The sequence below is a fragment of the Saccopteryx leptura genome, chromosome 2 (genome assembly GCF_036850995.1).
Source record: "Saccopteryx leptura isolate mSacLep1 chromosome 2, mSacLep1_pri_phased_curated, whole genome shotgun sequence".
NCBI lineage: Eukaryota > Metazoa > Chordata > Mammalia > Chiroptera > Emballonuridae > Saccopteryx > Saccopteryx leptura.
The window spans coordinates 282101736-282245914 of NC_089504.1; the positions used below are offsets into that span (position 1 = coordinate 282101736).

Below are 144179 nucleotides of genomic sequence, written 5' to 3' on the forward strand. Positions count from 1 at the left end.
AATCCTTCTCAGAAACTCATATCTTGAAAATGCATAAGAAATATTTGTTTAAAGAATTGACTTACTGATTGATTAATAAATTAAAAGATTGTTTCTAAACTTAACTTTTAGCTTTTGTAAGAAAGATTTAGGTCTATGTTAACTGTAGCTCACTCAAAGATAAAGTTCTCTTTTCTCCCAAATTCACTTTGAGAAAAGGGAAAATAATATGTATAGATCATGGAGCCTTAAGTGATACAGTCTTATCTACAGGTTGCATATAAAGAGACTGTAAAAATGGAATGTAATTAAAATCAGTAAAAAAATCTCTCATCTTTATTTTACTGTCTCAAAGAACACTTAGGGAGATCGCCTTCAGAATTCACATTTCTGGCCCAGAACAAACATTCTATAAACAGTAGTTTTGCTTATATTTTTATTACTATTTTTTATTTATTATTTTTTATTTTATAACCCCTTCCCCAGATTTCAACCTCTACTGGCTCTGTCCTAGGATCCCACCCTCCTATAGTGAGAGCTCCAGTGGAAGCACACATCTTATTAGAATCAAACAGAAAGCCATTATAAGACAAGAACACAGTTTAAATTAGTTTATCAGATTGGCTTTAATCTGTTAATGAAGACCAAAGTAGCAGAACTATGAAACCCAGTAAGTAGGAAATGGTTTCTTCACACTCAGAGTGAACAGCTTTCAAAGAGATACTTGCAAGAGGCTCAAATTCTCTAGTCTAAAAGAAAGACAAATTCCCTAAATGACTATAATAAGAAAATAACTATTTACACATAATAGTTAAAGTTTCTTCTTATTGTTGGTAGAAGCAGACATCTTTAAGTGCTGTGAATGTAAAAGAAGATAAATCTTTAGACTTTCTATGTCATAGGGCAAGTGATATAATCTATATATAAGTTCTACTTTAAGTTATTTTCGCCTGACCAGGTGGTGGCGCAGTGGATAAAGTGTTGGACTGGGATGCGGAGGACCCAGGTTTGAGACCCTGAGGTCACCATCTTGAGCACGGGCTCATCTGGTTTGAACAAAGCTCACCAGCTTGGACCCAAGGTCGCTGGCTTGAGCAAGGAGTTACTTGGTCTGCTGTAGCCCCACGGTCAAGGCACACATGAGAAAACAATCAATAAACAACTAAAGTGCCACACAAAAAACTGATGATTGATGCTTCTCATCTCTCTTCATTCCTGTCTGTCTATCCCTCTCTCTGACTCTCTTTATGTCTCTGTAAAAAAAAAAAAAGTTATTTTCTATAAGAAACATTAAAAATGAGCATGTGTGTCTCTAACAGTGACTTAGAGAAGCAGTTTGATTATTCAATTATTAAGAAATATACTTTGATAAGAGATCAATTCACCAATTAACAGAAATGTTGTAGTATTAGCTTTTGAGAAAATCCCACTCTTTTCATTCTAAATTTTATAATCACTAAATAGTTTGATGTTCTCTATTTGCCAACAGAGTGACCTTAGCCAAGTCACTTAAATTTCTGAACATATTTAAACGTTCAATGAAAAGGCTAGACTAGATAATCACTGTTGGATTTTCAAATGCTAAGAGAGTTTGTGTAAATTAATATCATCTGTAATTTATCTCTTAATCAGAGCAAAATCAAGAAGCAAGTTTAAGAGAACTAGTTCTAATTCTCAAGATTTATGTAATGTGCCTATTTTCCTATATAAGTAAGTTGCTACCTCTATCTTTAGTCTGGGATGATTAGCTTATTTTATTAGCATAGTATTACCATTCACAATGAATATCATATCACAGCCTACAAAGTGCTGTCTGCTAGAAGAGAGGCAATAAGGCATAATTATAAAAGACTGTGGGCACAGCAATCATCTTGCTGGGTTTACACTATTTTTCTAATTGCATGACCTTGGGACAGTTACTGGTGCCTTGGTGGTCTCACCTATACAATGGGAATGTAAAAATACCTAGTTAATGATTTACTATGAAGATCAAGGGAATTAATACTTTAAAGTGCTTCAGAAAATTGTACAGACCTTAGCAAGCACTTGGTGACTGTTAGCTACAAATGTTAGTTATTATCATCATGTCCATTGATCTTCATTAGGCTAAACAGACATTTCCAGTGATCATTCAGATAAAACAACTAGAGAATAAGAGAAGTTGGACTGGTTGTTAAAGGTCATCCAACTCAGAAGTGGCTAGTGATGAGAGTGGACCCTAGGCATTTTAGTTTCCAGTGCAAGTAATCTCTAAACATTTTGCTCCCAGGTGAAACCAAGGGCTAGAGTTGGACCAATGGCTGGTTTGATAAGCTTCATTCCAGCAGAATCTGCCTACTGAGTCATATGGCACACCCCAGTTTCCCACTGGCACCTCAAAGTTCTCACTTGAGAACCTGTAGACAGTACTAAGAGTGATAGCATTTTCTGTGTACCAAGCTAGTATTGTACCTCCCAGACAGCTGCTTTTACTGTGTTTTCACTGGAAGTAATTCCTTGTGGACAAGGCCTGCTGGGGGTGAGGACGACAGAGACACAAAGACCCGACTCCAGAGACCAGGTTCAGTGATGCCGATCCACTTTATTAAGGAAGTAAGCTAGCTTATATGTTATACATGGGTTCAGCCAATAGAATGTTACAGCATGTCCTTCACAGCCAATGCCTGAAAAGATCAGGGAGCTGTCTGGTTGGTACTGAGTCACTTCCTTATAGCAGGCAAGCTCCCTCCTGGGTGTGCCTAGGAGGGTTTCAGGTGCTGGAGTGTTCTCACAGCATTGCATCAGCCACAGCTGCTAGGAATGTGCTCTGTACCCTATCTACAATTCCTCTCTTCTTTTAATGGCCATACTGCTTTGCATGTACCTCTTCCATAGAGCATCATTCACTTCCCAGCACATGTTATAGCAGAGCACACATATATTATCTGCTCTGCTACAGGCTCCCTCCTTGAGTAAAGTATTGCTGTCTCATTCTTTTTGCATCTTATTATGTACTCTATAAGTATTTGTTGATTAAATAGATGAAGGGGTGAATGAATGTATACTTGAAGTACTAAAGTATTTCAGATCAGAATTGAACCCCTGCAGAGAGACAGAATTTAATTCAGCTCAAGCAAAGTTTGAATGATGAAAATGTCCTGGTACTGAACCATATAATTAGGGGATATATATTGCTCACAAGAATTAGAGGATATTTCAAAATGAATATGAAACAATTAAAAAATAATCATTTAATTTTTTATTAAACAAGAACATCAGAAAACTAAACAACAAGTCAAAGAAAGTTGTTTAAATTATGCAAGTGTAATGCAAAACCAACTTTTATTTCATTGGTGAAAATGCATTATACAAAAGGTTAAAAGTACTGAAGTGTCTGTATGTTTCCTAATCTTGAAAGTGCATATCCTGCAATTTCCTAACCCTTGCAATACCCCTGAAACATGATTTGCCTAAATGCAAAGGCTGGAGAGCCATAGGACATCTTAAAGCTGGTCAAACACAGACCACAGTGGCAACAGCACTTGAAACATCCCAAAGCATGATTAGCAGACTGTGGAATTGCTTTCAAGAGACTGGCATAGTACAAAGAAGATGAGGGCAGGGTTGCCCGTCTGCCACAACAGTAAGAGAGACTGCTACTTGACCTTATCAGCAAGAAGAAACAGGCACAGCAAAGCAGCAGAGGGGACTGTGGGGACAGTTTCTTGCTGCCACTAGACGATGGATGTGCACCCAGACCATACAAAATTGCTCCATCATGTTGGACTGCATACCCAGTGACCGTTGAACACAGTAGAACCCATAAATGGTGGGCTAATGAGCATTGTCATTGGACCCATGATGAGTGGTCAACTGTCCTCTTTTATGATGAGTCATGGTTCAGTCTGCAGCCTGACATTCACTGTTTCCTGATTTGGTGTGAACAAGAAACATAGGAGAATCCACGTTTCATGCTAGAAACGGACTCCTTCAGTGGTGATGGAATCATGGTGTGGGCTGGCTGACTGCTGCTAGATATCGAGGTGAGGTCCTCTACCCTTAGTGATACCCTATGCTGGAATAGTTGGAAACAACTTTCTTTTCATGGATGATAATGCAAGGCCCCACCATGTGCATCTTGTTAACAACATGCTTCAGGAGGCAGGAATCGAACACAAGGACTGGCCTTCACATTCTCCAGACCTGAATCCCATTGAACATGCTTGAGATGCACTGGGAAGAGGTCTGGCAATCCGTCCAATGCCTCCCACAACACTTCTTGAGCTGGAATTTGACCTGGAGCAAGAGTGGCAGAGGTTCCCACAGAACTGCTGGACAATGTGATCCTGTCCATGCTCCATCATTGTCAGTGTGTTTTGGCAGTCTTGGGTGACCATACACCCTACTGGACAGTCAACGTCTGGCACTATCATTCAGTTTGACATGCTTCTGTTCACCCCCATCAACATGTCACTTGCTATTTAATCATGATAATTGAGTTTGCATCTGATTTGCATAATCAAACAACTTTCTTTGACTCTTCGTTTGCTTTTTTGATGTTCTTATTTAATAAAAAAGTCAATTTTTTAAAATTGTTTCATATTCATTTTGAAATATCCCCTAATTTTTTTTTCTGAAGTTGGAAACGGGGAGGAAGTCAGACAGACTCTCACATGCGCCCCACCGGGATCCACCTGGCATGCCCACCAGGGGGCGATGCTCCGCCCATCTGGGGCATTGCTCGTTACAACCAGAGCCATTCTAGCACCTGAGGCAGAGGCCACAGAGCCATCCTCAGCGCCCGGGCCAACTTTGCTCCAGTGGAACCTTGGCTGTGGAAGGGGAAGAGAGAGACAGAGAAGAAGGAGAGGGGGGGGGTGTGGAGAAGCAGATGGGCGCTTCTCCTGTGTGCCCTGGCCAGGAATCGAACCCGGGACTTCTGCACGCCAGGTCGATGCTCTACCACTGAGCCAACCAGCCAAGGCTATCCCCTAATTTTTGTGAGCAGTATATAATAGGTGATCCAAAATATATGTCATTGTCTTAAAAGCTTTGGACAGGCAAGAAATTATAGCTGAGGGGGAAAAAGGAAATGACATAAAAGAGTTCTGAAAGTCCTTAAATTGGTAGGTTTTCCCAAAAATTAATTTCAAATTAATTATTTAAAATTTAAAGTACACTTACCTATGAAAACATTGTCACAAATTATGGTCTGTTTCCAATATTGGTCCACAATATAAATCCTTCCTCTGCTCCCTTTCTTATCACATCCCACTGATTTTACTGCCCAGATATTTCTCAGATCTATCCCCTTCTCTTCATCCCTACAGTTTCTGAGTTCAGGCTGTCTCAGCTCTTATCTAGCTGATTACAGCAGCTTTCTATACAACCTCCAAAGTGATTTACCTACAATATTCCCCTCCCCCAAAATTATGTTTCTCTGCTTAAATTCTGTCCATGAGCTCACATTGTCTACCAGATAAAACAAAAGCTTCCTAACTTTTTCTACCAATTTCCCCATAATCTAACTCTTATTTATTTATTTAGTTAGTTGCTCCCCACACCCCACTTTGTGCTATAGCAATACATACCCGCTCTCCATTTTCTGCTCAGACCATTATGCCATTTCTCCCTGGGCAGGTTCACATTTCACTCTTGGCCTGGAATCTCCACCTCCCACCTCCCACCTCCTCTCACCTGGTGGGTCCCTCTATATATCTTTTGGTAACATAAGTATCCATTTCACCATGTTGCCAGGTTGTATCAGTGTATCCTTTGATTACAGATTATTGGGCTCCTTACCCAATGGAGGATGGTAGAACAAAATTTAAAACAATTCTACCATCACCCTATTAGGTGACCAGAGAGTTTCTAAAGATTTGAAATCACCAGGAGCATTGTTTATGTGAGTCAAAATAGGATATCTGTGGTATTTCTGAATCCATTGCATTGGCTGAAGAAATATGGATGATGTTTCTGAGGTAGAGACCAGATTGCAGGCAATGACTGAATCCTCAGAGAATAAGAAAGGACAGGTTCCAGATATGGATTGGCCAACTACCCTTCTGGGAGAATTTGTCCCAGTAGGCACTACTTCTATGCAGCTTGCTCTCTTGTTCCCCAACCCTTTTTTTTCTTGTCCTAGTATCTTGGTTCTATAAACTTTTCTATCAGCGATTCAGAACCCTGACACTTCTCTTACTTGTGTGTCCCTTGGGTTATCTCTTCTCCTAAATCTTCTCTACAATGTCTGATTCTACCTCTCTTACATAATAGAAATTGTGGCCTGTCTGAGCTCAGACATTTCCCCAAAGTCTGTTTATTGGCCACCTACAGATCTCTGGCAATTTCTTTTGTTCAGCTTTAAACACAAAAGGGTTTATTTTGTGCTGCAATTATAGCTTTCTAATTAAAAAGAAATTGATGACATTTGCAATAGGGAGTTTTGTTAAGCTTTCAGACTTAGTTCAGCATCACTGCTGATCAGATGCCACTCTGACAAGCAGCATTTCCCCCTCTCCCTTCAGGTCAGGCGAGGTGCCTCTCCTCTGTGTCCTGTAATAGGCAGAGCAACATCTTAGTAACTGCACACACTGCACTGTGTTGCAATGATGTTTATATTCTTATCTTCTCTATGCCTATGTGATTTTTGAGAGCAGGGGCTATGTTTTTTTTATTCACTGTTGGGCAAAAAAGTGTGAAACAAGTGAGTTAGGTTTGCTCACTTATATTTTGCATTGGTGCGGGGCAGTGCCATGGGTGTGTGGTCTGTGGAAAGCTGTGGGTGCTTGCCCTCAGGGCAGCAGATTGCAAATTGCAGATGGTCTGCCTCCATGGGGAGAGGTGATTGTTTGCCAGAGAAGGGGTATTTCTGCCTGGTCTGTTTTGGCTGAGGAGTGCTGAGTCTGGTGGGAGCTGTGAGTCAGGTGAGTCCAGAGGGGGTCGGGGCTTGGGAGCCCTGAGTGAGAGGTAAGTGGTCTTCCCTGCTTCTTTGGTTGTCTGCCTTTATGAAACTTTAATAAACGGGATGGTCTACCATTTTCTGGTTTCATAATTCCTTTACCACCTGCCCAAATCTACTGTGAACCTGCATGGCCATGAAGGTGACAGCCCCTGGCCTTACATCGGGTGCAGCCAACAGGATTCAAATCAGATTGGTATGAAGCTTCAGCCACCCTTGAGAGGTGGGGTAGAGGAGTGGTTGTTGTTATGGTTTCCCATGGCTGTCCTTTTGGGGACCATGGACGGGCTTTTTTTTACAGCCCTGCAAGAGGCTGCCAAGGTCAAGAACTCCAGAATGAGCTGCAGACCTAGAGGCGGCAACGATATGAGCTGGAATAGTCACTGGAGAAAGAGTTGCAGATATAAGAACTGCAGGTCAGGCTAAGGGCTGAGAACCAGTGACAACTTGAACTGGAACAAGTGCTGGAAAAAAAGTCACTGGGTCCAAGAGCTGCAGATGCAGGCTGAGCACTAACAGTGCCTGGAATTGGAGCGATCTCTAGAAAAGGAGGCCAAATGGGTTCACAAGTTGCAATTTGCCCTGGAAATTGAACGTTGGCAGTGGCAGTTGTTGGAGGAACAACTGCAGGTTCAGCTTCAGACTGAGAGCTGGCAGCTGCAGGAGCTAAAGATAAAACCATGCCAGTGGAGTGGCTCTGAGTCAGCAGAAATGGGCATTTCTAGCTCCTCTTTTGAGGATGAGGAGGCTCAGGCTGAAGCTGCCATCTGCACACTCAGAGGTTGGCCAGTGGTCATCCAGAAGGTAAAAACCCAGCAGCAAAGAATATCTTCCCTGGTAGGGTTGCTGTGACTACAGGACATAGGGGTGAATGGCATCATGTTTCTGGAACAGAAATGGAAAAATTGGCCAGCATTACCATGCACTCCTCCTTAAGGCAGCATCTTCAGAGCTGCCATGACGGCAGGGATGAAGGGGAAAGTCTGAGGCCCTATGTGAACCTAGTTGCCTATAATGGGCCTTTACCTTGGTGATTTGCACAGACAGCTGGGCTGTCTATTGTGGATTGATCATTGAGCAGTGTAATGGACTCCTGGCTACAACCAGAGGGGGGCACCAGCTCCCCTGTTGGATGGATATGCTGCTTTTGGACAGTATGAGAGACCCTGATGGGTGAGTGTTGGGCAGATAAAATATGTATTATGCTCACTTTGTTAAAGTGGCGCTGCCCACGTGAGGCCGTCGCCCAGGTGATATTAATGTGTGTTGAGAATCCTTGTAGCCTGGGGCTTGGTTTTGGGATTAAGCCTTTCCCACCCTTTTTGATGTGGGGTGGTACAATCCTATCATGCCTCAGAGGGTGACTTTGTATTAGAGACTTCCCTATTTTGTATATTGGATTAAGGGTTTGGATTTCTACACTATAAAATGGGGACGGAGCGGGAGCTTGCTCTTGGTTCCTGAGATTAGCATGAGAGAGCAGAGAGAGTAGAGCCAACAGTAGAAGGAGGCCACGTGGAGGGGGCCAGGAAAAGCAGCCAAGATGGCGGAGTGCTGAGTGAGATGCTGGTTTGTTTAGTTTGTATCTGGGATAAGGAAGGAGATGGGGAACTGAGGAGAATAAGGCTGGTGAGCTAGAAACCTTTGATTCTAGGAAACTTGGATAAGTCAATGGCTTTGTGAGCACTGAATGTGAGTGGGTTTTGGAGCCCAGTGTGTGTTTTTTTACTTGTTCACCTGGTGCAAGCTAGAATTAAAGACTATGGCCCAGCAGTTTGTGGCTCCATTGTTTCTTTACCGACTGTCTGAATCCAATGCGAACCTGCAAGAGCAGGGCTGCTGTGATGGTGGCCCTGGCCGTGGCTTCTGGCTTTACAGTGAGGTAGCTCTGGTGGTGGCCCTTCTGCACCAGGAAGCTGCTCTCATCCAGTTGGAGAGATGCACCAAGGACACTTTAAATTTCCATGGACACAGCCCTGGACTATACAAGCTCTCCACCTACTGTGGGGTAAGAGGGCTAGAGATGGGCCTCCAGTTAGTGCCTTGGGCAGAGTGCTCAGGGAGACATTGTGAAGGGTACCTTTGTAATTGTTGTAATTACATAACTTGTGCTATTGCTATAGTCTGTTTGTTTATATAATGTACCTCTTCCTTGCACAGGGATAGCTGTGGTGTAAATTGTGAAGTGAGCAATCCTAAAGGGGTGGAATGTTGGGCAAAAAAGTGTGAAACAAGTGAATTAGGTTTGCTTACTTGTATTTTGCATTGGCATGGGGCAGTGCCATGTGTATGTAGTCTGTGGAAGGCTGTGGGTGCTTGCCCTCAGGGTGGCAGATTGCAAATTGTGGATTGCCTGCCTCCATGTGGAAGGGTGATTATTTGCTATTGTTTGTTGGAGAAGGTCCATTTCTGCCTATCTTGTTTTGGCTGGGGAGTGCTGAGGCTGGTGGGGGCTATGAGTTAGGTGAGTCCAGAGAGGGTTGGAGCTTGTGAGCCCTGAGTGAGAAAGAAGTGGTCTTCCCTGCTGTTTGCTTTTCTGCCATTATGAGACTTTAATAAACAGAATGGCCCAACATTCTCTGTCTCCACAGTTCCTTTACTGTCTGCCTGAATCCAATATGAACTTACATGGCCACAGTGGTGATAGCCTCTGGCCTTAAATTAATTTTTGTATTTTTCATCTCAATTACACTGTCTGACATATAAAAAATACTCAATAAATGATTATTATTTTTTTTACTGTATTTCACTGACCTCCTTTGACATCTAAAGTAAATCAGAGAGCTGGCATCTGCCCTCAAAGAATTTATGTTCAGTTTAACCTTGATTATTACTACCATGAATAGTGTGATCCTTTTCTGATATGAGGTGTAGATAAGACACCAAGATTTACTATCCAGGAGGAAGACATAGAAATATATTTAGCAAACCAATAACCAATAGTTCAGTTCATCTGACTGACCAGCTGTGACAATTCAGCATTAGTCAGAGACAAGTGATGTAAAGTACATCAAGAGACCAAATATTATACATTTTCTTTAGGGTTCTGACTGAAGTATACAGTTTATGGGGGAGGAGAAGGGATAAGTACTGAGATCTGCAGAGCACAGAGTCAAACAATAAAGGAGTGTTTCAAGGATACTTCTTTCAAAGTAACTTTATGCTGGAGGAAAACCCTAAAATATACATAAGAGTTGATTTCACTTAAATGTGAAATCTAATGAACAAAATAAACTAATAAACAAAACAGAAATAGACTCATAGACATGGAGAACAGACTAACAGCTGTCAGAGGGGATGGGGCCTAGGGGCCTGTGTGAAAAAAGTGAAGGGATTTATTAACAAAGAAAAATGTCACAGACACAGACAACAGTACAGTGATTACAAAAGGGAAAGGAAGCGGGGGTGGATGAAGAAGGTGAAGGGAAGATAAATGGTGACCGAAGGAGATTTGACATGGGATGATGAACATACAATAAAAAATACAGATCATGTATTATAGAATTGTACACATGAAACCTATATAATATTAATTAATATCACCACCAACAAATTCAATTTTTAAAAATCTATCAAGAGTCTTAGGAGTGCATAAATGGTATTTAAAATAGAGACTTCTGAGAACATTCATTCTTACAGAGGACATGAAGCAGACACATGTGCAACTGCCATATAGATAGCTCTCTATCTCTTTTCTCTGAATTGCAAAAATTGGCAAAAAAGCAAGATCTAGTGGAGATGAGGAACTTCAACTAGCGGGACATCTGCTGGAAGTCTCATGCAGTACATCTGATTAATTCTTGACTTGATTTGCTGACAACTTAGTCTCTCACTAGATAGAAAAAGCAATGAAGGGAAAGTTCTACTCAAGGCTTAATTATGACCAGTAAAAAAGACCTGGATAATGACATGTGTATTATAGGAAACTGGGAGGAATGTGACTATGGCATTTCTAAAAACTATAAATAAACAATAGGATGGCCTCTTATAATAAATTATGGCAATTATCTCAATTTCTTTTGGGAAACAGGCAATGTATGAATAAATTAATTAAAATATTTAGATCAGTGTACTCCAGACATAAGAGGAGCAGATTTCTAAAAATTTAGAGAAAAAAAAATAGATTTGGTGACCCGTGATGCAAAATAATAATGGAGCTCTACTCTTTAATGAGATGGGCATTTTTTAAAAATAAAATTTAAATAAAACTAATTTATGTCATCCTGATAAAAATAAAAAGTAGAAGGCAGCTAAGAAAAATCCATTGGACCTCATAAAGTGCTCTTAAATGAGCTCAGATTGAATAAAGGCATGCATAAAGGAAGATAATGTAGCTCATAACTGTTAGAGTTATAATTTTTTATTATTAATTTTAATGGGGTGACATAAATCAATCAGGGTACATAGGTTCAGAGAAAACATCTCCAGGTTATTTTGACATTTGATTATGTTGCATACCATCATCCAAAGTCAAACTGTCTTCTGTCACCTTCTATCTGGTTTTCTTTGTGCCCCTCCCCTCCCCCCTCCTTTCTCTCTTTCCCACCCCTTGTAACCACCACACTCTTGTCTATGTCCCTGAGTCTCATTTTTATGCCCCACTGTTGGGCAGATAAAATGTATTATGCTCACTTTGTTAAAGTGGTGCTGCCCACGTGGAGGCCATTGCCCAGGTGATATTAATGTTTGTCTCTGTGGGCAGGCAGGATCATTGTAGCCTGGGGCTTGGTTTTGGGATTAAGCCTTTCCCACCCTTTTTGATATGGGGCGGTAAAATCCAATCATGCCTCAGAGAAGTGACTTTGTATTAGAGACTTCCCTATTTTGTATATTGGATTAAGGGTTTGGATTTCTACACTATAAAATGGGGACGGAGGGGAGCTTGCGCGCTTGGTTCCTGAGATTATTATTAGAAGAGGGAGCAGAGGAGAGCAGAGAAAGGCCACGTGGAGGAGGCCAGGAGAAGCAGCCAAGATGGCGGAGTGCTGAGTCAGATGCCAGTTTGTGTAGAGTTTGTATCTGGGATAAGGAAGGAGATGGGGAACAGAGGTGAATAAGTCTGGTGAGCTAGAAACCTTTGATTCTAGGAAACTCGGATAAGTCAGTGGCTTTGTGAGCACTGAATGTGACTGGGTTTTGGAACCCAGTGTGTATTTTTACTTGCCCGCTGGGTGCAAGCTAGAATTAAAGACTATGGCCCATCAGTTTTTGGCTCTGCTGTTTCTTTACCGGCTGTCCGAATCCAATGCGAACCTGCACTGGCCAGGTGGTTGCTGTGATGGTGGCCCTGGCCGTGGCTGCTGGCTTTACACCCACCTATGTAAGAAATCATATAGTTCTTAGTTTTTTCTGATTTACTTATTTCACTCAGTATGTTATTAAGGTCCATCCATGTTGTTGTAAATGATTATAATTAAGCAAATTTTGCTAAGGCAAAATACCTTGGCAAGGCAACTTTAATAACTTCTGCATAAGGGCGTGCTGCCACTGGTGAAAGCTGGGCAGAAAGCATGCAGCAGGGCTTCAGTTCTGTTTTTGTTTCTAATGCAGGCCTTAGGCTGGGTCCTGCCCCATTGGCTGGTATGGTGACCTACAATCTTACTCTTTCCTAATTAGCTAGTTTAAATGGTTGCATGAAGGGAGAAGGGAGAGGTGGGGATAGCTTTAACTTGGTGAAACTGGATCAGTGGGTTTGGGAAATCATTGCCTGAAACTGGATGAAGGTGGCTGGGGAAATTCCCGTTGAAGAAAAGAACACAAAGTAAATGTTGGTCAAATAAGTTTGTAATTTGATATATATGTTTGCTTGCTTATAGTTTGCAATGTATGTGGGAAACAGGCTGTAAGCAGGCTGGGTCATTATAGCCTGAGGTTTAGTTTTAAGACTAAGCTTTTCCCCACACCCTTGACTGTTGCATGATGTGGGGTGGTGTACTCTCATGAGGAATCCCATTATGCCTCAGATAAGTGACTTTATAACAGAGACTTCCTTCTTTGTATATTGGATTAAAGGTTTTGAATCTACACTATACAGGGGGGCAGACCAGGAGCTTGCTCTCTCTCAGTTCCTGAGATTAGCATTAGAAAGGAGAGCAGAAAAAGGCCATGTGGAGGAGGCCAGTAGGAGCAGCCAAAATGGTGGCTGTGATGGTGGCTGCAGCCACTGGCTTCACAGTAAACAAGTTGTTTTTCCTTCATAACAAATTCAAAAGTTCACATGGTCCTATATGAACAGTAATAATACAAATGCTCAATATTTACTGAGGATTTATTACGTGACAGGTAGTTCTTAACTCTTTATACACATTAACTCATTGATTCCTCAGAAGAAAATTGTAAAGTACATATAAAATTTAGCTTGTTTCTATAAATGAAAAATTTAATAAAAAATTGTTTATTACAGTACTGACCCAGGGTCAAAAAATTAAGTAGCTGGCTCTGGCCGGTTGGCTCAGTGGTAGAGCGTCGGCCTGGCATGCGGAAGTCCTGGGTTCGATTCCTGGCCAGGGCACACAGGAGAAGCGCCCATCTGCTTCTCCACCCCTCCCCCTCTCCTTCCTCTCTGTCTCTCTCTTCCCCTCCCGCAGCCAAGGCTCCATTGGAGCAAAAGATGGCCCGGGCACTGGGGATGGCTCCTTGGCCTCTGCCCCAGGCGCTAGAGTGGCTCTGGTCGCTACAGAGTGATGCCCCGGATGGGCAGAGCATCGCCCCCTGGTGGGCGTGCCGGGTGGATCCCGGTCGGGCGCATGCGGGAGTCTGTCTGACTGCCTCCCGTTTCCAGCTTCGGAAAAATACAAAAAAAAAAAAAAATTAAGTAGCAGATGTCAAGAAATTTCCAAACCTGTAAGAATTTTTTGTTTATTTGAGCCAAACTGTTGACAATTACATGGAAGCAAAGTCTCAACGGATTGAGAAAGTGCTCCAGAAAATGGCTATTTCACTACCCATTTTATATATCAGAATCAAAGGGAAAAAAATAAGGGAGTTACATGAAATTGGTGATAGATTTGGTGGGAGAAAGCAAAGTGGGGAAATCTCTGGGATTGGACAAAAAATAAAAATGCATATACTAAAATGTCTTTTACATAGCAAGTATAAAACAGCTACTAGTTAATTAACACGATAATAACAGCAATGAGGAGATTTATTGATTTTTGCTCTGGTGGGCCTACCCCGAGGGAAGCAGGAAAAGAAGATTAGCTGCATGTTATCAGGTACCTTTATTGTAGATGCAAAAGACAATAGACAGGCTAGATTAAGGTAAGCATTGATCTTTGTTAGAGAAAAGTACCTACCTCCCTAGGACATGACTACCCATCATGAATTGCTTTTAGTTAGAAAGTTTCCATTTCAGACCATCTTGTGTGGTGACTTTAGATCTCTGCATGTGCAAGGCCAACATGCAGGCTTTACCAGAGCTTGTTAGGTTCAACATGTGGCCCCCTTTTCCTCCACACAGAGGTGGAATTTGAATACAAGAAGACACTCTTAACCTCTGTGGTCTACTCTGCCTACTTTACAATACACATTAAAGAGCAGAATGCAAAGGTCTTTGGCACAATAATTTTGTATGGCTTTTAAAGGAGATATTCCATGTAACAAGAAGAAAAAAAAATAATGAGCTTAACAAAGGTAATAAAATGAGAGCAGATGTCAAAGGAAAGGCAGTCAGTCCTTTTTAAACTCTTATTTTGTTGCCATTTTCTCCAAGAAGATTGTTTAATTATAAGTGTTGTAAAGTAGCATTCCTAGAACTTACTTCCATGGCTTTATGTACAGACACCAAGTCCAAATGAATTTTTTTGAGTTTTATTAATATGCTGGCTGCATATGACTGACATGGGGTATAGCTGACCCAAATCGTGTATACATGAAATAGCCTTGCAGCTTGTTATATAGACTTGATCACATACAGGCTTGGGAGAAGGGAACAGGAAGGGGAACATGACACAATAATTAATTCATTAACATTGGGCAGATAAAATATATTATGCTCACTTTGTTAAAGATGGCACTGCCCACGTGGAAGCCCATAGCCCAGGTGATGGTATTGGTTGCCCTTCTTGCTTGGGATGGGCGTGATTATATTAATGTGTGTTGGGGGTGAGCTGTGGGCAGGCAGGATCCTTGTAGCCTGGGGCTTGGTTTTGGGACTAAGCCTTTCCCACTCTTTTTGATGTGGGGTGGTGCACTCTCATGAGGAATCCCATTATGCCTCAGATAAGTGACTTTGTATCAGAGACTTCCTTGTTTGTATATTGGATTAAAGGTTTTGGTTTCTACACTGTAAAGTGGAGCAAACTGGGAGCTTGCTCTCTCTCGGTTCCTGAGATTAACATTAGAGAGGAGAGCAGAGACAGGCCACATGGAGGAGGCCAGGAGATGCAACCAAGATGGTGGCGTGCTGAGGGAGAAGCCAATTTGTGCAGAATTTGTGCAGGAAGAAAGAGATGGGGAACAGAGGTAAATAAGTCTGGTGAGCTAGGAACATTTGATTCTACGAAACTCGGATAAGTCAGTGGCTTTGAGAGCACTGAATGAGTGGGTTTTGGAGTCCAGTGTGTGTTTTTACTTGCCCACCAGGTGCAAGCTAGAATTAAAGCTAATGGTCCACCAGTTCTTGGCTCCGTTGTTTCATTACCATCTGTCCGAATCCAACACGAACCTGCATGTGAATGGCCACGATGGTGGCTCCTGGCCATACAATTAACAAGCTTATAACATTTGTCTATAGGATCTATAAAAAACATTTCTACATATTGAAACCTATAAGGCAACACAATAGTAATGTCGTTTTACATATCAAAGATATCACAAATCTTCTAGTGTCTACCTCCCATTCCTTTGTCTAGAAGTATATGTTACTCTCAGGATTCCAGGAAGAGAGGAAGAATTGAAATCAGTGTAGGGTATATAAATTTTGTCTCTTATTGAAAGGGAAAGAATGTTCTTCAGATAACCTTTATTCTATAGTTAAAACTAAATGACCCAGTCATCCTTGCAAGCCAGAAAGCTTCTGCAGTTTTCTCCCTCCATTCTCCAAAGAAAGGATGGACAAGAATCCTGACTTTTCCTCCTTAAATATTAAGTTTTGCAATTCTTTGGTACCTTACCACATTTCCCACTGGTTTTATATCCTGAGTCAAATCCTTGACTCATTTTAACGAGCTGCAAGGCTATTTCACACATGCACAATTTGGGTCAGCTATACCCTGTGTTGGTCATATGTGGCCGGCATATTAATAAAACTCCTCAAAAATTTATTTGGACTTGGTGTCTCTATGTAAACCCACAAAAGTAAGTTCCAGGAATGCTACTTTACAACATAAGAAAGTAGATTAAACAGTGTTGTCATATTGAAGCCAAAATAAAAAATTTCTAGTTGTTCTAAAATAATAGCTGTCTTGGGATTCTGGAAAAGAAACAGTTTGGCTCAAAGACCCATTCGTGCTCTGAGGAGGAGTAAAAAGAGTGAGAGTCATGGAACCCAACACCCTAAAGACCATCCAGCCCAGTTCTGTTTCATTTTACTCAATATAGTTGACTAGATTACGCTCAGTTCTGGGTATAACATTCTGTGGGAAGCATTCACAAACTATTGCATCCATGACTACAGAAGTAAAGTCTCACAATAAAGTGCAGATGCTGTGCTGTATGAAGATCTCTCGTGGGAAGTGGGGCTGTCCTATAACTATGGAAGGAATACTTGTATGGCACTTCACAATTACAAAGCACTTTCACATGCTTTATATTCCTTGATCTTCACAATAGTCTTCTGCAGTAGATGCTCCTGAGCCTACTTAACAGAAGTTTAAAGGAGGAAACCAATATGCCCATAGAATTGAAACTGAATATAAAACAAAGGCTCTGCTGACTGACTATACCAGGCTCCCTAATGACTGCTATCTTCTACTATCTAAAAGGCAATCATGTAGAACAAGGGTTAAATTTGTTCTGTTAGCTCTATCTGGGCTCTAAAGAGGAACAAACTTCCCAGCAGTACAGCACCCCCAACTCTGAAAATGTTCCAGTGGAACCGAGAGATTGGCATGTAGGTTGTTCTACTAATTGGAGGTTGGTCTGATAAATAGTGGTTTTTAGACTTCAGTTTATTTAAAACAAAACAAAATAATAAATGGAGCACTGGCATAGGATTAACACTCTTACCATCTGTTTTTTATCAGCCCATTAAAAAAGGGAAGCTGCAAACCAAAGAAAAAAATAGTATACTACTACACTATCTTTTCCTTCCTACATTTTGCTATAATCTGGTAAAAGACTTTGTCACAAACTGACAACAATCCACAGAGCATTGTTTGAGAAATATTGGATAAGCAAGTTTTTGAGGTTCTTTCTAATTCTAAAAACTTGACAACTCTAAATCACATATTTTGATACCCATTTATGCCTTTCATATATTTTAGCTAACATCCTGAAGTCTTCCTCAGTGCTGAAGAATGTGGTAAGTTCAATCCTCCAAATAATCCAATATAATAAATACTTGCTAACCCACTTTCAGTGAAAACGGAGACTCTGGAAAGTTCTATGACTTGTCCCTGGTCACACAGCTGGGAGTTCAACTTTGGTCTTTGACTTTAGTGCTTTAATTCTCAACAATTGTATTACATTTCTTCCATTAAAATACTAACGAAACATTTCAAATACCTTCACAAACTCTGTGTTTCTAGGTATCAGGGTCTATATATTTTTAATTTCTGAATCCTGTGATTGCAATCAGTATACAGTAACTCTACTGCAGTCAACAAAGTTAACAAGTATTTATTGAATGCCTACTATAGTTCAGCTAGTATATTTGGGGTTTATTGAGGCACACAGAGATATGTGTTGATTAGTTGAGCAGCAAATTGGTATAGGAAAATGTGTATCTATAAAATTGGTAATATAGTACTCTTATTTAAATTATTTGTTCTCTGACTATTCAAACTCACAACAATCACCAGCAAGGGGGGTCTTTTCTCTGACTTAACAACCCCCAGAATAAAAGTACTCATGTTCTATTACTTGAAACTCTCCTCTCCACACCAGGGAGTACAGTAAGGACACTACCCTTTATTTCCTCTGTTCTCCACCACTAGCCTGAGCCTGCAGACCTTTTTACAGCCTGAAAGACCAAATAGACTCCCTTCTGTATCCTTTTGAGCAGGGGTCCCCAAACTTTTTACACAGGGGGCCAGTTCACTGTCCCTCAGACCATTGGAGGGCCGGACTATAAAAAAAACTATGAACAAATCCCTATGCACACTGCACATATCTTATTTTAAAGTAAAAAAAACAAAACGGGAACAAATACAATATTTAAAATAAAGAACAAGTAAATTTAAATCAACAAACTGACCAGTATTTAAGTGGGAACTATGCTCCTCTCACTGACCACCAATGAAAGAGGTGCCCCTTCTAGAAGTGCGGCAGGGGCCAGATAAATGGTCTCAGGGGGCCGCATGTGGCCCACGGGCCGTAGTTTGGGGACCCCTGCTTTTGAGCCTCTGCACCATTAAAAAGTGTTGGGAAGAGCATACTAAGAGCCAAATGGTAGGAAAAGTGAGTTTACAAGAAAAGGTGAGAAAATTTGGAGTAACGTGGTCAAGAGAAAAAATTCTAAAGGGACTGGTGTTTGACTTCACAGTTTATACTCATATAATACTCAACTTGTGCCCTCTGTTTGCATATAGGGTTTGTATAACACTGCCACCTTAAGAGTCAAAAAGGTTTGTTTTGCACATTCTTGTGCAATCGGTATAGTTGCTATCTTAGTTTGAGCACAGAATTTGGAGGATAGGGGCTCAGGCCAGGCTGTAGGAGCTGTCCATGCTGCCCCTCTCTCTGCCACCTCCTCTGGTGCTACCTGCTTTAGTCCCCTTTAAGCACTGCTCTTCCCACAGCACTGGCACAGACTCATCCAGTGTCTGGACTCAGGGACGGTGGGTAGATGAGGAGGAAAGTACAAAGAGCAAAATCTATTCATGACAACCTGGAGGTGACAATAATCACATTTACTTGAAAATTGCCTGAGAATTAACTACCTGTTTTTGTGTGGATATGCAAACATATACAATTGACCTTCTTAACTATTTTCTTCATCTGGATGTGGCCCCTTGTGGTGAGGCCAGAGGAAGTGGGATCTAAGTGATGGATTCTGTCTAGTTCTTCCTTTGGGCTGAGGGGGTGGCTGGAGAAATATTTGTCATTCTCTAGGCCACCCTTTTTCTACAGTTATTTGAAGAGGGGGATAAGGTGCCTAGGTAGGCTCATGTTCAATCAATACATATTGCTTTACTCTAGCTTGTTCTAATCTGAGGAAATGTGCTTTCTGTTTCCTGTCCCCTTCCTCATCACCAGCACCTCCCATGAACACCTTGCATAGACCATAATGTGATAAGAAAACAACATTATCATATTTTTCTGGGTATTTGGTAAACAGAAAACCTTCCACATTCTTGAACCTGAGCCATCAGTTCAAAAACAAGAAGGCTGAATGTGCCCCAATTAAAGATAACTCTCCAAAGTTCAGACCTGAATGTCCAGAATCTACAATGGAAAGTACAGCAACAGGGCTCTGCTATATGAGTCACTACCAGCCGGCTGCAAGACAGGAAGGAGCAAGGGCTTCATCATTCTGGAACACAAAACTGGGTTCACTTCTTAGATTTTTGTGGTTCTTAACAATTTATACTTGGACAAGTTGCATAATTTCTGATTGGAAGGCCTCATTTTTCTCATTTGGTACTTAACCTTTTCTTCCAGATATGCATTAATATATACAACAGACATTCAAAATGCAAACTTTGTATGCATTACTGAGCTAGGTTCTAGAAATTGAAAGATAAAGAAGCCATAGACTCTGTTCTTAATACACCTAACCTAGTGAGCGTGACACACAAGGGCAGAGGTTCAATAGCACAAGGTGATAACTATTACACCAGAGATGCTTTGTGAGCACAAAGCAGGTACACCTAACTCACCAGCACAGCCTGCAGGGACACAAAGGATGGGCTATAGGTCAAGAGGCACCTGAGCTGAATCTGAAAAGCAAGCTTAAAGATTGACTAGATGAAAAAGAAGTAGAGAAAGCTGTCCAGTCCATGGAGCAGCCCTGTGTAAAGGCACATGAGCCCAAGAAAAGAAACTTGCTTTGTGGAAGCAGCTTTTTATGCTCTATATCTAAAACTTGACATGACTGGCAAAGTTGAAGAGGCAGGTAGGTGCCATGCTAAGGCTCAGCATTACTCTAGGACAAGGAGGACACTTGAAGGAGTGATGTGGCTAGACAGGACATGTTTTCGGAACCTTTCTGACTATAGGGGGAGTTATTTTGAGAGGGCCATGCTGGAGCCTGAGAGGCCCATCAGATGGCTAAAAAGCTAGTTACCCCATTTGCCCCAGAAAAGGTAGATCTGAGCAATCTCAGCCAACATCTATGAGCCCAAGCTGCTCTGTGGCACAATTGTGAGGCAGGTAGTTTATCTCTGGGGTTCCTCTATCTCTGCTCCTTCTTCATTTGGCTTGTTGTTCCTCCTCAACTGCCTGATTTTCTCCTGTTGCCCTTGACCCTCCTTTGGATGATATTTCTGCTAAATTAACCTGTACCTAATGTTCATTGTGTAATCCATTATCACATTTAAAGGAATTCTGTGTTAACAGAGAAAAACAAGGCATGGGCAGTGTTTACCAGTGGAAAGACATCTCTAACAGCATTCATTTCAGGACTCAGGGAGTATGGCTGAGTAATGGAGACTACACTATGAGGCCTTCCCATTTTCACATTGCCCCACTCAGATCACATAGGAGAGGTTGATTCCAGGTGACCCTAGAAAGCTTCTGGGGTTAAGTTTGTCACCAAATGCAGACAAGGCATGGCCGGTGAGAATGAGGCACCCTATCCTCTGCCTTAAGAAAATGGTGCTTGGACACAGGTCTGGAAGTGGAGACCATGAGTGACTATGCATACATGCCGGCCTTAATGCCTGTTGCTGCACAGAGTGAGACTATGTGTGGTCCCTCCACTACATCGACAGAGTGATACTTCCCCTCGGCACCCCTCAACCTCCAGTCACTTCTGATCCTGTTCTCACCTCATACTTGACTTGTTGACCATTCCCCACAGTCACCCTTCCTAGAGATCATCCAAAGCAGGAGAAGATAGAAAAGGTGAAAGGTTGTGTTTCCATTGCCCACAGCCTTCAGACCTCTGCCCTTTGGGGAATATTTGAAGAAAGTCTACACTTTGGGGTCAGAGGGAGCCTGAGATGAAAGGGAGTAGTGTTTCTGTTTTCCCACTTTGTCTAAAGCATGGGAACCAAGTGTGTGCAGGGCCTGCTCCCAATGCATGGTAATCCCTAAATTTTGAAGTAGAATTTGGAAGACAGGGAGATTCGAGAAGGGAAAGTTAAGGGAGTTAGGGCCTTTCATCTCCTGTGGCAGAGTAATGGATGGGTTGCCTTGGGTGAAGATGGAGCCTAGGCTGAAAATGCAACAAAATGTACACAGTGCTTTTCAGACTTTAGTGTGCAAACAAATCCCCTGCAATCTTGTTAAAGTGCTGATTCTGAGTCTGTAGCAGGTCTGAGAGTCTATTTTCTATAAGCTCCCAGGTCATGTTAATAAAGGGTATAGAATACGTGGCATTAATTTATTTCCAAAGAGTTGGGAGAAGCTCAGGGGCAGCTGAGCAGATAAGTTCTCCCCACTATTCTACTTTCACACAAGAAGCATTCAAAAGATGCCATGTTCTCAGGGACAAAAACCGCAGGAGAGAGTGTATGAGAAGAGCTGGAATGTGGTCATTGTAGGGTTCCAGAGCAAGGTTAGATAACATAAATGACATTGCCAAGGTATCACTGCTTTATGGCAGTCAAAGGACATTTTATGCTCTGCCTTAAATAATACTGAAATGCAACAAAACCCAACCCAAATGCCAGCATTATCCCCCATTATCACCATTATTATCACACCCACTGACTGGCCTTTCTTTTTAAGAAATGCTTTCTGGGAACTTCCTGTCAAGCTGTCTGGGGAAGATTCTATTGGCCCTTTGGTCACCAAAGTAAGTGGAGGCAGAAGGATAGAGGTGGAAGGGTAACTCCCAAGATTCCAGTGTCTTCTGACATATTACTACCTTTGTAAGAACTTACATTCAGGTGAAATGGCCCAGAAAGCAATGGATATATTCCAATTGCCTACAGGGCAAACTCTTTAATATTCATTACAGTGCATTTCCTCCTAGCTATAACTCATTTTACAACTTCCACATCTATTCATTTCTGTAATGCTTATGTCGTATCTATGAGTTAGGCAGGATAGGCATTTTTACCTGCTTTTCTCAAGTAGGAAAACTAAAGCTCAGAAAGTTGGTAGATGATGCAGCTCAAGAGGTCAGGAACCATGCCTCCAACTCAACCTGGTGCTCTCTCAAAATGTGCAGGGCACAGAAATGACACTCAGAATCCATGACTGAATGCTGGATATTCTGGGAGTTATTTACTGTGATCTATAAAAAAATGTTATTGAAGATCATCCAAGACCTGGCAAAAAGGGGCGGGGTGGGGGAGATTGCTGAGCAATTCCTTAATTTTAAAAACTGTATTTATTAATGTTAATTATAGTGAAGAAGTTTCTAAAATATGTATTTCCTCTTCATAGGGCACCTTCATCCTCATAGAGTCAAATATCATCAAATAATTCTCTGGCTAAACCCAAGTCTGGAGAGAAGTGAAGCTGAAGTGACAGCTTCTGACCACTAGAGGGACCCTAGGCACCAGCTACAATTTTCCCGCAGCAATTGGTACCTGGAACAAGCAGTACAATCTCTTCGGAAAATGTAGGTCAGGTGCATATCTGACTAAGGATCCCTTCATTGTTTTACAAAACAAGTCCATAAAAAAACATCTTTGAACTAGAAGACTTTAATTTGAGGATCCAAACAAAGAGATTAAAATTATCACAAGTAGGATCCAGACACCAGAATCAAAGACTATGCTTTTATAGCTCTTTCATTTAACATATTATCATAGAGTTTTAATAGTATTCTAGTCCCAAATAATCTGACTCAGAATATTTCAAATTGAGTAAAAAACAAAACAAAAACAAACTATTGAATAATTTGCCTCAGGCCATTCTGATGCACTGCCAATTCGGGGGAAAGTTGCTGGACTGGTCTTTGCTCTATGCATGGGATGGTCCTCTGCTTTGTTTAGATGATTTGTTACTGTCCAGCTTCAGCTTGAGTTTGTCTGTGACTGTGAACTCATAATTTAAATTAGTTTTTTTCTTTTATTCTCTTCTATGCTTTTTCTCTGATAGCAGTTGTAATTTATCTGTTTGCTAAATGTCTAATGTCTGCCTCTCCTATTTGTTTCTAAGCTCTGCGAGAGTAAGGCCCTCACCTGATACATGTACCACTGTAAAACAAGAACACTGAATAGTGTAGAGAACATAGTGCGCATGTAGGAGTTTTGGTCAGTGGTAGGATTCAAATAATTTAACAATTGGTTCTCTGCCCTAATGACTGTTTAAAGCAGGGGTCTCAAACTCGCGGCCCGCGGGCCGCATGCAGCCCGCCGAACAATTTTGTGTGGCCCGCAGACTAATCCACGAAGTTCAGAATATTTTGGATAAAATTAAGTAAGCCTAGGGGCCTACTTGTATTTTTCATTTCTCTAGCATCCTAGCTAGATATTAGCTTAGTTAACAGCAGTTGTGATGCGAACTACAGTTTCTGGTCGTTTTGTGACACTGAGTAAACTGCATGTACGATTGTGCTTGTTGTACTGATTTTTTTGTTGTTTTCAACTGCAGTGAGAAAAGTGTTGCATAACAGTTGCCTTTTGCAGACCTAGTGCGGCCCTCTGTCTGTGATCTTGCTCTGCGGCCCACATGCTGAGTTGAGTTTGAGACCCCTGGTTTAAAGTATAAAAAGACAATATACTGAAAGGTAGTTTATTACTTCATTTAATACTTAAATAAGAACAATAAAAGAAGTACACAAAACTAGATTATGTTATGAGTTTTAAAATATTAATGAAAAAATGTTAAATATACCTAACAAAAACCAATAAAACTGTTATTTAAGATATTTTCATATTGCTTCTTTATTGGCAGCCTCGCTTGCAATTTTCTTCGCTTTTATCAGAGCATCATCCGTTGTGTGATTTATCCTTAATCATCTTTTCACTGTAAGAGTAGGATCCCATTTCTTTAGAGGTAGGCCGATTAGACTAATAGTCATTGTGTTTGATATTTTAGAAACAGATGACGTCTCTTCTCTGAACATATTATGTTCATCTTTGAACATCACCTATGGACAGAATGAACATTACTATGGGCACTTAGAATACACTGTTGCACAAGGGAATGTTAAAAAAGAGCGAGGAATATAAATTTGTGATTTCCACATTGGGCAGCTGCCCAAGCACCCACCTTAGAGAGAACCCTGATTACAAGTGCCATTTTAACAACTGGTTCGCCAAACTCAACAAAAAATTAGATATCGGTTCTACCGAACGGATGCGAACCAGCTGAATCCCACCCCTAGTTTGGGTGTATGTGTTTACACTAACAAGGATGCCACAGCCTATTCCTGTAATAAAGAATCTAATTGTGAAAAGCCTTTTCTAACATTTAGTCCAAATCAATCTCTGTGATTTCTTCCCTTCCAGTGTTTCTATTATGAAGCTACAACTACACACATGTCTAATGCTCATTTTACCGGACAACTATTCAGCTATATAAAGACAGCTCTATATTTTCTATACTTTTCCAGCATCAATGTCCCACTCCCACTCACCCCTGCTCCTCAACCCTTTCTTACAGAAGTAGCACTGTCATCATTTTGACCACTCTCTTTTTAAGAGACCTGATTTGCTAGTGTCACTTTCAACGTGTGGTAACCATAGCTGAGTTCTCTATCTCAAAAATGGTCTGTCCAGGGAGGGAGCCAGTAAAAGAGTATCCCCCAATTGTATCTCTTACTGCAGTTTGAGTCTGATTTGCTATTTGGCCACCACACATACTATCGACTCTTGTTTAGCCCACGGTGAAGGGAAACCTCTAAGTCTTTTTTTGCTAGAACTATTGTTGAGTCAGGCATCTTCCATCCATTTTTGTCGTGGTTTTTTTTAAACATAGATTTTGCAATAAATTGTATTTAATTTCTGCAATTTTTGCTATCTCAGTGACCTTTTTTCCTTTCAGACTTGCAGAGCTTTCCATGCTCTCCTTCCAACAATTGATAAAGAAGGTGAAGTGAGCAGCCTTGTTCTGGATCTTGAAGGAGTGGCTGTGAAAGGAGAAACATGCCTATATTTTTGAAGCTTCTAGGCTAATAGCAGAGACAGTCCACTTCTTCCTTACCTCTTACTTAGGTCATAGACAGAAAAGGGCCAACTAATTTTTAAAGAGTTTTCTTTTTTCAATAGTTCACACCTTTTGCCTCTTCTCTGGGTAATTAGCTTCATTGTACTGGCTTCTAAAACCAACCTACCCACCTTGTAGGAATGTGTAAGAACATTTCTGCATGTGACAATGCTGCAGGACCACCCACTGATGGGAGGCTTTGTGGCTTGCTAAGGGTCTTTTGTTGTGTAATAGAGGCTTGGAATGAGAATTCTAGGTGACTAATGGCCTGGTCTATTTGCTGTGTGTCCTGGGATCCAAATATGTTCAGGGTTATTAAGGAGAAGGCTAGGAAATTCTGAAAACCAAGGGAAAATAACCGACAGGTATCTTTTGTAGTGTCTTCAGCTTAGTAGGCACTCAATACATTATTTAAGTGAAATAAGCCATATACCCCTAAGTGGTTTTTTTTGTTTGTTTGTTTTTTGTGACAGAGATAGAGAGAGGGGCAGAAAGGGACAGACTGACAGGAAGGGAGAGAGATGAGAAGCATCAGTTTTTCCTTGTGGCACTTTAGTTGTTCATTGATTGTTTTCTCATAATGTGCCTTGACCAGGAGGCTACAGCAGACCGAATAACCCCTTGCTCAAACCAGTGACCTTGCATTCCAGCTGGTGAACCTTGCTCAAACCAGATGAGCCCACGCTCAGCCTGGCAACCTTGGGGTTTTGAAGTTGGGTCTTCCGAATTGTAGTTCAATGCTCTAACCACTGTGCCACCACTTGGTCAGGCTACCCCTAGTGTTTTAAAGGGTTACCCAGAACTACAGAGAGGTAAATTGCCAAGCTGGGGAGAGGTGAAGAAGGGATCAGGGGTGCTTAACTGAAACTGAAAAGGGGAAGGGGGAACTGATAGAGAAAAAGAAACATCAGTCCTGGCCAGTTGGCTCATTGGTAGAGCATCAGCCCTGCGTGTGAAAGTCTCGCATTCGATTCCCGGCTAGGGCACACAGGAGAAGCGCCCATCTGCTTCTCCACCCTTCCCCTGCTCCTTTCTATCTCTCTCTTTCCTTCCCGCAGCCAAGGCTCCATTGGACCAAAGTTGGCCTGGGCACTGAGGATGGCTCCATGGTCTTCACCTCAGGTGCTAGAATGTCTCCAGTTACAATGGAACAATGCTCCTAATAGGCAGAGCATCGCCCCCTGGTGGGCATGCCGGGTAGATCCCAGGTGCATGCAGGAGTCTGTCTCTCTGCCTCCCTGCTTCTCACTTCAGAAAAATACAAAAAAAAAAAAAAAAAAAAAAAGGAAAAAGAAACATCAACCCTGGAGACTAAAATGACATTTAGGTCCTAGAAAGGTGTGGGCTCTCTCTAGCTGAATGTGATAAAATTTGAGGAGGTGGCCAGACCTTAAAACTGATTATAAACCAATGGATGACTCTTATTAGAACTCTACGATAGTCTCCTGTGACTCACTTTCCCTCAAGTTATGATTAAAATTACAGGCTCTTCTCAGTGCTTCTCTACTGACTAAAGCCTACAGTGCCCCAATGATCCTCCAAAGTGTGGGTGAGGAAATGCAGCAAAGTCCTCCAGTTCCAGCCAGCCAGAAGGGATGCAGAAAACAAGTATACAAGCCAAAAATTGTGTACTGACAATCCTTCAGTCTCTTCTGCTTCCAAATGATTAACTGGCAGGGGAGAGGTATCCCCTCCAGGGATTAGGGAGAGGAGCTCTGTCTTCTGGCATTTTATCTGCATTAATTCTTTGCCTATTTGTTTCTTTTCCCCATGACACTGTATATACCCTTTAAAATGGGGCACAACGTTTTATTCATACAAAATTAATTAATTCACACATTTAGCACATGTTTACTGAGCTCTGACTATGTTTCAGTCACAGAAAAGTTCTTAAATAAAATCTATCCTGCATTTTGCTAAACTGATTTCTAAATTTCCTCACACCCTTCCTGCCCAAACCACCTAGCGGATGTGTAGGGATGATTTAAAGAACTTGGAGTTGGTAAAACAGTCACATCATCTGCAAGGTGCATTGTTGTTAATTAAAACCATGATTCACCTTGTGCCCAGATGCAGGGCTGCTGATGTCAGAATAATTAAGTAATGTATGATGGTTTTCTTGCAAATCCCTGACAATTAGAGTTGGTAACAAATGGGGTTTAAAATCTCAGGGAAGGTCTCAATTAGAATTCCTCTGAGGGTGGCTTCTAAAGGAAGGTGATGATGGAGCTGGAGGGTAAAGAGAAATAGGGGTAGACAAAAGGGTGTGCGGACCAGCTTCTTGGTTCCTAAATCCTGGGAGGGGCTCAAGCTTGGAATAAACAAACTTGGAATAAATGGGCATCAATGTGAACTTCAATCTTCCCTTAAGAAATAAGTCTCTGTCCTTAAAGAAGCCTTGCAGACCAACCCCCGGGGGCGTTGTGTGCTTCCAAGAATCTACTCCAGAGCTTCCATTTTTCTGAGGGAATTTTTTCTTTAGTCAGGAGACCCAACAGCTTGTACACAGCTAAAGTCCTCCTTGCCAACCCCGAGATTAAACTAATCATGGATCTCAGAAAAGAGTATCTATGTTCCAGAAAGGTTGCCGAAAAAATGTCAGTTTCAGAACAATGTTGACATGTTTGGTGACGGACAGCGGGTTAAATGGGCTAGGGTAACAGAACTCCGAGCAAAGTCTTAAAGAAATTACTGAGGTCAAGGTTTGAGTTTCCAAAGAACTATCTAAATTCAACCTAGATGATGACAGGGAGAAGGGATTGAGAAAAACCTGCAGGGATGGAATGGGGAGGAGACAACTATGGGGAGGTGTTTCCAGTCAGTCTTGAACTCTTCTAGACAGCAGGCTTTTGCTTCTGCCTTTCCTTGGTGAGAGATGTAATAGCTGCTGAACTATCTGCAGTTTTCTCTAACTGGACTGAGCAAGGAGGGATTTTTACCTGGGGGCATGCTCTGGGGTGGGGAGTAAATAAAACAGCTCTAGTGATCTTAAATGAAGTTCCCTTGCATCAGATGGACACTGAAAGATTCAGTAAGTCAAAGACACCCTCGCTTTCTCCTTAACTAGGTCAGCATCCTCTGAGAATCCAGTACCATTTTAAGGGAGCTGGAAAATATCTGGTAAGACTGAGAGAGTAGTCACAGGTTAGAGGAGAATTATGAAATTATGAAAAGGGGATATGAGAAAAAGAAAACAGTGGAACACATTCATGAGCTGTAGTTGGAGACCATAGTATAATTTAGGTCTGTAAAAGATTTTTCTTCATTTTCTTTCCCTTCCTTTCTCTTTCAGAACATCTCCAGCATCTCAATCAGCCCCAAAATCCTGCCATTTGATTTAAGATGCACCGATCAGCAGCTAAGCACATGATTACTGAGCAAGGGGGGATTTTTACCTGGAGTTACTAAGATACAAGAGGTGGGAGTTTTTGGACTGTTTGTCACTGCACCTACCCAGGAAAATTCCCCAAGCCTTTCGCACGGCTTGCCTAGAATGCTCTTGCTCATCTCTGCTCCTCTCCTGTGCTCTGCTGTTTATGTCCAAGCCCAAAGAATCAAGCAGAATTGGCGTAGGGCAGAGTCAGGTATACTTCATCTTTGAAAGTGGAAAGATCATATTGTGGCTAAGATGTAAGAGACCCTCTCAAGTTTCCCCAACTTTTGATTAGGTTAAAGATAGGAACTCGTGTGAGTGTGAGTGTGTGTGTGTGTGTGTATGTGTGTGTGTGAGTGTGTGTGAGTGTGTGTGTGTGTATAATCTTGGGTAGAGGGTAAATTTGGTGATGATGGTAGAAGTTGTTCCCCTTATATAGAAGGGCTTATTCATTGTTCTTCCAATCATCACTTAAATGTAGGTGTGTGGGGGTTGAGAAAAAGCCTCCAGGGCCAAGATTAGCAGCCCCCAAAATCAGGAAGGTATTTAAGGAAGAGGTGCTCAGAGCATAGGGATACAGTGTGGAAGGCAAGATTTGTGTGGAAAAGAAAGGCTTATTACAAGAACTGGGGTTTAAAAGGGAAATTTAGAGGATTCTAAGCAGAAAAAGATCAGGCCAGTCCCCATCCTCTTTAAGTTTCTCATGCTGCACAATTTCTTGATTTTTAGTTCCCTGTACAAAATTTATAGAGAAAAAAACTAGGCACAGAGACAGGGGTATAGAAAACTCATGTGTAGGGAGCGTATCAGAATTACTGGTTCTATGTCTTGAGAACGAGGATGGAGAACAGAATGAAGTGAAGGGGGCTAAGGTAAGTCAGAGCACACACAGAGGTGTGTGCAATTCACACACTAGTGGTGAGGCAAGCACATATCATCAGATGTTATTACATGCACACATATACCATAGATATGAGTTTTAACAGATCAAGACAGATATACATGCACACACACACACACACACTTGGGAATTAAGGTCATGCTGAGAAATCAACCTCAAAGAGATGATTCCTCAGTAGTGGTTTATAGAATTATCTTTTTTTTTTTTTTGTATTTTTCTGAAGCTGGAAACGGGGAGAGACAGTCAGACAGACTCCCGCATGCGCCCGACTGGGATCCACCGGGCACGCCCACCAGGGGCCACGCTCTGCCCACCAGGGGGCGATGCTCTGCCCCTCCGGGGCCTCGCTCTGCCAGGACCAGAGCCACTCTAGCGCCTGGGGCAGAGGCCAAGGAGCCATCCCCAGCGTCCGGGCCATCCTTGCTCCAATGGAGCCTTGGCTGCGGGAGGGGAAGAGAGAGACAGAGAGGAAGGAGGGGGGGGTGGAGAAGCAAATGGGCGCTTCTCCTATGTGCCCTGGCTGGGAATCGAACCCGGGTCCCCCACACGCCAGGCCGACGCTCTACTGCTGAGCCAACCGGCCAGGGCCTAGAATTATCTTGATATGTTACCTGGACTAAGTGACATCTCAGGATGCTTCTCTCCACCTTTCTCACCACTATCCTGACCTCTAAACAAGCCAATAAGTGTCGGGGAGACAAAAGGCACAGAGGAAGATAGAACAGGTCAGAGAGGGAGGAGGAGTCATGTTCTGGACTCATCTTCTCTGCTTTGCTTTCTCTAGTTTCTAGTTTTCTTTCATTTTCTCTCTGTAGCACTTCTCTTCTTTCCTTACCTTCTAAAACTTCTCTTCTAGTTTTTTAGGTTTAGCTGCTCCCCTTTCTTCTCCCTTGAAAGAGATGGCAGTAACCCCACACCTCAAGAGAATACCTGTGAGCCCTGAGGATGTCTGTACATCCTTTACTTTCTCCTCAAACCAGCTATAGAAACAGTCACTAGCAGGACAATCTGAAACAAAATATCTCTCTCTCTCTCTCTCCCTTTCTCTCTATTTTCTCCCTCTCCTCTACATCTCAAGACAAAATAAGAAACCACCAGCTTCATAAAAGCACCATAGACTTTAATTCAGGTTGGCAGGTGAGAAGAAAGCTAAGATTTTCCTCCAAGGGTGTCCTGATGGGAGAACTGTCTTGCAGAGAGAGGCAAGGAGGGCATGGATGTACGAGAGGCCTGGTGGCAGAACAGGGCCAGGAGTAGGGGTGTAGCCACACCGTGCAGTATTGCCAGGGCTTCTGCCAGGTGCAGCAGCAGGTCCAGGGCCTGCTGGGCTGAACATGATGACAATACCAGGACCTTCGACCTCACTAGGGAGTCCAGTCCCCGAAGCACTCCATGAGGCCACCAGAAAATGAACCAGATCCACAGGATATCAACCCAGGGACAGGACCTCCTGCCTAATACCATTTTCAGCCCCTTACTTCCCAATAAACCCAGTGGCAACAAGATAAAGATTAAAAAACATGTGGCAGAGTGAAAAAAATGCAAAATATCTTGGCTGAATGTCAGGGTGCAGAGTCCATTGGAAATGTTACTGGTCAAGGTGATTGGCAGCCCCAGTAGGACAGCCACTCCCCAAACTCCCACAGTAAGACCCAGGGTAAGGCCTGGGACCTGGCCTGTACCCAGTTTGGGACCCAGACAAGCACGGCAGCTTATCAGCAAAGCTTGGGCAAAGGCTGAGCCATACCAGACCAAGTGGGCCAGGTGGCACAGGTAGGTGTTGTGGGCACCACTTAGCCCTGGTGCCAGGATGGGCACAGAAAGGCTGAAGAGGGCACTACCCACAGCTAACTGTAAGAGGAACTGCCAGCCAGGACAGAGCTGCCAGTGAAAGAGAGGTCTGAGAAGAGCAAAGAGGACCGCTGCACTAGCTAGGAGGCCCAGGATACTGGCGATGACGTAGAAAGGCAGGGAAGACTCATCCAGCAGGTTACAGGAATGGCAAGGGGCAGCTGCTTCCAGTCCAGTGTAGTTAAAGTCCTCAGATCCGTAGGAATAATTCCACTCAGACGAAAACTCATCTCCAAAGGTAGAGTCACTGGAGTTCTCATCAGTGAAGGAGGATGAGTCCACCTGGAGGGCATCCCCAGAAGGGACAATCAGAGCATCTAGTTACCCAACTGAAGAGTCTCTGGGGAACTAAAGGGAAAGGGCAGGGAAGGGAAGGACAGAAGAGACCCTGGGGCTAAAGGACAGGGAGGCAGGAAGATTTGGATACAGGGGGGATGGTGGTAAAGGACAATGCAGTTGAGACAAAAGCCTGTGGAGAAGCGGAGTCATGGAAAAGCAGGGGAAGGGCAGTGGGCAAGACTGGCGAGCAGAGGAAGGTCTGAGGGAGGGTGACCAGGGACCTGATGGAACTGACTGGAAGGCAAACGAGAGGGAAAACAATGGGGACCTAGGAGACTTGGTAAAAAAGTAGAGAGGGTTAAAAAGGAAAGGGAAAAAAGAAATATAAAGACAGAGGGCCAAACAGAGGGGTATTAGGGGCAGAATTGTGGGTTGTGGGTTCTGCCCCACACTCACCCGGTGCAGACAGTTCCCCATGACACTGCTGGGCTCAGGGTAGGCAAAGAGAAGGGCTGGGATGGTTCTTTCACCTGCTGTGGTTCCAAGATAAGTGTCAGGGACTAATGAAGGCCATCAGTTCTGGGCAGGGCCGTGGGCTGGCACAGGGTGGAGGCACATTCGGGAAGCCTGCCTGCCTGCCTAAGCTTCAGGCCCACAGAGGGCGTTGGCCTCAAGTTTCCTGTTTTGAGGTTGTCCTGCTGGTGAGGACCTGCACTCGGGAAAGGAAAAAGGTGGCGACCAGAAAGTGGGTGTTTTCCTGAAGGTGGAAAAGGAGGCTAAGAAGTAAGGGGCTTTCCATCAGGATGGACTTTTTAAACACAAAGAAGGAAGAGGAGGCCAGGGGTGAAGTGTGAGAAAGAGATAAGAGAAGTGCTGGGAAGTTGGAAGGAAAGGCAGCTAATGACTCTCATTGCTCCTCCATCCCTTTGAACCTGAGCCAATGAAAGATCATTCAGAAGCCATGTGTTTGTGAGAGGATATGTTATTGGTGCTGTGGCTAAATCCATTAGATGCTGACAAGCTGAGGAACATGTGGGCAAGGGCTCTTTGTGTATCAGTCTGGGGGGAAGAAGGTGTTTATTCACCTGTGCTTGTGGTTGTGTGCCGTGTATTGTGCACATATCTGAGGCATGGGTTAGGGTCTGGGTGTTTGGTGTGAAAAGAGGAAGGGACTGCTTAATGAAGCTAGTCAGGCAGTGACTGGGCATTTGCCTCATCACCTGTGGGTGCAGTGAAATGATCTTTCACAGCAAACGGAACAAGTGGTCTAAGTTAGAGCAGGCTCTGGGGGACAATAGGACAGCACATTTTCAGATGGGCCTGTTGCCTCTGGGGTAATCTCTATTCATATTTCTGTCAGGGACACGAAGGCTGTGGGACTGTTGCATTGGCCTGGCTGTTCAGCGCCGGGTCAAGTTTCTGATGTGGGGAGAACTTGTTTCTCTCCAGCTGGCTGACAGAACGGTTGTCTACCATGTAGGTGGATACCCCTAACTTGACACATTGGCTCTTTGGTAGCCCCTTTTCCCCTAACTGCTTTCCTATAATCTCTGATGATCACCCTCCTTCACCTCCACATTTTATTTCCTCCATTAGGGAGATTTTTATTTGGACATTGGAACAGGTAAGTCATAGAGTGTCCTAGTCAGAATGGTGAGATAGAGAAAGCTTCTTATCCAACAAACCATGTGATGTTTTAACTCCAGTTCTGCCAAGTATCTCCTTCCCATTCACCTGGGGTGCCTAGCGGGAGAGTAGGGAAGCCAAGTTGCAAAAGAATGGGGACCTTACAAAGACCCTAGTTTCAGTTTCAGGTTCAACATGAGGAGGGTTGGAAAATTAGTTTGGGGGATCTGTTGAAACTGCCCCAGAATGATGTTGGCAGCATCTTCACCTTTGTCTCCACCTTCTCCAGTCCTGCCTGATGGAAGGCAGTAGGAAGCCACATCTTCCACTCCAAACACTCTCTGGAAAGCAAGGATCCAGCCAAAGGGAGTGAACACACTTCTCTCCCTTGGAGAGTTATATTGTTTCCATACAGAAATGTTCTTGGGAGGATGGTCTGGTGAGGTACACACCACCCCTGAAAGTACCAGGTGCAGGGATACCAACAGAGCAGCCCTTATACATGTATCCCCACAGGACCAAGAGCAGCAAGAAGGAGGCAGCCGAGCAACACGGTGATCCAGATATATTGAGGGTACCCCTCTGAGATTAGCATAGGTTAGAAAGATTATAAAGATACACAATCCCCTCCCTGCTCCCTTCCCTTCCACCCACAGACAGACACACACAGCACAACGGCCCCTCTCCCCCCACCCCTGGTACAAATATGGCTTCTGTGTAATATGGACAGAGTGATTCAGCTCAAAGAGGAAATCATTTTTCCTGAAAGCAGGTGCTAGGAGACAGGGAGCTCACGGGTCTGGGGCCCTAGGCTGCCTTGCTGCGATAAGAAGAAGGAGCCCTGGCTTAGGGCAGGGAGCTGCTTGTGGTGCCCAGGGCCATACCCAGCTGCTGGAAGACCCACAGTGATATTACCTGAACTTAAGTGGGCAGACCTGCTGGATGCAGCTGCTTCCATTTTGCACACCCCTGGGTTGTCATAGCAGGGAGGACATGCTGGAGGAGAGTGACAGTGGTGCCAAGGAGCATCCTGGGTCTGAGGTAAGGTGGCTGGCTGGACAGGAAACATGAGCAACTCATCTCCATGGCAACCAGCTCAAGCCACAAAGGAAGACAGAAAATCAAAAAGAGGAGTGGATATGGGAAGGAGACAGGAAGTTTCATTCCAGCTCTTAACTCATTAGGTACAGACTATAGAAAAAAAAGAAGTGACAGCAATTGTCCTAGGGTCAGGGCCAGGGAGAGGCCTGAGGGGGTGCATAGCAAAGGCTGTGGCACTGACTCCATAGCTCCAAGGGCGGCGGAGGCAGAAGTTTGATGTTCTGTTTTAGGGCAAGACTAGATGTACAACTGAGAACAAACATCCTGGGACTGTTTTCTTCACGACAGATGGGCACTGGGCGTGGCAGGGAAATGCCAGGAGGGAGCAACCTCCCAAGGTAGGTACCAAGCTGGCTATGAATCCTTCCCACCCAAGGCCCTTCTTTACATGTTCCACAGTCCACCCACCTGCCCAGGACCCACCTTGCTGCCTCTCACACGCACAGATGTACACACAAACACACACACATCCATACACTCACAGAGTTCACATTATTTTCTTTGTTTGGGCAGGAAACAGTTCAGTATAGTGAAGCTCCTTTTAGTATTTTTGTGGTTATGTCTGCCTGGCTGCTGAGGAAAAGAGGAAGGACTGAGGGATGGCTTAGGAACTGGAAGGGGCCAGGTTGCACAGGATGGGAGGAGTCGGTGAACAATGCCATTGCCAAAAGTAGAGCGGTTGCTGAGCAACAGTCCAGGGGTTGGATGAGAGTGAGGGGCCCCTAGGCAGGGAAGCAGACGCAGTTGGCCCTGGAGCAGCGTCTATCCCATAGTTGCTGGAGCAGAAGGGTAGCCTTGCCCTGCTATCCTTCAAGGGCAGTTCCTGTGTAAAGGACCTGTCTTCATACATCACGAGGGACAGGGTGGATGAGGTTATCTCTGCCATCCTTCCTCTCCCAGTCCACTCCTCCTGGCAGGGACCCACATCCTCCCCCAGTGGAAGCCCTGGGTCTCTGTGCGGCTGCATGCCATTTGCAGGTCACATCTCCTCAGAAGCCCCCATTCATCTTTTCCTACTGAAGTGGAACAGGGGTATCAGAGAGACACCCGTGTCTCTGTCCACAGTCCCAGGTATGTGACTGTTAGCAGCGGAAAGGCCACCTCCATCTCCTGCTCACAACCTCCCCATTCCCAGTGAAGTCCAGGAAGCCGCTCTGTTGTAGAGGATGGCGGGCTGGTGAGAACCCCCACTATGGCAGCCCTGCTCCTTCCTTGTCCTTACCCCTCCACCCTCATTCTCTTCCTAAAGCTTCAGTTTTTTTGCTTTTCTCACCCCAGGACCCCTGCCCTTCCAGCCTGGAGACAGATTAGATTTGGGATTGTTACAAAAATAATAATAACCCAAACACAGGGAAGCCAGGGAAAGGGCTGAGGGCAACCCTTCCTCCCCCACCCCACCCCGTCCTCCTCCCTCCCCATTCCAAACCCAGTACAAAACCGCACCCAAAGCAGACATTCTGTACGGAGGGGAGGGAGGAGAGCAAGCAGGAGGGGTGGCCCTGGGGTCGCTCTGTACAAGTCCAAGTTGGTTATGGCCCCCAGCAGTCCCCATGGGGCCCCTGAAGAAGCACAGGAAGTGGGTGGGCACCCTAGATGAAATATTCCTTCTTGTCGTCCCCGCCTGACTGCCCGCCTTCTGCGTTGATGATGGCTGTGTCCGCGTCTGGGGCATCGTCAGAGCCTTTAGCCTCATGTGTCAGGTAGGTTCCTGGGGAGGAATAGAGGCTCCTCTTTTTAGAGCAGTTTCCAAACCTCTGAAGCCCCCTTGTCCACTTTCTTACCCACCCATCCACACCTTGCTCCTGTCATTTTTCTTTTGTTTAGAGCTTTCTTCTTCCTCACCTGACCTAACTTGTATGTTGCTGCCAACATCCCTCATCTGACCACCCTCCTATGAACTAATGAATCCTGCCTTTAATAAGAGAATATCATCAATAATAGTGGCAAAAAATAATGGTGTGTGTGTATATGTGTGTATCTGTGTGCATGATGTGTGTGCTTGTGTATATACGCATATGTATGTGTGCATGTGGCTATGTGTGTGTAAGGTAGTGCTAGGGAAACTGCCATCTCAGCTTCATGTTGAGAGCAGGTTAGCATTTGATCACTCAGTGTAGTCTGGCTAGAGCTAGAAGTTATAACAGAGGGGGACATCTGAGAGGAAAGCCTGTGAAGAAAGGGTGGAAAGATGGCATGTATCCAGGAGAGAAGAGAAAAGAAAAGATATTGTGGAGACTAGGGACAAAGAGATTAAAAGATAAGGGAAATGAGGCTAACCTGAAAGGAAGAACGTGCATAAAGAAATGGGAAGAAGATGTAGAGTTTGGCTGTTTACTGCTCACAGCAGAAAATGCTGGTGACAGGGCAGTGTGAGAAGAGCAGCCGACTGGGAAAGTCTGATTTGACTGGGTGAGCAACAAAGTGGTGAGGCTTTCCTGAGGGGTCAGTGAGGCTCCATTTATAACAAAGTTGCTTGCATTCTTCTTTCTCAAACACTCATAAGGCTTGACTGGGTCTCTGAAGGCCCTTCCTATATCCAGCTTCTACCTGCCTGCTCCTGATCCATCTCCCTACCGCACCCAAGTTCTCCTGATACTTCCCTCATGCATCTGACCTTTGTGCCGAATCAGGTAGTGGCCGAGGAAGATGAGCAGGATGAGCAGCAGAAAGACAATGAAAGCCACAATCCCACCAATGATGGCATGGTAGGTGCTAGAGGAGGAGAGCACCGGACTCGGATCTAGGGAAGGGCCAATGCACACAGTCAGATCTTAGAAAAACCCGAATATTATGGCATTTCTGACCTGGCCACAGATCATCTAACACAGCAGAAAACATAAACTAATATCAGGAGAATGAAGTAACATCATTCAGCAAAGGGACTGGTTTGAATTCAGGTTTTTTTACACAGTGTTTGGAACATAGTAATTTTGCAAAAAAGTATTTGTGAATAGATAAATTGCCTCCATTTAACCTTTTAAGTTGAGTTCATGGCACTGAAGTTTGACTTTAGTCAAGTCAAAGATAATTGCTTTAACATTTAAATTATCTTTAAAACTTTCTCTCTTTGTCTTTCTATATTTATTTCTTCTAATTTCTGGGTTTTCAGAGTATTCCTTCCCTGTACACCTCATGCCCTCTCACTCTCGCGTCCACTTGATATTCTGAGATGGAGTTCCTACAGGGGTTTCTCAACCTATTAACCCATTGCCCTGATATCAGGTAGAGAGGGAGCAGTAAAACACTGATGAATCCAAGAATTGAGCACATCGACAGCACTTTACAAAATATGATAAACTGTGACCCACTGTATAAAAAAACAGTGTTCTTTCTTGGCAGAAGAGTATAGAGTTCCAGCAAAATCCTAATTCTCTAACAAGTCTTATCAGGAGGATCTACAACTGCACTCTCACTTCCTATCAAACAAAAGTTTGTGGAAAATAGACAATTTCCTTCATGGAAGTCCTACCATGCTTCCTTCAATGATGGCTGATGTCTCTGCCATTGAACAGAGAATCTATTCTCTACAGCAGAATCTACAGAGGATCAATTCCCACAGCACAGATGGGCTAGTCATGCCAAGGACAGGGCCTGCGATTGCAGAGCCCCAAACACCTGAGAAGAAGTGCACAGGCCTAGCATACAGTGCTGATGTGTCCAAAATTACTCATTGTAGATATGATTCTCCCATCCATGGGGGAAGTACTGTTTTTCTACAGGTGCAGCTTGAGTCTGAATGGCTCCCTGACTCATTATTATATATTTTGTCTTTCCTACTTTGTCTCCTCAAGCTTGATTAAGCCAGCTTTTTAGTTCCTTGTGTGCCAATACTTTATTTGAAAATAAAATATTTGTGCTCTGGTTTTTAATGTTCTACTTGGGAGGTGGGGAGAAGATGGGCTGTGAATACCATGATATCATGGGGGTGGGGGGTGTGATGGTGTAAGTTAGAGAAAACAAAATGAAGGTATTCACTGTCTTTCTCCTAGGGAGCCTGTGCGACACAGTCTACAGTAAAAATAAATCCTGGATGATTATTCTAGAGATAGGGAAATAAAAATTCCTTAGAAAAACAGGTTTCCATCAACATGACCTCTGGGGTCATTCAATGACAGGCCCGTCTCTAGGTGGAACACTTTAATTTTATTCCGGGCAAGCGGGAGTCTATTCCTGTGAGAAGATGCAGTAACTCACTCTACCATCAGGTGTCAGCACTGGAGCAGTTAAGTCAAACAGGACTGGATTTCCAGCACAGGGCAGAGAGAACCACCGCAGGGCACAAGAACTTGCTCTCACCGCCCATCATCCTCACAGTTTGTCTGGAGAGAGCTGAGAGCAGATACTGCACCTCAGGGCACTGTCCTTGCTCTAAGCACCGAACTTTGTTTGTTGTGTTGAGACAATCCCCACATGATGAGGTCTGCCCTGAAGTTAGAATCACCCCATCCAGACACTCACAGGACTCTTGTCCCTGGGAGGCCTGTCTATGGGAGACCTACCGTTTTCCACAGATTCAGCTTGCCTTGATGCCTCACTGACTCCTTATTATATATTTTGTCTTTCTTACTTTGTCTCCTCAGGCTTGATTAAGCAGGCTTTAAATGGGCATTTCACTCGAGGGAACTTCTGATATTCCCCTGACAATGCATTTCCCTATTCTGAGGGAAAGTTTATAAGGCTTTCTGAAGTGACCCCACTACTGTTGGGATCTTCAAAAAATCTTCTGCTCGCTCTCTATAAAGGGACTTTTTTGTTAGCCTGTCTCTTATTCTAAAACTGGATTTTGTGGTCACACCTTTGGGAAGAACTTCAGAGAAGAAACATCACTTAATTCCTCTAGAACAGGCGTCCCTAAAACTACAGCCCACAGGCTGCATGCAGCCCCCTGAGGCCATTTATCTGGCCCTGCTGCACTTCCAGAAGGGGCACCTCTTTCACTGGTGGTCAGTGAGAGGAGCACTGTATGTGGCGGCCCTCCTACGGTCTGAGGGACAGTGAACTGGCCCCCTGTGTAAAACGTTTGGGGACCCTCTAGAAGATATGGCATCGGAGAAAATATTCTGAATATTTATCAGTACAAACTTATCTCAATTTCCTTCCTGGACCCAGGTCTGCAGGAAAGGAGATGGCAGCAGTAGTATGCATCCCATACTAGTCACAGGAGAAGGACTCTGAGAATAGCTTGTTGCAAAAACACAGAATTATTATTCTTTCTGCCATGTGAGTGCAGGTGTTGGAGGATGGTGTCATTTAAGTTATCAGTGCTAACCAGGCCAATAAAAGCCTTCCATTCTGTTGATCTTTTCATATTGTGCATGCCAGAGCGGATCTGGAGTTGTCTTCAGGCCCTCACTGGGGGTCTGTTGGTTCCTTTAGTTTACTCCAAAGCACCATCTGGGGGTGTTCTCAGGTGACAGAAAGATGCAAGTGTAAGATGGACAGCGAAGGGGAAAAGAGGAACGCTGAAAGAAAACTGAGGTGGGCTCACCATTCACATTAAGGGTGTAGTAAGCCTTGTAGCTGCCCATGTTGCTGATGGCTGTGCAGCCATAGGTGCCGCTGTCACTCTTGTTGAGGAAGGGGAAGATCAGAGCACTCTCCTGGGCTATCTTCACGGGTGGTGTACTGCCCTCCTTCTCCCATAGGTACTGCTGGGGGCTGTTGAGTGTTCAGAAAAGAATAGGTCAGGGAGCTAGAGGAAGACAAAAATAACTGGGAGCAGGCAAGTCGGGGACTGTTTGATGAAGGCTTAAGAAGTTTAAGGAGCTACAGACACTGAGCTGCTCAGAGGCAGGAAGAGGGTGACCTCCTGGGGTTCAATTTGGAGAAAAAAGAATGGTTCTAATTTGTACCTTACTATAACTTGGTTCTTTATGGAACCTCAGGGAATGGGGGACTGGCCCCTCCCCACTCCTGCTGTTTTATAGTAAAAACAGAGGATGGATGTTGTTAGTGTCAGGGCAAATGTAAGGTTCAGACAGTACAAAAGATGTAGGAAGATGTTATGTGAAGATCACAATCTGAGAGTATGGAGTTGTATTAGAGGCCAGGAAATGAATCTTCTTACACGGGATTGCCATGACCCTCACAGTATAGCAACAGCTTCTGGCCTTCCCGGGGGTGTGGAGGGTCTGGCCTAATCTTCGCCGTTGGTGTGTCTGTGGAGAAAAAAAAAATGGTGTTAACTTAAAACTCCCACACTGTTCAAAAGATCACCCTGATCTCAAAATCATCCTGTTACCCATTACAGCTTCCACCCTTAAATGCCTCAGGAGTCCAAGAGGCTGTGAACAAAGACTTTGCCCCTTCTACTTCTTGTGAGCAAAGACCACTATTGCCATTAAATGTCTGAGGGACTGGTACTGCCACCTTGTGGAGGTATAGACCTGGATGGTCTGTCCTTGGTGAGGACCCGAGAGATGTCTAAGAGAGGGCTAGGAAGGGGTCTCACTGGTATATCTGTGTTTAACACACTGCCTAGCACATAAATGGAACTGAATGCGTATTTGTCACACAGCAAATACACCTGAACTTGATAATTTATTGAGCTCACAAACTTTTAATCTTCTCTTCTGTAAGGAAGCTTAAACCTGCAGTAATGGTTGAACAAAAAAACATGACTTTCAGTGGTGAGTCCAAAAATGAAGCGAGAGCTTTGACACAGGAGGTGATGGGAATCATATTTTGGTTGCAAAAAGGCACTGACACAATATAAACAGGCTCTGCAAGGGAATCATGGCATCTCACTGACACCAGAGGGCTGCTGAGGAGGCTAGGTCTAGATGGCCACCTAGAACAATGCTGGTTTCCAACAACAGATAAAGATGTCAAGCTTCCCCTAAGGCTAGAACCAACTTTGACAACCAGTTAATGAATGTGTTTCAGTCAAATCAAACAGGACAAGAAAATCAGGCAGGTGAGAGAATGGGTGTTCAGGGCCCCACAGCCATAGAAGCCTCTAACACACTACCTGGAGTATAGCATTTGTTGACTGACTGCTGATCACAGTTGTGCCAAAAAGCTCCCTGGAGAGTAATTGCTAGATGGTCTGGTACCTAAAAGAAATCTTCGGGACTCAGACGGGGGGTGGGCCTGCTTTATCCCCGGCCAGGGTCCAGACTCAGGGGAAGAAGCCCAAAGTCAGGGGACCTGACCCTCAGGACTAATAATCAGATTAATAAATTATAACAGTATAGAACTCTGAAGTTTACAAAGGGCTTTCATAGATATTGTTTCATTTATCCTTAAGAAAATTTAAAGAAGTAAGCAGGAGGCACTAAGAGATTACGTGCTGTGGTGAAAGTAATACAGCTAGCAGGTAGAGGTCCTGTAGTGAGAATCCAGGTTGTCTGCTTTCAAACTCAGTCTGCTAAACAGAAAATGAAGCTGTCCCAGACCTACCTCATGTTCAAGTTTCAGCAATAAGTTTAAATAGCCCTGAATCAGGCCTACGTCAACCACAAGAAAGAGATTAAGGGTTTTAATTATTTTAGAAAAGCACCCAGCCTTTAGATGAGTTAGAACAAAAAGTACATTATTATAGAACTCTCTATCTTCAACCTTTATACTATATTTTCTTTCCCCTTTGCTTCCTCCATTCAGAAAAGTTCTTTTTAAAAATTTCCAAATTTCCTCAGGTAAGGAGGGAAGCCCTCGGACCTTACTCAAGGCAGGTTCCATGAATGGCTGAGGATCCCTGGAAAGGTTAAGAGTAATCATCGTGATAGTGGTCATCTTTGGGTCAAGAGCTCAGGAAAAATCAAAGAGCTGTGGAAGACAGGGTGTAGGGTAGGAAAAGATCTGGGAATAATGATGCTAGAGAGGTTGTGTTTCCTACGACTTGTGTTTTCTTGAAACTATTCATAAGCCACATCAAGCAGAAGCCTTGGTGATCCCCATATGTATCTTCTCATTTAGCAAATAAAGAATCAAACTCATGGGGGTAAAACAAGTTTCTTAGCATGACATAGCCAGTAAGTGGTGGAGGGCAGACTAGAACCTGCATCTTCTGACTCCTCACTTCCTAGTTACCACTACAATTTACAAGCTAGTTGCATCATACTGGCCAACTCAAGCAGTTGGTAAACTTACCCACTGGGTCAAATCCTGACAGCTACATGGTTTTATAAATAAAATTTTATTGGAACACTTCTATGTTTGTTTACATATTGTCCATGGCTCCTTTCTTGCAAAAACGGCAGAAATAAGTAGTTGAAACAGAGACCATATGATCCAAATCTTAAAATGTTTGATATTGGGACCGTTACAGAAAAAAGTTTGCTGACCCTTGGCCTAGTCCTGTCACCTCTTGTCTCATTTTGTTTTTACCTACCCACTGCTCTGTGCCTGTTCCTTCATGTACAATCACCACAATTTTCCTTTTCCCCACACCCCGTCTCATACCTGATCTATCTTCACCCATAAGCCCATGACATACATAAAACTTCAATGCGTTGAGAGGTGGATCTGTCAGCTCCATTTAGAGATTCATGGTTCACAGAGCATATGATGTTCGCCCCGTCATCCTCCCGGGTAACCTGGAATGTTACTGAGCTGCTCACGGTGAAGGTTTTCCCATTGGGATCTTCCTGTATTCGGGTTGGTTCTCCTAGAGTGCAGAAACACACACACACACACATACACACACACACAAAGTGAGCCCTAACATGCAGATATTGTGTGGGCCCCACTGTAGACATACAGATGGTGAGTTTCAACTTAGACAAACTTAAGAAATTGTGAAATGGGTATGTACACACATGCATTCATGTGTACACAGAATATCTGTCATTTTCACTTTTCTCTTCTCTATCATGCCTTGTGTGCACTTACACAGACATATAAAAAGGTATGCCTCCCTCTCTCCTTTCCTCCCCCCATCACCACCTCCTCCAGTGAGCCAAGGGCAAGAGAAACTTACCGTGGAGCTCTTGTTCACCCTTCCACCATGTGAGATGAGCTGCAGGTTTGCTCCCAGAAGACTGACAATTTAGGGTGGTTGTCTCCTTTTCCCGTAATGATGACTTGTAGCCAGTGATTATGGGCTTCTGTGGGATTCCTACCATGCATAGGAGACAGCCAGGATATAAAGAAAAGGCCATGAAGTTACACTCAGCTCTCGGCTGAGATGGCGTCTCTGGGGGACAGAATACCTAGGTCCTGCTTTGGTATAAAGATTTGGAGGGAGGAGGCATGGTAGTGGGGAGATACACCACACCTGAGACACGATATGTGACTTGACACCCCAGAGCACAACTAGGTGGCCACAGAAACAGTGTGAAGCTCAAGGAAGCACAGAAGAAAATTGAAATATAGGATAAAATATAGAATGAGAGTGTGTAGGCAACTGGGGTACTGAACTTAGACATTATAATCATACACTGCATGCACATCTCATGTTTCCCTCATACAATCTTGGGGGTAAATGGAATAGACATTATCATCCTTCTGTTGCAGGTTAGGAAATTCAGTTCAGAGAGAATAAGAGATCTGTTACAGAGCACACAGTAAGTAGAGGAGAAATGATCAGAGATCAGTGCACTTTGTATTTTGTCCCATTGCAAAGAAAATAGACTGAAGTATTCCAAAAGGCTTGGAGTCTTGCCTGGCTCTAGGCTTCTTCAGGGACCCATCTAGGGAGCCTTGTTTGCACAGAAGCATGCTGCAGTGACACTGGGGTTTAGGAGCCTCACCCAGCACAGTGATGAGGGACTTGGCGGTTCTCACAGGCATAGTGAAGATGGAGCAGGTGTACTCGCCCTCGTCCGCTAGGGCCACGTTGCTGATGCTGATGCTGAGCTCATGGGGTGTGGATTTAACCAGCTGAATCCGATTATCTCGAAGGGCTGGGGAGGGGAGTAAAAAATGGGAAGCAAGGCTTTTACTGGCACCCTTCATGTTTATCTTCAATCCCAGGGTAACTTTTTGCAGGGAAAGGGTCTAGTGTGATTTGGACCGGGGGAAAATCTGCTCCTGAGTTTGAGCAGTCTTTAGGGTACTGAGTCACTTTCCTAAGGCACTGGGCACAGTGACCTCAGAGACACACAGAAAATTAGTTTGGACCTCAGCTGCTTCCTTATGAGACACATAGGTCAACACTGACATCAGCTGTCTCATACTGCTGCATTTGGGTCAAGTCACCCCAGGACCTCATAAGACCATGCATGTGCTAGGTCAGAATTGTAACAATGAAGTTTCCCTGAAACTAGTTGAGGAGCCCATGGCTTGAAGTTTCCTCAAACAGCCATATTTCTGCGTGTCTCAGCCTCTGGACTACAGGGACATTTTCCTTCAGTGCTGCAATCCCCTTCCCCAGACTATGGTTCCCACAAAGAGAGATAACTCTACCTCTCTTTTCCCCAAAATAAAGGGTCTGTTGAGCAGGGTTAGACCACTGCAGGGATGAGTCCTCATGGTCTTTCACTTGACACTTGAGCACCACGGTGCCACCAGCCACCACTGTCTCATCAGACGTCCAGGGCTGACTGTCTGCAGGAGTAGAATTGGGTTAGTTTCTTGAGCAAGCCCTAGACCCCTACCCATTTCTGGGCCAAAGTTCACTTCTTTTAATTCAGACCATCCAAGGTCCAGATGTCTGTTTCTCTTAATGCATCACAGGGGAAGGATCAGGAGGAAAGAACAGAAGTGGTGGTAAGGGGGGCCTTTTTTCTTCCTGTTTTGAATACACAAAAAACAGTCATTTGTTGAATGTTTGTGTGATAAACTGAAATGGCTACGAACACTTAGAAGAATAAAGGATCTCCAAATCTACACATGTCACGCCATCAATACTGCTCACAAACATGAGGGGATATTTCAAAATGAATATGAAGTGATGAAATATCCCCTCATGTTTGTGAGCACTGCATATCTTTTCGGGTAGAGTTCTACCATTCACTTTTGGAAACACACATATGTACTTCTCATTCCATATTTTGCCTTCCTGCCACCACCTGCCTATATGAGTAAGAATAGGAGAAGCAGTTGTGACTAATAACTGAAAACTAAAAGTGAGCAGAAGGCCAGGCCAGTCCTTGGATTGCACATTCATGTACACAAGAGGTAGCTGATAAAACTTCAAAACATACAAACAAAAAGATTTTTAAAAACATATTGACGCAGACTCTTTCATTCATCAGCTCCCTTAACATATTTCTTCAGTGTTAGTTCTACCTACCTCCCAACACAAACCCAGTCACCATCCTGGTGCTAAAGAGCAAAGAATTAAAGCTTTCCCTTTGGTGTGATGGAAATATGTTGTCTAATCTTTCTCTCCTTAGTCAAATTAAACAAACAAACAAAAAATACTAATAAAGCATCATATGGATGAGCCACTGGGATCTCAAATGTGCCTTCTTGTCAGGCATAGTTGTGAGTCCCTTCATCTATGTGACACTTGCTTCATTCTCCCAGGATTATTGCTCCATTTTCCTCAAAGTATTGCTTCTGATTCCCAGTGTTGATTCCCTCATCTTCAGGACTGACTTTCTGTGACCCGAAAGCACTGACCTTCACATAACTAAAAAACCAACACCTTCCAGCTCTGATTCTGAAACATCCACAGTATTTTTTCTATGGTGCTAAATTAGTTAACCAGCATTATTCTCCTCTGAATAGAAAACCAAGAAACATATTGCTTGCATACCCTATTTAAGTAACTTAGACAATCCCTATGCTCCCTATTAAACTGACCTTACCCCTTCCCTGTCTGCTTACTCCTTTTCTTCTTGGTCACCACAGTTCCATCTCCAACATGCAATGAGCACTCCTGGCAGAGAAGGTGCCCTGAGGAGTAAAGGCGGCATGTGCTGGAGTTGATATCAATGCTTAGCATAGTTGTCTTCAAATTGAAGCACTAGTTTTAGTGTTTAGGATCATAAAAATTAGAATTGAAAGAGGTCTTAAGGATTATGGAACCAATTCCTTCATTTTACTGATGTAGACAATGAGGCAATGGAAGTGGAGTTTTTGCCTAAAAGATCATTCTACCTATTAGTGATTCTTGTTAAGACTAGAACTTTATTCTTCTGACTTTCAACGCAGGATTTATTTAATTGGAATGCCTCTCAAGTAATCATCTAATAAGAATTAACGCTATATACAGTTTTGAGATGAATGAGGCAGAGACTGATCTGGCAGAGTAAATTTGAGAGTGATACATTTCTTAAATATCTCAATGGAAGGTTTAGGAAGGCTTTCATTTCCTACTCGCTATATACCAATTTTTGAGTAGTAATCCCATTGTCCCTGCCTGGTTCCTTATTAAGACTTTTACCTTGACTATGTCTTCTAGGACTTCACTATTCTTGGAATCATTTTACTTTTAGAGAAAGGTGTAGGGGATACAGAGGTCTTTGTACTGGAGTAAGGGAAGAAGAAGTATGTGCTAGAGATGTTGGTCTAGAACTAAGAACTACGATGTCAGATGGAAAGGAAGGGAGTAAAACACAGGGTGAAGGCCACATGAGTGGGAGATGATGTGAAGATGATTGAGGGCACTGAGTACACTGAGATGAGGGGTCCTGGATTCTCACCTTGACTGACCAGCATGTCAGGACTGCTCCAGCCTGTGGAGCTGATGGCCTCGTCGAGTGGAGCCAGAGTTCCCAGCTCCAAATCCTGCTCTTGCCAGTAGCCTGGGGAGAGAATCTCCATCAAGGATGAGCCCTACATATATGTTGCTGCAGTTTGGGACCTATATTTTCATTGTTGGAGGTAGGGGAGAGGTAGGCCCCTGTAAAAAGTAGGTTCACCAGAATACACAGGAGAAAGTGGGTTTCTCACAAATAAAAGAGAGATTAATGAAAGTATTTTAAAAAGGAAGTGAACTCTTCCTCCCAAGGGGTGAATTAAAGGAGGATGCTAAATTTTACCATTTAATCATATCATGATAGAGCCAAAAGAGATCCTGGGGTCATCTGGTCCCATTCTCCCACTTCACAGGTGAGTATAATGAAGCATATAAAGGTAAAACATGGTATGGTAGAGGTTATTGCAGAGAAAATGAAAGATAACCCAAGACTTCATTCCTTATCTAGGATTCTCTCTGCTACACTCTATTAGCTACTAAAATAATGACAAGTTTAATAATTAGAAAATACTTTTACATTAATATTTTTAATAAACCTGTAAAATCAGTATTCAGATATTATCATTACTACTTTGCAGTGTGGGAACAGAATGAAGTGACTTGCCCAAGATCATACAAATAGAAGAACACAGACTGGATGTTAAATGCCTGATCCAAATTCAAATCTCTACTTTTTTCAGGTTAAGACCCTACTACTGAAGACAGACAACAAGGGTGAGGGCAGAAGTTGCCCCCACCCTTCCCAGATTGTTGCCTTCTTTTGAGTGCTCAAATTCTCAAGTTTTCCTCCTTTACCCTCAGTCCAATTGCCCTTTACATCACTGACTTTGCTTGCTCCTCTGGCACAACAAATCTCTTTCTAGCATGTAGCCCATAAACCATTTTGTGACTGCACAGTGTCAAGGGCCTATTTCCCCAATTCAACCGGAAAGGGTAGAGGGACAAAGAAAGAGGCCAAAGACATCTTTTCACGGCCTCCACCATAAGCCCAGAAGTAGCCAATCACGTGCGCAAAATTCAGTGTGGTCATCGGCTGCTGAGCAGAGTTCTGACCTGTTAACTTGTCTCGACCTAAGCTCCAGCATGATTTCAGTTGTTGCAGCATGCTGGTTTGAGAGACCAGTGGGGAAAGTGGGTGGGAGAGGAATGGAGCAGAAGGGGGCACTGGGATCTAGAGAATGGGTAGGGATTACTGTGGGGAGAGGCACAGTGGCAGGGGCAAGAGACAAAACTAGAAAGTGGCATATGGGTTTAGGGTCCAAGGAGAAGAAACGGGAGACGGACAGAATTGCTGAATCAGAAAGGAAAGAGGGGAGAAGGGAAGAAGGATAGGGAGAAATGAGGGGAGAGTTAGAGAGATCTTTGCTTTTGGATAGGGCTCTAAGAGAGTTTCAGGGGCTTGCAGGCCTTCATGGAGATGCCACTCTCTCTGGAGTTCCTCATAGACATGCTCTTGGAGATTTAGAAATTACTCTGTACTAAACAGAAGTGTTAATTCCCAAATGAGAGGGGGAGTAAAATAGAGAAAACAGAAAATTGGTAGAGGTGGCCTGTAGAGGACAGGGCTCTCCTAGGAGCAGAGACCCTCCGGGGGTTCCAGCTCACCCTGCTGCCTTCTGTGCACATCAAGGATGGAAGCAAGCTGAAGTTGATGAGTGCTTCAGGTTGTTGTTTTTTCAGGTTGTGTGTCTGTGGGCATGCTGCTTAAACACATAGTAGGAAGCCAAATGTTTGTGCTCAAGTTTGGAATGGTGGATTGGAAGTGAGGAGCCAGAGGATCGATGCTCAGCGCCCAGTACCACTCACATGAACAGAGGAAATAGCCATCTCATACACTGGCATAGGACTTCGAGTTTACAGAGGTTATTTTCAACCATAAATCCACTGAATGTCAAAACAACCTTGAGAGATAAACTACCAAATATAATCACTTTTTAGAGATGAGGTTTAGAAAGGTTCAGGGACTTACCTAAATGCACCTAAAAAGACACCTCTCAAGGATTCTTTCTCTGGTGGTGCTCTCAAAACTTTTCAACAGCTCTGTTTTCTTATATCATTTCAGCCTATTATATTGCAATTTACTTGTTTATTTATGTCTCCTCATATATACCTTGAGCTATTTGAATAAGGTCTTACCTTATTCATCTCTGTATCTTTAGCATTTAGCTCATAGTGGGTTCTCAGTACATTTAATTGGTCTAGTAATTCATTCCGCTGCAATTGGCATTGTGCTATGTCTATTCCTAATCAGGCAGTGTGTATTCTGTCCAACAGCATGAATTTGGTCTTTACTCTTCTTTCATCTGTGCTTTCCCCCCCCTGCATTCTCAATTTTGTTCTCCTTGCTTACATTCTTTTCATCCCTTCCCTGTCTCTGCATTTTGCTCACTTTTTTTTTCCTGCATAGGATGAATAAGTGAAATGGTGATGTAGGTTGTTCAAACCAAAGAAAATTGTTTAGGTAAAGGAACTGAAAATAAACAAATTATTTTCAATAAGTGGCATATTTGTAATATGCTTGGTATATTGTCTCTATAGGCTTATAGGGAACTCTGGTTTGTATTGTTTTAAAAATTGCTTAAGAAGTAGCTGTTTCATTTTCCCCTATGGGGTGACAAATTGCACACCTGTGATGATAAATTCTGGATGGCCACTCCCAGGGGAACAGATGAGTGATGATTCTATTAACAAAAACATGAATAAGTAGAAAAATTATTACCTGGATTGTGGAAGTCTAGTGCCTTTTTTATTTTTATTTTATTTTTCTTGTGGGAGAGACAGAGAGAGTCAGAGAGAGGGACAGATAGGGACAGACAGACAGGAACGGAGAAAGATGAGAAACATCAATTCTTTGTTGTGGTTCTTTAGTTGTTTATTGATTGACTCCTCATATGTGCCTTGACTGGGGGGCTACAGCAGACCAAGAGACCCCTTGCTCGAGCCAGCGACCTTGGGCTCAAGCTGGTGAGCTTTGCTCAAACCAGATGAGCTCGCACTCAAGCTGGCGACCTCGGGGTCTTGAACCTGGGTCCTCCACATCCCAGTCTAATGCTCTATCCACTGCGCCACTGCCCGGCCAGGCTCTAGTGCCTTTTTTAGATTTATATAGGTTATGCCATTCATTTATGACATCAGCACAATTTCATCAATTGATTCAGACTAGAAAGGTTAATTTAAGAATACTCTGAAGGGACTATATGGACTTTGAAGTGGAAATAGTAAAATTCTTCTCAGATGGGGTCCTTAGAAGGAAAAGCAGACATTGAAACCACAGAACCTTTAGTGAAGGAGGGCCCTCACAGAGCTAAATAGATAAAGAGAGATCTGGTCACATTGGTCATATTGTTTTCTTGCTCAGATGCCTTCACTACTTCCCTTTAGCTACAGATTATATCCCGATTTGTTAGTCTGGCCTTTAAAATCTTATACAGTCTAATGCCAAAATGCCTTTCAGCTTTGTCTTTTCTTTATTTCACTCACCCCCTATCCCAGATAGTTGACTATTCGGAATTCTTTCTGTAACCCCTTTGCTTTCTTACATTCATTCCCTATTTTACAGTAACTGTTGAGAATGCCCTTCACCCATCTTCGCACATCTAAGCCCTCCCTATTCATCCTCAAGGCTTATCTTCAGTGGCATCTCCTTCCAAAAGTCTTCCCTAATTGTTCCAGGTGAAAACAATTTCTCATTTCTCTGAGTTACAACACTTTTTCTAGCTTCCCTAAATTATTCATCACTGTACTTTGTACTGCACTTTTGGCTTCTTTCCAAAGTTATACAGATCATGCAGGTAGGGTTGATATCTGATTCATTTTTATATCCAGTACTGGTACTAATGCAGCATGTTACACATAAAAAGTGCTTAATAAATATTTATTTAATAAATGAAACAAAGGCTGAGCGTCTTCTATTGTGAGAAATAGGCTCATCATCTGTCAGTAAAGAGGCAACAGCAAATGAAACAGGGTAAGAACAAACAGGCCAAGGAAGAGGGTCACCTATCCAGAGGCTGAAAAGCCCTAGAAGTCTACAAGATGGTGGCAATTAATATTTATCAATCACTCTCTGTGTTTCAAGATCCAAATTAGATGTTCCATATTGATTACTTCAGAACAACCCTTTTTTAAAAACTCATTTTAGAGAGGAGAGAGAGTGAGGGAGAGAGGGGGGGGAGAGAGAGAGAAAGAGAGAGAGGGAGAGAGAAAAAGAGAGAGAGAGAGAAGGGGAGGAGCAGGAAGCATCAACTCCCGTATGTACCTTGACCAGACAAGTGCAGGGTTTCAAACCTGTGACCTCAGCATTCCAGGTTGATGCTTTATGCACTGCGCCACCACAGGTCAGGCCCAGAACAACCATTTTAATAAGTATTATTATGCACATGTTAAGGATGCGGTAACTAAGACTCAGAAACTGACTAAGGCTCAGGGAAGCTAAGTAACTCATCTATATGATGGATTCAGTAAGTGTTGAGATGGGACAGGTTTTAAACTTAGATCTCTCTGGCCTGACATGTGTGGTACAGTGGATAAAGCATTGACCTGGAATGCTGAGGGTGCCAGTTCTAAACCTTGGGTTTACAATGGTCAAAGCACATAGGAGAATCAACTACTAGGAGTTGATGCTTTCTGATCCTCTCCCCCTGTCTATCCTCTCTTTAAAATTAATGAATAAAATCTTTTTTCTTATTATTGAGACGCAGGGAAGCAGACAGACTCCCACATGCGCTCTGATCCCAATCCACCTGGCAGGCCCCCTACCGGGCGATGCTCTCTGCCCATCTGGGGCCACTATTCTGTTGCCAGCAACTGAACTATTTTAACACTGAGACAAAGCCATGGAGCCATTCTCAGCAGCTGGGGCCAACTTGCTCAAACCTATCGAGTCATGGCTGCAAGTAGGGGTGAGAGAGAGAGAGAGAGAGAGAGAGAGAGAGAGAGAAAGAGAGAGAGAGAGAAGGGGGAAGGGTGGAGAAGCCGATGATCACTTCTCCTGTGTGCCCTGGCTGGGAATTAAACCTAGGACTTCCACACACTAGGCTGATGCTCTATTGCTGAGCAAATCAGCCTGGGCCAATAAAATCCTTTTACAAAAAAACCTTAGATCTCTCTGACCACAAAGCTCAACCTTTCTTAACATTTTCACTATACTACCTTCTTTTGCAGAGTATGTATTTTGTGTCTGGTAGTTGGCTGGGGTTGTAAGGGGAAGATTACTTTCTGTATTGCTGGCCAGGGGTGGCCCACCTACATAGTATTCACAACACTCACCTACAATGTAATTTAAAAAAACCAGAAAGCTATAGCAAGTAGGAATTGGGTGCTTGTAGTGGAGGTGGTGGTGGTGCTGCTGGTGGTGGTGGTGTGATTTGTACCCACTCTTACATTTTTTATTGGGTTTCTTAATATATCTTCATCTAATCCTTTGGGGGATGTTTTGTAAATTCTTAAAAGCTTTACAATGTGAGACTCTTCAGTTAATAAAGCTAAAGATCTGTCCAGTTAGAAGCAATGGAATCACCTTGTATTTTCATAGCACTCTAGCATTTATGCTAAAAACTAACATTACCTTCCTGTTTGCTCTCAGTTGTCTTGGAGGTTCTTAATTCTTGGTTTATTTACCTATGGGTTTTAGTATATTTAGGATTCCCAGCATTTTAAAGGACAAGATAGCCCTTTCACTCACTAATTTCCTTCTGATTGATTGTTCATGTTGAGAGTAGCAGAGATGGGAACTGGAAACTTACTAATGTGCCTCCCTCGAGCATACATTGGCACCTGTGATCAAGTTGTTCACTTATCACTCAGGATCTTGCACATAGTAAGTGCTCAATAAATATTTATTGAATAAATGAATGACTCAAATGAATAAAAATGTATTATGTCTCTAATTTAAGTGATGCTACTAGGGAAGTCTATGTGCCAGTATAAACTCTGACTGCTTGGTTTTAATATCTTCATTGCCCTGTCTGTTTTGGGAAGCTAAGGCACATTGGCCTTAAGGTTCCTGATCACAGGTGCACATGTAGAATGGTGGGGCAAGGGGACCGAACTCTCCCAAATAACCGCTGCTGTCCTTGCTAGAGCTTGGGTCTAGAACCCCACCTTACCGAGTAAAGAAAATCAGCTCCCTGAATAAGAGCTGATGGTGATGGTGATGATGATGATGATTCAGCACTTCTCTAACTTCAGTATTAAAAATACTCTTCATCCCAGCCTACTTATTTCTTATGACTACTGTGACAGGTGGGTGGAGGAGTGTTATCTCCATGGGAAAAATACGCCGACAGCTGTGGCCCAGATTACTGAAGGGACCCACTTTTTTTTTTGAAGGGACCCACTTTTAAAATGGTTTACCCACTCCCATGCACAGGTGGGTTCCCTGGCCAGAGATTTTATTCTAATTCTTCCCTGACCTCAGACACATAGTAAATTCTTGTGTCATACACTTAAAAAAAAAAAAAAAAAACTTTAACAAAATCATAATCAGATTTTAGCTCCTGAAACTTTTCTTGATGCCCAGAGCCAGTACCAGCTGAGTCTTGATTTAGGCAAAAACTCCAAGATTTTGAAAGTCACTTTGACTTGAGAGACTTCCGACTTCAGAGCATAAAACCCTGATCAAAAAAACCTCAACTTTCTTCAGTTGCTCTTGGGATGCCAGAGATTACACAACTCCTATGAAGTCATGCTGTAGTTCCTTAGTCTAAGATTTTGAGGGCCTGAAATATTCCTTTCTTCTCTCCATTCCTTTGTAACTTTGCCCTTCCTTAAGCTCCCGATTCCTTGATATCCTCGGTATTACAGTGCAATCAGACAAAAGTTGGGGCCACAGAGGTGGGAGTTAATCTGTAATCTGGGGTTACCTTTCTTTTCAGAGATTCTCTGTGAATTTCCTTCTCTTTCTGATGCTTTTCAGGGACGGAGCTGTGCCGCCTCATAGGCAGCAGGATCTCTTAAAGGGTCTTCTTGTTTAGCTCAGATATGCTCTAGCTCACATTTACTTCAGAACTCCAAAACTCAGTTATGCTTCTGCTGCCTGCCGCCTCCCTGAGCTAGGCTTCTGTCCAGCCTGCTGCCCCTCCACCCCCTTTCTGGCTGGACTGCTGAGCTCTTGCTTCTCCTTGTTCCCTCCCTCCATTGTTCTTTCTGTCACTGTCTGTTTTTTTCTCCTGGAGTCTTATTTGCCCACTTTCCTCCTTGTTTCCATCAGCCTCTTGGGCCTAAAGTCACTACTCTCAGCTTTGCTTTATTCTCCCAGGAGGCTTACAGGAAATAAGTGAAAACATGTAGTAACTAGAGGTGGGAACAGTAGCTTCACTCTAAGAAGTTCCTAACATGCTGATTAGTCCTGTAGCTTGGAAGAGCATGGCTAAGAGATCTAGGATTTATATAACCTACATTGTTAGATGATCCAAGATTTAAGTTTGAAAGGGACCAATGTGGACTCACACAGATTTATTATTGCACATCGGCAGACACCTTTTGGTTCCATCCTAATTAGGTTGTTGCAAATGAAAAGCTTTGTTTCCTAGGCTTGGAATGGTATGTGGCTTAGCTTCTCCAGGTTGAATGAGGAAAAGGGGACCTTTCTGGTAGTTGGTTAGCTTGCCTGTGGAGACTGGGAAAAAAAATTACTCCAATTTTAATATGTCATGAATAAAAATATTTGTATATTTCCTTAAACCCTGCAATGAATTTGCATGTCTGGTCATTTTTCTCCTAACCATTAATGGCCAAATATGGTTATTTTAAAGATCTTTTTGATTCTACCAGACAAGATGGAAGTGACATGTTTCTGAATGTTTATTACCAAAGTTCAATAACTTCTCTCTTCTTTCTGTTACACCTCATTCCTCCCAAAATATTTCCCTCTCTATGATTCTTAGAAGCATAAACTTTTAGAGTTGACAAGAGCCTTAAGTAGCATCAAGTGCAGCCCTCTTAATTTAAAGATGAAAAACTAAGGTTCAAAGAGGTTTCAGAACTTAAGTACAGTCACACAGGCAGCTGATGGGAGCTGTGGTTATAACCTGATCACCTGTAATCATTGTCACTTGATAGCAGGTCTTTGTACTAGCTAATTCAAAGGTTAAGTTTCCATTTAGTGTGATTTTACTTGCAATGACATCCTCCTTTTCTACTCCCCATCTCCCTGTGTATGGTAGTGAGGAACCCCAGGACCTTAGACTTCAGGGGAAGTGACTCTACTAAATGCTGGGCAGAATCCCTGAAGATGTCAAGAAACACATCTTCACAAACTTCAGGGCCTTATGGGCAGATTTCAGTTCTTATAAAAAAAGGAGGCCAAGGGGCAGAAGCCACTTCCATGACCTTAGGAATTTAAAAAGATGATTATGAGAACAAGCTGTGTGTGTGTGTGTGTGTGTGTGTGTGTGTACGCACGTGCATGTGTGCTGGCATCTGTCTGGTACAGAGCTATAGGGATGCTAACCTGATTGTGATGATTATGAGAACAAGCTGTGTGTGTGTGTGTGTGTGTGTGTGTGTGTGTGTGTGTATGCATGTGCATGTGAGCTGGCATCTGTCTGGTACAGAGCTATAGGGATGCTAACCTGATTGTGAAGTGGGAGACAGACTGAAAGAGATAAAAAAGAGCATGTCCTGCTCTTGAGCTAGAAAGAGAAAAAATCTGGAGGCAGAGGGGGCTTGCTGTAGGCTGAGGGGAGCCATGAAAGACTTAGTTAAGATTCTGAGGAGCAGAGACTGAGAAGTTGGAGGTAGAGAAGGAGGTGGGGACAGCTGTTGCTTTGATTTGATACTGATTCAGTGTTATCCATGCATTAGTACTGGGCTTGCCCCCAACAAAAACAAGGCCCTCTGTAGCCAATACTATGTTGTAGCAAGAACTGCAATTGGGAAAAAAAATGGAAGGGGAACCTATCCCCAAAGAGCCTCTTCCTAGCCTTAGCTTCTTGCTTCTAGGACTGAGCATCTAGCATTCTGTACCAAGGCTGGTAGGGGAGACAAGACAGAGCGAAGGGATGGCTCAGTTAAGTGCTTCTGGAAGAACAGGGGTCTGATTCTAATAATTTGTTTCTCAGATAAGCCCCTGAGGCCAACCATGAAATCACTCCTATGACCAACAGTTCTGAGACATTTTAGGAGTGTCCATCTGACCACTCCCTCATTTTCCTTCCCACCATGCTCACACACTCAGAAATCAGGACCAGAATGACCTGGGATCTGCAATCTAATGCAATAGAAAGTCAAAAGACCAGACTGTATCTGAAGTTTTAGATGTCCCTTGAACCACATGCCATGTATTTATACCCTTTGCTAAATTTATCTTGCTGCTTTCACATATGTGTAATAGAACTGGACAAAATCCACCCTTTGCCCCCCTCTCCCAAACTTAGGAAGTACTTGGAAAGGAAGCATGTCAGAGTGGAGTAAAATGAAAGTAGAATTCAGTGCTCATTGGAAAATAGGTTTAGCTATGGGAAATTAGGGGCTGGGAAAAAGCAAGAAAGCCCAGAGACATCAGAGAGAAGTAAAGGCTAGACTCCCTGAGGACCAGAAATCTCAGTCCAGGTTCTAAAACCTTGCACCTACACTCCAGAACTTCAGTATTCATTTGAGCGCATGGATGAATTCCCTTATCAACAGGCTGTCTTCTCAGGCTGATGACCTTGCATGGTAGGATTGAAATGCTGTCCAAAAGTTTAATTTATTAGAAGTCAGTCACAAAAGGATTTATCTCCATTGGTTCCAATTTTACTGACTTGTTTTTAGTTTCCCTTCACTGGGTGATCAGAGGCAGGGTGTGAATGACAGGTTCAGGGCAATGGTTAGAATGTTACATGAAAAATAATGTGTTCTACTCTCCATGTCCACACTGCACTAGCTTTCCCTCTTCTCCTAATCTTATCTGAGGTTCAGCCTACTTCCCTCACTTTCTTCATGTAAAAATGTATTTTTCAGAGAGGGAAATATTTTTAATTAGACTTACTTTGTGCCTTGCTGGAAATTTAATTCTTCTGTGAGACGGACACGTTCTTCCAAGTCTACAGACTTCACCGTCTTCAGAGTGGTAAATAACACTCTTCTGACCCCAAAACCTCCTCTTCTTCTCTCTTCTTAAAACTTCATTGACCATCTCTTCTTTAATGTGAAGATATACTCATTTTTGTGCCCCAAGTGCATATATATTTCAACTTGGTTATGCTGTTCCCCCCCCCAACATGTGTTCCTCAACCTACATGGCACACTACAATTTTTACTATTTATATAGCTGTGTTAAATTTTTTTCTGACATAAACACACAGTTTTCCTGATGACCCAGATACAGAGTCCTTTTCACAAGCCCATTATTAATCAGAATCTCTTATTTTCAGAAAACCATATGGCTCAAGTGCAGATATTCTTCCCAAAGCAGAATTCAGGCTCTCTTCTGTTCATACTCTCCAGGAGAGGGCCAGAACCCTCTTCTCCCCAGGGTTGAGGCTCAGTCCATCTGTTACTGACATTGGACTCCAGGGCTTGAAAACCAGAAGAGAGTTGGCATGAAGCAGCAGTTAAGGATAAATGAGCATTGTGACACTCAGGGGCCTAGTAACAGTGGTTTTTATATTTATCTGATATTAGAGGACAGAGATTAAGGGAGGAAACATATATAATATATGTTTGGAAAGATATCTTTAAGAATTAAAGTAAGAACTGGTAGGGATGAGTAAGTACAATTGTCCCACTGTCACTTTTGCATTTTTTGAGTAATGATTAGGAGCAGATGGTATAACTGGCTCCTCATTTTATAGTCATAGAAGAACTTGGCCCTGCACTCTTCAAAGGCTGACCTAAGCTATACTAAGCCTCAAGTTACTGTCTTCAATTGTACTTATTAAAGTTTTGCTGGGTTTCCAATAAGTATTTAAGTCAGAGACTCAACAAACCAGTTTACCGCTGTTGCTTTTTACACTGAGACTTTGTCTGGAATTCTAGAATCAGAATAGAAGCAAAGAGCCAGGACAGAGAAGAAAAATAAATGTATCAGCGAGAATCTGTATATTCCAAATGAAATCTGTTATTGAAAGTACTTGTTCCTTATTCTACCTTGCCAATATCTGGAACTATATGAAGAAAGTATAGCCTTCATTTTTTTCTTTTTTTCTCCTAGGCCAAGGTGATGAATCTGACCTTTCTGACCCTGCACTGGAAGTAAATGAGCCAAAGGTGCTTATTATTAGCAACTAATAAGACAATTAGGTCTAGCTAGGGACAAGAAAAAACAAATCCTTAGAGAAGAACTCCAAGAGAAAGATGAAGAGAGATCAGTGTTAAATAATTCCAGAGGTAAGAGTTCACATAGAAGAATGACACACAGGTTGAAAAAAAAAAAAGTTGGAACCTCTGCATGAGAATCCTTTCTGAAACACATCTGCTATGTAAGAGAAAAAGGGCCTCAGGGAAATGAGTAGACGGGAGACACTCCAGCTGTAACCCCAATCCTGTCTTCCTGAAGACTTGTAGATAAAGATAAATCACTTTTATTACTTGTCCTTGAAGAATGAAGTATCTCTTTGTTTACTAAGAAAATGGAAAAGGGGTCCCAGAAATTCATTCTGGAAGCCTGCTTCTTCAACCAGACTCTGCTGTAGGTCTTTCATTGGTGTTAACTAACATGAAATATTTTACAAAAATTGACACAGGGCACTCAGCATTTAGAAGAAGGGAGGCTTGTGTAGTTCTTCTGTGATGGGAGGAACAAACTGTCTTGTCTCAAACTGGCAGGGGTGGAGCAGTCTTGGCTCCTAGCAACACTTGATGTCATCAGCTTATTGGCAGATACCCCAAAAGAGTAGCAGAACCCAGTTTAAAGATGCATCTCCTGAGTTTTGGCCAAGCACTAGGACTCTGGGATGTGCTGGTTATATATTTAATGCCATTTAGTTATGTATAAGATAGCTGTAATGATGGAGAACATGAGTTAGCATTCTGTTATTTGTTTTCTAAGCCTCTCATATAGTGAATCCCTCCATTATCTGTTCTGATAACCCATCACTATGTGTTGTCTTTTTATTTACCTCTAAGATTGAGGGAAAAGGGGGAGTAAGCTTCATGACAGGACAAATAGCATTAGTCAGGCTCAGGGTGGTTTTAAGAAGTTCATGCTTATAAACTAAGACTCATTTTGCATTCCACATTTATAGTGTATATGTGGCCACTGTATATGGCCAATACTGTCTCAATCTAAAACATAATTACCGTATTTCCCCATGTATGAGACACACCCTTTTTCAAAAAACTTGGGGTCTAAAAACTGGGTGCATTTTATACAGTGGCTGTAGATTATTTTACTTGCATTTCCTGCTTTTCGCACTTGTTTTTGTGCTCATTGTTGAAGGCAGTAATTCGTCATTAGACACAGATGAGGACAAGCTAATGAATGGGAGTTTTGACAGTGATAAGGAGTTGCATTAATTTTATGATGAATAAAATTTGAATTCACTAACGTATGTAAATAATTTTTTTTCCAAATTTCGGGCACCAAAATTTAGGTGCGTCTTATACGTGGGGAAATACAGTATTTGTCATTCTTTTTAAAAAAATATATGAGTCAACATATGGCAAAACATCCAGTTTTTCTGAGATTTTTTGAGGTCACTCTAGGCTTTATTTTCCTAAACATCTCAAACAGCATTTCTTTTCAACCTCAGAATTAGCTATTTTTCTGTTCCCTTCCTACAGTTGATTAGATGGTTTTGAAGACTCTCCAGACCTATATCTCAAGGTTGTGTTCCCCTCTTCTTGGTGGATCAGGTCAGGAATCATAACCAAGATCATGTGTGTATGTTTGTGGTGGGGGAGGGAAATTCCAACACTGTTCTAGAGCTGCATTGTGGAGAGCAGAGATTATTAAACTTGAAGAAAGAGCAGGACCATGGAGAGCAACAAGAAGAGACTGGAGTGTCACCATCTAGCACCATGGAGAGCTCAAGCACAGGTAGTTTGTTTCACAAAGAACACTGGAAGCAAGCCGAACACGATGAAGGCAGCCCACTCTCTACAATCATACTGAAAGAACAGACATCAGGCCTTCTGTTAGGATCACGTTACACACCCATCACTTGCTCTAAATGGCCTCCTGAAGTACTTTGTTTGATCCTCTTATACATACACCCAAGAGTACATAAAAGGTAAAGACCATCACCAGACTGAACTTATCAATAAAAGCCTTGGTAATTATGACAAATTATCTACGTATTAGTGGTGATGAAAAGGGTTTTAATTTGCTACAACCAATTACATATAAGTAAAATTACAGTTATCATCTAATGAAATAAGCAGTGCCACAGAGCCTGTGTCCTCTCAGAGACACAAGGGCATGAAGAAGTCACAATGTATTACAATCAGATAATATATGATCTGTAATAAAGTTAGGATGTTCTAAGTTACCTAAAATTCCTGTGAATAGTCCAGTCTTGATGATACATGGAAAGGAGAAACAGATTATGCTTCTGAGAAAGGTGTTGTCCTCAGGATTAGAGGTTACTATGTTAATTGAGATATTTGGTCACTTTCTTTAGGCTTAGGGAAATTTTGGTAAAGGGAGAAATGTTTTGGCTTAGTACTTGTTGCTTTAGTAAAGAATATGTAGCTTTACCAAGCCTCTATTTTGTAAAAATCTCAACAGCTTTATGTGTTCAAGACTTTTAAGAGCTTGGTGTTTTAGTACTAGAAAGAAAAGATCTCCTTGTGATAACAGGAGATTGAATTGGGTTTTTACTTGGGTTATAGAAACCTCTAGGATCAACTGGTTCTGACTATGTAAAAACTCATCATTACAGCTGATTTTAAAGTTTATGGATGGATCACTAGGGCATGACCTCATCCAGGAAAGAAAATATTCTAATGCACAGGTCTATAGGCAATCAATAAGCAGGAATTATTAAATTTTAACATGAAAAATCAAAGGAGGAAATATAATTACCAAAATCTTCTAATACCTTGGATTTTTCATTCAGTAGTCAGTGAGGAGGTGAGCCAGTTCAGATTGTTTTCATGGAGAATCTGGAGACTAGATTACTAACCTTAAGTAAAATCCCATTACTGAGAGGTAGACAGGCCCTGGCCAGTTGACTCAGCAGTAGTACATTGGTCTGGTGTGTGGATGTGCTGGGTTTAATTCCTGGTCAGGGCACACAGGAGAAGTAACCATCTGCTTCTCAACCCCTTCCCCTTCATGCTCTCCTCCCCCCCCCCCATATATTCTGCTCCTGTAACCATGGCTCGAAAGAGTCGAGCAAGTTGGCCCTGGCACTGAGGATGGCCTCACTTCAGGTGCTAAAATAGCTTGGTTGCTGAGCAACTGAGCAGTGGTCTCAGATGGGCAGAGCATTGCCCTGTAGAGGGCTTGCCAGGTGGATTCTGGTCATGGCACATGTGAGAGTCTTTCTGTCTGCCTCCTTGCCTCTCACATAATAATAATAATAATAATAATAATAATAATAATAATAATAATTAGACAGCAAAAGGGAAGTTGGGCCATTATACACATTATACAGTTCTACTGGAATAAGAAACAACAAAAAATGTGAATAGTCACAGCCCCATGGGTTTTATTTCTATGGTGCTGACTATGAAGACATTTTTTTCCCTGCATGTGACTTAGAAAAAGTAGTTTTTGATCCTATTCTACATATTATTTGAACTGCAATAAAGTAGTAACAGCAAGAAGTATCAAAATAAAATATAAAGATTTATAGAGCAATGGCTCAACCATCCAATCTGCTAATCTGCTATTTCAAAATGACTGGAACACCAGAAAAAAAATGCCATCTGTAGAATTTTATGACTACAGAACTATGAGTCACTCTCCAAGTGAACAGTAAATGTCTCCAACAAGGCACTTTTGAAATTAGATTTGGACCTTGTTACTTCCTCAGTTGGGAAAAGAGAGAAAGAGAGAGCTTAGAGGTAGTGAGCTGACTCATTTTACTGTCAGTCTAGGGCACAAGATTTCAAACCGTATGTAACAGAACTCCAGGATGTGCCTTAAGGATTATGCAGAGTAAGGATTAGGGGAAGAAGAGTAAAAGAGCTACAGGTCTTACTTCCCTTTTTAACAAGAAGTTATTTTTTTGTGGGCCCCTAGGGGTGCTCAGACCACACTTGGAGAACTTTAGCTGCAGATATAGGCAGGGGCAAGTCCATGAGAGAGAGCTGTGCACATAATGCTAAGTGCACTGAAACTTAACAAAGGACTGAAGGACTTTAAGCTTGGAAATACATAGTCAGGTTTGAGGTTTACTTTTAAATTTTTTTCCTTTTTATTTAATTTATTGGGGTGACACTGGTTAACTAAATTATACATGTTTCAGGTACACAATTCTACAAGATATCATCTGTACATTATATTGTGTGTTCACCACCCCAAGTCAAGTCTCCGTCCATCACCATTTATCCCCATATGCCCTCCTCCACTTTCTCCCACTCTCCCTTGGCAATCTCAACTCTGTCCTATCCATGAGTTTCTCTCTCTCTCTCTCTCTACCTCTCTCTCTCTTTTTGCTCAATCTCTCCACCCTCCCTCCCTACCCCAGATAGCTGTTAGCCTGCTTCTTATCGATCAGTTTGTCTCTGTTTCTTATTAGTCCATTTTGTTCATTAGATTCCACATACCAGTGAAAATAATGTGGTACTTGATGTCTCTGACTGGCTTATTTCACTTAGCATAATGCTCCCCAGGTCCATCCATGTTTTCGTAAAGGGTAAGATTTCCTTCTTTTTTATGGCCGATTAGTATTCCATTGTGTAAATGTACTACAGCTTTATAATCCACTCAACAAGTGTAATTTTCCTTTTATCTGTTTTATTTATTTGAGAAAAAAAATTCACATCTTTAAAAAAATAGTGAGAAAACCACTGCCCTAGAGGAAGCTAATAAGACCAATAGTACTTAGCCTTAAAGAGATCTTAGGAGAAAATCATTGGCATAACTGATGAATAAGCAGTTGACATTCCACAGCTTGGGCCTCACAGCAGGCAGACTGGTTCTGCATTAAATTAACAACTCTTGTTAGACCACTCTCTCCAGTGGTTTCATCTTCTCTGTACAAGAAGATGCAAATACCTGACAGGAGAACATATACTTCCCAAAGGTTATAGCTGCAACTAGGAAAAGAACAGGAAAAGAAACAAAACAGAACAGTTACAGCTGCAACAGAAAATGGATGGAGTAGGTTTGCCAAATAGATATGTAGGCTGCTTTTGAGTTAATGCCTTCTGGACTTCTCTGGCACACTGGGCATGATCTCTATACTGGGCATCTGGCCAGTCAGCTGCAGAAAGGATGGCAGTGGACAGAAGATCATTGGGAAGGGAAAGTATATTCATGCGTGGGGCAGTGCAGTACAAGGTTAAATTGCTATAACCTGGTCTAAAGCAAAGTGAGGTTGTCCACCTACCCATCTCTACACCAGATCAATTCACAAAGTGCTAGAATTAACTTGAAAAGGAAGAACCCAAGGAAACCTGGTCAAAATGTTGAATGTCAAACTGATCATCAGAGAAATAACCACAGGACACTTTAAGTTCATAGGGACTGTATTCCTCACATCTAGAATTGCTCATTTCTGCCAATACTAGTGGAGAAATGTGAGAAGGAAGGGGCAGGTGGAAAACTCCGAATGTCTAAACTGTTCCTGAGCTTCCAGACAAAGCACTAATGGCCAGGTTCAGATATCACTTGTCCTTCTCTAGCCTCTCAATCCCTGTTCAAACTTATGAGCCTAAAATGTATGCTGTACTCCAGGGAGAAATATATCTCAGCAGCACAAAAAAAATCTGCTTTTCTTATTCTAAGTGGAAATAGTCACTCTACCACACACTCTTGACCACACAAGTATCAGTGTATTAAGATATCTTGTCCTTAAATGTTTATATCACATCTCTTCCTGTTTTGGTCAAATATTACCAGATAAGCTATGAACTACCTAGGTTTCTGCTCAGGGGCCCCAGATCAACTCAGTGGTACTAGAAGTCCACTGTATGATCTTGAATGATCTTGGTCAGAATGGCTTCATCAATGAGCCTATGGGAGGTAGGTACATAGGGTACCACTATTAGAGCTGTTCTTCTAGGATCCATAAACTAAGTGGTAGAATTAATTTAGATAAAAGATCATATGTAGCTATAGCTCTCATACATCAGTGCATTCTGAGACACTACACACCAGACATATGCCCACTATCTGGACGGATAATGCTCTACAAGGAAAATGATGCTTGATTTGACTCTTCCTAGTTAACAGACCTCTTTCCTCATTCCTGACTTCTCAACCTCTCCTTTAGAAATTCTCTGTTTAAAATATAATGCCTCTATGCCTCTTACTCTTTCCTTCAAGCCACTGGTCTCAGATATATTTATAAATATAAGAATAGAACATTTCTCTTCCTCTCGACCTTAAGCCTGCACAGAGGCCAAGCCTCCAAATTGAGAAGAAAAAAAAAAAAAACAAAACCAAAACAAACAAACTATATATATATATATATATATATATATATATATATATATATAGAGAGAGAGAGAGAGAGAGAGAGAGAGAGAGAGAAGTTGGTAAAGACATAACTAGCATGTAGATTTACTCAGTTCTTCAATGTTTACATTCTAGAGTTGAAGAGCTCACAGCTTTCTGGGATGACTTCTTTGTGTTTAGGTACCAGCCTGGTGCTATTAGTTCCCATTGCTGAACAGGTTCGATTTGGGTCTCTCTTTAATGCACCTAACAGGATGGAAAAGGAAGGGGCTGCAGTTCAAAGTCAAAGTCTAGTAGAGGGCCTTTATTGAGGTACAAACACCCAGCGCCTCTCCTTGCCTTGCACTTAGCTTGCCCTCCATCCAGACTCTCCACACTTTCTCAGTGAGTTGGGTCAGCAGTGCAGGCCTCTGGGGAAGGGGGATTCCACTTAGGGGAGAGGGGAGGCTGGTGTCTCAGTGGTGACTCAGGCAGGAATTCCCTTTGGGGAGTGTTGATGGGTACAGGGTGGAAGGAGTCAGCCAGTCAGCTGTAGGGAGGAGATCTCCAGTGTCCCCATACTAGCAGATGCTCCTTGATCATGATGGAAACAAGGCTGAGGGAGGTCAGGCAAGATGGAGTGATTATCCCTCCAGCACTGTGGCTCTTCACCTGTTTTGTTTTTCAGATGAAATTCTCTACATCATCCTCCCCAGGTTCAATCCCTCCCCTTCCCACCCCCGCCCCGCCCTGTGCCCATCCTTCTTGGCCACTGGGTCCATCACCCAGGAGCCTCCTCCCTTTTCTCCTCCCCTGCGGTTCTTTCTGTTTTTCGCTGGCATCTGGCCGGGCATAGCTACCACCCTCCCCCACACCTTCTCCATATCCCTTTGCTCCGCAGAGGGCTCTTTCCCTCTTCCCCTCCCAGCTCTGACTGGGCTGGAGCCTGGTGGATGCATTCCTTTAGTCCCTTCACAATCTGCCCTCCCTCCTCTGGGACCCGAGCCTCTGAGCTCTGGTTGACTGCCTTACTGGTCTCCTTACAAACTGCCCCCTACCACCTCATTAACTGTCAGCAACCTTTAAGAAAGCTGAGGTGCTCACACGTCGCTGACCTACATAGCCTGGTCCTGGGCGGTGGGAGGGGCTCTTCCTCAAGTCCCCTCACTAACCGCTAACCCCCACTCCCACCCCCGCCTCCTTTCTCCCGCACTCTCTTCCTTGATCTCCCTACCATTACAAACCAAAGAAGGTTTGAATTCCAGACTGGAACTAAAGGGCTCAGCATGCTACCCTACCTCAAATTTGGAAAAATCAATGGTTATCCCTGGAAAGAAGGAAACCCTCCTTCCGAAAATCTTGATTTTTGCCTAACCAATCCCCAACTCCTCTGATCCTGTCTGGATTTCTTCTCCCAGCTTCTGCCTCCTCTAGGAACATCGCCATCCCCGGACCTCAACCGCCCTGTGTTGTTGTTTTGCTCCAAGGAGAAGCTCCCCCTTCCTTGCCCACGCCCCCCTCAACAGCCTCACCTAAACCCCCTTCCCTAGCCACTCAGAGCTCCGCTGCGGGTGGGGGAGCAGAAATGTTTGCATATAGCAGTTTGGGGGATTGCATTGGTCACCTAATCCTCCAGACGTACATACACAAACAACCGACACACGCCCTGACTGTCTCACTCCGCCCGCAACACGCACTGACACAGACATACTCACAGATACTGACACAGGAACGCAGACCAGACACCAACAGGACGCGCACACCCAGACACACACGGACATCAACACATCCAGACCCACAACCCCAGTGCACATGCAGACACACTCGACGGTGTACAGAAGAGTGCATACCCGGCACAAACACGACCCACAGAGAAACATGCTCACACAGACACAGGGATAATAGCTTCGGCTGACGACTTGAAACCCGGGTTCCAAACAAAGCCAATAGACTCCTTCTGCCCCCAACACTGCTCAGAACCCCCGTCCAGGTCGTTCCCCACCTTCCCTGGCGCCGCCTCCTCCCTCACTCACCGTCCTGGGAGAGGTTGGCCCTGCTGGGCGCCCAGCAGCAGGCGAAGAGCAGGAGCAGAGGCAGGGCGGAAGGATCCCCCATCGCGCTTCCCGGCCGGCTCCCTGCTGGGCGCGGGCGAGCCTGGGTCCCCGGGGGCTGGGGCTGGGGAGGGTGTAGACAACGATGCCGACTGAAAGGACGCCCCGGAGCTGCTTGAACCCCGGGGCCGAGGCGGGGACCGGGAGGGAGCCGGCGCTGCTGCAGTCGCGGGGATTAAATAGGACGGTCGGAGCAAACCATTCGGTTGGAGGTGGAGGGGAGTGACAGGGAGCTGGGTTGGTCGCGGGGGTAGGGGCGGCGGGAGACTGCCGCACTCCCCACTCTCCCCGCTCCCCGTACCACCTCCGCACCATAGTGGTGCCTTCCACCCTCTCCCCCGGGAGCTCAGCCAGCCAAGCTCGGGTGTGGAGCTGAAGGAGGGAGCTAGCTCAGCAGCGGGACCCGCTCACACCTCTCTTAGGTTTGGGGTGGAGGGAAAGAACAAGGCAGAGACCTGGGCCAGCTGGCAAGAGCGGTTACTGCAGGTCTGGACAAAGGTGTGCGCACTAGCCGAGGTTCTCAGCCCCTCCTCCCTCATCCCCTTTTGGCAACTGGGGAACACCAAGAGTCCCCCTGGGGGTCCCATATCAACAATGTGCCCAGAGACATCCCCCACTGGATAACCAGTTACCTTGACTATTCTCTTAAACACTAACATTCTTAGTTCCTAACCCAAGCGCCCCTGGTTATCTCTCCAGCAACAATTTGTGGCCTAGGCGATTTCCTTTGAAAGGCATCTTTTGGGAAACCCAGAAATCATGAGACTCAACATTTCCCTCAATCCCTTGTCACAGAAATGACCTCCCTTCCCTCAAAACAGTGATTTCCCTTACTACTGCCCAACCAAATGGCTTGCACAGCAACTCAGTAATTTCCTCCCTAATCTTTCCTATGCCCCCACTTCCTTACTCTCAGGCCTTGTTCTTCATTTTCAAGTTTTAGTGAGTAAGATTCCTGGGTGAATGGTCTGATCTACAGACCCTTTTAAGAACCAGTGCATCTGAAACTGATGTATTTCTTGTCCCTGAGGTCAGGATAGTATAGATGGGAGGCAGCGTGTCTATACTTGCTCTTGGCTCAGGAGTTTCAAGTCCCTGGAGTTGCTGTTCTTTGTGGTAGAGTACCTCTGGAAGAGCCTTGGTACGTCTCAAAAAGGGATCCTTCTGAGTCGGTTTGTTCAAATTTAGCTTTTGGAAATCAACTTCTAAATTTTAGAATCTCTGAATCAAGGAATTTTACATTTATAAGCATTCTTAGAAAATATTGCATCCATCCCTCATTATTCAGGTGCAACATACGTCCAATGGTATTAACTGACCTACCCAAGGTTATACTGACAGTTAATAATAGAAAACACAAGCATTGGTTAAGAAATGAAACAATATGATTGTCAAGGTGCCTCTCTATCCTGTGAGGCCATATTTTGTCTGTAGATGAGGGATTTGGGTTCATATCTTCCAACTGCTGCACCGGTCCCTTCCTGTGCTGATGACTGAGCCTCACCCTGTGAATCCTTAGTGTTCAGGTTATCTTTCTTCCTCTCAGAAAAGTTTTCTCAGTTCTCTGTGATGGATACAAGGTCAAGGATGAGGGAAGTACTTTGTAATCAGCAAAACTTTATATAAATGTTAGTCACTGATGGAAAGGACAAGAGAGAATATTCTCCAGGAACATCCTTCAGGATGATCAGAGGCTGCCCCACTGTTTTTCTCTCACAATTTCTAGGATTTATCTATGGTATCTGGGAGAAGAGCTCTTTCTGCCTCTTGAACATTTCCTGAGTGTCGGGGTACTGGTTAAGAATCATTTGTTGGACAGTGTTTGACCACCTTGGGCTGCCTGACTTGCCTGCCTTGACAATTCTCAGTGACTCCAAACCATTCCTCCTCCCTGCGTTCTCTGGCATCTTGAAATCTCTGAGAGGCACAGATGGAGAGAGTAGTGTGGTTGAAGGATGTAGAGACCCTGGTGTAAGAGAGAAGAAAGGATGGTCTATGGCAGGGGTCCCCAAACTTTTTACACAGGGGGCCAGTTCACTGTCCCTCAGACCGTTGGAGGGCCAGACTATAAAAAAAAACTATGAACAAATCCCTATGCACACTGCACATATCTTATTTTAAAGTAAAAAAACAAAACGGGAACAAATACAATATTTACAATAAAGAAAAGTAAATTTAAATCAACAAACTGACCAGTATTTCAATGGGAACTATAGGCCTGCTTTTGGCTAATGAGATGGTCAATGTGCTCCTCTCACTGACCACCAATGAAAGAGGTGCTCCTTCTGGAAGTGTGGCGGGGGCCAGATAAATGGCCTCAGGGGGCCACATGTGGCCCACGGGCTGTAGTTTGGGGACCCCTGGTCTATGGGATGGAGGAGGAGGAAGTAATGGTAAGACTGGACTATTTGATAGAGGTGGAGCCAAATTGACATGAGTTTAGTCATATACAGAAAGCAAAGAGCAGGTGTGTTTTCAAAAAGAGAATGGGACTTCAGAGGGGAAGGATCAGGCTATCCTAGTGAAATGATCTTGATGGATAAAGAGCTAGAATCTTTGAAGCTAAAAGAAACCTTAGAGATTATGTAAGTGGTTTTAAGAGAGAATAGGTCAGTGTGGCAGGAGGACCAAGATGGGGTGGGGTGGGGTGGCAGGATGTGGGATTAGATTCCAACTGCCTCTTACTAATGCTCTTTTCCACTTGCTGCTTTGCAATGGTCTCCTTCCACCTGCCCTCCATTAAATCTCTAATGACTCTGTTGGGTCCAGCCCCACACTGCACTGGAACTGCTTGGGGGGATAACCCCAGGTGGGATGAGAGGAGAAGTTGTTTTGGAGAGAGAGTATTAAGAATAAACAAATGAGACTCTGGAATGCTCTTTTCCTCCTGGCTTCCTTTCCCTTTTCTGCATCATCAGCATCCGTTTGGCAGTATTGTAGGCCCTTGGAATTGGAAGCAGTCATTGGCTTTTAAAATCATAGAATAAAGGAATATTTGAGTTGTGAGGGACCTTCAAGATTACCTAATTAATGTCCCTTGTTAAACAGGTGTTGAAAATGAAACTCAGAGAAGTTAAGTGACTTTCTGTGTTCACATAGCTCTATAGTAAAGGTTTACTAATATTGGATAGGGAAGCACATACCATCTTTGGGGGCAGGAGAAATAAGTAAAAACAATCACAGTACTCAACAGTGTATAATTTGAGGAATTCCTCACTCCTGCATAGCTCAGAGTGAAAGGGTAGTTTCTTCTACAGTTATAAATTTCTACATTGAAGTAACTTCTTATCTGTAACCATACTAGTGTCCTTTGTACATGCCAGCATCTTCCAGGCACCCTATTCACTAAGAATAGATTTTCACATGAAGACTGACCTACAAAAATTATCACCATCATAAAAATAGGTAAAATAAAAGTATCCATGTTGGATTGTGATCTCTATGGTTACTTACCATTCTAAAATTCTATAGCACACAACATGTGTTTCCCAGAGATTTGCACAAAGTCTGGAGTAGATTGTCTGTGGGATTAAAGACCTGGTAGCCACAGTGAAAGTTGAGGCGGAGGAGGGCAGAGAAAGGCAGTTCAGGGAAGGCGGGTTTAGGCTCCTGGATACCCTTGTCAACTCAGCAACAGCCTGGGTCATGGTGGGGTGTGGAATGTGAAGCTGGCAGCAGTGCTGGGATCAACACAGCTGTGTGGGCCTGGGCATTCCTTTCCCTACACTGCAAATGGGGAGGGAGAGGAGAGAATCAGCCTGAGTGGAGTGAATACTACATATTCATCTGGGAAGGGGATGACAGGACCTTTAGGGAAAAATAAAAAATCTCAGAAGACTTGGCTCAGTTCTGCTTTGTATTCTAATGCTTCTTCTCTGTATGACTTTTTCTGTATTAGTAAATTTTACATAGATTTTCACATTATTTTCCTCTTTAATTTTCCTCCAAACTAAACCAGTACTACTTATTCTGCTTTTTACTTCTACTGTCCAGTTTTTGTTTTGTTTTGTTTTGGTTTTTTTACAGAGACAGAGAGTCAGAGAGAGGGATAGACAGGGACAGACAGAAACAGAGAGATGAGAAGCATCAATCATTAGTTTTTCATTGCGCATTGCGACACCTTAGTTGTTTATTGATTGCCTTCTCATATGTGCCTTGACCGCGGGCCTCCAGCAGACCAAGTAACCCCTTGCTCAAACCAGCGACCTTGGGCTCAAGCTGGTGAGCTTTTGCTTAAACCAGATGAGCTCGCATTCAAGCTGGAGGCCTCAAACCTGGGTCTTCCGCATCCCAGTCCGACGCTCTATTGACTGCACCACCACCTGGTCAGGCTCTACTGTCCAGTTTTAATTAACCCCATCCTTAATAATAAGCTCTGTATGCATTTTAATTCTAACCTGAAGTGAATTCTAATTTCAGTTTTAACCTTAATCTATCATAGACCCTAATTACTAATTCCAATACTAAACCCAATTTAATTGTCAATTTTAACCAGTATCTTAGTTCCAATCTGTTATATGCCAGCAATTAGGACAGTGACTTGCACATAATAAAAATGATCACAGCTACTACTTATTGAAAACTCATTGTATGCTGATTTGCACTAGGTACTTCACATATACACTATCTCATTTAGGTACCTGAAGGTACCCTAATGTGCTTGATATTATTAGCTGCCTTACAAATATGAAGAAGCAAAGTTTAACTAAATTATGTAATTATAAATACTAGATTCAAATCCACTGCTTAATTTCTGCTTGACTGGAAAGCTTGTGTTCACTTATTTTTCTGCCAACAAATACATTTGGAACAACCTCTTTCTAAAATCCTAACTACTTCTGACTAGAATGATTTTTACATACTGAGTTTCTCAAAAGTATATTACTAGATTTAAAATAATAATAATAGTAGTGGTACAAAGTAGAAGCCAACCAAACAAACACAAAAGTCCAAATTTCACTGGCCAGAAACCCCACTGATACTTTAAAACATTAAAGTAATGCATTTATAAAGTTAAAGCAATCAAACTTGAAAGAAACAAACTGAAGGGAAAGGCCTTCTTCTCCTTCCCAGACTGGTCATACTGTATACTCCCCACCCCTGGGATGGGGGAATCATTGAAGTTGGAGTTGTACAGCACAGTAACCCTGCCTCTGACCACCTCAGAAGACAGGTAAAGTCAAGGTAAATATCATTAGAACCACCAATGTATGTGCATAAGAGAGACATGGACAATTTGACTTTATGATTAACAACAACCACTAAAGGCCAAAGTCTACAGACTAAGTTCTTCACACAGGTCATACCTTTTAATATTCACAAGTTGTTTGTGCAGTATGCATTACCTTTATTTTACAGATAAGGACAGCAAAGTCTGGAGAAGCCAAGTTACTAGCAGAAGAGCGCAAGACTCGAGTTTCAAATACAGATTTGTCTTACTCCAAAGCCTACAATGTAACCAGTACACTTAGTCAGGAAGGCTTTTGAGAGGGCAGGCAGGGTTTTGCTGAACTTGCTTCTGAAGGAGAGATAGAAAAGATGACCTATGAGATTGCAGATGGAATCAGATCAACGTGGGAAGAAGCAGTACAGAGGGAAAAGGAGTAAGACAGCTAGAGCACAAACGGAAATGAGTAACAGGTGAGAGGGTGAGTGGGGACTAGAACAGATAGGAATGGAAACCTGGGACAGTTTTTTGATAAATTCAGGCAAAAACAAAACCATGTTGTAAATATGAGTGGCACTATCGCTTCAGTTTCAGGATGATTGATATATTTTGGAATGACAGTAGACACAAATAATCATCTGCAAAGAAAAACACACATTTTTAGTTACTTGTAGCTGTATCTGTAGCCTCTTCAACGAATTACCTCTGTATTTCTCCACTTGCATTCCATGCACTAGCACTATCAAGTGACTCGTAATTTCCCCAATATACTACACTGTTTCATGCCTCAGTGTCTTTGCACATACTGTTTCCTATACTTGGATTGTCTGTTCATTAGCTTGATGAAAGTTGTGCTTGTTTTTATCCGTCCAAACATTGATGAGGTGTTATTGTCTCTGTTAAGCCTTTTACCCAAAGATAATCACTCCTTGCTAGGTGCCATCCTAACATCGAGTATATATTTCCATTGTTATACTTCTTTCACTGTGTTGCAAAGATTATTCTATATGTTTTTTCTTCTCCATGAGCTCTTAGAGAACATGAATGATATTTTGTGAATCTTGTTATTCCTGCTTAGTGTAGAAATGGAAAAATAATGGATTCTTAGTTAATTCTAATAAATAAAGCTGAAATAATATATTTATAAACACATAGGCTTTACAAACCTTTTTTTTCAGAGCACATACATGTATATTATACTATGTTTCATTAGTATACTCCCTTTGGTTGATGTAAACATTCTTATGGATATCATGTGTCCAGAATAATGTGAATGATTCTAACATACATGTATACAAATTTTCATCTGATCATTAAAGGAACATTTTGTATAAGTACCGCGCGCTAACCGATTGCGCCACTGGAGCTCCTAAAGGAACATTTTGTAATTCTTGGAATTAATTTTAGAGCCTACCACATCCTTTTGCATACCATCAATTGTGGAAACTTCTCATCCTTTGAGATTGGTTTTTAATGTTGCAAACAGCCAAATGTCTTCAGGATTCAACCTTTATGGATAAGTGAAGGTTCATGTTGGGTAATACAAAAACAAGATTAGGTTTAAAGCAGGGGTCTCAAACTCGCGGCCGCCCACCAATTTTGTGCGGCTCGCAGACTAATCAAACTTCGTGGATTAGTCTGCGGGCCAGTCTGCGGGCCGCACAAAATTGGTGGGTGGGCTGCATGCGGCCCGCGGGCCCGAGTTTGAGACCCCTGGTTTAAAGCAATAAGAAATGGCTTATAGGTTGACTAATATGTTTGTTCTTAAGGCAGATCCCAAAGAGGAGTTCTAGAAATTCTTAAACAGTGTCATTCTTGTCTCTTTGTTAATACAAACATAATTAAACAAGAGCTTTGTCATTTTATAGGTGAACATATAAGAACACAAAAATTATGTCCAGAGTAGAACTCCTGATTGTTCATTTACAGAATATCAAATTTTTATATGAAATGTACAAAACTAGTTGAAATTGGGTGTTTTATCTTAGCTGTTTTGTTGCAGTGTGTAAAAAATTTATAAATTCCCAGCTTTTATTTTTTATTACAAAATAAAGTGATTAATGGATGCTAGTACACCATCCCCAACTCCCACACCATTTTTTTTTTTTTGTATTTTTCTGAAGTTGGAAACGGGAAGGCAGTCAGACAGACTCCCGCATGTGCCCGACCGGGATCCACCCGGCATGCCCACCAGGGGGTGATGCTCTGCCCATCTGGGGCCATTCTAGCACCTGAGCCAGAGGGCACAGAGCCATCCTCAGCGCCCAGGCCAACTTTGCTCCAATGGAGCCTTGGCTGCAGGAGGGGAAGAGAGAGACAGAGAGGAAGGAGAGAGGGAGGGGTGGAGAAGCAGATGGGCACATCTCCTGTGTGCCCTGGCCGGGAATCGAACCCGGGACTCCTGCACACCAGGCTGACACTCTACCACTGAGCCAACTGGCCAGGGCATCATTTTTGAGCCTTATTTTTCTGTGAGGAATAATGCAAAAATCAGAGATAGAATAATGATTTGGGATGTAAAATACTTGATAATTAAGATGAATTCAGTAGTAACTGTTTGCTTTTTAGAATTGTAAAATAAGAGTGAGTGTTAAAAAAAAAAGACTGGGGTCTTGAGACTACAAAGATGAGTAAATAATGAAACTCACCTTCAAGGAACTCCTAGTCCAGTAGAAAAAATAAGCAAATGCAATTACTCTACCATATGATAAATGCTTCAGTACAATTATATATAAGTCACTGCAGAATCAAAGAAGAGGCAGAGATTAAATTTGTAGACAATCTTAAGGAATGACTACATGTTGACCAGCTGTAAAAAGGATGAAGGGTATTACAAAAAAAGGAACAGCATATGCAAAAACAGGAAAGCAGAAAACAGTATAGTCGGTGTGGTTAGATTGTGAAGGGTATTTATGCTAGAGATTGCTCTTTATTTTGCAAACAAGAAGTTATTGAAGGGTTTTAAGCAGGGAAATATTTGTGCCAGATTTGCATTTTAGAGCAGTAACTCTGGCAGTGGTGAATGGATGGACTACATATCATCTGATTAAGAAGCCTGACCCTTCTGGGTATCACAAATCCAGTAACACGGCATTACATAGGATCTACTGAGTGTGGTCTTGTCTGAATCTATGAGTAAGGTGGAGGTAACACCTGGAACGTTGTTGTGGGACCCAGACATAAATACATAGTGTGGCCAATGGGGTGGAGCACACAGTTGCAGGCAGTGGTGCACAGCAATGTGAAGTAGTGTGAGGTAAGGGGTTAGGTTCAATGACCAGCTTTCTTAGTTTTAGCAAGGACAGAGGCAATTTCCAGGACTTTCAACGCTGACCTTAGGAAAGCCCCTGTCAAACTAACATGGATGGTCCCCTTAGGCAGTACCTGGCAGAAATAGCCTGCACTCAGTGGCAACTGTTACACTTTTTCTCTGACAACCAGCTGGGGTCAGAGGAAGGAAAGCTGAGTGAGTTATTTTATGTCTAAGAGGAAGGTAAAAATAGGGAAGAGTAAGGGGTGGTGATGAGTCAGAAAAGCTAGGCCAGTTGAATGGGAGGAAAGAGAAGAAAGGCTAGTAGGAGCCAGAGGGTGGAGGTTGGTGTCTGGTCCAAGATCCTGGGCTTTCTGCTTGTGGTAAGGAACATTACATATTCAAAATGACAAGCATTGAAAAGAGTGACTATGTGTATTCAGCTTTATATTCATGTATAGGTTTTATATATTCATTCAATGCTCATGGAGTTCCCATTGTGTGTCTGGTACTTCGCATATGCGCTATTACAGTATTTAGTTTTTGAACACAGCCCTATGAATTGTAGGTAAGATTATTCCCATTTTACAGAGGAAGAAAATGAGGCTCAGAAATGTGGTAACTTCCTATAAGTCACACATTAACTGATGGAGCCGTGATCTTAATTTAAGTGTGCCTTCAAAGTCCCTGGTCATTCCCACAAACTAGTATATCAATCTGTGTGTGATTGTAAGAGTTAAGTGGGGCACCTGTTAAAAATAATACAGGACAGCCCTGGCTGGTTGGCTGGTAGAGCGTCGGCCTGGTGTGTGGGAGTCCCGGGTTCTATTCCCGGCCAGGGCACACAGAAGAAGTGCCCATATGCTTCTCCACCCCTCTCCCTCTCCTTCCTCTCTGTCTCTCTCTTCCCCTCCCGCAGCCAGAGCTCCATTGGAGCAAAGCTGGCCCGGGCACTGAGGATGGCTCTGTGGCCTCTGCCTCAGGCGCTAGAGTGGCTCTGGTCACAACAGAGCGATGCCCCAGATGGGCAGAGCATCGCCCCCTGATGGGCATGCTGGGTGGATCCCGGTCGGGCGCATGCGGGAGTCTGTCTGACTGCCTCCCTGTTTCCAACCTCAAAAAAATAAATAAATAAAATAAAATAATACAGGTCCCAAGGAGATTTTTGGTTCTAAAAGTTAATGACAAAGATCCTCAGACTAACTGTTAACAAGTGCTCCCAAATGATCCTTTAGCCCCAACAACCCTGAAAAATAGCATACACAGCCTGTATCTTCTCACAAAGGCCTCATTGACTCTTGAAAGAACCCTATGTGTAAATAGTCCATTAGAACACAGTTGCATTAAGTTTGAAAATGTATCACTGAGTCTTTCAACAAATAATTTTCTTGACTATTCCTATCCAGTGATTGCTAACCTTGTTTATAAAGCAGTATGCAATCTGGCCCCTCCCTGTCTCTCTGACCTTGTGTGACCTCATGGCCACATTGTCTCTTCTTTTGTGTCTCTAACACACCAAGCTCATGCCCACACTAAACCTTTGCACTGGCTGGTCATCCTGACCTGACACCTTCCTTCTCTGCTTAGCGCTGGGCTGCTTTTGCTTTTATATCCAGTTTAAATGTTACTTGCTCTGAGAAGCATTCTCATTCCCTTGTAATCTCTTACTATTTCCTACTGTGTTCTTTATAATTTCTTTTTTTGTTTATTCCCAGTAAACATAGGATTCATGAGAAAAGGAACCTCAATTTTGTTCAAAGTTGTATTGCCAGAAACCAGAAGGACATTGCACATAAGGCCTGTCACATAATAAGTGCTTATTAAATGTTTGAATAAATGCATGAAAGACAATACTCTCACTCACTACATTTGGAGAAGAATGGCCACATTCTTTGATTTTACACTTTGGTTTTAGCATCAAGAGCTTTTTCCTTAGGTCCAAAGTAAATCTCCCACTGTCATTTAAATCTTTTATTTCTGGTTCATAAAAGAAGACACCTTTTTCTCTTTCCTAGACTCTAAATAATTTTCTTCTAGCAGAGGTCCCCAAACTTTTTACTCAGGGGGCCAGTTCATTGTCCCTCAGACCGTTGGAGGGCCGGCACATATAGTGCTCCTCTCACTGACCACCAATGAAAGAGGTGCCCCTTCCGGAAGTGCAGGGGGGGGGACACAGAGGGGGTGGCAGATAAATGGCCTCAGGGGGCTGTATGAGGCCTGCGGCCAGTAGTTTGAGGATGCCTATAGAGGTTATAAGACTGTTATTAAATTCCCCCTTCACCTCCTGTATAAGAGATAAACTGTCCTCCTTCTTAACCTTCTACCAGTTCTTTTATCATTTCAGGACCTCTTCTCTGATTCTTTTTTCTTAGATAGTTGGATTCAGAACAGGTCCTATTAGGTGAGTAAAGCTGTGGTTGATTATTATGAGTTGAACATGAAATGCTGTTTCTGGTCCTCATATATTTTTCTGTTATTCTTGATTTTAAAATCTGTTTCCTTTCGCTAATTTATGGTCACCTGTGGTCCTTTTGGTCCTAATATTTCTTTTAAGCCCAGAGTTTGCTACCTCCAGAGTAGTATTCCCTAGCCAGGTGACACTTGATGAGATTTGCCACCAGAGCTTCTAGTCCTGTGGTTTGTTTGTGGACTAGTGTCCCCACATGCACATGCCTGTCAGGCTGACCATTGCTGTGGCTTTCCTGTAGCTAAGCCAGAAACGGAGGCAGATACATTTAGGTATTCTTGCTACATTTATGTGAAGCTACTGTTAGTGTGGACTGGGAAGTTTCAGGAGTGACTATGGGTCCTGCTCTAACAAAATTAAATGGGTTCTGGGTCCAGCTGCAAGGAGCCATTCATTCTTGACTCGACCCATTGAAGAGAGTGCAGGAGTGTGAGAAAGTGTGAATTTTGAAGTTGGACTCACCTGGCTTGAATACCAACTGTGCCACTTTTTTTATTTGAGTCAGTTTTTTTCATTTGCTAAATATTAGACATTATTATTGTCTATTTTGTAGGCATCCATGGAGGTTTAACGAGAACATTTATGCAAAACCCCTAGTTGAGAACTCAATGCACATCAGTGCCCCCTTTACTTCAGAGCACATGTGTGAAAGATGTTTCTCAGCTCTACTTGGATGTACCATAGAATCTTGTTCTTTGCCCATTATTTGAATATAAAGTACTTCTTGGATCTAGATTTTCAGTTCCAATAAATTGTTTATTCTTACTCAGGGCTCCTCTGTTGAGCTTGCTTTCTGCTACCCTCCCAAGGCCACCCTGATTCTTGGCCATTCCTGATCCTATGCTCCCTCAGTGTGGTCGCTTTCTGTAATGCAGCTTCTTCCCAGCTACTTGGCCAAACTACCGTATTTTCCCATGTAGAAGATGCACGTTTTTCTGAAAATGTTGGGGTCTAAAAACTGGGTGCGTCTTATACAGTGGTTGTAGTTTTTTTACTTGCATTTCCCGCTTGTTTTTGCGTTCATCATTGAAGGCAGTGATTTGTAATCAGACATAGATGAGGACAAGCTAATAGATGGGAGTTTTGGCAGTGATCAGTTGTATTAATTTTATGATGAATAAAATTTGAGTTCACTAAGTTTCTGTAATACATTTTTTTTTAAATTCGGGCCCCCAAATTGAGGTGCATCTTATACATGGGAGTGCCTTATACATGGGGAAAATACGGTAGTTTCCAACTCCTTTGAGTTAAGAACATGTACATAAAACAATTTTTAAAGTTTATGTATGTATTTAATTAACTTTTAATGTATGGCTCTGTTTTTTATTTTTAAATTGAACTTATTGGTGTAACATTGGTTAATAACATTATATAAATTTCAGGTGTACAACTTTATAGTAATCTGTATATTCCTCTATATGCTCACCACCTAGTTTAATTTCCTTCTGTCACCATATATTTGATGCCCTTTACCCACTTCACCCTCCCTCCACACCTCGTCTTCTCTGATAACCACTCTTCTGTTGTCTGTGTCTCTAAGTTTTATTTGTTCATTTGTTGTTTCTTTGCTTGTTTGTTTTATATGCCAGAAATGAGTGCAGTCACATGGTTCTTGTCCTTTTTTATCTGATTTATTTCACTTAGCATGATATTCTCAACATCCATTCGTGTTGTCGCAAATGGCAATATTTTATCTTATTTTGTAGTTGGGAAATATTCTATTGTAAATACACAACACATCTTTTTAACCATTACACTGAGGAACAAAATTTTTGTTGAATCCACAAAAACACTTGTTCTTGCCTAATTTGAGTGTGCTGATTCAAATCTGACATTAGTTTTTCTCTGTAAGCTACAGGTTTTTTTTGCAATTCAAGATTTTAGGTTTTCATCTTATTGTAAAATTTTCAACATTGAGTTTAACATAATAAAGTAGAATGTCTTCTTGGTCATCATCTTTGTGAAAACATAATAATTTATATAGTGCAGTAAATACACTAATATACTAAAAGATATGATTGCATCAGAATTTGTCTACAATTTCAAAATAGAACATATTAAAACATTTATTTTAATCATAAAATTTGCGCAAAACTTATTTAAATTCTATGCAGGCAAAAATTTGCGTTTGTAGCTCTTGCATTTGTGTACTTGTTGAGGACAATCTTGTTTGATGCTCCAGCAGTAGTCTGCTCATCACTAATAGCTCCAAGATTTTTGGGAAACTTATCAAGGTGACTGTTCAGGAAGTGAATCGTAATGCTCATGTTACATCCAATGTTGTGAAAAGCCAACAGCATCCTTTGAACCAGAAGTTCATAGTTTTCTGCTTTTTTGTTGTCAAGGAAGTTTTTTGTAACTGCCACAAAAGACTGCCATGCTGCTTTCTACTCCTTATTCATCTTCCTGGCAAATTCTTCATCACATATGAGGGTTCAAATTTGAGGTCCATCGAATACACCTGCTTTTATCTTCTCGAAAAACAAGGTAGGAAAATCAGAAATAATATGTTGAAAGCATTCACTTTCTCTATTCAAAGCCTGAACAAACTGTTTTATTAAGCCAAGTTTGATGTGAAGTGGAAGAAAAATGATCCTGTCTCGATTAACTACAGGTTCATTCACAGTATTTTGCATCCCTACTTCCAGAGCTTCACATTTGGCCACTCTTACTGTGTCCAGTGTTTCTTCCAGCTCAGCTGTCCCACAGACACAGAAAGCAAGGATACTTCCTGAAACCTCTCTGTTGTCCTAGCAGAAAATTTATTATTTTAAGATCCACACAAATGATCCAGTTATGCTCATACTTCAGAAAGTTGAGGACAATTTTTATGTCATTATAATCTTCTTACAGATGAGTTGAATAACCAGTTGGAACCACTACATAAACATTACCGTTGTGTAAGAGAACACATTTCAGACTCTGTTTAAAGCTGTCAAGAAATAGCCACCATTCTGTTGGACTATAAGTGGTAATACCTAGCTGGCTGAGAAGACTACTGATATCATGACAGTAAACAAAGTGTTTGTCTTCGGGAAAAAAGTCCACAAAAATTTGTTCACGCTTCCTGAAATGGGATACTTTAGCTGACCGGTGAAGTACATTCTTTTCTTGAAGCCTGGAGGCTAATAACTCAGCTGCTTTCTTCGATAGGCCCAAATCTCTTATTAAGTCATTCAATTCGGGTTGGCTAAACTGCTGAGGGATTAAAGACTGCTTGGCATCAGAAGAAGATCCTTCAGATTCTACAACCATTTCCTCATGCATCTTATCAAAATACACTTGCATCATGTTCACTTTCTTCTGGTCCTTAGAAGAAATAAACCATTGAAAACTGGAACCGGGAGTGTCTCAGAGTGTGGGATAGGTCGTATTGCTGAAGGAATATTAGGATATGTGATCATATGCCGTTTTTTCTTGCCAATGCCTTTTGTGTGGATCAGACAGAAATAACAGTCACTTCTGTGGTCCTTAGGTTCATGCCAAACCATGGGAATACCAGAAGGCATTCCTTTGCATTTTCCTTTTGTCCAGTCACAAAACATTTCCTCACAATTATGACACACAGTATGAGGAGCCCAATTCTTGTCTTGATCGCCAAGGGGTACTTGAAAATAGGCAATATATGCACGTGTCACAAATAATGAAATACTGAGCCTTTGATGTTGAAGTATGTAACAGCCACATCTATAACAGAAAGTGTCAGGACTATTCTTACATGTACGCCTACTTGAAGAAGCCATGATTCAATCTTAAAACAAAATAAGAGGGTGTTTTTTATCAGATAATAATCTTTTACATTTAAAAACAACTATAATTATGTAAAAGTGATGTTTGTAAAACATTGATTGCCTTGTGGTTATGTTCAATCCAAGAGTTATTGCCCTTTATCTTCAATTTAAAAACCAATGCATGCCATTAACTGTAACAAAAAGAAATTAAAATTGCATAAAAACTAGAGCATGTACCAAAAAATGGATTTCAGATTTGGAATCAGTGATGCAGAAATATATAGAAACAATTCTAAAACCTCATGCAATAGAAAATGAAAATAAAATTGTTCTTCAGTGTTATTTATCCAAGGACACTTAGATTGTTTTCATGTCTTGGCCACCATGAATAATGCTGCATTATGAACATAGGAGTACATATATTTTTACAAGTAAGTGTTTTCAAAATTATCAGATAGATATCCAGAAGAGGAGACTCATATGTTAGTTCTATTCTTAATTTTTTGAAAACCCTCTATCTTGTTTTCCATAGTGGCTGCACTAATTTACACTCTTATCAACAATTTATGAGAGTTTCCTTGTAAATGTTTCCTCTCCAACATTTGTTATTTCTTGTCTTATTGATAATAGCCATTTTAACAAGTGTGAGGTGGTATCTCTTTGTAACGTCAGCCTCCTCTTCTTAGGTAGAATTATCTCAATTCTTCTAATCTTTTATCATTGCTTTCTAACATTTATCTCATCTGTCAGAGATTCTGTAGGAAATATATTCTGTATTTTTAGAGTTAGTAAGTTCTCTAAGTTTCAAATCCCATCACTTGTTGCCTTGTTCAACATTAAATTCTCTGTCCTATGAATGCTGAAAAGGCATTATGTTGCCATAGATTAATCTTAGAAATGGCCTCTTTTTGCTCTCAAAACCAAATCTCTTTAAGTTAATAAAACACACACACACACACACACACACACACACACACACACACACACACACACACACACTTGCCCTAGCCGGTTGGCTCAGCGGTAGAGCATCAGCCTGGCGTGCGGGGGCCTCGGGATCAATTCCCGGCCAGGGCACATAGGAGAAGCGCCCATTTGCTTCTCCACCTCCCCTCCTTCCTCTCTGTCTCTCTCTTCCCCTCCCGCAGCCAAGGCTCCATTGGAGCAAAGATGGCCCGGGCGCTGGGGATGGCTCCTTGGCCTCTGCCCCAGGCGCTAGAGTGGCTCTGGTCGCAGTAGAGCGACACCCAGGAGGGGCAGAGCATCACCCCCTGGTGGGCAGAGCTTTGCCCCTGGTGGGCGTGCTGGGTGGATCCCGGTCGGGCGCATGCGGGAGTCTGTCTGACTGTCTCTCCCCGTTTCCAGCTTCAGAAAAATACAAAAAAAAAAAAAAAAACCAAAAAAAACAAAAAAAACCACACACTTATTCTTGTCTTGTCAAAGGGTAATGATGGTGAACCGAACCTTGCATAGCCCAGAATGCCAGTACTTCAAAGTGAAGATATATAGACAAAGAAGAAATCTGCTTTGTCCCTCTCCTAATTGCATAACATGTGTAGCAAGGGAAATGAAGACTAATTTAGGATACAGTAAGTACACCAGTTTGTTTGAAAAGTTTTCCTAAACAAGACAGAAAACCCAGAATCCATAAAGGAAAGGGCTAACAAATTTTACTACATGAGTTTTTAAAATTGATATAATTGTAGACACATAGACAAAGTTTAAAAGTAAGTTACAAAGTGGGAATTTTTTGCTTACAACATATATAGCAAGATACTAAGCTGATAATATGCAAAATATCTAGTAAATACGTATAAATAAACATTTGAAGAAGAAATTTGGCACAGGGTATAAGTAGAAATTCTTAGAAAAAAAAATTTTTCTAATAAATTGCATTTGAATTTTGAGAAATGCCAAGTTAAAGCAGCTAAGAGACACTAGATTGTTAAAAGTTGTCTGACCTGTGGTGGCGCAGTGGATAAAGCATTGACCTGGAATGCTGAGGTTGCCAGTTTGAAACCCTGGGGTTACCCAGTCAAGGCACATACCAGAAGCAACTACTATGACTTGATGCTTCCCACTTCTCTCTTTCTCTCTTCTTTCTCAAAAATCAATAAAATAAAATCTTTTTAAAAATGAGTTTGAAAAGAGTTAAAATGATGGGTGATATCTAGTGTTGGCAAATGTTTGGGGAAGCAAGCATCTTCATTTATTTTAATGAGACTGTAAATCTGTGAAGTATCTTTGGAACTCTTTTGGTAGAATGTGTCAAAATTAAATATGGAAATACTATTTTCACAAATACCATGATTTACTCATATAAAGGTGGTTCACGTTATCGTTTCTAGTAGTAAGAAATGAAAACCAAATATCCATCAATAGTGAATTAGTTAAATAAATTATACTGATTTATACTTTATAACAACACATAACTGTTAAAAATAATGAGGTAAATTTATATGAACAAACATGGAAAGATAACCAAGATATATTGGTGACTGAAAATACAAAAAATATGCATACTTTTTATTATCCCTTTTGTGTAAAATAGTGAAAAAGGGTTAGTTTGGAACATACATTTATATATGTTAAATTTCGTATACATGTAAATGTGTGATTAAGTGAATAAATAGGGACTTATTGGCTATATGACCTTGGGCAAGATGCTTAAAATGATGGTATTTTATTTCCTTGTATGAAAAGTAAAGATAATAATAGTACATATTTACTAGGGTTGTTGAGGCTTAAATAAATTATTTTATTTAAAGTATTTTGAATAGTGCCTTACATGTAGTAGGTATATTTGGGAAAATAAATGATTATTCTTGAGGCAGAAATAAGATTTAAGGCATAAGAAGGGGGCTATAATTGTTTATGTTATATACTTAATTTTTTAAAGTGAGCATATGCTTATGTGTCAAGTTACTAAAAAATATTTTTAAAAGCTTATCTAAAGAAGTCTATTAAAAATGATTATAGAAATCTAGGAACAAAGTCAAACAGTCTTGAGCTAAGGCAGGGTATTGAGAAGGGATACTATATTTAGTGTTGGTTATGGGAAGTCAGAGAGAGGGAGAAGGCAGAGATGGTTCTCAGCTTGGGGATTTGAGTGATTGACCATGGAAAGAAACAGTAGAGTCAGGAGAAACTTTTTTGGAGATATAGTATTTTAAGATTGAGGAAGATTAGTATTGTTTGAATTATGTTGAGTTCAAGTTTATGGGGAGCCATCTAATAGGAAATATTCAGTAGACTTGATATAAAAACTGGAGCTCTAGAGAAAGTTGAATGTTTCAACTACCACTTTAAGGTAGAATGGCAGAAGAAGTCTCAAATTCTCAGGTCTCATTTGAATAGTTTTCATCTAACATTTTTATTATAAAAATAAATAATTGCGTTATTTAACTGTCTCTGGGCTTGGGAGACAGAAACTTGTTCTAGTCACTCAGACTCACAAAGGTAGAAGGAACTCAAGTTGCTCACTGACTGGGAAGAAATAGACAAGCACAAAATTGATTGCAATACAGTCTTTTTTAGTGCTCCAATAGCCGTATGCACAGAGTGCAGTAATAGTGTGAAGATGGGTGTGATCCATCTGCTTAGAGATACAGTGGATGTTGGGAAGATATTATAGAAAATAAGGTGACTGAGCTGAATCTTCAAAGAGAAGTAGTAGTCTTTCAGACAGGTAGGGTAGAGAGAAGAAATGGGCATTCCAGAAAAAAAGAATATCTCATATCAAGACATATTACTATAAAATCCAGTGTTTTTGTTTTTTGTTTCTAAGAGAGAGAGGAGAAGCATTAACTCATAATTGTGTTACTTTAGCTGTTCATTGATTGCTTCTCATATGTGCCTTGACCATGGGACTCCAGCCAGGCCAGTGACATCTTGCTCAAGCCAGTGACCTTGGGCTCATACCAGCAACCTTGGACTTTAGGCCAGCAACCTCTGGGCTCAAGCCAGTGACCCTGGATCATATATATGATCCCATGCTCAAGCCAGCAACCTCAGGGTTTATGACCTGGGACCTCAACATCCCAGGTCAACATTCTATCCAGTGTGCCATCACTGGCCAGGCTGTTCTTATTTTTGTTCATTTTCTCAGGGAACTGAATGTACGTTGAAACTGCACAACATAAGACCAAGGATGATAGTTTCCTAGTAATAGTAAATAAAGTTGGAAAGAGGAACAGGGACCAGACCATAGATGGTCTTTAGGCCCTTGACTTGGTAATGAGCATCCAAACATTGAGTGAAGTTGTCTTAAAAAAATAAAAATTGTTCTGTTCGAGGTATGGTAAATCAGTGGGAAGACTGCAGGAGTGGTTGCAGGTAGACAGTGAGGGACTATTAAAATATTCAAAAAAATTTTGGTTACAAAGGATAAACTGTCTGAACTGTGCCCAAGGCAATGGGAGTGGAAAGTGAGGGACATATTTGATAGCTAATAAAGAGGCAGAGTTGATAGAACAATATAGTTGATTAATTTTGGAGGATAAAACTGAGGGAAAGAACTTGGACAGGTTTCATGTTTACAGCTAAAGTGACTGGATAACCAATTCCTTCTTCATAATATTGTTTTTATTATATTGATCATTTTTCAACTTACTGTTGTATAGCCAGTTTTATTATTGGGGTCCAAATGTCCATTATAACATACCTTACCACTGGCAAAAGCTTCCTCACAGAGCCCTCTTTTTTTTTTTTTTTATGAAAAATTTTCCTTTTTTATTGAGTATAAAATATATCTTTTTTTTTTTAAATAAATTTTTATTAATGGTAATGGGATGACATTAATAAATCAGGGTACATATATTCAAAGAAAACATGTCTGGGTTATTTTGTCATTAAATTATGTTGCATACCCCTCACCCAAAGTCAGATTGTCCTCCGCCACCCTCTATCTAGTTCTCTGTGCCCCTCCCCCTCCCCCTAACTCTCTCCCTCCCTCCCTCCCATGTCCTCCCTCCCCCCACCCCTGGTAACCACCACACTCTTGTCCATGTCTCTTATTATCGTTTTTATGTTCCACCAATGTATGGAATCATATAGTTCTTGTTTTTTTCTGATTTACTTATTTCACTCCGTATAATGTTATCAAGTTCCCACCATTTTGCTGTAAATGATCTGATGTCATCATTTCTTATGGCTGAGTAGTATTCCATAGTGTATATGTGCCACATCTTCTTTATCCAGTCTTCTATTGAAGGGCTTTTTGGTTGTTTCCATGTCTTGGCCACTGTGAACAGTGCTGCAATGAACATGGGGCTACATGTGTCTTCACGTATCAATGTTTCTGAGGTTTTGGGGTATATACCCATAGAGGGATTGCTGGGTCATAAGGTAGTTCTATTTGCAGTTTTTTGAGGAGCCACCATACTTTCCTCCATAATGGTTGTACTACTTTACAGTCCCACCAACAGTGAATGAGGGTTCCTTTTTCTCCACAGCCTCTCCAACATTTGCTAATACCCGTCTTGTTGATAATAGCTAATCTAACAGGGGTGAGGTGGTATCTCATTGTAGTTTTGATTTGCATTTCCCTAATAACTAATGAAGCTGAGCATCTTTTCATATATCTGTTGGCCATTTGTATCTCTTCCTGGGAGAAGTGTCTGTTCATGTCCTCTTCCCATTTTTTTATTGGATTGTTTGTTTGTTTGTTGTTGAGTTTTATGAGTTCTTTGTAAATTTTGGAAATTAGGCCCTTATCTGAGCTGTTGTTTGAAAATATCATTTCCCATTTAGTTGGCTGTCTGTTTATTTTTATATCAGTTTCTCTTGCTGAGCAAAAACTTTTTATTCTGATGTAGTCCCATTCATTTATCTTTGCCTTCACTTCTCTTGCCATTGGAGTCAAGTTCATAAAATGTTCTTTAAAACCCAGGTCCATGATTTTAGTACCTATGTCTTCTTCTATGTACTTTATTGTTTCAGGTCTTATATTTAGGTCTTTGATCCATTTTGAATTAATTTTAGTACACGGGGACAGGCTGTAGTCGAGTTTCATTCTTTTGCATGTGGCTTTCCAGTTTTCCCAACACCATTTGTTGAAGAGGCTTTCTTTTCTCCATTGTGTGTTGTTGGCCCCTTTATCAAAGATTATTTGACCATATATATGTGGTTTTATTTCTGGGCTTTCTATTCTGTTCCATTGGTCTGAGTGTCTATTTTTCTGCCAATACCATGCTGTTTTGATTATCATGGCCCTATAATATAGTTTAAAGTCAGGTATTGTAATGCCCCCAGCTTCATTCTTTTTCCTTACAATTGTTTTGGCTATTCGGGGTTTTTTATACTTCCATATAAATCTGATGATTTTTTGTTCCATTTCTTTAAAAAATCACATAAGAATTTTGATAGGAATTGCATTAAATTTGTATATTGCTTTGGGTAATATGGCCATTTTGATTATATTTATTCTTCCTATCCAAGAACAAGGAATATTTTTCCATCTCATTGTATCTTTTTCAATTTCCCTTAACAATGCTTTGTAATTTTCATTATAAAGGTCCTTTACATTCTTTGTTATGTTTATTCCTAGGTATTTTATTTTTTTTGTTGCAATTGTGAAGGGGATTATTTTTTGAGTTCGTTTTGTAATATTTCATTGTTGGCATATAGAAAGGCTATGGACTTTTGTATGTTAATTTTGTATCCTGCGACCTTACTGTATTGGTTTATTGTTTCTAATAATCTTTTTGTGGAGTCCTTCGGGTTTTCGATGTATAGGATCATATCATCAGCAAAAAGTGATACCTTTACTTCTTCTTTTCCGATATGGATGCCTTTTATTTCTTTGTCTTGTCTGATTGCTCTGGCCAGAACTTCTAGCACCACGTTAAATAAGAGTGGAGAGAGTGGACAACCCTGTCTTGTTCCTGATTTAAGGTAGAAAGTCCTCAGTTTTATGCCGTTTAATATGATGTTGGCTGATGGTTTATCATATATGGCCTTTATCATGTTGAGATACTTTCCTTCTATACCCATTTTGTTGAGAGTCTTAAACATAAAATTGTGTTGTATTTTATCAAAAGCCTTTTCTGCATCTATTGATAAGATCATGTGGTTTTTGTTCTTTGTTTTGTTGATATGGTGTATTACATTAACCGTTTTACGTATGTTGAACCATCCTTGAGATTCTGGGATGAATCCCACTTGATCATGATGTATTATTTTTTTAATATGTTGTTGTATTCGTTTTGCCAGTATTTTGTTTAGTATTTTAGCATCTGTATTCATTAGAGATATTGGTCTGTAGTTTTCTTTCTTTGTGCCATCCTTGCCAGGTTTTGGTATGAGGGTTATGTTGGCCTCATAAAATGTGTTTGGAAGTATTGCTTCTTCTTCAATTTTTTGGAAGACTTTGAGTAGAATAGGAACCAAGTCTTCTTTGAATGTTTGATAGAATTCACTAGTATAACCGTCTGGGCCTGGACTTTTATTTTTGGGGAGGTTTTTAATAGTTTTTTCTATTTCCTCCCTGCTGATTGGTCTGTTTAGGCTTTCTGCTTCTTCATGACTCAGTCTAGGAAGGTTGTATTGTTCTAGGAATTTATCCATTTCCTCTAGATTGTTGTATTTGGTGGCATATAATTTTTCATAGTATTCTACAATAATTCTTTGTATATCTATGATGTCTGTGGTGATCTCTCCTCTTTCATTTTGGATTTTATTTATTTGAGTCCTGTGCCTTTTTTCCTTGGTGAGTCTTGCCAAGGGTTTGTCAATTTTGTTGATCTTTTCAAAGAACCAGTTCCTTGTTTTATTGATTTTTTCTATAGTTTTTCTGTTCTCTATTTCATTTATTTCTGCTCTGATTTTTATTATCTCCTTTCTTCGGCTGGTTTTGGGTTGTCTTTGTTCTTCTTTTTCTAGTTCCTTAAGGTGTGAAGTTAAGTGGTTTACTTCGGCTCTCTCTTGTTTGTTCATATAGGCCTGAAGTGATATGAACTTTCCTCTTATTACTGCTTTTGCTGCATCCCAGAGATTCTGATATGTCGTATTTTCATTTTCATTTGTCTGTATATATCTTTTGATCTCTGCGCTTATTTCTTCTTTGACCCATTCATTTTTTAGAAGTATGTTGTTTAGTTTCCACATTTTTGTGGGTTTTTTCCCCTCTTTTTTGCAGTTGAATTCTAGTTTCAAGGCTTTATGATCAGAAAATATGCTTGGTACAATTTCAATTTTTCTAAATTTGCTGATATTGTCTTTGTGGCCCAACATATGGTCAATTCTTGAGAATGTTCCATGTACACTAGAGAAAAATGTATACTCTGTCGCTTTGGGATGAAGTGTCCTGTAGATGTCTATCATATCCAGGTGTTCTAGTATTTCGTTTAAGGCCACTATATCTTTATTGATTCTCTGTTTGGATGACCGATCTAGAGCTGTCAGCGGTGTATTGAGGTCTCCAAGTATGATTGTATTTTTGTCAGTTTTTGTTTTAAGGTCAATAAGTAGCTGTCTTATATATTTTGGTGCTCCTTGGTTTGGTGCATATATATTAAGGATTGTTATGTCTTCTTGATTCAACTTCCCCTTAATCATTATGAAATGACCATTTTTGTCTCTGAGTACTTTTTCTGTCTTGTAGTCAGCATTATTAGATATGAGTATTGCTACACCTGCTTTTTTTGGGGTGTTGTTTGCTTGGAGTATAGTTTTCCAGCCTTTCACTTTGAATTTGTTTTTATCCTTGTTGCTTAGATGTGTTTCTTGTAGGCAGCATATAGTTGGATTTTCTTTTTTAATCCATTCTGCTACTCTGTGTCTTTTTATTGGTAAGTTTAATCCATTTACATTTAGTGTAATTATTGACACTTGTGGGTTCCCTACTGCCATTTTATAAATTGCTTTCTGTTAGTTTTGTATCATGTTTGATTCTTCTCTTTTGTTTTTTTATCATTTGTTTTTGTTTGTTTGTGTTCCATACTTCTTTCCTCTGTTGCTACCTTTATTAAGTCAAGTGTTTTTGTGGTGGTTTTTTCAAGGGTGGTTACCATTAAGTAATGAAAAGGGTACCTACCATATTCATTGTAGTACCCTATCTTATGAGTATTTCTGCACTTCATCGTCCTTTGCTACTGTTAATCTCCATCCTCTTCCCCCTTTTTTTTCTTTGTTGTCACAGTTTAAGTTTGGTTTTATTGTGTTCTTGGTGGAGCTGTTACTTGTGGTGTTGTTTTCTTTTGTTCTTTGAATCTGGTTGGAAAACCCCCTTTAGTATTTCCTGGAGTGGGGGCTTTCTGCTGATAAATTCTCTCATCTTTTCTGTATTTGTGAATGTTTTTATATCTCCTTCGTACTTGAAGGATAGCTTTGATGGGTATAGTATTCTTGGCTGAAAGTTCCTCTCTTTCAGGGCTTTATATATTGGGGTCCACTCTCTTCTAGCTTGTAGAGTTTCTGCTGAGAAATCTGATGATAATCTAATAGGCCTTCCTTTATATGTTGTACTCTTCTTTTCCCTGGCTGCCTTGAGAATTTTTTCTTTGTCATTGGTTTGTGTCATCTTTATTATGATGTGCCTTGGAGTGGGTTTGTTGGGGTTAAGAAAACTCGGTGTTCTGTTTGCTTCTTGAATTTGAGGCTTTAGTTCTTTCCACAGGCTTGGGAAGTTCTCGTCTATTATTTGTTTGAGTATATTCTCCATTCCATTTTCTTTCTCTTCTCCCTCTGATATACCTATTATTCTTATGTTATTTTTTCTGATGGAGTCAGACAATTCCTGTAGGGCTTTCTCATTTTTTATTATTTTTAAGTCTTTTTCTTCTTCTCTCTGTTGTGCCTCAAGTTGTTTGTCTTCTATTTCACTAATCCTATCTTCAATCTGGGCTGTTCTGTTAGCTAAGCTTGTTACCTCGTTTTTCAGCTTGTGAATTGAGTTTTTCATTTCTGTTTGATTTGTTTTTATAGTTTCAATTTCCTTGGTAATATAGTCTTTGTGTTCATTGAGTTGTTTTCTGATCTCCCTAAATTGCCTTTCTGTGTTTTCTTGTATATCTCTGAGTATTTTTAAGATTTCTATTTTAAATTCTCTGTCATTGAGCTCCAAGGCTTCCAATATGTTAAGTCTTTTCTCCATAGATTTTTCCACATCTATTTGTGTTACCTCTCTTTCTTTTGTATCCATAATATTCGATTTCCTCTTTCTTATTGGCATCTGAGGGTGGTCTTGTTGATAGCACTAATTAGAATTAATAAAGAGTAAAAAGTAAAAAAAAAAAAAAAAAAAAAGGTAAAACACCCCACAAAAAAAAAAAAAAAGTAATAATTTATTATTTTCCCCTTTTTTCTTTCTTCTCCTTTCCTCCTCTCCCCTCCACAGGGAAATATCGTGATGACCTGTGAGTTATATTATGCTAAATGTAACAAAAACTGCCTATAATGGAGGGCCTGATTTGGGGTGAAGAGTTCAAGGGTCAAAAAAAGGGAGTAGGGACCTACTAAATGCAAAAAAAAAAAAAAAAAAAAACGGAAGAAAATCTTAGACAAGCATAAGATGATTTGTTTGTAAGTGATGGTCGACTAAGAGATATAATGAGAGGGATAAGAGGGAACCGGAAAAAAGGAGGAAAAAAAAAAAGAATAATAAAGAAGAAAAAAATAAAAATAATAAGTAAAAATCTGTTGTATTAAGTGGAGCGAAGACTAAATACAATGGAGACCTTGGGTTGGGAGGAATGCTAGTGAGTTAAAAGGCAACGTAAAAAGTACCCAAAATGCCACAAAAATAAACAAACAAGAAAAAAACAAAAACAAAAGCGAAAAAGAAAGATAAAGCCAAAAAAAGAAAAACCTTGAGTCCCAAATTAACTAATTTGTTCGTGATTGAGGATTAAATGGGAGGAAAGTAAAACGAGAAAAGAAAAAAACGAATAGAAAGGAAAAAATAAGAAAAAGAGAAAAATGAAGGAAGAAAAAAAAAGGAAGAGAAAAAAAACAAAATAAAGCAAAACAAAAAAAAAAAAAACAAAAGAGGAGAGAGTGAGAGTTAAGTGTTTTGGAGTATAACCTTAAAAGAGGGTGAGGATGAAGAAGAGAAATAAAATGTAACACTCATGGGTAGTGTAGTTCAAGAAAAGGGAAGCATAAGATGGGCAGAGAATAGAAGGACCGAGGTGGAGGAAATAGAAATAATAATAATAAAGGCAATAAGATAGAAGAAACAAACAACAACAAAAAAATTAGTGTAAAGTCTGTGGATTTTTCTTGATTTTGAGAGGTTAACTTCTTCCTTTTTCTTTTCTCTCCCTCTTCCTGGTCGGTGACTCTGTACCCCAGGCTCTGCCCCTGTGTCACACTTAGGTAGGGATTTGCATTTGATGGGATTCTATGGCAATGTCATATAATTGGCTTTAGTCTTGCTGGTAGTCAAGGCTTGTTGGCGTTTGCAGGGTCCAACGATGAGAGAGTTTGCTTTCCTGGAGTCTCTCTCCTAGTCCCCCCTTCCTGAATTAGCAGCCTGGTGATCCAGCTATAAGGCTGCAACTGCTTCTGCCTGGGGAGTAAGAGGCTCAAAGAGCTGGGAAATCCCCACTCTATCCCCACTCAGCGCAAGGCTTTGGGAAAGGCTCTGGCAGTCAGAGCCTCCAGTGTAATCAGGCAGGGGTGGGAGTCAATTGTTGTCAAGGTGACTGTTTAGCGCCTAGCATTCAGTTGGACCACTCAACCCAGGCTTTCCACACTTTGTAGCCTGTTTTGGCTGGGAAGAAGAGGCACTAGTCTCTGCTTGCGACTAGTGTAGTATAGATCTTATTATCTGCCAAGTCCCTCTTGTTAGCGTTTATCCCTGAATATGGAGGCTCTATCAATCAGAAGTTGCCCCCGCCCCTTTAGCGAGAGGCACTAAAAAATATCACGCCTCTTGTCTTGGATCGCTGAACTGAGAGAGATCTTATCAATTAGAACCCGTGGGTGCGCAGATTTCATGGGTTAAGCTAATTTCAGTGATTGGGTCCGCAGCTGTGCTCCCGAAGGTATTTCAGGCTGCCTGAGCGCCCCTCCCCCAACGCTTGATTGTTAGCTTGAATGGCTGGGTGAGGTGCCCCGCCCATGGAGAGAATCTCCCAAGTAGGGAAGACCGCCCTGGCGCCTCTCCCGCTCGCCCCGCTGCTGGCGGCTGGGGCACACCGGGCGCAGGATAATGGGGCACCCTGGGTGTGCGGGCCAGTAGGGCGCTCTGGGCATGTGGAATGCCCAGGGCACGTGTGCGAATGGGGTGCTCCGGGCACCGGTGGCTGGGGACTCTCACTCGCAGTGCGCGGGCCGCTGGGAACGTTAGCGGTGCTCGCTCTGCAACCGGACCATGCTCGCCGCTCCCGAGTGTGGGCCGACTCACCGCAGGCGCACTCTCTCCGCGGCTCCCGAGTGTGGGCGGTACTCGCTCTGCAACTGGACCAGGCGCGCGCCAGCGGCTGCTCGCGCTCCCAAGTGTGGACCGACTCACCGCAGGCGCACTCCCTCCACGGCTTGAATGAACGTCCCTGCGGTAGCTTCCTCCACACCCTCGTCTCTCAGATTCAAGTGATAACAGTCCTTTCGCTTTCAGTTTGTGTGGAACTCCGGAATGCTCCGAGGATAAATTTTTCTGTTTCTAGTTGATAAATTTGTTGTGGTTTTGGGGAGATCTGTCGGACACGCTGCTCACAGCGCCATTTCCGTGACGTCACTCCAGAGCCCTCTTGAAATTATTCACCACACAGCAACCAGAGTGATCTGTCTAAAATGCAAGTCAAGTCATAGTTCTTTCTTAAAATCCTTCACTGCCTCTTCATCTCTTCCAGAATAAAATCAAAGACCTTAACATGGCATATGAAGGTCTCCATGGTCTGGTCTTTTTAGCCACATTCTTTGTCGCTTTTTCCTCAGGACTTTGGACTTAAGCAACCCTTCATTTCTTATACTTTCTTAAAAAAACAAGTGAATTTTAGCTACATCTTTGCTCATTCTGTTCCCTCTTCTTAGAAAAACTTTACTTCTCAGTTTCTGCAACACACACATATGTGAGCCCCTCCCCCTCCAATTTTTCTTCAGGTTAACAACAGTTTTTACTTTAAATCTTGGTTAGGTCTTTTGCTCTAGAAAACTTTCTTAGACCCCTCAGACTGGGTTTGTCTGCCCATATTCTTTGTTATTGTGGTATGCTAGCTGCATCTCTAAAGTTGGGCAACATCATTTTATGATTCTATTTGTTTTATATTTATGAAAGATTTTATTGAAGACAGATTTGGTGTTCTTATTATCTTTGTGTCTTCAATGCTTAGCACATTTCTTGGTATATACTAAATGTTTATGAGTTTGTGGAATGAATAAATTAATTAATTAATGAGTCAGTATAAAATTCAACACCAAAAGAAATGCAATTGAAAAGTGGCCAAAAATCCTGAATAAACATTTCCTTAAAGAAGATATACTGATAGCCAATAGACATATAAAAATATTCTCAATGTCATTAATCATCAGAGAAATGCAAATTAAAACCACTGTGAGATATCACTTCACACCTCTCAGAAAGACTGTCATCAATAAATCCACACACAACAAGTGTTGGTGAAGATGTGAAGAAAAAGGAACCTTTGTGCACTGTTGTTAGGAATACAGATTGGTGCAGCCACTGTGGAAAGCAGAATAAAGTTACCTTAAAAAGTTAAAAAATGGAACTGCATTATGACCCAGTCATTCCACTTCTGGGAATATATCCAAAAACAAAACAAAACAAAGCAATATTTTAAAAAACCTCCAAAACACCAATTCAAAATACATATGCATGCCTATACTCATTGCAGCATTATTTACAAGAGTCAAGATCTGGAAGCAGCCCAAGTGCCCATCAATAGATGAGTGGATAAAAATGTTTTGTTATATTTTTATCGGAATACTGTTCAGCTATAAAAAAAGAAGAAACTCTTACTTTTTCCAACAACATGGATGGTCCTGGAGATTATTATGCTAAGTGAAATAAGCCAGTAAGAGAAAGACAAATACTATATGATTTTGCTTATATGTGGAATCTAATGATCAAAATAAACCAGCAAGCAAAATAGAAACAGACTCATAGATACAAAGAATAGACTGACAGCTGTTAGAATAGATGGGGATCAAGAACTAGGGGAAAAGGTAAACGGATTAAGCAAAGATAAGAAAAACTTTGAGACACATACCACAGTGTGGGGATTTTAGGAGGAAAAGGGGGTGGAGGAGGTGAAAGAGGTTAGATGGTGATGGAGAAAAACTTGACTTGGGATGAAGAACACCCAGTGTAATAAATGGATGAGGTATTGTAGAATTATACACCTAAAACTTGTATAATTTTGCCTGACCTGTGGTGGTGCAGTGGATCAAGCATCGACCTGCAATGCTGAGGTTGGTGGTTCAAAACCCTGGGCTTGCCTGGTCAAGGCACATATGGGAGTTGATGCTCCCTGCTCCTCCCCCTCTTCTCTCTCTCTCTCTTTCTCTCTCTCTCATCTCTAAAAATGAATAAATAAAAATAATAAAACCTGTATAATTTTATTATCCAATGTCACCCCAATAAATTCATACAACAACAAAATTAAGCATAAAGAAAACTGACTCTTGCCTGACCTGTGGTGGTGCAGTGGATAAAGCGTCTACCTGGAATGCTGAGGTTGCCTGTTCAAAACCCTAGGCTTGCCTGGTCAAGACACATATGGGAGTTGATGCTTCCTGCTCCTCCCCACTTTCTCTCTCTCTCTCTGTCCTCTCTAAAATGAATAAATAAATGAAAAAAAAAAGAAAAGAAAGAAAGCTGTTGGGCAGATAAAATGTATTATGCTCACTTTGTTAAAGTGGCACTGCCCACGTGGAGGCCGTTGCCCCGGTGATATTAATGTGTGTTGAGAATCCTTGTAGCCTGGGGCTTGGTTTTGGGATTAAGCCTTTCCCACCCATCTTGATGTGGGGTGGTACAATCCAATCATGCCTCGGAGAAGTGACTTTGTATTAGAGACTTCTCTATTTTGCATACTGGATTAAGGGTTTGGATAGCTACAGTATAAAATAGGGGCAAAACGGGAGCTTGCGCTCTTGGTTCCTGGATGATTAGCATGAGAGAGCAGAGGGAGCAGAGCAGAGAGCAGAAAGAGGCCATGTGGCCAGGAGAAGCAGCCAAGATGGCAGAGTGCTGAGTGAGATGCCAGTTTGTGCAGAGTTTGTATCTGGGATAAGGAAGGAGATGGGGAACTGAGGAGAATAAGGCTGGTGAGCTAGAAACCTTTGATTCTAGGAAACTCAGATAAGTCAGTAGCTTTGTGAGCACTGAATGTGAGTGGGTTTTGGAGCCCAGTGTGTGTTTTTACTTGCCCGCCGGGTGCAAGCTAGGATTAAAGAAGATGGCCCATCAGTTTTTGGCTCCGTTGTTTCTTTACCGGCTGTCCAAATCCAATGTGAACCTGCATGGGCTGGGCTGCTCTGATGGTGGCTCTGGCCATGGCCCCTGGCTTTACAAAAGCTGACTCTTATGGAGCTTCTCAGTCTCAAAGGCATGATTTTCCTTGTTAATTTGGAGGTCTGTAGAGTGAACAAACTTCTAGAAAAATATCAGCCTTTACTTGTACATTTCCAGATGAGCCAAATGCTGTGGGTATTTCTTGAGACTTGTTTGGAGCTTCTAGCAGGGGAGCGCAGCTACTCGTATACCCTTGACCGAAGAACGGTCCTCTCCTCTAGCGGGGAAGGTCGTCCTCTTCCACCAAGCACACAGCTTCAGGAGGGACGCACATGGAGCGGTGAAGGAGGAAGGGGACACCCGCCTAGCCAGCCAGATCAGCCGAATCAACCCTGGCGATCAATGGGGTGACAGATGTCACAGCCAGATCGCCCTCACATCTGCTGTGGGTATTTCTATAGAGCTAAATGCCTTGCACCATGGAGGAAATTTTTTCTCAGGCAACTCCATGAAGATTTTTAGTCACCTAAGAATACCATAGCAAGGGCCAAAAAAAGCTTACTAGGCATTGACAAAACCACAACACTTTCCAGGTCACCCTGCCCTTCTCCTCAATGGACCAATGTAGTACTCCAGCCCACAGGGAACTACCCATGTCACATGGAAGAAACCTACTCAAGACACAAACTTATGTCAAGCGGAAGAGGGGGGGGGGGCTGCCAAGGGAGGCAAAGAAGATCTCCTGAATTTCCTCCTTCCTTAGCTTTTATTGATCAGAAGCAGAACAGAGGTAATGGGATTACAAGGGAGGGAGATCAGGTCAGGGAAAGAATGACTAATAGCCATTTTGCTAACATGGAGAAAGGACTAATTTGGTCAGTACATTCTTTTTCTTTTGCTAACTAACAAGCACAAAGGAAGGAGCAATCTAGAACCTCTAGGCTAATTTTTTTTAAAGCCTGTTCACATGCATTCCTTTTTGTCTGCACAAAGATTACTCACTCACACAGTTTCTTGGTGTTTGCTTCTAAGAAACATTTACTCAGGGCTTTTAACTAAAGTTCTCCAATCCAAGTCATAGGAGGTTCAAGGTTAAATGTGTGATTCCCTACAGACACTTAAGCTTCTCTGGCATTAGTTAAGTTATCCCCAGGATGCCTCACTCGGCTCTTTTCTGCCACTCCAGATTCAGGGATCTGCAATAACTACTGTCACCCCATTATGCTATTTGGATTGGGTAAACTGTGATAGAGGCCCAGTGTTGTGTATGGGACCTCAGTATTGTGTATAGAGAGTTGGACATAAAGAGGAACTTTAAACTTGCTTTTGGTAACTGCTTAGAGTAGAAAATCCCCAATAGTTTGTACAAGGAAGTTAAGCATTAAACGGAGCTTGCCTGTGGCAGTAGCTTAGAGTGAAAAATTTTTACAAGCCCAACTAGTTAGATATCTTGACTTAAATCTTGCCTACAGAAGCAAGATGTAGTTTTATGCTTTTAGCTTGCAGCAATTATAAGAACTGTAATTCAGCTTTAGAACAAAGAATGTTTTCCACTGAAATGTCAAGAATGTTGTGCATACATGTTGTAACAGCTATGACTTTGTGGTTTATCCCCTTAAATACTGCTCTCGCCATAGGCTCGGGGCTGTTAGTGTGATAAGATACCAAAGACCTGTAAAATTTAATATTAGCAATGCCATTAAAAAAAAAGTCAGGCTTCTTGCCCCCTCCTTTCTTTAGAGCAGGGGTCCTCAAACTTTTTACACAGGGGGCCAGTTCACTGTTCCTCAGACCGTTGGAGGGCGAAACTATAAAAAAAAACTATGAACAAATCCCTATGCACACTACACATATCTTACTTTAAAGTAAAAAAACAAAATGGGAACAAATACAATATTTAAAATAAAGAACAAGTAAATGTAAATCAACAAACTGACCAGTATTTAAATGGGAACTATGCTCCTCTCACTGACCACCAATGAAAGAGGTGCCCCTTCTGGAAGTGCGGTGCAGGCCATAGTTTGGGGACCCCTGCTTTAGAGAATGGAGGGAGAAGGATGAAGGAGCTTCCTGGCTTACAAAGAAGACTAGGTCATTTAGTTTAACTATAGTTCTCTGAAAGAATAAAGGTTATCTAAAAAACTTCCTTTTCCTTTCAATAAGAGACAATATTTACATATCCTACACTGATTTTAACTCTTCCTCCTTTCCTGGAGTCCTGAGAGTAACATATACCTCTAGACAAAGGAATGGGAGGTAAACACTAAGAGATTTGTGAATGTCTTTGATATGTAAAACAACATCACTATTGTGTTACCTTGTAAGTTTTAATATGTAGAAATGTTCTTATAAATCCTATAGACAAATATTGTAACCTTATTGTGTCATGCTCCCTCTCCTTTTCCCCCAACCTATATGTGATCGAGTCTATATAACTAGCTTCAGGACTATTTTGCACACACATGATTTGGGTTAGCTATACCCCATGTAAGTCATATGCAGCAGTCTTATTAATAAATCTCCTCCTAAAACAGTCTCCTGTATCCTGCCTTGGTGTCTCTATGTAAACCCGCGGAATTAAGGTACACTACTTTACAACATTAGCTGTTTTCTCAGCTAGCAGTCACCAGCAAGCTAATAAAGGTTCTTTAAATTTATAATCAATTTGGGCTCTGATCAATAATTACTCACATTTGGTCCATAACAGAAACAAGTGCCCTTTCTCTTTTGAAGTTGAAAGGAGTTCTATTTCTCATTTAAAAAATATAAAATAAAAATAAATGAGTCAGTGAGTGGTGCTACCATTAACTAAATTAGTGGATTATGAAAAGTAGAATTATGGGAATAAAAAAAAGAAAATTTATGTTTTATCATGAATAAATTTTATGGAAATACCTAAGTTCAGATTTGTACATTTTACAATTGAGATGTCTGTGAGTCATATAGAGATAGTTATGTCAAGACAACTGAATAAAGCAATTTATCTTTCCAGTGAGATGCCTGGATATAAGGAATGGATATGAGAATTTTCAACTCATAGTTGGTACTGTGTGCTGTGTACACTATTCAAGATCATTCAGGGAGAAAATAGAAGATAGCTAATGCACACTTTAGGGAAATGTTTTGAGTCACAGAAGAAATTAATTAACTTTTTGAGTAGTATGAACATTTATGTATGTCCTCGTGCCTCCTGACCATCCAGAGTACAATCAATTTATTTTAAAAATATGTAAGGCTTTTTATTTATTTTATTTACATATAAAATATGTAAGGCATATTTATTTTAAAAATATGTAAAAACATTGAAAAAAGGCAAATATTCTTCTTGTTTCCATAAATTGTTTATTAAAAAACATGATTTTAAGTGAATAAAACTGTAACTGTAACTAATTTCATTTTTTGAAAAAAAAATCACTCATGGGGGTCAGTGAGCATGAATAAAACTCACTACTCAAAGGGTTAAGAGCACAGATGTCCACACAAATGCATATACATATAACTGGAGCAAACATTTTATGAAACAGTGCATGCTTTTATTAAAGGATAATGTCTTGTGTTATTTTCTTTGTTATTCTCTTCTGCCTATTCTACTCTATTCTATCTTACTTTATCTTATCCTACCCTATCCTGTACTATTATTTCTTTTCTATTTAGTAATATAAAAATGCTGCTAACATTTTGACTGGCAGTCTGATAAATGTGACTCTTTGTAACACTCATACTTAAGAAGAAAAGGAAAGGCTGGTGGAGGAAACCAGAAGGAGGGGCCAAGAAATAGGAGATAAGTTAGAAGAGTGTAGTGTTTGTCCCAGAAACCGGAGGGTGACCATTTTCAGGAAGGAAGGTGTGGTTGCCAGTGTAAAATGCTACAAAAAGGTGAAGTGAGACTATTGAATTTGATGATTAGAAAACTATTGGTGAGTTTAGGGAGAACATTTTGGCATTAGCTAGGTTTAAGCCATTTGAGGAATGGGTGGGGGTAAGGAGAAAGAATTTGATATTGAACTTAATCTATTCTCTGTAAAAATAGACTACCAAGCACTACTCTATTAAGGATTTTCTCATTCTTTAGCTTACTTATTACTTATAAAAACCTTATGAAGTAGGCATTATTACTTGTGTACATTTTTAAAATCAAATGAGCAATCTGAGACTCAGAGAGGTTTATTCAGGTTCCCTTTGGCACTAAAATACTGTGTGCATTATCACAAAGTAAGTTGCAAGCTGGGATTTAAACCTTGGTCGGTCTTGACTATAAAGTCTATAGTTTGCCAATGGGACTATAACAGTCTGTTTTTGTAATATTGGATAAGTAATTTAATTTCTATGGTTATAAGTTTACTAATATATGTAATTACATATGGACAGGCTTGACAACAATTATAGACTACAGAAATGTAAAAAATAAAGTGTAAACATTCACCCACTTAGCCTTATCAATTTAATTTTCAAACTAGTTTTTTATTTAAATTTATACAAGTAATTAGAGTATATGGTAAAAATTCAGCTGATGCATTAGGTTAAAAATGAGACTTAATTATTTAAAATCTTTTCATTTTTAATATTCAGTGAACTTAATCTTTTTATTTTTTTTCATTTATCAGCTAATATTGAATACTGAACATTTTCCTCTCCCTTCTCTCCCCTTCTCTGTACTGTGCATAGAGACTACACTGGGGATTCAAGAGTGATTTGGTGACACTATGGTGGAATAAAATGAGCACTGAAGTAAGGGTCAGAAAACCTAGAATTGAGTACCAGCTTTGTGAATGACTAGCTGGCTGATCTTAAACAAATCATTTTATTTATCTGGACATCGGTTTTTTATGTTTTGCAAAGGCAGGGAACAGACTTGTAAAGGAAAGTTCTCATAGTCTCACTTCCTGATACAAATTGTAGCGAGGTAGCCTATACCTTTTGGTGAAAACCTTCTGTGGGACACCTACTTGGATTGGTGACAGTGGTCAGAATACTGTGCCTATGATTCTCCTTAGCCCCAGCTCTTCTAAGCTGAGTGATTTTGTACAAGTCATTTTAATGTCTTTGATCAAGGTTTTTCTTTTGTAAAAGGAGAATAATGATAATCACTCTTTACACAAACTAAGATAGTTTGGATGATAAAATGAAATAAAGAATTCAAAATACTTTTATCATCATTATGATTATTGTTAATACTGTTTCTGAGAATTACAGACAAATAGCACAAGGAAGGACCTTGGAAATTCATTTTCTACCTTTAAAAGAGGAAAATCTGAGTCTGAAGGAGATTAACTGGTTTACTCAAGGTAAAACACTTCCCCTTGATAGTGACTCTGTTTTCAATGTGAAGACTGAATGCTCTTCAGGACAGACTTTAGAAGGACCAGTCTTATGTAAACAATGACCCACTATTGTGTAGGATAAATTGTGTGTATAGACCTTGCTATGATTTGTCAGTCTGAGTTTCCTATGTAAAGACAGGTATATTCCCTAGAATTGAACACTCCATGGTCATACTTTTTGTTTAAACTGATGCATTGTAAAAGATGAATACTTGTTTTTCCAAATAATTACAGAGTCTATCTTAGTATGATATGTTCTCCTCAAAGCTCCTTTCAGGCAGAATGGAAAGTAAAAATAAGGTAGGTGGGAGATAAAAAGGACCCAATTTTTTTCTAATATTTGGCAAAAGCAATGTTCTTAAATCCCTTGGCTTATCATTACAGAATCATTGATCCCTTAAGGATTCATCTTCTAATTCATTGGCTTTGGTCCAAGAGTATCTGCTCCTTTAAAAACCAGAGTTTCTGTGGTGACTGTGAAGACTAAGGAATTTGGTTGCCAGCCCACCCACATGATAACTCAATGCCATAAAGAAGAGGTTTTCAACCTTTTTACTGTTGGGGACCAGTAAAAATAGGAGAATTATTTCGGGGACCACTAAAGTAGAAATGACTCTGAGCAGAAGTGAATTCAACTAAGATCATTGGGTCTATAATCTTGCTCCAACATCAGAGTGGTTAACTCTTCCATAGATAGGCACAAAGTTTCTGGTAGAACAGCACCGTCCATGGACAGGCAGTTGAAAAACACTGCCATAGAGATTAGGAAGGTCCTTTCAGGTCCTTCTGATTTTAAAGCCAGCAGTGATTAGAGTCCCAGGCAAAGAAATAAAATAGATATATATGTGTTATAGAATCAGAAGAAAGATGAGTGGAGGTGAAATACACATAGAGGGAAATCTGGTATAGTATGAATAGGTAGAAGAAGATGAAGAACAAGTAGTAGAGACTAAATATTTAAAGAGGAGAGATTGGTGTAAAATGATTGGAGTGAAGTAAAGAGTTATAGAAAATGAAATATGGAGGAAGGAAAAAGAGGGTGTAAGAATGAAGGGATGATAATATCAAGACTCTGAAGCCAGTGGTAGAATATCATGATTGAGGTTAAGGGTAGAGGGACTTGGAAGCTTGGGGCTTGGAACTCAGACAACCTTAAGGATGTCAGATAAGAGGAATAAAGACAGAAATAAACAGTGGACTGTATCTGCAAAAAACCGGGTGCAGTGCCTCAACAATACACTATAGTGTTTGAAAGAGATGTATCTTAGATGAAAACAAATGGGGATATGGGCAAGAAATTGAACATTGCATAAGATATGGAATAGATGGGAAAAGATTAGGAAATGTCAACTGCACAATGTGGCAGAAGTGAAATGGATATGAATGAGGAGAGGTATGGACAGAGGGCAGAGGATCTTTTTTTTTTTTTTTTTTTTTTTTTACAGAGACAGAGTGCAGGATAGATAGGGACAGACAGACAGAAAGGGAGAGAGATGAAAAGCATCAATTATTAGTTTTTCGTTGCAACACCTTAGTTGTTCGTTGATTGCTTTCTCATATGTGCCTTGACCGTGGGCCTTCAGCAGACCGAGTGACCCCTTGCTCGAGCCAGCGACCTTGGGTCCAAGCTGATGAACTTTGCTCAAACCAGATGAGCAGTCAGCCCGTGCTCAAGCTGGCAAGCTCGGGGTCTCAAACCTGGGTCCTCCACATCCCAGTCCGATGCTCTATCCACTGCGCCACTGCCTGGTCAGGTGGAGAGGCTCTTTTTAAATAAGGAAATGACTAAAGGTGACATATGTTGAAGAAAAAGGAGAAATTGGTGGAAAACATAAGAATAAATAGTAAGAATACAGGACTAGGGAGCTACTACTGGACACAAGAAGTTGATGGCCTGAAGTTAGGAAAAGAAGCAAGGAGAGCTGGATTCTAAAGAGGAGAAAGGGCATTGAATTTGAGAGGTGGTACCAGGAATTAATTATTTGTTGGGGAATAAGGGTGAAGCAGAGAGCAAATTTCTCTCCAAATTCCCAGAAGAATCTGGTGGGGCATGATCACCCACTGACTTAATAGCCTCTACATTATTCTTTAGCAAAGAGAAAATTCATATCCTTGTAGACACACTCTAGAATTCTCTAGACAGTTTTCTAGAAAAGGTTGAGCTAGAGGCAGGTAAGGGAGATTCTATCTCCAAATTCTTCACCATTTCTCAGCTTTCCATAGGGGATTTATCTATGTGTGAACTCTGCTATGACCTTTACTAGTTACTGGGAAGTCAATCCCATTTTGAGAAAGATTAGTTCTAGGCCTACTTTTGAGGAGATCTGAGAGGCTTGGGTAAAGAATTATACTGCGCTAGACATATAATGTTTTCTGAAAACAGGATGTGATAATAAATCAAAATTTGCCCCATATTGCCTGACCAAGCGGTGACGCAGTGGATAGAGTGTCGGACTGGGATGCAGAGGACCCAGGTTCGAGACCCCAAGGTTGCCAGCTTGAGCGCGGGCTCATCTGGTTTGAGCAAAAGCCTACCAGCTTGAACCCAAAGTCACTGGCTCCAGCAAGGGGTTACTCGGTCTGCTGAAGGCCCACGGTCAAGGCACATATGAGAAAGCAATCAATGAACAACTAAGGTGTTGCAACGCGCAATGAAAAACTAATGATTGATGCTTCTCATCTCTCTCCGTTCCTGTCTCTCTGTCCCTGTCTATCCCTCTCTCTGACTCACTCTCTGTCTCTGTAAAAAATAAATAAATAAAAAAATTTGCCCCATATTTGTTCTCCTTTGGCTTAATTCTAAGACTCAATTATTACCTTGATTATCTCACTTCTTCCCTCATAAAGGATAGGAAACAAGGTAGGGAAGGAATGAGTAATCTTCAACCAGGTTCATCACCTGAGAATGAATGGAAACAGAAGACTTTAGGAATATAAATTCTTCATTATGATGAGTTAGAAAATGCATGAGAAGAATAGATAAATGAGCAAGGGCAAAACTCCACATAAACAAACTGTGTGGAAAAGAAGTGATGGGCCTTTTTGACTTACATATATGTCTATATTGTCCTTCTTTAAAGGGTAGGGAATTATAAGCTCAACATCTGTTAGTTCTGTAGAGTGGGCCTACTACCATAAGCCTGACTTTCCAATGGACCTTTTTTAAACCTGCCTTGGAGGTGCTGAGAGAAGGAATGAGGTAGGCTGACTACCAGGAATGAAATACTAAAAGGGAGCTGGCAAGGCTTAAGGACATAAGAGGATAGTATATAGAAACTATTTCTAGAGAATTTTTGCACTACAGATGTGAATTAATAAAGTTTAGGACCATACATCTGTAGTTACAAAATATTCATGAGGACGTGGGGCACAGCATAGGGAATATTGTTAATGGTGTTGTGGTGATTGTATATGGTGCCAGGTGGGTGCTGGACTTGTTGGGGGCATCACTTCTTAAGTTATGTAGGTGCTGTCCACTATACTGTACACTTGAAACTAATATAAAATAATGTTGAATATCAACTGTATTTGGAAAAAATTAAACAAAAAATTGATACAAAATATGAAAAAATCAATTAACATTTTAAAAATACAAGATTTGGGACACTATAGGAACTGAGAGATAAATTATAGTATGTAAGAACTATGTCATACAAATGACTATTTTGCTCTGTTACTCCATGTAATATCTCTTAGCATTTAAAACATGGACTAGTTTAATATAGTCAATAATAATATTGTAATAACTAATACAGTAACAGGCTAGTACTAGACTTATTGGGTAATCATTTTGTAAGTTACATATGTGTCTAATCACTATGTTTTATACCTGAAACTAATATATTATATGTCAACTATAATTTACAAATAACACCCCCCCCCAACACAGATTGGTCAGTATCTTTGGGGAAACTGTAAGACCATAGCAGGATGTGGGATTTGTTTTTGTTTTGGACCAACAGAGAATTTTATTTTTGGCAATGCTTTATGAATGAAATAATGAATGAGAATCACCAGTTTGTCTGTGGGGTCAAAGAGTATTTATTTAGAAGCATGAGTAATGTTTAAGTCATAGAACTTTGGAGAATTAATTCAGTACAAAAAATCTTTGGAAGAAAATGTACTCATCTTTTTAAAAGTTTATATAAACATAAAGGACATATCTAGTTTAAGAGAAAGAAAAAATGTAATGTCTTCCATTATTTTGAATGGCTTGACTTCAATATTTTTGCCTCTTTAAAACTTTCATTTTCTTTTATTGTTTCCTTCCTTATTTTTAAATTAAAAACCTAGTCTAGAGACATTATTCACACTTATTAAGAAGGTATATCTGGGCCTTGGCCGGCTGGCTCAGTGGTAGAGCGTTGGCCTGGCATGCAGGAGTCCAGGGTTTGATTCCTGACCAGGGCACACAGGAGAAGCACCCATCTGCTTCTCCACCTTCCTCTCTGTCTCTCTTTTCCCCTCCTGCAGCCAAGGCTCCACTGGAGCAAAGTTGGCCCGGGTGCTGAGGATGGCTCTGTGGCCTCTGCCTCAGGCGCTAGAATGGCTCTGGTTGCAACAGAGCAATGCCCCAGATGGGCAGAGCATCACCCCCTGGTGGGCATGCTGGGTGGATCCCGGTAGGGCGCATGAGGAGTCTGTCTGACTGCCTCCCCATTTCCAACTTCAGAAAAATACACACACACAAAAAAGGAAGGTATATCTGATTTATAGATGATAAAGTGAAACAAGAGATATCAGAGACAGCTGTTATTTGAAAAAAGCCCTTAGACAAAGTCCAGAGTATTTTTGTTGTAAAGACTAGTAATATAAGGGATCCTGGCAAATTCTGTTGAGGAGAAGTGTTTTTTTGCTACAATGGAGAAATTGCTGTTGCTGAGAGAAGGGCAGGATTGGGGGACTGTGAGGGAAAGATAAAGAAAGGCTATTTAAAAAGGAGGCAATCCAGGCAATAGAGTCAAGAATTATAACTCATGGAACATGGGAAGGAAAGGACAACACCTTGCATCATGAAGTCTCAGCTAATCTTTATAAATAGCATTTACTATTGTCCCTAGTTTATAATGTAAATGGTAGATTAAGAAGTTAAGCCATTTTCTCAGGGTTTTGAAGCCAGTAAGCTGCATTGTTTGCTACTGAAGCTGGAGCATTCTTCCAGAGTTATGGTAATGGTGTTAATTTGGAAAATTGGCACCTTATCTGGTGGGCAATAAGATTAATGTTGCCATTTCTCCCATATGTCTTTTAAAGTTGTGACTATATTGGTATTTACATACAGGATCCTTGAGGGTGGGACCATGTCATTTATTAGCTTTCACTATTGTATCCCAAATGCTAAGTGAGGACATTGCAAACAACAAATGAAGCTACTGGAGGGGCCTGGCCTCCTCATTCAGCTTTACAGAATGCATGATCTCTTAAGAGGCAATGAAGCTTTGAGCAAAACTTGGTCTAACAGATTTCTTCAGTATCGCAGAGAAAACGTTAATTAAGCCTGGTGTCCTGAGAACTTGTATTGCATTTGAATGATTTGTGACTGGCCTGTAAGTTTGAGTTTTCCTTTATGGACACCCAAAGCAATAAAATCTCTGGCTAGCTCTGCATTCTGTGTGTAAGATTCTTGGAGTTATCTAAGGTAGATGTGCTAAGAATGGTTTATTCTGTGCTCTCTTGCTGTAGGTTTATTATATACATCGGTTTCACTTTTCTGAGCTCCTCTCTAGGTTCTAGTGGAAGGCAAGCTTGGTTGGAGAATGTGCTTTTTCCCAGATGTTAGTCTTCTCCTTGCATTCTAGCCTGACTGAATAACTTTGGTCCTGTTTTCTCCCAGATCTCATTCTTGAGACTAGATGAGTGGATAAGGAAGTGTGAGATATTGTGATTATAGTCTTAGAAGGGCACTTAAAGATTTTTCAGTGGGAGCTCTTTATATTATTCTATTACTCCTCATTTGGCTATCAACTAGTCTCACAGGTAAGAGAGAACTATTTTGAGTTATGATTCAATTCAATCGACAGTGTCCAGATCTGTGGGCCATGAAAGCAATACACTGTGAGAAAAGAGGAGAGAGTCTGAGCCAGCTTTCTGCTTTTAGTGTAACCTTTTGAGTGAGAGAGCAATGGAGAATACCAAATCAAAAAATTTTAAATTAATGCATTGTCATTGGAATATAGGGCCAAATAGTCCCCTTGATGTATCTGGGAATCAAATAGGAAAAAAATGGAGCTTATGGTGAGGTAAGAAGGACTTAGATTAGGCATTCAGAAGAATTAGCATAGTGGGAACTATAACCAACAGTAACTATGGACTTTTCTAGAAAGTTTTTCAAACAAGAACTATATTTTTGGATCTGGGTTGCTTCTATGAAGGCCTTTATACAGGGGTGGGCAAAAATAAGTTTAAAGTTGTGAGTATACAAAACATAATTTATTCTTGTATTATTATATATTTATTAATTATTATATTATATATTTGTATTTCATTTGTAAGCCTACTTTTGCCCATCCCTGTATATGATTATGAAGGGATGGTCACTTTGACTTTTCTAGGAAGCCTCTAGCAAGCTCAGACAGTTGAGAAATCTTCATTCTTTAAATTGGGCAGCCCTGGGAGTATGAATGGCAGAGAGTTGAACTAGAAACGGTGGGGAGGGATAGGTATTCATAGAGGGCTGTGTAAGGACCATCTGTATTTCATTAGGGAGCTGTCACTCTCACCCTCTTCCCTATAAGCAAGCTCTCTCTCTCTCTCTCTTACACACACACACACACACACACACACACACACACACACACACACACACATTACTGTTTGTCTTCTCTCCCATCTTTAATTCTAGTGAAGATGCTGAAGAAACATCACATCAGACTCTGAGTACCTCTTCCCTAGGCTTGACATACAGCTCGCAAAGCTGAGGACCAGACCTGTTTCCTGGAACCCAGCTTTCTTGCCAGTTTCTGCCGCTGTTTGCAGTTTCTTTATCGAAGCCGCTCCTTTGTCTCAGGGATTCAGGGTTTTCCTGAATCTCCTAGCTTTGCCCAGCCCCTCTCTGAGAGTAACTGGACTGGGATGAAACCACAGTGATGGGAGGGGGTGGAGGTAGAGTTGGCTTCTCGTGGCTCTGCTGGGCAGGGTGTGTTCTGCTCAATTAGCATGAGAATAGACAAGCTTCCTCCCTATTCTCCCTTAGGGATGGAGAGAAAAGGACAGTAAAGGCTATAGTTCTGTCCTACTCTGACGGAGAACAGAGTAGATGGGGACTGGGAAAGTGACCGTCATCACATTCTTCTAATCCTCTGAAGACCCGAGGACCCTGCGGTAGTGAGAAAAGCTTTGATGGAGCCGGCTAGTGGATCTCCGCTCCAGATTTTCCAGCTGTCCTTGTCCCCACACCGCTGAGAGAGCAGGATGCTGAGATGGCTCCGTGATGCAGAAGGTATGTGCTTTTTCAGATCTGGTACTGATGCTGTGTGTGTGGTGAGGTCTCTGTGGCGCAATGGACGAGCGCGCTGGACTTCTAATCCAGAGGTTCCGGGTTCGAGTCCCGGCAGAGATGATCACCTGGCGATCCTCTCTTTTATTTTGTATGTTCTCACGCTAGGTTTATAATTATATTTATGCCTCCCTGGAGGCTCTAAGGCAGAGAAAGGAAACCCCTTTCCTTGGGAATCCTGAACTTCCTCTCCTTTTGCTTTTCCTCTGTCTTCATTCTTTCTCTGTCCCTCCCTTACTGATTTTCATTGTAGTGAAGGCTCAAATGTCTGCTTCGTCCCTCTGCTCAGCCTGAATGATACAGCCTTTGCATCTTGCTTCAAAGGAGAATCACTGGGACATAGTGACCGAGATGCCAGGTTCTGGGACCATTGTGGCTCCTTTTACTTCTGAAAGCACAAAAAGACAGCTTGATTGTCTCATATGCCAATGAAGAAATGTCCAGTTGTCCTAAGGTAACACCCACCTTAACTTAGGTAAGTCAGGAGATGAATGGGGTCATGCAGAGGATAATTTCTGGTGCTATCTTTGTCAGCTATACATTTGCATTTCTAGGGCTTTTTGTTAGAAAGTTCATTACTCACTTCCTCATCTAAAAGGTGAAGTGTAATCATTGCTCTTTGTCTCAAGGAAATAAACTACACTGCAACACACTAATTACCAGTAGCAGATGAATTTGTCCCCAGAAACTCAAAGGTCCTATACTTAAATGCTCTTTACTGTGAAAAGTTTTCCACTTTTCCTGTTTACAGGGCCAGCTTTGAGGGTGTGTGTCTAAATACTATTTTTATAATTCCTGGTTTCCAACAAGCTGTCTTCTCACCGCTCTCTCATCCCCCATTCACTTCTGCTCTCACCGTGAGCAAGATTGGGAGGGAGCTTGGGTTTCTATTTTGAGTTGGCTTGGCTCTCTCACCCTTGCATATTGCAGCATCCAGCCCATTAACTATAGATTGCCACCCACGCCAAGAACTGACTTCCACCTCTGGTAAACCCAGGAAACCTGAGAAGACAAACTTCTCCCACAGCTGGGGAATCAACATCTTTCTCACTTGGGGCTCTGGATGGGTGACCAGAGGCTACAACTAGCCATGAATTCAGCTCTGAGGAAGCTGAAGTGAGGTGAAAGGGGAGAATTCACACACAATTTAACCACACCAACACCATACTAAGAAGTGCAAGTTGATAGAGCAGACAGAAGGACTCTGAAGGGAGACTGATGATTTCTGCCTTTTGGAAGTATTCATGTTTGTAGCAAATTGAAACTTTTGAAATTCTTTTGAAGTAGAGCAGTAACTTAAAGGACTTACAATTCTTATAGTAAAAGACCACAAAGCTTTCCTTCTCTGAGTTACTTTGGTGAAATACCAATTTAGATATTAACTAAACCATGGACATACACTTTGGAGGATGTTTCTGTAGAGCAGAAATTCCTGGGCAGACCCTTTTGGAGCCTGTTTTTTTATTGTTAGCTCAGCCTATCTATATATTTTTGCTTTAAGCTCTGTCCTGAGAGGAAAAATCAATGTGCGGATGAGGGAAGGAAGTTAAAGAAGGGGCCTGCTACATTTTTCAACTATACACAGAAAACTCTATCTTTCGAGTTTCCCTAAATCATTTGATTGCAATGGGACTGCTCCACAGTAATGAGGAGTAAGGAGGTTGTCTCTCTATCACTCTTAAAGGGTGGGGCAAGATTCTAGGTTCGTTATGACTGACATTAAGGTTTATTCAATTCTAGAAGTTTTTTAGGAATAAAGACTTCATGAAATTGTGGAGGCTAGGAGTGAGGGTTGAGAACTGGGAGGGGATGTGTACCCAAGTAGACATCAAACTGTTCAAATTTTGATCAGGCTGCAATATAATCAACTATTTAGGTGAAATTCTATACTAATGAGAATGAAAACCCACAGACAATCTTTCAAACCTGATTTTAGCTAGTTATTTTTATTTTCTATCTAGGAATGAGAAGACTTGGTTCAAATCGCAGTTTTGCCAAGTTGCTAAATCTGTCTGAACTTTAATTTGTTTATTTATAAAAACAAGGATATATTATCTATCCTCCAAATGTGAAAATGAGTGAGAAAGTTCATAGAGCAGCTCTGTATAGATGTATAGGTTATGTTAGTGTTCTAGTGGCTTTCATCTCCCTCCTCAGCATGTAGAAAAAATATGTGGCCATGTGGCCACAAAGTGAGGAATAAAAAGGTCTGAATAATCAGTCCCTGCCTGGGACATCCAGGGTGACTGTATACCTTCAGCTGGGACTGATGTGGACTTGTGTTACCCTAAGAAAGAGGATAGAATGAACTTTTCTACTTAGTAGAGTCCTTCAGAGGGCAGATGGTCCCTCTGTGTCTTAGCTGAGGGTTTTATCTCAGTAGGTAGGTTGAGGTCCTTGCTATCTAAATACTTATGAGAACTAGAGTCTTTCACCTACTCAAACATCACCTAGCCTTCAGCCCCTTCAGTCTTTTAGGGGAGCTATTTCAAGGATTTGAAGAACATCACAAGACTGGTGGCAAGATATTCCATATTGGTTGAAATTCCTCTATATGTTTTCTTTTTTAATGTTTATTTATTTATTTATTTTAATGAGAGGAGGACAGGCAGAGACAAACTCCTGCATGGGCCCTGACTGGGATCCACCCAGCAAGCCCACTAGGGGGCGATGCTCTGCCTATCTGGGGCCCTTGCTCTGTTGCAACTGGAGCCACTTTTTAGCGCCTGAGGTGGAGGCCATGGAGCCATCTTCAGCACCCAGGGCCAGCTCACTGTAATTGAGTCATGGCTGCAAGAGGGGAGGAGAGAGAGAGAGAGAGAGAGAGAGAGAGAGAGAGAGAGAGAAGCGAGAGAGGGAACGGTGGAGAAGCAGATGGGAGCTTTTCTTGTATGCCCTGACCGGGAATCGAACCCGGGTCTTCTGCATGCAGGGAGGATGCTCTACCACTGAGAAAAATTATTGATCTTAAAGAGGGGAGAGAGATAGAGAGAATGCAAGGAGGAGGAATGGGAAGCATCAACTCATAGTACCTGTTTCTTTTATGTGCCTTGAGCAGGCCAGCCCAAAATTCCTCTATATGTGATAACAGCCTTTTTTCTTAACTCTGAGAGATAACTCTTAATTTGCAAGTATTATAATTACTGTATTTTAAATAAAAAATATATTGATAAAATAGAAATGGGTGGGCTTTTATAAAGTTATTTCACTGTAGAACTCAAACACTTCACAAGTTTGGAACTGATTATTAATTATAAAATATGCCAGCAGAATGTATGTTCTGTATTATTGTATTCTCAGTGCCTAAAATATGGTAAGCATTTGATGTATATATTTGAAATAATTAATGCTGGCTTAGATTTGCTATAAAGTACATAGTTAGGAAAGATGAAGATGTAGCTCCTAAAGATCATAAACACAGGCAACATCTTCATGGATTTGCTCATGTGCTTTACAAATATTTTTTTTTTTTCATTTTTCTGAAGCTGGAAACGGGGAGAGACAGTCAGACAGACTCCCGCATGCGCCCGACCGGGATCCACCCAGCACGCCCACCAGGGGCGACGCTCTGCCCACCAGGGGGCGATGCTCTGCCCATCCTGGGCGTCGCCATGTTGCGACCAGAGCCACTCTAGCGCCTGGGGCAGAGGCCACAGAGCCATCCCCAGCGCCCGGGCCATCTTTGCTCCAATGGAGCCTTGGCTGCGGGAGGGGAAGAGAGAGACAGAGAGGAAAGCGTGGCGGAGGGGTGGAGAAGCAAATGGGCGCTTCTCCTGTGTGCCCTGGCCGGGAATCGAACCCGGGTCCTCCGCAGCTTTACAAATATTTATTAAGTGTCCATTCTGTGCCACTCTCCATGTTTTAAGCACCGAGATCCATATTCTTGTAGCAGAAACAAAGAATAAATTGGTAAATAACATTATAATAGAACTGTAGGTAGAGAGATACAGTAGGCTCTTCTTATTTAGGGTTTCACTTTCCTCAGTTTCAGGTCCCCATGGTCAACCATAGTCTGAAAATATTTAATTGAAAATTTGAAAAATAAACAATTTTTTTTAAAGAAGCATTTTTATTTTATTTTTATTTTTATTTACAGAGACAGAGAGACTCAGAGAGAGGGATAGATAGGGACAGACAGACAGGAATGGAGAGAGATGAGAAGCATCAATCATTAGTTTTTCGTTGTGACACCTTAGTTGTTCATTGATTGCTTTCTCATATGTGCCTTGACCGCGGGCCTTCAGCAGACCCAGTAACCCCTTGCTCGAGCCAGAGACCTTGGGTCCAAGCTGGTGAGCTTTGCTCAAATCACATGAGCCTGCGCTCGAGCTGGTGACCTCGGGGTCTCGAACCTGGGTCCTCCGCATCCCGTCCGATGCTTTATTCACTGCGCCACCACCTGGTCAGGCTGAAAAGTAAACAATTTATAAGTTTTAAAATTACACATCATTTTGAGAAGTGTGATGAGATCTCAAACCCTCCTGCTCCCTCCTGCCCATGATGTGTCATTTTGTCCAGTGCATCCACACTTTAAACCCTACCCTTCAATTAGTCACTTAACAGCTCTCTTAGTTGTCAGGTTAGCTGTCACGGTATTACAATGTTTGTGTTCTATATAGTAACCCTATTTTACTTAATAAGGTTTCTAAATCCATTCATATGACTTTTATTACAGTATATTGTTATAATTGTTCTATTTTATTTGTAGTTATTATTGTTAATCTCTTACTGTGCCTAATTTATTATAGTCATATATGTATAAGGAAAAAATAGTGCATATAGGGTTTGGTACTCTATTCCTGGTTTTAGGCCTCCAGCGAAGGTCTTAGAATGTATCTCCCATGGATAAGGGGGGACTACCGTACATGCTGGAGGAACTTAACTAGTGATAAGAGGTAGAGCAGTGGGAAGCATTGTTGTCACGTAAGACCTCTCACAAGAGATAAGATTTGAATGAAGAATGAGTGAAGCAAAGGAGATCAATGAGATCTAAAGGATTGGGTGCTCCAAATAGAAAAGAAACAAGAACAGAAACCCTGAGGTGGCCATGAGCTTGATGGCTTTGAGGGAAAGCACAAACATCATTGTGGTTGGCATGGAGGGAGTGATGTGGTAAATTAAGTTCAGAGATTAGTATGGGCATGTCATGTAGGACAGTGTTCTCAGTCAACCCTATCACATCCAAATGTGCCTTGTATAATAAGTTGAGTATTTTCTTATTCTCCATTAGTATCCTGCAAAGAAATTTATAGGTAATATAACCTCCTTATACACATAGTAAAATAAATCAAATAATATTTAGTTGTAATATGAAAGAAATAAAAATAAATTTGTAATAAATAATTTGAGAGAGAGAGAGGAACATCAAGTTGCTCCTATATGTGTCCTAATTGGGGAATCGAACCAGCAACCTCAGCACTCTGGAATGAGCTCTAACCAAGCTATCTGGCAGAGCTTTTATTTATTTATTTATTTATTTATTTATTTATTTATTTATTTTTAAAGGCAGAAAGGAAGAGAGAGAAAGGGGAAGGATAAAAGAAGCATTTATTTGTTGTTCCACTTAATCATACATTCATTGGTTGCTTCCCATGTGTGCCCTGACTGGGGATCGAACCCGCAACCTTGTCCTTTTGGGACGACTCACTTAACTGACTGAGCTTATCAACCAGAGCCAATAATATGAATTTTTTTTTTAGATTTTATTTATTCATTTTTATAGAGAGAAGAGAGAGAGAGAGAGAGAGAGAGAAAGAAGGTGGGAAGGAGCAGGACGCATCAACTCCCATATGTGCCTTGACCAGGCAAGCCCATGTTCTAGGTCGACACTTTATCCACTGCGCCACCACAGGTCAGGCCAATAATATGTATTTTGATATGTAAATGACACACTAACAGTCTGTACCAATATGAAGACTTACTTTCACTGCAACAGATTTTATATTATTTATATTTAAATTTATTTATATTATTTATATGTATTTATATTTTAGATACTATGTAAAAGAAGTTTCAGCATATACACTTTTACTTTTTATCCAACCCCAGAGATTTTCCCACTTTACTTTCTCCCGTCTCCTTAATCTATCACCTATCAATTTATGTAACCCCCTTACATACATCTTCCCTTTCAATTCCAATGTATAAAGTAAGTGGTAAAGCTGCCATTTTCCAGAGCATTTTCTCAATCTATGGAGACTTTGCTTCCTGGCAATTATTGACAGTTTGGCTCAAATAAACTCATAAAATTCTTACAGGTTTGGAATTTTCTTACATTGACATAGGTTAGAACTAAAGATGAGTTTGTGATCCCTGAATATCCACCCAGATATGAAAGGGAGATACTCCAGAGACAGGTTAAGTAGATAAAAACCTAACAGAAAATAAATATTAATTCACTTCTTCAACAAATATTTATTTAGTACCTACTATGTGCAAAGCAAGAAGAGACAGAATTATTGCACAGATATATGTAAAATTACAACAGTCAATGAAGGAAAGATCTATGGAGCAAAGAAAATTTATACTGAGGAGCTGACCTCTTCAAAGAGGCCTAGGAAATCTTCCAGAAAGTGCCTCTTGACTTGAGTTTGAAAGATCAGTAGGAAATAACAAAACAAAAAAATGAAAGAAAGAGCTTTCCTGACTGGAACAGAGAGCACAAAAGTCTTGTGTTGGGAAAAAGTACAAAGGACTGATAATCAAGTGTAGTTTGATTATAGAGAGTGTGGCAGAAGTGGGGAGAAATGAATTTAGACAAAAAGAGGCAGGAGGCTGACTATGCGGCCTTGTAGTGACTGCAGGGGATTTTGTCCTTACCAAACTAGAGAAGACCACTAGAGAATTTTAAGTCAGAGAATAACATGGTTAGATTTGTATTTTAGAAAGCTTATGACAGCTGCTGCTGAGAGAACAGAGAAGAAGGGTGCAGGATAGAAGTGGAACTGAATTAGCAGTTACTGCCAGTAGTTGTTGTAAGAAGTGATGCTAGCTTGGGTTAGAGAGATGATGACAATGGTGGTGGCAGTAATGGTGAAGAGAGAAGATGGGTTTTAGAGATATTTTAAAATGTACAGGATTTGGTGAGAGATTAGAAATGGTAGAAAGAAGAAGGACTTTTCATGGATGGTGCCAAGATTTCTGGCTTGCATACCATTGATCAAGATAGGAAAAATTGGAAAAAGACCACCTTTGGCTGTGAAAATAATAAGTTTCGTTTTCAGCTTCAAATATGAGGTGCTTTTGAGATATCCAAGAGAAAATGTCAAGTATCTGTGAAGTTGAGAGCTGGCTTAGGGTCTGAATTAATAATTTGATTTAGGGAGTCACTACATGTTGGTGGAATTTGAAATCATAAGTATGAATAAGATCATCTATGGTTCGAAACCCTGGGCTTGCCTGGTCAAGGCACATATGGGAGTTGATGCTTCCAGCTCCTTCCCCCTTCTCTCTCTCTGTCTCTCTCCCCCTCTCTGTCTCTCCTTCTCCCTAAAAAAAAAAAAAAAAGAAAAAAAAAGGCTGGAAGATCATCTAGGAGTAAGTGTAGAGTTAGAATACAGGCTTAAAAATTAATTAAGAGAAACTCCAACGTTTGATAGTATAGTAGAGAAAGATTTAGAGAAGCAGTCTCCAAGAAGGAGGAGGGAAGCCAGAATATTATCACTTCCAAAGCCACGGAAAAGGAGTGTTCAAGAAGGAACTTGCTTGAGCACTGTATGCTACTGAGAAGTCAAAAATGATTATAACTAAAAAAAAAAAAAAAAATGATTATAACTAAAAAATGTCCATTAGATTAAGTGACATGGAAATTAGTGGTGGTAGTTGTTTCCGTTTCTATGGAGTATCAGGACAAGGAATCAGACTGAAGTAGACTGCAGAAGGCGGGATGTTAAGACATTGAAGAAATGCCAATAGTAGCTTGGCTGAGAATACATAAAAAGAGGGTGGTGATATGAAAGGCATGAAGGAACAAACAAGAAATAATTTTTTCTTATTTAAAACGTTTATTTATGAAAAATTTTAAACATAAATAAAATTAGAATAGTGTTATGAACCCACATCACTCAGTTTCAATAGTGATTAACTTACGATCAGACTTGTAACTTTCAACCTTTTTTCGCTTTTAGTGAGAGAGGCTTGAGCTAATTTAAAGCCTATTGGGAAGGAAATCATTGAGAAGACAAGTATGAATATTCCATAGTGAGAGAAAAATTAGCATAAATAATAGCCAAAGTTTCTGAGAAGGTAGGTGGAAGGGGAATAGGTTATGAAGTACTGGTGAAGAGATTAACTTTAGGAAATGCGAGAAGCTCTCCTATTGCTATAGGAGACAAAGCAAGGAAGATGGAGGGTGTGCACATATGTAAATTTACATGTTTAAGATCTGAAAGATAAAATTTCATCTGCTGGTAAAGGTAGCTTTTCTTTGTCCTCCCATTACTCTTTCTTCTCCTTTTTTAAAAATAAAGTAGTCATATCATGTTTAGAGAATAATGGAGAAAAAGAAGATCTTGGATGTTAGAAGAAAACATAGAAAGTTGGATTAGTTGTTGTTGAGAAGAGAAAAAGGAAAATATAGCAGAAAATAAATGTAGAATATTTACTAAAAAGTGGTAAAGACCCATTTAGAGCAGATTAATTGGTTCTGAGAAACATATTCATATATATATATAATTATATGTATATTTGTACATCTGGCTTATTAATATTTGCCTTTATAATAATAGTAACATAAAACAACATAAAATGATTTGGTACTCTATTCCTTAATAAAAGAAAGTGCCCATGCACAAGTATATGTGTGTAATCATGGATTCTATCTCCTGAGTGTGATCAGATGATATATATCTTAAAAGGGAGGTGATTTTAATGCTTAAAATGTGAGTCTAAGAGTGAATTGTCACTTGTTTCACATTAATTGGTTCAGGGCACCACCTGCTGGAAAGTGGGCGCTCAGCATCGCCAGCCAGATTTTTCCAGTGAAAAACCTAAAACCCTTATTCTCTGAAAAATCAGTGATCTTTACATACAGCATTTCCCCCATAATTCAAGAGTTTTATTTTATATACTTTTTTACTTGATTTATGTATTAAAGAAAGATCATTAGAATGTATTTTTTTCTGATTTAATTTTGGACAAAAATCATATCTATGCTATTTCAATGAATTTGTTGTCTATAAACTTCATCCATGATCCATACATAAAAAAAGGTAAAAAAAAAAATCAGAATTATTTAAAATGGCATGAATAAGAAATATATTACTTAAAATGTATAAATTATAGATGACACAGAGACCAACTTCATCCAGATTAAGAGATGTAGTATTTATTTCTTAAATTTGGATTTTGTTGTTCCCCTGCTTCTTATCTCAAAACCTTCTTTAGTCTCTTTAACTAAAATACGTGTTTCTGTACAGCTTCTAACCTGACCTTTCAGGAAACCAGTCTGCTATGGGCGACCTTTTTTATAGTATATCTTAACCTGAGTATAATGTCTATTAAAAAAGTTTTTCTTCAAGATTTCTACATCATACCACTAAACTGCTACTAGTTTCTAGGTTTTCATTAAATAATTCTTTTCCTTAAAATTAACTTATTCTAAGAAGAGTTTAGGGATAATAAATTTATTCTAATTGCTTCCTCTTCTTTAATTCAGACAATAATTCATTAATTATGGTCACTTTACATATACAAATTTAGTCATAATTCATAAGGAATTTAGAGAAATGTCAGTATAAAGTACAAATCATTTACAATAAAAGAAGCATCAGTCCATTTACTCAGTCAGTCTTTATTAAGTGCCCCACTGTGTGTCAGAGCTTTGAGAGCATGAAGATACATAGGAACCAAGGAAAGCGTAATCTTGCAGAGCGTATTATACAGTGTGGAAAACAGGTATTGATTAAGTCATCCCAGCAAATTCTGGTGAGTTTTCTGCTGGGGAAAGTACCGAGAATGTTATGGAATATCTGGAAGCAAGAAAGTCATGGATGTCCTCTAAGAAGAAGTGTTATTAAGAAACAAGAAAAGGGGAAGACAAGAAGATACCAGGAAGGCTATGAGGTGAAGCCTGATTTTGAGAGCCAGATTATGGAGGAGCTGATTAAACTCCTTTCTTTTTGAGAGAGAGAAAGAGAGAAAAAGAGAGAGTGAGAGAGAGAGGGATAGACAGGAATAGATAAACAGAAAGGGAGAGAAATGAGAAACATCCACTCATAATTGTGGCACCTTAATTGTTCACTGATTATTTTCTCATATGTGTCTTGACCAGGGACTCCAGCTGAGCCAGTGACCCCTTGCTCAAACCTTTGGGCTCAAGCCAGCGACCTAGGCTTCAATCCAGAAGCCTTCAGGCTCAAGCCAGTGGCCATGGGGTCATGCCTATGATCCCACGCTCAACCCAGTTACCCCACCTCAAGCTGGTAAGCCTGTGCTCAAGCTGAATGTGCCAGCTCAAGCCAGCAACCTCGGGGTATCAAACCAGGGTCCACTGATTAAATTTTTTAAATGAGTTTGGATATAATTCCAAGAGTAATTATGAAACTACCAGCTAATGAACTATTTTAAATGTGTGTGTGTGTGTGTGTGTGTGTGTGTGTGTGTGTGTGTAGGGGGTGATGGGGGGAGGTGGTGGTGACTACACTCAGATTTATATTTTGGAAACATTATTTTAGCTAAAATTTGGAGAAGGTCTGGAGTGAAACCAGGTTGAACATTAATTTAAAGGTATGTGTGGTATGGCATTGGTTTATTTTCCACTGAAAAGAAGAGAAGTGAATTAACTTGAGAGATATGATGTTGAATGAAGAAAACTTGGCGGAAATTGGTTGTAAGAGATAAACACAAGAGTCCAAGATGGACTTAGCTTTTTGCCTTAGCATATAGGTAAATGGATACTAGAAAAGCAGATTCTCAAAATGGCCAAGAAAGATGACTCTTTTCCCTTCAGACATGTTGAATTTGAGATGTTTAAAGTATATAGGTACATATATTTTGTGAGAAATTAGATATATGAGCTGGAAACTCTGAGGAGAAATCTGAACCAAAGCTACAAGTTAGGAATGATCAGTCTATTGAAAATAAATTGATATTTTAGAGGTAGTTTATTTCTCTTAGAATGTACTGTGAGAAAAGAATGCCTGAGAAGAATTTGTTAGCCATGGAAGCCAGTAAATAAGACGCTTCAGGAAAGTTGGATAAAACAAACCAGGAGGGATATAGCTAGAGCCAATGAAAAGAAGCTTTTCTGACAGGAATTGGATGTACAACTGTGTCAAATGTTGCTGATAAGCCGGATGTTTTCTTTAGGATTTAGTAGAATTTGGCTTGTTATATTCAGTCCCAATGGAGTAACATTGTCAATTTTAGTGGGTAGAGTTGAGGAAGTGGAGGTAGCGAGTGCATAATATTAAAATATTTGATGTGAAATGGTCTTTAGGCATGGGGTGGGGATGGAAGGAGAGGTCTGATAAAGGGAGTGATTTTCTGTTTTTTGGAAAGGGAATGGTTGAGAAACAATCAAGAAAATAATCCTGTAAAGAAAGAAAAAAAGGACCTTGTAGGCAATGGTAGCGTGTCTGATTCCAAGAGAAAAAAAGACTGACTGATTAAGAGTGAGAGTAGTCAATAGTTTGGTTCCTGAGGAAGCAGCAGAGATAATAATAGTAACTATAAATTTATTGTGCTCTTTGTATAGGAACTATTCTAAGGGCGTTATCTCATTTAACTCTTACACAGTCTCTCTGAGAAAGGTACTACTATTTATATTATAATCTTATTTTTAAGACAAAATACTGAGGCCCAGACAGATACTGTGAGTAACCAAGGCCACATGGTAAGTGATAGAGCTAAGATTCATGTGCAGGCATCTCACTTGAGAATTAAACTATTAATCACAAGGTCTTATTATGGGATCTCCAGCCTAGTTGAAGATGTAAATAGGAGGCACCTACCCTTGCTATTGTAATGGAAGAGAAGGGGAACAAGGCAGCTTGGGTAGCATTTTTAACTTCTTACTGCTGTTAACACAAATGACCTCAAACTGGATAACTTAAAAACAACAGGATTTAAATGACTTTGGGTGATGGGTATACAACATAATCAACAGTTCAAATGCTATAGAAATGTTTACCTGAAACCTACGTACTCTTATCGATCAATGTCACTCCTTTAAATTTAATTTTCTAAATAAAAAAAAAAACAAAAACAATTTATTCTTTCACAGGCTCGGAAGTCAGAAGTCCAAAATTAGACCACCATTAAGATCTCACTCCATCTGAAGAAGCTGCTCACCTCCAATCTCTGCCTGTTTTCACATGGCTGGCTTCTCTGTATCAGATCTCTTTCTACTTTTCTAAGAACACCTGCCACTGAATTTAGGGCTCATCCTAAACCCGAATGGTCTCATCTCGAGAACCTTGACTTAATTAATTACATCTGGAAAGAATCTTTTTTTTTTTTAAACTATTTCCTCATATGTTTTATTTTTTTTTAACTTTTTATTTATTTATTCATTTTTAGAGAGGAGAGAGACAGAGAGGAAGAGAGAGGAGAGAGAGACAGAGACAGAGAAGGTGGGAGGAGCTGGAAGCATCAACTCGCATATGTGCCTTGACCAGGCAAGCCCAGGGTTTCGAACCGGCAACCTCAGCATTTCCAGGTCGACGCTTTATCCACTGCGCCACCACAGGTCAGGCCAAGGAAAGAATCTTTTTTCTAAATAAAGTCACATTCATAGGTTTCAGGGGTTAGGATCTGGTCATATCTTTTGGAGGCTACTAATGAACCTACTATAGTTAAAAAGTTGAGCGAGTTCCTGTCTGATGGATTCTGTATCTCCTGTGAAGGAGGAATATGGTCATTTTTATGGGAGTGAGCTCAGATGAAGAGGGCTCAAATATCTGAAGAATCGAAGAAATATTGAAGTAATTATTATTATCGAAATTTGGAGTCAGCTCTGTAGGAAACAATATTAAGGTGATCAACATTTTTTACAGTGAAAAGGAGGACAAAAATAAGTTGAAGAAAACAATATCATAAATAGAAACATTTTATTCATTGCAACAATAATATACTATAATATGATAAATACATAATAAAAACATTTGTAATACTTTATATTGTAATTATGCTTACATGCCTATTAATTTTTAATAATAATTGTAATAAAAAACTACTCACTTAGTAAAAGTAAATATCAAACAAAATCACTAATTTGGAGTGATAGTCAGGTGTATTTATCATTTTCTAATTAAAAAACATCTGTTTTATGCAACTATTTAATCAAAATGTATTATTAATGAATATGGTTTGAGGTTAGATTTCCACTTTAAAACTTGAGTTTTGGCCCTGGCCAGATAGCTCAGTTGGTTAGAACATCATCCCAAAGCACAGAGGTTGCCAGTTCGATCCCTGGTCAGGGCACATACAGGAACAGACTGATGTTTCTGTCTCTCTCACTCTCTTCCTTCCTCTCTCTCTAAAATCAATAAAAAAAATCTTGAATTTTGGAAAATACTTGTAAATAAAATTATATGTATTTGGAAATTATTAAATAGATAATGAATTAATAAAATGTGAATTGTGCTTACCTATGATTGAATATTCAATGAGAAAGAAATAATTGTGAGTCTACAATGTCGTATGTGCCATGTCAGTCAGTAAGAAGTACACAAAGCCATTTGCATGCTTGGTATATCACACACTCTCTCAAGGAGCAATATAATACAAGGTTAATCTCAGAGTATGGAATATTGATTTCTATTATTTCACATGGAGAAATGAATCTGGTTGCAACAGATATATAGAGAAAGTTAATGGAGATGAAAAAGTCAAAGAAAAGTGGAGAATTCTGGACAGACCACCCATGCGGACACAAAGCTATACAGGAAAATAGCAGTAACTGAATGGGGAATGTTGCTAATGGTGTTTTACCTCTAGAACTGTTAGCAGTTGGAGAAGACTGTTAAGGTAAGGTGTTAAGGTTTCCTTGGGATAACATTCAAGGGAAGTGTTAAGATTTTCCAGAGAAACAGAACAAATGTGTGTGTGTGTAAAGAGAAAGAGAAAGAGAGGGAGGGAGAGAGAGAGAGAGAGAGAGAGAGAGAGAAAGAGAAAGAGAGAGAGAGATTGGTTTTGTGTGAAGAATTAGCTCACACAATTATGGAGGCTGAGAAGTTTAGCAAAGGAGAGCTGATAGTAAATTTCCAGTTAGAGTTTTAAGCCCTGAGAATCAAGAAAGTCAATGGTGTAATTTCCAGTTTAAGTCCAAATTGGAAGGCAGAAGAGTGATGTCTCAGCTCAAAGACAGATAAAGAAAAAGAATTCTTTTATGATCTTTTATTCTATTCAGACCTTCACTAGATCGGATGGGGCTGAACACATTGGGAGAGGCAATATGATTTACTCAGTCTACAGATTCAAATGCTAATCTCATTCAGAAACACCCTCACAGAAACATCCAGAAATACTGTTTGATCACGTATCTGGGCACTCAACAGCCCAGTCAAATTGATACATAAAATTAAGCATCATAAATATTTGAATTATATAAATGTTCTTAATATTGTATCTTCAACCCATTGATTATAAAAGGAAGGGGTGAACAAGATTTCTAAAGGGTTTTGCTAATTTTAACTTTCATGTTTTAAAGCAGAATTTCTGGTCCTTAGGGTGAAATGAAACATTGTATTCAAGTTCTTTTTTTTTCCTTTTAATGAATTTATTGGTGTAACACTGGTTAACAAAATTATTCAGGTTTCAGGTACATGATCCTACAATGCCCTATCTGTTCCATCATTATTTATCCCCCCTATGCCCTCATTCACTTGTTCCCACTCCCTCTGCCTCCAGCAATCACCACACTTGTTTTCTGTGTCCATGAGATATTTTTTTCTTTTTTGCTTAAGTCCTTCACCACCACCCCAGCTCCCCCCCAAAAGAGCTGTCAGCCTGCTCTTTATCTATGAGTCTGTCACTACCTTGCTTGTTAGTTCATTTTGTTCATTATATTCCCCATATGAGTGAAATAATATGGTACTTCTCTCTCTCTGACTGGCTTATTTCACTTAGCATAATGCTCTCAAGGTCCATCCATGCTCTCGCAAAGGGTAAGATTTCCAACTAGATATAACTCAGAAATGATACTGTGAATCTACAGATCTTAGAAACTGATGATTATTCCCAGAATTGGGCTAATACTCTTTATCTACCTGATTTTTGTTTTGTTTTATGTTGATTTGTTTTCTAACCATAAAGGTCTTGATAGAACAATTTTAATAATATAGTCAAGAAAACTCTATCATTAACATTATTCCACAAAGTTCCTGGACATTGGGTCTTGGCTCTAGGTCAGTGGTCTCCAATCGCCGGGCCGCGGACTGGTACCGGTCCATGGGCCATTTGGTACTGGTCCACAGAGAAAAAATAACTTACATTATTTCTGTTTTATTTATATTTAAGTCTGAACAATGTTTTATTTTTAAAAAATGACCAGATTCCCTCTGTTACATCCATCTAAGAATCACTCTTGATGCTTGTCTCGGTCACATGATACATTTATCCGTCCCACCCTAAAGGCCAGTTCGTGAAAATATTTTCTGACATTAAACCAGTCCGTGGTCCAAAAAAGGTAGGGGAACACTGCTCTAGGTTGTTGAATCTGTGTCTTCTCAGAGTGTGGAGTGAGTGACATTGTGACATTGTAGCAGTCATCTCTGAAGTGAGTTCTAATTCATGTTAATGTAGCAAACTTGCATGCAGAGAATGTACTTCAAGTCTTCCTTTTGCATTTAAAGGTGTGTTGAATATGTCTTTTAAGTAGGTGTGCCTGAGATAAATAATGACACTATTTCTTGGAGGCATAAGGTTGGAGGAGATGATATTTTGAAGTGTGGTGTACGTGACTAGTTTGAGTTTAAGGAAAAGGGAGTTTAAGAACAGCAGTGCCTGGCCTGTGGTGGAGTAGTGGATAAAACATTGACCTGGAACACTAATGTTGCCATTTCAAAATCCTGGGCTTGCCTGGTCAAGGCACATATGGGAGTAGATGTTTCCTGCTCCTTCCCCATTCTCTCTCTCTCTCTCTCCTCTCCTCTCTAAAAAATGAATGAATGAATAAATAAATAAATAAAGACATGAACCAAAAAACAAACAAACAAACAAAAAAAACAGAACAGGAGTAAAGAGAGTTTTTGGTTCAGAATCTAGCTGAAAGAGTTAGATCAGGGGTAGTCAACCTTTTTATACCTACTGCCCACTTTTGTATCTCTGTTAGTAGTAAAATTTTCTAACCGCAGTAATGGTGATTTATAAAGTAGGGAAGTAACTTTACTTTATAAAATTTATAAAGCAGAGTTACAGCAAGTTAAAGCATATGATAATAATTACTTACCAAGTACTTTATGTCGGATTTTCGCTAAGTTTGGCAGAATAAATCTTTATAAAAGAACTTACTGTAGTTAAATCTATCTTTTTATTTATACTTTGGTTGCTCCGCTACCATCCACCATGAAAGCTGGAATGCTTACTAGTGGGCGGTAGGGACCAGGTTGACTACCACTGGGTTAGATGAAAAAGATCAGGAGAGTTGATGTCTTCTTAGATTGGTACACTTTATCTTTACCTTACTTCGAATGTCTTTCCTCTATTTCTTTACTGGTGACTTAAAACATTCCCTGAAACATTAGTCTCCTCTCTGTAATCTTTCTTGTCTTACCTTTCCACTTACCCAATCTAGATTAGAGGCCCTACCTTTGTTGGCCTATCACATCCTGTATGTGCCTGCTTCTATCACAGGGGTCGTGAACCTTTTTGGCTGAGAGAGCCACGAATGCTACATATTTTAAAATGTAATTCCATGAGAGCCATACAATGACCCATGTACATTACTCATTATCCAATAAAAATTTGGTGTTGTCCCGGAAGACAGCTGTGATTGGCTCCAGCCACCCACAACCATGAACATGAGTGGTAGAAAATGAATGGATTGTAATACGTAAGAATGTTTTATATTTTTAATGTTATTATTCTTTTTATTAAAGATTTGTCTGCGAGCCAGATGTAGCCATCAAAAGAGCCACATCTGGCTTGCGGGCCATAGGTTCCTGACCCCTGCTCTATCATGTCATTCATCATGTTTATTTACTTGTCTTTGATTTTTACCTCCTGAACACAATGGTTGCCACATAAGAGATGATAAATTAACTTATGCTAAAGTCATTTTATTATAGCCTTACAATAAATTTGCCATTATCTTGCTTCTGTCCCCATATCTAACAACTGTTTTATGCCAGTCACTGTGCTAGCAACTGGGAGAATAATTATAAACAAGACATGGAGTCTTGACCCTAATGAAACATAGATTTATTCTGAATGCACTCATTCAGAAACTGACAAAAAGCATTAAAAAAATGAAGTGACTACTGTTTGTAATGAAGTGACTACTGTTTGTTATAAAGGGAATAAATAAGAGGCTGAGTAGAGACTGGCGGGCATACCTACTTTGGTAAAGATGAACAAGAAATCTTTCTCAGTTGGTGATGAGATGAATACTACAGGCAGTGAAAATGGAAGTATTGAGGCCCTGAGTTAAATGTGAATGGAGTAAAATGATCCAGGCAGCCTGGAGAGACACAGAAATGAGGTTATACAGAGATATTGTCCCCTAGTTAGGAGTTCTGATTAGAAGACTTGGGAAACCAATTAAGAAGCAGTGCAGTAATATCATGAGCGAAGGAAATATTACTGTCTTATCATATTGTAATGGCAGTGAAGACAGAATAATGTAGGCTTGAGATTATATTTTAAAGATAAAACATGATCAGATTTTGTTACATTTGATAGCAAGTTCTTCTCATTGTTACCATTTGGTAGAACTTGTCCCATTTGAAAAAGTAAAGAATTTTAAATGTTTTGCTTTAAAAAAAAATCAGATTTGTTGATACTTTGGATGTGGTTTATGTAGGAAATAGAGATTCAAGAATGTTTCTGACTTAAGAAATGGATTGTCATGTACTGATTTGGAGAGATTTGGAAGAAGGAGAAAAGGAAAAAGCTCAAGAGAAAGTTAAGTGTTCCATTTACACTTGAGATGTGTGTGAGTTACCTAAGAGTAGGTTCCAAGTGGGAAGTTGAATATGAGTTGTAAGCTCAGAGGAGCTCAGAGATGTCAAATATAAATAAAAGGCATCCACATAAAGATCATACATAGATCTACAGGAATTAATGAGGTCATTTAGGGAACCAATGTAAAGAGAAGAGCAAAGAGGGTTCAGTCAAGATCTTTGAATCTCCAAGATTTGAAATTTAGGGAAAGGAAGAAGAACCATTAAAGAAAACTGAGGAAAAATAGCCAGTTAGAGAGTGATTTTTAGAAGCAAGAAAGAGAAGGGCTTTAAAGAGGAGGGAGTACTGTTGCTGAGTTTAGTAAGATGAGGACTGTGAAGTGTCCACTGAACCTTGTGTAACATGGAGGGTGCTTTAGCAAGAACAGTTTCAGTGGGTGGTGAGGTATAAGCTAGGTTACAGTAAGACAGAGTAAATGAGATTTCAGGAAGTGAACAAAGCATGTGTATAGAGCTCTTTCAAGAAGTTTGGTTATAGAAGGGAACAGAGAAGTGGACCAGTAGTTGTGGAGAAGTGTGGGTCAATGAAGAATTACTGTTGTTTTATTTTATTTTATTTTTTAATTTTTCAATTGATTTGAAAGAGAGAGACAGGAAGGAGAAGAGAGAGAGAGAGAGAGAAATATCAATTCATTTCACTTACTTGTGTACTTATTGATTGCTTCTCATAGGTGGGCTGACCAGGGGTGGAACTTGCTACCTCTGGTGCTCTGGGAGGGCACTTTATCCAATGAGTCACCTGACCAGAGTCTGCTCTTATAGTCTTAATGAAAGATAGCAGATTATGTTTTTATTCCAGTGAGGATAATCAAGGAGAGTAGGAGAAGTTGGAGGTTCAGAAAAGTAAAGGAATAATGTAAGGCTTGAAGTTCTGTAAAATTTTAAAGAAAAGATGGAGTCCAGAACCCAAGAGGAAGGGTAAGCTTTGATGGGAGGAGTTTTGTCTTTCTACTGTAACAGAAAGAAGAGTATGATGAGGGAAAATGAGTGGGTGGGTTTATAGGTGAGAAAATGTGAGGATTCACTTCTAGTGACTTCTATTTTATCACTAAAAAATGAAATGAAATCATTAGCTACAGGTGACTAAACAGAGGGTTGTACCTAGTCTGCTCCTGATGACAATGAAATTAATTTTGCTTACTATTAAGATAGTTAAAACTTCTATTATTTGTCTGTACTCTTTAGTACTGCTTTTTGGCATGGATGAATTCCTATTTATCTGTGTTTTGTTATTTCTTTTTGAAGGTAGTTTTTTGTGATAGTTAATAGTTTTTTGATGAGATTCAAAATTCTGTATCAGTAAGTACTCTTAAATGCTTTGGGGACAAGAATTGGCCAGAGTAGTTAACTATGAAATGGGAAGGAGTGATTTTTGTAGGTTATTGAGGGACTTTTTAAGGCATTGGAGGGGACAAATATATAAGAAAGAGAAAAATTTTAAGAGTTATGTACAAACAAATCAAGTATGGGAATGATTAAAGGGAACATTTAAGTTTTGTCATGTGCTGCACAACATAGAGCATTTCCATAAAACTTTTTGTTTTGAAAGAGGTAGGGAGAGAGAAAGCAGAAACATTGAGCTGCTCCTCTATGTGCCCTGACAGGGGGATCAAACCAGCAACTTCCATGCTCCATGCTCTGGGATGACGCTCCAACCAACCAAGCTATGTGGTGAGGGCTTAATTTTTATTGATTTTTAGAGAGTCAGAGAGAGGAAAGGAGAGAGAAAAGGGAAAGGGAAGAATTTGTTATTCTACTCAGTCATGCAGTTTTTGGTTGCTTTTTGTGTGTGCCTAGAACAGGGATCAAACCTGCAACCTTGTTGTTTCTGAATGATGTTCTTAACTGACTAAGCTAACTGCCTAGAGACTCCACATAAAAATTTAGTGAAATTTATGTAACCAGTCAAGGCTGATACTGGTGGTCTTACTGGGCTCAAGAGGCTACCCAGAGTTGCCCCATCTACATTTGGGTTACATTAATTCTTTTTTTTATTGTAAAATAAATTATTCATAGCCAAGAGTATATACAATATATATGAATAGTTTAAGATCTATAAATAGAATCATAAACAGTCAATTTTCAACCAGCCCTCTTAAAACAAGAACATTGCCATCTCCTTTGAAGACACTTGGGTAAACCTCCTCCATTGCACTTTCCTCTCAGCCCCCAGAGGTAACCAACCAATAACCACCTTAGCTTTCTTTAGAATTTTATCTCACATTTATTTATTCCTAAATATTGTTACCTACTTTTACTTATTTTTAAACTTTAAATAACTGGAAACATATTCTTTTGTGTTTTGTTCCTTCATTATTACATTTTGAAAAACATTTTATTTATTGAGAAGAAATAAATAATATGAGAGGAAAGAGAAAGAGAGAGAAAGTCATGGGGGAGGAGTGGAAAGCTTCAACTCATAGTTGCTTCTCATATGTGCCTTGACCACAGCCCAGAGTTTCAAACCAATGACTTCAGTGTTCTAGGTCTACACTTCTTTACTGCACCACCACAGGTGAAGCTCATTATTACATTTTTTGAGGTTTATCTATGTTCTTAGATGGACAACAGTTTATTTATATTCATTGATGTATAGTGCTCCATGGTATGACTATACCACGAAGTATTAATACATCCTACCTTTAAAGGACATGTTCTTTGTTTCTAGGTTTTTCTGTTATAAACAATTCTGAGAGATTTTTTTTATATCTCATGGTGTAAGAGTTTTCAGATTATATACTTGAGAATACATTGGCTAAGTCATAGGTTATATTCCTAGTCACCTTCACTAAGGTATGCCTTACTGTTTTCCAACATGATTCTACCAATTTAGGTTGCATTTTTATTACTGATAACATCAAAGTCTTTGCACACCTGGGAGCAGAAATATTACCTGGGTACCCTAAGAGCTAGCCATAGTGCAAGAAATGAGTGACTTCCAGGCTGATATATATATTGTTTTATTCTGTGAGAAGAGGGGAGTAGTCAGACAGACTCCCACATATGCCCTGGCCGGATCCATCTGGAAAGCCAAGTAGGGGGCAATGCTCTGCCCATGTGGAGCATTGCTCCGTTGTTCAGCAACTGAGTTCTTCTTAGTGCCTGAAGTGGAGACCATGGAGCCATCCTCAGCATCCAGGGCCAACTCAGTGCAATAGAGGCATGGCTGCAGAAGGGGGAGAGAGAGAGATTGAGAAAGAAGTGAGAGGGGGAGGAGTGGAGAAGCAGTTGGGCACTTCTTCTGTGTGCCCTGACCAGAAATTGAACCCGAGACATCCACATGCCAGGCACTGAGCCACCTGGCCAAGCCCCGGATAAATTTTTATTAATATATTTTTCCTTTGTTTCATTTCTTCCTTCTCTACCTCTTGTTTGCAGAAAGGAATATCCCTTATCATGTAAATGTGTTTAGGAGGCTTCCAAAAAGCTGAGAATATCAGAAAATAAGAGATTAAAGGTTAGAAGCAGAAAAGGAAGGGGGCATTCACTGGCACATATTTTGAGGTTCTGTAATATTCATTAAGTAATGGAGGGCAACAGGTTGACTTGCAAATATTGTGCTCAGCATTCCTGGATCCAGAATTAAATTTTTATTTGTTTGTTTGTTTGTTTTATTTTTCCCAGCCAGGAGTTCCTATAGTCATTGTAAGACTGACTGTAAGAACTATAAGTTTTATAATTTTTTTCCCCCCCAGAGGATGTGAAAATGCAAAAAAAACTCTGCCTGAAATTTTGGTGTACTGTGTCTCCATGCTTTCTCCAAGTAAGAATACCTGGTACCTGCACACCATCTTCTTTTCCTCTAAAGGATCAGTCATGAGCCAATCACATTAGAAAAAAACCTTCTAATTCTCACATGTTCTCTTAAAAGTAGACATTATTTCAATTTTAGAGAAAAGAGAACTGAGGTTCAGGAGCAAAACTTGTCTATAATTAGATGATTGCTAGATGTCAGATTTGAGAGTCAAATTTACATCTATTTAATTTTATTTATATTTTTTCTCTTGCTATATTTCCCTGTTCATCTATTCTTTGTCTTGTCCTTTATAATCATGTGGCCTTGTATGTGTCCTTTTTATCCTATCTGAGCTTTAAAATGAAAAGGAACAGTTCATATAAGTTTAATAAATCTTTATTAAAAATGAAAATAGCTATATAAACATTTTAAATTTTAGTAAGAGAAATGTTCTAGGCTGGCAAAGGATCTTTCTATTTTGCCAATATTATTATTGCTGTTACTGAGTTTATATTTGTCTCCTAAATCTGGTCTCACAGCCTCTGGCTAAGCATGGGAGTTAAATTCATTTTGCAGCTAATATGTGCCAACAATTAAGTACGTCTTAGCTATAAAGCTCACTCTGGTGTATATCTGATTGTGTTATTTTGTTTTCATTCTACTTTGCTGGAAGAGAACATATTTTCCCTCATAATAATCAGGGGTATTAGTAGAGGCTTTCTCATGATATGCTGCTATAAACTTACACCCTGGTTCTAATATTTTCTTCAGAGAAGTAGTCAGGCTTAGCAGTACAATCAAAATGGCAAAATCCTGATCCCTGGGGGACCTGTTATCATAACCTTCTAAGCTCTTTACTTCTCCAGTCTTACCTCAGCTTGCTAACATGGGAATCTGAAGCAGAACATAGAGATATCGTTTAAATATGGGGAAAATATTAAAATCAGCCTCAATCTTGGTGTGTCTTGGGAAGATCCATTTGCCACCATAAAAGATTCACTGGGAGGAAAAATTATTCATGTTATTCTCCTGCATAACCTTCCTGCAACTTACCTGCAGATGCTACCTTACCTGTTTCTCTTTTACATTTCTGGGCTGGAGGGAAGGGGATGTTGATTATCCAGTAGACCACTGATATGTTGGGAATGCAAAGGCAATAATCTGAGGAGTTTCTCTATTTGACCACAAATACTCCACACCCAAATCAATAAATTAAAATTTAAAAAATGTAAACTTTTCTAATAATGGTCATGTCACATAAAGGAAAATATTAGAGGTCTTAGGTTACAGGGTTGTTTCATTGTTTGTTTGTTTGTTTTGTTTTGTAGCTGATTGCACTGTATATTCTACTTTAAAGCTAGGGAGAGGAATCTGAGATCGTGGCAGAGTAGGTGGAGGTTACACTCACCTCCTGCCAGAACCAAACTAGAGTTACAATTACATTTAAGAACAATCATCCTGAATAACCAACTCAGGACTCAAGACTAAAGGAAGAGGAGTCTTTATTTATTTTGGTCAAAGGATGGAAGATAGTGAGGCTGATCCCAACATACACCCTCACTGGGATCTACCTGGCAACCCTGTCAAGGGTTAATGCTCAAGTACCAAGCTATTTTTAGTGTCTGAGGCTGGTGCACTACAATGGAACTTCTTTCAGTGCCTGGGGCCACATTCAAACCAATGGAGCTGCTGGATGGAGAAGAGGAAGAGGGAGAGAAGGGGGAGGAGAAAGGAGGGAGAAGCAGATGGTCACTTCTTTTATGTGCCCTGACTGGGAATCAAACCTGGGACACCCATACACTGGGCTGATGATCTATCAAGTGAGCCACTGGCAAGAGCTTGAAGAGGAGTCTAATAGCCAAAGATTCACAAGAGAAACCGTAGTGAGACAGGTAGGATGAGTGGAGACACAAAACGGGTTGGCCCCACTCCCATGGGTGGCAGCTGAGCTTCTGAAGGGATATCTCAGCTGCAGGGATTTTCCCATGAGAAGTGTGGGGCCTAAACCCTAAGCTGGGATCTTCATCTCAGAGCACCAGAACCAAGGAGAGGTATCCACAGAGGATTTGGTTGTGAAAAGCATCGAGGTTTCTGTCTGCTAGAAAGAGACATGAATCCACAAAGATGACAGAACACTCTTAAAGAGCCATGCACAAAAGTTATTCACAGACATTTACCCTGGGCTCTGATGGAGAGAGGACTGAGTGGAATAGAGTTGCATGAAAGGAGTTGGGTTTATAGCTCTGGGAAGAGACACGGGGGGGGGGGGGGCGGCTCCAATATCCCTGTGCTGAGTCATTTTTCAATACTGTAGCTGCCATCTTTCTTGGGTGGAACGTTCCCTTCCCTAGGGTAGCAGCCTGGGAGAAAGCAATTTCCCCACAGTTGGAACTCTCTCTTAACCTACCCTACCCTACAAATATTAGGATCTTCTGAGGAGTCAGTTGCCTTGGTCAAAGAGGGGTAACAGTGACTTAGTTGTCTAGCTTTGAGGTGGGGGCTATTCCCCCCTCTTTTTTATGAATCTGACTGGAGCTTCACTCTCATGGAGATTCAATAGAACTACTCTACTGGCTACTGGCAGACCCAGATGCTGTGCTCCATAGACCTCATCCACCTGACTCAGTGCCTCTGCCCTGCTGAGGTCATGGCAGAATCCAGGCAGACTGAGACATGTGGCTCTAGGGTAGGGTTCACAACCACCATCTTCCTTGAAGCCTGATGGGTTCTTCCCTCTCAGGGGACATCCAATAGCCCTATCCTTCTGATACCACCAGAGGCTTATTTAGTAATTGAGCCTAACAGGCAGTCAGAAGGTGGAGGCAGCTGCAGGCAGATCTCAGGGTGCCTTGGGAATTTTCTGACTTTCCCCTGGCCACAGTGATGGCAAAAACAGTTCTTCGTATACAGCTTGGTCCTTCTTCTGTGCTCCTAAGCCCAAAAAAGGCAGCTACAACTGTGGATCACCAGTCACTATAAACAGGTTGCTGAAGGCCAGTCTCAGGCAGTATCTCAAATTGGTCTGTACCAGTTCCCCCCCCCAAGAGAACAAGACCAATTCACTCAGTGGCTAGCTTCTGACAGCAACAGAGAAGGATCCAGTTAGCTTCATAAGCAGCATATACAAAGGGAGAATGCATCAGGCATGAAACCCAGCTGAAGCTAATTCCACTTCTTGTGGTCAGCACCTGCACAGCCACTCACATGCTTTAGTCAAGGTAGATAGAGCATGATAGTCAGCCAACCTGTGGGTAAATCCCATACACAAAGGGCCAATAGCAATCAAACATCAAATGCGGGTGGCAAGATGGTGATGGAGTAGGTGGACGTACCAACTTCCACCTCCCAGAGCCAAAGTGGATTACAACTTAATTTTAAGAACCATCATCTGGAAAAACCAACCTTGGACTAAACTAAGAGGACTCTTTAACCACAGAACACCAGAGAAGCCACACTGAGACTGGTAGGAAAAGTGGAAACGCGGAGAGGGCTGCCCATATCCCAGAAGCAAATGGCAGCCCAGAGAGACTCGCGTGGTGGGAAGTGAGTTCAGCGGAGAGGGGAGGGTTCTGAGCCCCAGGAACAAAGCCCCAGCCTGCATCCCCAGAACATAGAAGAGGTGTACAGACAGTATTTAGCTGTGAAACAAGTCAAGATACTGTTTGTGAGAAAGAGACTGATTTCTCACAAACAGGATTCTTCTTAAAGAGACCACGCAAAAAACCTCTCTCACAACCACTCACCCAGGGCTCCAGGGGCCAGGGAGAGAGGAGAGGACCAGAGCAGCAGGAAAAGTGTAATCTAGGAGGGACAGGGAGAAACACTTTGAGGGAAAGCCATCCTAAACCCTGGGCTGAGTCACTCCCCAAATCTGAAGCAAGTATTTCTTCTGGAAACAGCAATACCAGCAAAGGGAGGCAGGACATCAGCTAAACAAGACCTCCTGTGGCACTCAGAGCAGAGTCGTTTAGAAGGAGGAAGCTTTTGGGACTACAGTATGGAGTGTTAGGGTCTGAGCTGCAGCACCCCCACCCACATGGCTGAGGGCTTGCTGGAGGGCAGGTGGTGGCGGGATGTGGAAGCGTGATTTTATCAGCAAGGGCAGAAGTCAGCTGGCCACAACTGAGGCCTGGTTATGACCTCAGTCTTGCCTGGTGGGGGCAGAGAGTATGCAAAAGTGGTCAGGCCTAGCTGTGGGCCCACCTGCAATCCTGCCTATGGGGGAAGAGCAGGAGCCCCAGAAGGGGTGAAGACTTGCTGCTGAGCAAGGGTGCGCAGGTGCAACCTTGTCCTGCCTGTGGATATGAGGCTTGCAGCCAACCCATGTGGGCTCCTCCCATGGGGGTGGGGCAAAAGCCCGGAAACAGGTGGAGACCCGCAGCTGAGCAAAGGTGCTCACCCCTGCCTGTAGTGCCGAGGCTTGCAGCCCGGGTATGCCGCAAAACCTAACTCGCGGAGGTGGAGTGAAAGTCAAGGCCGCAGAGGCTTGTAGACTCAGGCACGTGATCACAGTCACTCCTGCAGAGGAGAGGTGGAAACTGCAGTGACAACCCCAGCGGGCTGGCAACGGCAATGCCCATACCTGAACACCCTAGGCAGCAGTGGCAGAGGTGTTAGTGGGCCTTCAGACAGACCACACCTAGGGAACACAGAGACCACAATCATTGGACTCCGGTGGCCAAAACCTTCTTATACACAGACAAAATGGGAAGGCAGAGAAATGAAACACAAATTAATCAAGAGAATTCCCAAGAAAAGAACCTGAATGAGTTGGATATAACCAAATTACCAGTTGCAGAGTTTAGAATAATGATTGTTATGATGCTCAAAGACCTTAGAACAACAATAGATGGTCATTACAAACACCTAAAGACATAGCAAATATAAAAAAGGACATTGAAATAATAAAAAAGAATCAATCAGAAATGACAAATACAGTATCAGAAATGAAGATCACAATGGAAAGAATTAAAAGCAGGATGGATGAAGCTGAGGATCGAATCAGCGAGTTAGAGGACAAGATAAATGAAGCAGAGCAGAAAAAAGAAAAGAGACTCAAAAAGTCTGAGGAAACTAAGAGAGCTCTGTGACAACATGAAGAGAAGAGAAATAACATCCACATCATAGGGGTTTCTGAAGAAGAAGAGAAAGAACAAGAGATAGAGACTTCGTTCAATCATATCATAGCTGAAAAGTTCCCTAATTAATGCAGGAAAAAGTCTCACAAATTCAAGAAGCAGAGAGAACTCAATTAAAGAAAAACCCAAAGAAATCTACACAAAGACGCAGCATAATTAAAATGCCAAAGCTAAGTGATAAAGAGAAAATATTAAAAGCTGCTAAAGAAAAAAAGGCTATCACCTACAAAGGAACCCCCATATGATGACATCATACTTCTTAACAGAAATACTTGAGGCCTGAAGGGAATGGAAAGAATTATTCAAAGAAATACAGAACAAGAGCCTACAACCAAGACTACTTTATCCAGCAAGGCTATCATTTAAAATTGAAAGAGAAATAAAAAGCTTCCCAGACAAAAAAAAAAACCTCAAGGAATTCACTACAACCAAACTAATGCTGCAAGAAGGGCTAAGGGGTCTGTTGGAAACAGATCAAAGGGGAAAAAGAATATAGCAAAAGAGAAATACAGCTTTAAAGAATAAAATGGCAATAAAAAACTACATATCAATAATAACCTTAAATGTAAATGGATTAAATGATCCAATCAAAAGACATAAGGTAGCTGCATGGATAAGAAAACAGGACCCATACATATACTGTCTACAGGAGACACACCTTAAAACAAAAGATGCACATAGACTGAAGGTAAAAGGATGGAAAAAAATATTTCATGCAAATGGAAATGACAAAAAAGCTGGGGTAGAAATACTTATATCGGACAAAATGGACTTTAAAACAAAGGCAATAGTAAGAGATAAAGAAGGTAATGATATAGGGATAATGATAAAGGGAGCAATCCAACAGAAAGATAAAACCATTATAAATATCTATGCACCTAATATAGGAGCACTTAAATATATAAAGCAGTCTTTGATAGATTTAAAGGGTGAGATAAACAACAATACTATAATAGTAGGGGATTTCATACCCCACTAACATCACTAGATAGATCCTCAAGAAAGAAAATTAACAAAGAAACAGCAGACTTAAAGGACACACTAAATCAACTGGATTTAATAGATATCTTCAGAACTTTTCACTCTAAAACAGCAGAATATACATTTTTTTCAAGTGCTCATGGTACATTCTCTAATATAAACCACATGTTATGGCACAAAAGTGGTCTCAACAAATTTAAGAAGATTGCAATCATATTAAGCACTTTCTCTGATCACAATGGCCTAAAACTAAAAATCAACAACAACAGAAAACCTGAAAAATACTCAAACACTTGGAAACTAAATAGCATGTTATTAAATAATAAATGGGTTAACAATGAGATCAAAGAAGTAATAAAAAAAATTCCTAGAAATAAATAATAATGAGCATACATCAACTCAAAATTCATGGGACACAGCAAAAGCAGTCCTGAGAGGGAAGTTCATAGCAGTAGAGGCATACCTCAGGAAGTGAGAAAAAGCTCAAATAAACAACTTGACCCTGCATCTAAAAGAACTAGAAAAAGAACAGCAAGTAAAGCCCAGAGGTAGCAAAAGAAATAATAAAGATCAGAGCAGAAATAAATGACATAGAGGCTAAAGAAACAATACAGAGAATCAATGAAACCAGGAGCTGGTTCTTTAAAAAGGTAAACAAGATCTATGAACCTTTAACCAGACTCACAAAAAAAAAAAAAAAAGAGAGAGGACTCAAATAAATAAAATTAGAAATAAGAGTAAAGAATAATAACTGACATAACAGAAATACAAAATATTCTAAGAAAATACTATGAAGAACTATATGCCAAAAAACTAGACAACTGAGATAAAATAAAAAAATTTCTTGAAACATGTAATCTTCCAAATATTAATCTGGAAGAATCAGAAAACCTAAACAGACCAATTACAACAAATGAGATCGAAACAGTTATCAAAAACTCCCAACAAAAAGAAGTCCTGGGCCTGATGGCTTCACAAGTGAATTCTACCAAATATTTAAAGAAGAACTAACTGTTATCTTTCTCAAGCTATTTCAAAAAATGCAAGAGAAAGGAATACCTCCAAGCTACATTTATGAGGCAAGCATAATTCTGAGTCCAAAACCAGGCAAAGACAACACAAAGAAAGAAAATTATAGGCCAATATCCCTGATGAATTTAGATGCTAAAATCCTCAACAAAATATTAGCGAACCGGATCCAGCAATATATGAAAAATATCATACATCATGATCAAGTGGGATTTATTCTGGGGAGGCAAGGCTGGTACAATATTTGCAAATCAATCAATGTGATTCATCAGATAAACAAAAGGAAAGAGAAAAACCACATGATAGTTTCAATAGATGCAGAGAAAGCATTTGATAAAATTCAGCACCCATTCATGATCAAAACTCTCAGCAAAGTGGGAACACAGGGAATATACCTCAACATGATAAAGGGCATCTGTGACAAACCCACAGCCAACATCATACTCAATGGGCAGAAATTAAAAGTAATCCCCTTACGATCAGGAACAAGGCAGGTGTGCCCTCTTTCATCACTCTTATTCAACATAGTTCTGGAAGTCCTAGCCACAGCAATAAACCCACACCTTTATGGACAACTGATATTTGACAAAGGAGGTAAGAGCATACAATGGAGTAAAGACAGCCTCTTTAACAAATGGTGTTGGGAAAATTGGACAGCTACCTGCAAAAAAATGAAACTAGACCACCACCTTACATCATTCACAAAAATAAACTGAAAATGGATAAAGGAGTTAAATGTAAATCGTGAAACAATAAACATTTTAGAAGAAAACATAGGCTGTAAGCTCTCTGACATCTCTTGCAGCAATATATTTGCTGATTAAGCTCCACGGGCATATGAAATAAAAGACAGGATAAACAAATAGGACTATATCAAACTAAAAAGCTTTTGCACAACTAAAGAAAATAAGAACAGAATAAAAAGACAAACTACACAATGAGAGAACATAATTGACAATATGTCTGATAAGGGGTTAATAACCAAAATTTATAAAGAACTTGTAAAACTTAATACCAGGAAGACAAACAATCCAATCCAAAAATGGGCAAAAGAAATGAATAGACACTTCTCCAAAGAGGACATACAGATGGCCAATAGGCATATGAAAAATGCTCAACATCAGTAATCATTTGAGAAATGCAAATTAAATCCATAATGAGATATCACCATACACCAGTCAGAATTGTGCTCATCAACAAAACAACGCAGAATAAGTGCTGGCGAGGATGTGAAGAAAAGGGAACCCTCCTGCACTGCTGGTGAGAATGCAGACTGGTGCAGCCACTGTGGAAAACAGTATGGAGATTCCTCAAAAAATTAAAAATCGAACTGCTTTTTGACCCAGCTATCTTACTTTTAGGAATATATCCCAAGAACACCATAGCACTGTTTCAAAAGGAAAAATGCGCCCCCATGTTTATGGCAGCCTTGTTCACAATAGCAAAGATCTGGAAACAGCCCAAGTGTCCATCAGTGGATGAGTGGATTAAAAGTTTCGGTACATATATACTATGGAATACTACTCAGCCATAAGAAGTGATGACATTGGATTATTTACAACAACATGGATGGACCTTGATAACATTATATTGAGTGAAATGAGTAAATCAGAAAAAACTAAGAACTACAGTTTGTCCGAAAAGTTATGGTGTACTTTTGACCGGTCATAGGAAAGCAACAAAAGACGATAAAAATGTGAAATCTGCACCAAATGAAAGGAAAACTCTCCCAGTTTCATACTATTCAGTGCAGTTTGATGTGGGCTCTCATACAGATTTTTTTAGGGTTCCTTTGGTAGCTATCCCATATAGCCTCTACAGACTTGTCACTGACTGATGGCCTACCAGAATGGGGTTTCTCCACCAAACTGCCAGTTTCCTTCAACTGCTTATCCCACCGAGTAATGTTATTCCTATGCGGGGGCACTTTGTTATAAATGCGCTGATATTCATGTTGGCACTTTGGTCTAGGATTTGAATTTAGCGAGCCACAGAACACACTGAACTTTCCTCTGTACCGTCCACATCTTGACTGGCATGGCCGTGGGCTGCTCTGCTGTATACACGGTGTTACATCATCATCTGCACATGCTCACATGCTGCCACATCATCCTACAGAAACTGGGAGGATTTTCTTTTATTTGGTGCAGATTTCACATTTCTATCATTTTTTGTTGCTTTCCTGTGACCGGCCAAAAGCGCACCATGACTTTACAGACACACTGTATATAAAGTATACTAGAATACTAGGAAAAAAATTATGCCACCAAATTTAAAAAATGAAAGAAATGGATAAATTTCTAGAATTATAGAATCTTTCTAGACTGAGTCACACAAGAAAAATAGAAAACATAAATAGACCCATTGATAGAGAGCAAATAGAAAGAACTATCAAAAACCTTCTCCAAAATAAAAGTCTAGAACCAAATGGCTATCTTTGTGCATTCTACCAAACATTGAAACAAGAGTTGATACCTATCCTTTTGAAAGTCTTCAAAAATTGAGGAAGAAGCAATACTCCCTAAGATATTTTATTAAGCCAAAATAACACTGACACCAAAACCTGGTAAGAACAACCAAAAACAAACAAAAACTACAAACCAATGTCTATAATGAATAAAAATCCCCAAATACTAAACAAAATACTTGCAAACCAAATACAATAATACATTAAAAAAATTATATGTCATGATCAAGTGGGATTTATTCTAGGAGCACAAGGATAGTTCAACATATGTAAATTGATCAATGTAATACATCACATCAACAATGCAAAGAACAAAAATTATATCATTCTATCAATAGATGTAGAAAAGGCATTTAATAAGCTACAACATTCCTTTATGTTTAAAACTTTCAATAAAATGTGTATAAAAGGTAAGTACCTCAACATAATGCCATTTATGACAAACCATGGGTTAATATTATACTATATAGTAAAAAACTGAAGGCTTTTTCTCTAAAATCAGGAACAAGACAAGGCTATCCAATTTTTCCACTCTAACTCAATATAGTCCTAGAAGTCTTAATCAGAGCATCATGGAAGAGAAATAAATAAAAGCATCCATATCAAAAAAGAAGAAATAAAAGTATCACGTTTTACAGATGACATGATTCTGTATATAGAAAACCCCAAAGAATCTTTCAAAAAACTATTATAAAAATAAACCAATACATTAAAATCTCAAAAAAACAAATCAATATTCTAAAGTCTATTGAGTTTCTATATTGTAACTGTAAAACTTTAGAAAATGAACTCAAAAACAATCCTTTTATAATTGCAACAAAAAATAAAATAAAATACTTAGAAATAAACAATAAAGAATATGAAGGGCTTATATAATAAAAAATATGCATTATGGAAAGAAATTTTAAAAGACAATGAAATGGAAAAATATTTTTTGCTCATGGATTGGAACAATAAACATAGTTAAAATGGCCATATTAACCAAAGTAATACACAAATTTAATGCAATCCTCATCAAAATTCTAATGTCATTTTTTAAAGAAATTTAAAAAAATCACCAGGTTTGTGTGGAATTATATAGAACCCTGAGTAAGCAAAATGAAAAAAGAATAAAGCCAGAGGTATCATACTACCTGACTTCAAGTTCTACTACAGAGCCACAATAATCAATACAGTGTGATATTGCCTGAAAATAGATGTTTAAACCAATGGAACAGAATTGAGAGTCCAGAAATAAAACCACATAGATATGGACAAATAATCTTCAACAAAGGAGGCAAAAACACACAATGGAGAAAAGAAAATCTCTTCAATAAGTGGTGTTAGGAAAATTGGAAAGTCACATGCAAAAGAATAAAACTTGACTATAGTTGGACCCCCTGCAAAAAATTAATTCAAAATAGATCAAAGTCCTAAATATAAAATAAAACAAGAAATTACATAGAAGAAAACATAGATATTAAACTCATGGACCTAGGCCATGGAGAACAATTTATGAATTTGACGCCAAAGACAAGAGAAGTAAATGCAAAAATAAATGAATGGGACTACACTAAATTACAAACTTTTGCACATCAAAAGAAACTGACAACAAAACAAATAGGCAACTAAATGGGGGATGATATTTGCAAACAGTAATTCTGATAAAAGCTTATTATCCAAAATATATAAAGAGCTCACAAAACTCAGCAACAAACAAGCAAACAATTTAACTAAAAAATGGGGAGAGGACCTGAACAGACACTTCTCCCAAGAGGACATACAAATGGCCAACAGATATATGAAAAGAATCTCATCTTCACTAGCTATTAGAGAAATGCAAATCAAAACTACAATTAGATACCATTTCACACCTGTTAAATTGGCTACCATCAACAAGACAGGTAATAAGATATGTTGGACAGGCATGGAGAAAAAGCAGCCCCCATTCACTGCTGGTGGGAATGCAAATTAATACAACCATTATGAAAGTATGGTGGTTCCTCAAAAAACGAAGAATACAACTAACCTTATGACCTTATGCAATCCATCTACTGGGTATCTACCCCCCAAACTCAGAAGCATTGGTACATAAATACACATGCACCACTATGTTCATCATAACATTATTTACAGTGATGAAGACATGGAAACAACCAATGTGTTCTTTGATAGAGGATTAGATAAACAAGATATGGTACATATATACAATGCACTACTCAGCCATAAGAAGTGATGACCATTGCCATTTATGACATCATGAACAAACTTTAAGAACATTATACTGAGTGAAATAAGTAAGTCAGAAAAAGCTAAGAACTATATAATTTAACACAAAGGTGAGATATGAAAGTGAGACTCATGGACATAGAGAAAATGAAGTGGTTACCACAAGGAGAGGGGTGTGAGTAAGGGGCTGTTGGGTGGTAGTAAAATGAAATAAGTATACTGTGATAAAACATGATGACTCTGGGTGATAGGGATACAACATAATCAACAGTGAAATGCTATAGAAATATATACCTGAAATCTATGTACTCTTATTGATCAATGTCCTCTATTAAATTTAATTTTCTAAGTTAAATTAAAAAAATAAGAATTGTATTGTTTTCTTATTTTCCCTTTCTGATATATTATTATTGCTTTATAAAATTCAATTTATTTCTGGGCATTTAGTTTGTATCCTACTAATTACTGAATTTTTTTATGAGTTCTAGTAGTCTTTTGGTTGAATCTTTAGTTTTCTATATATGTGTCATGTAATCTGCAATTAATGACAGTTTTCTTTCTTCCCAATTTAGATGCTCTTATTTCTTCTTCTTACCAGATTGCTGTGGCTGGGACTTTCAGCACAATATTAAACAAATGGTGATAACAGACATCCTTGTCTTGTTCCCAATTTTAAGAAAATTATTTATAATTTTTGCCCATTGATTATGATGTTGCCTGTTAGTTTGTCATATATGGCCTTTATGATGTTGAGGTATTCTTCCTTTATTTCTACTTTGCTGAGAGTTTTTAACATAAATGGGTGCTGGGTATTATCAAATATTTTTTTCTGTATCTATTAATGTGATCATGTAATTTTTATTCTTCTTGTTTGTTATGTGATGTTTTATATTTATTGATTTACGGATATATGCAACTTGCATCTCTAGAATAAATTCCACTTGATCATGTTGTATGATCTTCTTAATGTATTACTGAATATGGCTTGCTAATATTTTGTTGAGGGTTTTTGCACCTATGCTTATTAGGGATATTTACCTATAATTATTTTTTCTTT

General features: G+C 40.6%; 2 protein-coding genes and 1 non-coding gene across 4 annotated transcripts; 1 reads left to right on the forward strand and 2 right to left on the reverse strand.

Moving 5' to 3' along the window:
- Nucleotides 1–30665: 30665 nt before the first annotated feature.
- Nucleotides 30666–34387, reverse strand: ACKR1 (atypical chemokine receptor 1 (Duffy blood group)). Its single transcript, XM_066362062.1, has 3 exons — nt 34234–34387; nt 32149–32225; nt 30666–31695 (listed from the first exon to the last, which is right to left on the reverse strand). The coding sequence occupies exons 1-3, from the start codon at nt 34385–34387 to the stop codon at nt 30712–30714; spliced, it is 1215 nt and encodes a 404-aa protein (XP_066218159.1). The 3' UTR covers nt 30666–30711.
- On the reverse strand, nt 33686–66766 carry CADM3 (cell adhesion molecule 3). Of its 2 annotated transcripts, XM_066362060.1 has the most exons (10): nt 66515–66766; nt 46953–47054; nt 44767–44907; nt 44112–44264; nt 43340–43477; nt 42857–43027; nt 40487–40577; nt 39908–40077; nt 37034–37159; nt 33686–36127 (listed from the first exon to the last, which is right to left on the reverse strand). In XM_066362060.1, the coding sequence occupies exons 1-10, from the start codon at nt 66594–66596 to the stop codon at nt 36009–36011; spliced, it is 1293 nt and encodes a 430-aa protein (XP_066218157.1). In that variant the 5' UTR covers nt 66597–66766; the 3' UTR covers nt 33686–36008. The 2 variants fall into 2 exon arrangements, with proteins under 2 accessions (XP_066218157.1, XP_066218158.1); XM_066362061.1 differs by lacking the exon at nt 46953–47054.
- Nucleotides 66767–109430: 42664 nt separating this feature from the next.
- TRNAR-UCU (transfer RNA arginine (anticodon UCU)) lies at nt 109431–109504 on the forward strand. The gene has a single exon. It is a non-coding gene; the product is annotated as a tRNA-Arg (tRNA).
- The last annotated feature ends 34675 nt before the right edge of the window (nt 109505–144179 follow it).

Coding starts and splice junctions, on each gene's coding strand:
- CADM3 (XM_066362060.1), bottom strand. CDS start 66,596: ATGGGGGATCCTTCCGCCCTGCCTCTGCTCCTGCTCTTCGCCTGCTGC. Junction 44,908..46,952: donor TGACATGCTGGTCAGTCAAG/GTGAGAATCCAG, acceptor CTACTCCTGCAG/ACAGTCAGCCCTGGACGTCT. Junction 37,160..39,907: donor CTACACCCTTAATGTGAATG/GTGAGCCCACCT, acceptor GCCCTTCCCTAG/ATCCGAGTCCGGTGCTCTCC.
- ACKR1 (XM_066362062.1), bottom strand. CDS start 34,387: ATGTTTCCTGTCCAGCCAGCCACCTTACCTCAGACCCAGGATGCTCCT. Junction 32,226..34,233: donor GTCTGCCCACTTAAGTTCAG/GTAATATCACTG, acceptor TTGGAACCACAG/CAGGTGAAAGAACCATCCCA. Junction 31,696..32,148: donor TGGGGAACTGTCTGCACCGG/GTGAGTGTGGGG, acceptor GATGCCCTCCAG/GTGGACTCATCCTCCTTCAC.